The sequence below is a fragment of the Pelecanus crispus genome, chromosome 1, assembly GCF_030463565.1.
Source record: "Pelecanus crispus isolate bPelCri1 chromosome 1, bPelCri1.pri, whole genome shotgun sequence".
NCBI classification, from domain to species: Eukaryota; Metazoa; Chordata; class Aves; order Pelecaniformes; family Pelecanidae; genus Pelecanus; species Pelecanus crispus.
This window is the reverse complement of record NC_134643.1, coordinates 57,536,088-57,664,198: the sequence shown is the minus strand read 5'-3', so window position 1 is coordinate 57,664,198 and position 128,111 is coordinate 57,536,088. Positions and strand designations below refer to the sequence as shown.

Genomic DNA, 128,111 nt, shown 5'->3' with positions numbered 1-128,111 from the left:
TTTCTGCAGTTTCCTGTTATCGAACATGTGTCATATTTTAAATAATGTGAAGGGGGAAAAGTACATTTCAAGGCAAAATCTTCATCATGATGGAGGGAGCAAGGCTGAGGTTACATGCTCTTATGCTGCCCAAGTTGCTGCTACGGAAATTTAGTAATTACTCCCAGGAGAATTACCATAAAGCAAAAAGAGTTGGGGTTAAACTTAGGAAAAAAAAAAAAATCTGTATGAGATAAATGACAAACATGCTTTAATTATGATGAGATGCTTAATGCTTTGTGTAATTGGATAATGAAACTCTGCACTGCAATAAATTGACATTTTTTGATTTCTTTTAAACTGAGTTGTCTAGAAGCCTATATAGGCATCTCTTCATTAGTATGCAGACCTAAACTGCATTTAAGTTTATAATTTTCTGAGATCATTACAGCATCTCTGTTACATGTGCTCCCTACATGCATGGTCAGCCTCTACTTGATTAAAAATCATCATTTGGACACTTTCAAAACAGTGGCTCTAGGAGTGGGTCTGACTTATAAAATTCATTATATTTCAGAGGTGTAACAATAAGTTACATTTTAAAGCAGAATTTATAGTCAAATTGGATGGTGAGACACGGTGGGCTCAATGGTGCTCAGTTTCTCCCCTCAGCTCCTTTCACCTTCTTGGAGTTTGTCGTGCTGTCTTAACTGGCTGCCAGCTCTGAGCCTTCCTCGCTAGCAGCAAGCGGAGCAATGAACTCCTGTCTGCTGGGACAAGTTATGCCTCAGCCCACCTGGTTGTTTCTCTGAAGCACCACCTGATATTTGGCTAACCAAAACCAGACTCTTCAGAAGATGGGCAGAAAGGAACAAGGAAGAACTTCCAGGTCCTCCATGTGTGTTACCTTCTCTTGCTGACTCATACCACATACGCCTTTTTAACTACCATGACAGAGTTATCCATTAACAATGGCAAAGAAAAAAGAATTCCTGTCTGGGTAAACCTTACGACCAGATCTTTGAACGAAGAAAAAGTAAACGAGAAAGCTGGTTGTAGACCTAGGAGTGAGAATGGCTACTGTAGGGTTCAAAATGTTCCTTTCCCCTTGGATGTTAGGGGAGCAAGTAGCACTGCAGGAGCGATGTGCAATCTTGGTTTGGGACCTTCTTGCAAATGCTGTTCTCAGTCATGCTGTGATGGGCCAGAACTGACAGTGGTTGAAGATCTCTGTGGGTTTTCTCCTCTCAAGACCATGAAGAGCCTGTGGCTTTTCAAAGGAATCTCTTTTTTTCATCATTTGGGCAGGAATATCATGGCAGCAGAGGCTGGGAACACTCAGCCTGTGGTTCAGTCATCAACTGGAAGTTGGCAGTCCAGCAAAAACTGGTTGAAAAGCAGTTCTTCCCAGGGAAATAGGCTCACTGAGTTTTTTTGTCAGTAAACATGAACAATATGAACAATATTGTGTACAGAGGAGAGAGGCTTATCTTCTTTTTATTCCTAGGAGGAGCAAAGCTTCTGCCTCTATGTCCACTTTTGAGAGATTAATGCAAAATGGGATTGGCCAATGATCCAAGTTAAGATTAAGCAGTCTGACTCTTGTACCAGGAAATAGTTAGCAGATGTCAGGTAATTTCTTATCGTGTGTATCTTTTACTCAGAGAGGTAGTGCTTCAAGTTTGGGGATAATATACTTTGTTTTTCCAGTCTAATGTGCACACAGAGTGCAACATATGACATCCGTTTTGCCTATGGGAGCTACAAGCAATGCCTCTGTAATTAATAGTATTGCATCTCGGTTATGGACACGTTAGCCGGCATTGTAGTCATTCAGAGAAAGTGCAGCTGTTAATGGTACAGAAGGGGTGTACAGAAGCTTTCTCAGTGTAGGTCTCTTACCAGGCTACAAAACCAGGCAACTGATACTGCCTGCGAACACCGTTTCTTGCCTTCTTTTGGCAGACCAGTCATTTCTGTTTAGTGGCCTGGGTGAGGTTTGTCATTTGCATCGGCATTTCTGTGCTGTTGTCCGAGCGTGCCATCAGGATCCTGTTTTGATCTAGTAACTGCTTAACATTTTTAACGTTGCCCCCTGGAGAGACAAGGTTTGGTACGGTGTCAGGGACTGGGAGAATTCCCATCATGGGATCGAAAGTGCCTTGGAGCTGGTCTGGCTGGCTCCTTGCATGCCGTGCGTGTGCTCCCTCAGCCCAGTTGCACGTGTCTCCTCATTTTCAGGGGCAGCGAGACGCGGCTCTACTGACGGCTCAGGAATCTCCAGCCCTCGCGTCCCCGTGCAGCTGTCCCTGTCACGGAGGCCTTAAATCTCCGACCGTCCTTCTAACTGTTCCCCCCCCCAGACTTGTAGAGGTACCAGTCTGCAGCCAAAAGAGCCGCAGCCTCCGGTGAGCTTGTCGCACTGACCTGTTGCTTGTTGGCAGGTTCCATAAGGTACCGCTGAGGTTCCTGTGATGCATTGCAGATATCTGGTATGTATATTGCTTTCTAACTTATGCTTTACCCTGTTCTTCTTTCCAGGAGATGAGCTTTTGAACAGCTACATGGGTGTTACTGTGGTGACTGTAACCAGGCAAAAACACACAGTTCGTACCGAGATAGTTCTACATTTGTGGACTTGGATATGATTAAGAGATTTTTAAAGGCGCGCTGTATTTTTTGGCCTTCCCGGCAGAACAGAGAGAGGTTTCTAATGAACTTTCAGTTATGCAGTATAAAGTGGAAATATGTGATTCATCTTCAGAAGCTTGTGTGTATTAGTATATATATAGAAACACACACATATTATGCAAACAAATATTGTGACTTCTAGCTAGTTAGAGATTCAGAAGAGATTTTCTCCAAGCATAATTAAGATTGTTTAGATATTTGACTCTTCGTTTCTTTATGCTTTATGTGGATTTCTTGTTAAATTTAATTTTACCTTAGAATTTCCAGGGTTTATAATTCTTGGGGTTTGAATAATTGCAATAGCTCTGTAATATATTTTACTATAAATCACTGCCATCTAGCCTTAACACTGCCTCCATCTTCAGGGTTTTTTTCAATTTTATAATGTAATTTCCCTGCAGTATGAGGCTTTTGAGGAGGCAGCATTCTGTGATTCTCACCTGAGGAGTGCCTTTCCAAAAAAGGTGAGAATGTGCTATCTGAAAGATGTGATTATTACTCTTGAAATTCAAAACTGTAAGCTATGTGAGTTTTGAACCCAAATGTATCATTCTAACTTAGTTTCTTAGAGAAATAAAATAGAACAAGTGTAGCAATTAATGAAAAGGATTGTAGTGTAAACCTAAATTCCTAATATACTGATAACTGCAAATTAATCTCAGCAATTAGATATGAGAGCTATTTTCCTCCAGTGTGCAATTCTCTCTGAAATGTTAGTGAATATTAATAATAAATTAGAAGGCCCATAAGCTGTTTCTCTAAGCTCATTTAAAGCAAGAAATGCATCAAATGCTACATTTCTTAAGAACTCCATTTTTAATGAGTCACAAGCTAATAGAGGACCGAGTTGAAAATCTTCTAGAATATTGCCTATCTTTGGTTAATAGAGTCGCTGAATGAAAGGGTAGGAGACACCCTTTGATCAAGTAGTTTGAGCGCCTTCCTATTACAGCCATTGCATTTTACCTCCTCAATTTAGTGCTGAGCCTGGTAGCTCGTGTGTGACAGCAGCAGATCCCTCAGTAAGGCATCAAGCCTTGATCTGAAGGCTGGGGGAGGAAGACGGATGAGATGGAGAATTGTTTCTTTCAGTCATTTGCTCCAGCTGTTAACCACCCCATCATTAAAAATCTATGCACCTTTTCCTTTTTTTGCCCGCTCCTCACCCCTCCCAACAGGCATTATAGGGAGGATAAGGAGCAACATTATATGTTTAATTAAGAGCTTGGATACCTGCTCTGGGTTCAGTTTAGCCTTGCCAGTGGAACTGTGACTGTACTTCTATAAAATGCCTACAACTCTGAACTTCACGTCCTCCTTCAGTTGCATTTCTCAGAGTCCCCAGAGCTGCACAACGGGGCCATTCACAGTTTAGCAAGGAAAGCAAAGCCAGAAGGACAAAGAACCAGAGAGGAAAGGAAGAAAATAAGCAATGAAGAGACATACGTGTTGCATGGCTGTCTTCCGGTAGAAAAGATCTTGGGCACGTACACACACACACAAAAGAAAATCAAGTCTTCCAGTAAACAGTGCCATCTCCTTTTTATTATTTTTTCCCTAGTACTTAACATAATCTTTGTGTGTTTAAAAAATTAAATGTAAAGTTGCAAAAAGGGCTGCAAAGTGGCCTCTCTGGACCTGGATCCATACTACATTGGGGCTTGTCCCTCTTTTTGCCATCATGTTTGTTCCCATATAAAAAGCAATTGTGCAGGACATGAGCATAGTCCAGATGTTATCTAAGTCTCCCATTTATTCCCTGAATCACCTGGCTTTGCAGATCTCAGACGACTCATGCCAATGCAAAGTGAAAGAAAAAAATCCAAATCCTGAGGAGTGAGTGCAAAAGAGAGAACTGAGTAAGCCTGCGAATTGATGTTGCCTGTTAGGTTACATTCTGGACTCAGGATCTGGTGTTGCAGAAAAGGCCTATCCTTGAAACGGTGTTCTGTTACATTTGATCACTTTAACCTCCTCAACAGCAAAAGCCTTCCCTTGAAATCCGCAATGTCTGTCTGTTGTTCTTGCTTCACATTTGCAATCTAACGCACGATACAAATTTCATGGACCTCCAACCTTTTTCCATCCCACTTGGTAAACTTGTATGGATCCAGCTATGAAATATCTAACAGGTAACATACTGTGGCAGGAGATGTTTCCATCCTGTCACCTGATGTCTTCAGAACAACGTTTCCATTGGAAAGCTTGCTCCAGGTTGCACGCTGGAAGATTTGAATGCTGCTGAATGTAGTTAAAAGGAGGGGTGAACTTTTACAGGGTCCATAATCTGGATTTGCCCTGAAAATAATTTGGAGAAGTCCTGGAGGAGACTGACCCGGGCAGCCATTCTCAAACCCAAGCACTGACCAGGAGGATGTCTCTGTGACAGCTTTACTCCACACCTGGAGGAAAAGGGGTGTGAGCCTGTGCACGCCCAGCTGTACACAGCACTGAGTGCTTTTCTGCATGCTTCCTTTTCAATTCAAATAGGGGGAAGTAGATACACACCTACTTTCCTCTTTTCAGTAATTAATCCAAGAAAAGTGACCATACGGCACAGCAATTGCGAACTGAGCGTACAGTGTTGGGCAAGTCTCTATTGCTCATTTTGAATTAATTATTTCCTCTATCTTTTCAAGTCAGTCATATCGTTATTTTGCTCTCGGTGTGCCTTGCTCCGTTTTGTATTTTGCTCTCCTTAGGCTCTTCCATTCAGTCTCTTGTAGCCTGCTTGTGCCACAAAGCATTATTTCATTTTATCTGGAGGTGGCTGGACTGATGATAATATTTAATCTGTTTCAGGAAGTTTTTAGAGGTCACCAGTGTCAAGGAACTGTTGGTTTTGTTTGCATTATCTCCTTCATTAGGTGTATCGCTTCTTCAAAAGAACATTATTTAACTGCCACATGGCAAATAGAAGCGCTCTTGAAATTTATGCTTGTTGCAGATGTCGTATCCTCTTTCCCCAGCTCTGAAATTTGTGGTGGGTTGACCCTGACTGGACACCAGGTGCCCACCAAAACTGTTCTAATCACTTCCCTCCTCAGCTGGACATGGGGAGAGAAAATATAACAAAAGGTTTGTGGGTCGAGATAAGGACAGGGAGATGTCTCAGCAATTACCATCACGGGCAAAACAGACTCAGCTTGGGGAAAATCAGTTTAATTTATTGCCAATCAAACCAGAGTAGGGTAATGAGAAAGAAAACCAAATCTTAAAACACCTTCCCCCTGCCCTCCCTTGTTCCCAGGCTCAACTTCACTCCTGATTTTCTCTACCTCCTCCCCTCCAGCAGCACAGGGGGACGGGGCATGGGGGTTGCAGTCAGTTCATCACACGTCGTCTCTGCTGCTCCTTCCTCCTCAGGGGGAGGACTCCTCACACTCTCCCCCTGCTCCAGTGTGGGGTCCCTCCCATGGGAGACAGTCCTCCACAAACTTCTCCAATGTGAGTCCTTCCTACAGGCTGCAGTTCTTCATGAATTGCTCCAGCGTGGGTCCCTTCCACGGGGCGCAGTCCTTCAGGAACAGACTGCTCCCGTGTGGATCCCCCATGGGGTCACAAGTCCTGCCAGCAAACCTGCTCCAGCGTGGGCTCCTCCACGGGCTGCAGGTGGGTATCTGCTCCACCGTGGACCTCCATGGGCTGCAGGGGCACAGCCTGCCTCACCATGGGCTTCACCACGGGCTGCAGGGGAATCTCTGCTCCGGTGCCTGGAGCACCTCCTGCCCTCCTTCTTCACCGACCTTGGTGTCTGCAGAGTTGTTGCTCCCACATATCCTCACTCCTCTCTTCTGACTGCTGCTGGTGTTGTGCAGGGCTTTTTTTCCTCCTTCTTAAATATCTTATCACAGAGGCACTACCACTGTTGCTGATGGGCTTGGCCTTGGCTGGCGGCGGGTCCGTCTTGGAGCCGGCTGGCATCGGCTCTATCGGACATATGGGAAGCTTCTAGCAGCTTCTCACAGAAGCCACCCCTGTAGCCCCCTGCTACCAAAACCTTGCCACGCACACCCAATACAAAACTGTTACATAAATTAGAAGAGTAAAAACATTTTTGGATTATAAAGATCTGGGCAAAATGGAAGTTGGTTCCTTATTTCTAGCTTTTTTATTCAAGAAACACACACAAAGAATAAGATTTTAAGTAGGAGATGAACTGATTTAGAATACTGATGAACTGATTTACAATATGAATTGTAATTAATTTTACAACCGCTTATTGTATAAAAGTTTTAAAGTATCCTTTTCACTGCTCCCAGGTATAAAAACTCCTAAGTCAGTTGTTGAGATTAAAGTGGTCTTGAAGTTAAGTGGCATGTTCCAGTCTCTGACTGGAAGTATGATTTCTGTACAGTCTGCATTGCATATCATACACTCAGCTGACCTTCATAAAAAAGGCCAGCTGAAGCATTGCTGAGCCTGTGGAAACAGGAACAAGTGTTACCAGTGTTATCCCAGCAATGTTTTAGTTGTTGGGATAGGACTTTTGCTCCTATGAATTCCAGTCTTGATGGAAGTGACTGATGTTCTCTGTCATACTCTAATGAGTATTTGAAATGTTAAGTATTAACGATGCATTCAAATTATGGAAAAAATTTCTCCCAACTGATCTGGCCGCTCCTTTACTCAAAGGACCATTCTCCATGTGACTGCTGCTGTATTAGTTGGATATAGCAGGACTACAAGCTCTATATGAGCTTTTGCATATAGGGCCGGAAAGAAACTTCTGTTCTGTGAGAAAGTAAGTTATTTTTTGCAAATCAGTATGAATGTGCTCTCACTAATGGCACAAGCCACAAGTCCCCTTTTAATTAAAATACTCAATGGTATAATAAAAAGATGCTTTCTTCACTTATTCTGCAATTTTAGAGTCAAAATAAAGTAGGGCAATAGTTTTAGCCTAATGTATGCAGTGTTCATGGAGAAACGCTTCATCCACTCGTTACTTGGGCAGTTTGTATCTTCTTGGGAAAAAAGACTTGAAAGATTTGACCCTTGACTGCTTCCCAGCAGTTTTCTGTGCATCATAGTAAATAAATACAAAATAGTTGCCTCCTTTTCACACTCTTTCCCTGAGCATTCAGCGAATGCAATGTCCTTGCTTTAGAGTCAAAGCCAACACACACATACGCATGCGGCCTTGTGCGCCTAGTCTGTTCCATGTAATTTGAATAAAGCATGAATATTCAAAATACTGTTACAAGCATCTGTGCAAAAATAATATAAATGCTGTTGTTCACGGCCAGTCTAAAGGAGTTCTTCAGACTACCGTAAGCAGTCTATTGCATAGCTTTAATGTTTAGAGAATGGAAAACCAATTGTACTACTCATGTTCATGTTCCCTGAACTTAAACTAGGGGCAGTTTATACCAGGTGGGATGGAGGACTCGCTTTCATCTCAGAGAAACATATCCTTGAAAATTATATGCATACTTTGGTGACATACGCCTGTGAATCAGGAACAGAGAACAAATTTTAACCTTGCAAATTTGTATACATCTGTTATTCCTGGTCCTGGAAATAGTTAGATTTTTTATATATATATATATATATGCGTATATATAGTTCTGAATTTGCAGAGGGATGGTTTCTACAGAGTTCCCTGGTGGTAGTTACATTAGCATTTTATAGGCTGCTCCTGTAAACTCTTGAGCTTTCATGGTGTTCAGTATTAGCTTTTTAATATAACACTGTTCGTATTGGCTTTTTATTGCTGTTTAATTTAGGTTGGGTTTTTTATGTGGCTCCTCAGCTGCAAGGAACATGGCCTTCACTTGTTTGAAACTTTTCTTCTGCATAAACCTGCTATTGACGTCCTTTTTTCTTGCATATTGTAACACTCTCTAAACTTGCCTGTATTTGTCATGCAGATCAATTACTCTATATAGCAAACCCAGATCTCATATTACAGGTGGGAACCCAGAACTTTTAGATGGTAACTGGAAGTCTCTCCTACCTTTGTACCATGTTTTGGTTGTTCCACGGAGATAGAAATCCATAGGTGAATTGTCTAAATAAATCATTCTTAGCAAATAATGCCTCTTATTCAAAGGACACATGCAAATAATTCCCAGCCAAATGTTAGTTATTGGCTTCTAAGTTCATGTGCTTTTTGAAGTGATCCCAATATCACTCTTCTCTTTTGGGCATCTGAAATTGTTTAAAGCAACATGTGGTTTCTCACCCTTAAGAAAAAGGCAATTTCTAAACAGGGTGAAGAAAAATGTAATTTAAATAAAAGTGTATTTTATTTTGGATATTCATGTTTATAACAGTAGCTTTCCTCAACAGAGAGAGAATTTTCTACCTAAAAAGATCTTTCTTAATTGTTATTCTAGATAAATTTGTATGGACAATTCAGATAGTTTTAAAAAACTCTGTATAAGATACTGAGAGGAGCAAAGCTTATGTTTTCACAAGTCTCATGAAGAAAGGATGTTCCTTCTTGTGCATTAATGTGTTTCATCAGAATTCCTGGGAAGCTGTCCAGCTATATATAGTAAATATTTCACATACCAATAAAGTGATTCCTCAGCAATTCAACCACTCAGCACAAATGAGATTTAATTTATGGTGAATATCTGCACCTGTTAAACAGTGAAAAAGGCTCCTGACATAAGTGATCCTTTCATGCTGTTATTCATCTAAATTTTTAAAAAGGTCCTATCTTCCCAGATTATAATCTTTTAAAGATCATAATTTCAAAAATGTTCCCAGGCCTGAATTTTGAACTTTCATATGAAGAGGGAATATATGTGATTTTGAGCTAAAATATATATATGTAGGGCTAAGATCAACACCTTCAAGGGAAGGCATAAAATGCGCCTGTTACTGAATTAGGCATTTGTTTTGTATATCTAATGATAAAATTAATACATGGCTCCATCAGAGGAGAGATCCGTCAGCCTCTATCTTGCTAGCATTCAGTCAAGAGATTGAATTTGCAAGCTTCGAGGGGGAGAAATGTTTCTCCATCTTTTGACAATCCATATTACACTAATTCAGACAGCTTTTACACAGAGCTGCACCAGTTTACTCAAGTGTTGCTTTCAATATCATTTCATTAAATCAATGAAAAATGTTGTGTTGACCTTTTAAATATATATTTAAATCTGATCAGTGGAGCTTAAATCGATTAGGAACTGATTTTAAGCCAACTCTTAAGGCAAATAAGTGCGTCCACACGGGGTTCCTCAGCTGTTCAACGAATTGATGTGAAAACCAATTTAAATTAAGCTGCTGCAAACAAACCACTGTTGTGTTGTAAGCGAGTCCCAAATGTGCCCTCCAAGTTCTTTGAGACCTTTCTTTTTAACTTGAACAGAGAACTCGCAGGAGATGCAGTTAATGGAGTGAAATCCGCTCAGCCCCGTCAGGAAAGGAGGGGTGACTACAAGCCGCGGCAAGAAGCTTCCAAACAAGCGTCCAAGGTTCATCTGAAAGCTGCATTTGTAAACCTGTTCACTGTCAAAGGACGGGCGTCTTTTTCCTCTTCTCTCTTGGCAGCTGTAACTGCAGTGAAGGAGGCGGGTGGCATCAGGAGGAGCTCCACTCACCAGACTCTGGCAGGAGGAGGCCTCCTCCATATCCCCCAGGCTAAAAAGATCCAAAGTGAGTTTAAAGGAAATCCCCTCCAGTCTGTGCTTGCTAGGGGTCGGGACACCTAAGGTTTCCAACCTTTAGCTTGCCTTCACAGCAGCTCTGGTGTTTCCACAGAGCAGCTTATTCCTCTCTCCTGAAACCTCACCAAAGACCTTTGCAGGACTGCAGAGAAGCCCCTTTATCTTCACAACCCATAAGTCTACAGGGGCACTTCAGAGGTTTTGATCTCGGAGCAATGAAATGGGAAATGCAAAACGAGACGTGCTCCGTATTGATCCGTAATGCAAATAAGATGGGATGAAACGGGTGTTTGTAGATGGAAAAGATTACCTGATAATTTCTACACCCCAACAAACGTGCAACCTGGGTTTTAATGATTGAGTTTAAAAATAGAGAGAAATATGAACATACAATCGTAGAATCATACAATAAAATACACTGTGAGAGAAAGCAGGGGTGAAAGGAGTGAATGGGAGGAAATAGTAAGGTAAATTGAGGGAAAACTGGTTTATCATAAACAACTACTTTAATTATTAATCAGATAACGTGGGAATGCGAGTTGCACTTGTGAGCTTCTGGCGGCTATTGGTACCTCAACCTCCCCCACGCCTCTCTTACCCATATAAATTGTCATCTGCTCCATTTTCCCCTGTCCTGGAACTGAAGAAAGAGAAAATGAAGAGTTTTCCTTATACGCTCCAAAATGTTTTAATTAATTGACAGTTGTGCTCTATGAAGGAAGAGTTATAAGGGCTCTTCTTCAGCTTCAGGCCCCTTTCTAACCAAAGGCTGTTGTTTGATGGGCATTGGCAGAGGCTGTCTTTGCCAGTCCAACCCCCAGCAGAAGAAATGTATCTAAATGCAAAGGTAGGTACTTTGTCACTCCTGGTATGAACAAAGGAAGGTAAGAGAATGGGGCATTGTTTTTTCTCCCCCAGGGAATGAAAAGCATCTGGTAACTGCTGATGGTTTGTATGTATGTGGTATTGCCAGATCTCTGGCCTCTTTCTTTTTCCAGCTTTCCTAGTTCCTCAAATTTACTTATAATATTCCCATTCAGATCTGTGCAACCAGTTGTCTTGAATGATTGCAGACTCGCAAAAGAGTGTTATGGGATGTGACTGAATGTGAACATAAGGATCTTCCATGATAAAGTTATGAGTATTTCTATATATTGAGGTAAAGGAGCTAACACCTTGGTGGTTGTAGTAAACTCACACCCAGTATAGAACTTTCTATGTGTCTTGCTAAACCCTCCCTGAAGCTGTTGCATCTTGTCCTGTACTTTTTTTTTTTTTTTAGTCTTGTTGATACTGCAGCTGGGAGAGTATTCCTAGTGATGGATATGGCTCCTATCATAGACAGGTGTCAGTGAATCCTTAAACTGGGTTGAGAAATTTGATTTATGAATGTGGTAAGCAGAGGGAGAAAAAAAAAGCAAAAAAACCCATAGTGACTGGAGGGGGGAGAAGAAGGGACTACATCACTTTGCAGTGGTAAATTACTAGAAGCAAAAATTACTAAAGCACTAGGCCCTGCACCTTACACTTGCTTCTCTGCTCACTCCTATCTTCTGCATTTTCTGAAGCTGTCAGGATTGGGGAGCTTGTGCATTCTGATCAGTGAAAGTTCACTGCTTCAAATGGCCCTTCTTTCCATTGGGGTTCTGGAGATCCAGTTGTGCTGAGCTTTGAAATTAAAGAAAAGGATGTTTGACACAGCAAGATACACTCAAGGTATATGAACCTGCAAAGAATTATGACAGTTTATTCATTTATTTTATTGTTCAGTATAGAACTGGCAGGCAGACCACCTCTTGTGGGATTTGCTGGCCTGGATGCCGTAAAGAACTTTATAGTGGAGTCCAAAGCAAGGCTAAACCCAGTATATTGTCTTTATCTAGGCATTAATGACAGTTAAATGCCAGAAATACCTGAAATCCTGCTTTCTGAGAACTATCTGAGTTAAGTACTACAATTTTCTGTTCCTGCTTATGCTGGTATCGGAGGCAGGCAACTGCTGGCTCCCTCACTCTTGGCTTCTTTTGTAATATCCATATAGTTTTTGCCCCAGTATTTGCTATGTCTGTAGGCCACCTAATTTGTTTGTCCCATTCCTTTGTGTCTTTCCAAGAAGTGGTATAAAATTAGTTATTTTTTTCCCTGAAATCAAATCTGAACTCCACTTTCATATTCCCTTCCCCCTGCCCCCCCCCCCCCCCCCAAAAAGCTTAGATTTGGATTTTTACAGTTTTCAATTGCCATACAGTGCCTTTGCTCTGACTACCAGGGGCTTCAACAAAATGCTTTTACTGATAGCAGCATCTCTCCTATTGTGACAAAGAAGGATGGCCAAGGCTAATGAATTGTGTCTTGTTGAGCAGGGCCTGCAGTTAGGAACTTGATTCAGTTAGAAGAGATCTTTGGAGGAATTTTGGAATACCATATTTTTGGGGAAAAGGACAAAGAATTAATGGGGGAAGACAAATGCAAAGCTGTAGCTCAACAGTTCTCACCTCCTTTCAAACAGCATTAAAACCTTTGACTCAGTGGAGGTAGCTTCCAGCCCTCCCTTTGTTGATAATGTTTTTTTCTGATTTTAGTGCTCATTCCATCTCTGTGACTCTCTCCCCACATTCAAGACTGTCAGGGAGAAGTTGTAGATAAGAATATCTGTAAACAGTGTTTTTAGTGTCTCCCACACAGCAGTCTGGAACTGCCTCTCCTCATGTTACTGAAAGTTCATGGATTTCCCGAATCAGTAGGAGTTTATTGATTTATATGCAGGCAAGCTTGTGCTACTACTTTGGTTACTCTCGTGTTTTTTCCTGGCTACTGTTAATTAGCCTGGCAGCATCTTCCAATGTTGCTTACATGCAGTAGTAGATGAATATAACTACTTGTACTGAGCTATCACAACATTCTCCTTTTTTTTTTTTTTTTGCATCCTCCTCAAAAGGATAAAAGGCACTTTGAAAACTCTTGTCTAAGCAACGAAGGAGATCCAGACTGTGACCTGGTACTCAAATGATGTCTCTAGCGTGGTCAGTGGTTCTGTCTCCTGCACTTGGACTATCCCATAGCCTCTTGTCACCTCATGCATTTCTTCTGGGATGTTCAGGTTAAAAACAATCACTCCCCTGCTACTGCTTTCCTGTTACCCTTTGAAAGACTTTCCCTCTCTCTGAATTACAATCTCAGCCTCTGGCATCTCCTCAGGATCCCAGCTCAGGCTAAAGCAGGACTCTTTCTCTCTCAGGCCCTCATTCTTTCCAGCGCGTGCATTTTTTGTCTCGGTTCCTGTAGGCAGTCTCACCCTCCCACCTCTTCTCCAGCCCTGTGGATGGGAGAGGAGGCCAGGCTGCCGCTGGTCTAGAGGTGTGGTGACTCTTGGGCCCACCTCTTGTCTCCCCAGGCTGGGGGTGGCACGGAGAGCCCTGGCTCCCCTGGGGACCTCTGCGCAGGCTGTGAGCCTGGCTGCAGAACATGTCCTCTCCTCGGAGCAGAAGCTGGGATGCTGGTTTCTCTCGGGAGGTGGCAGCATCTGCAGCTTGGCCACAAAAGAGTGGCAAAGGGAGCGGCAGGGAGGAGGTGGCGTTGGCGTTGGATTCCTTCTGAGGTGGAGTTTCTCGGTGGGGGTGAGGATTAGGATGGGGAGCGCGGGGGTGTTGATGCATAGGAGGAGACCCCGTTCTTGAAGCAGGGTGGAATCAGCCCAACATCCTCACCGTAATGCACTGGGGTCTGTTGATCCTGATCACGTTTCTCTGTATCAGCTGCCGACGATTGTCGGGCGTGATGTGGGGCTGGGATGGCCACTGTGGGGACAGTGTCACCTGTTGAGCCTAGAGCCACACCCCCAGCAGCTCTTTCTCACGTGTGGGGAAAGGCTGTCTGCAGGAGATTGGGCACAGTCATTAAGTATCATGGTTTTTGCAAGCACCTACTTACCTGCAGGCTGTCATGATGGTTGTATGTTATTTTATCTGCAAGTTATCAAGCAGCTTTAGGTAAGGTACCATGAGAAAGGAAGAGCAACAGTTAGTCACCATCCTGTGAAATGGTACAACCTGCTCCTCTTCTCAGAATCTCATCTGTTCTTCTTAGCTGGATTACTTGGGGGCTGGAGGCTCCATTTCTCTCCTGAGGTTTTAGTAATGGATTGCAAAGCCAAGGGGTACTATATGGGGTATAATGTGACCATCATCTGGAAAACATGCATAGAGGCAGGGGGTTTGGGTTTCTGCAGAAACCAAGCACAGTCTGGTCCAAAAATCTATGGGATATATTGCTTAATCTACCCCTCTGGCTCTGTTCTTTGAATTCAGCTTTCCTATGCCAAGCACACTGAATCAGCTGGGGATGCTACAGAGCCTCGGTGGGAGGTTGTTTGCTTACTTCATGAACTTCGAGAAGTTTTGTGGCAACATGGAAAGACGACAGATTCAGTTTTGCCCTGATAGCCATTTCTGAATGCTGTCTGTGGGTTTGGGCATCCAAAAGCAAAGGGTGCTAGAAATCCCAACTTAGTCAATTCAAATGGTTTTAGTAGCGTCAGCAACTGGAGGGCAGCCAGCCAGCCCTACAGTTCTTTAAAAAGTAATAAAATGCACTTGATTTTTACTCCTTGGTTTGCAACCACTGAACGGGAACTAGTCTCATATACCAGGTAATTCCTGCTTGACGCTGCTCAGGGCACCATTGAAATCACACCTCAAGCAGGCAGCACTGAGAGGGTGAAGCACAGAAAGGCAGCAGAAAACCTTGAGGTTTCTAAGCGCTCAGAAAGGGGCCACCTCCATTTTTGCCCCGCTCTTTGCTCCTGGCAGTCTTGGAAGGCCCAATCCCCACTCTCATGACTGTGCAGTAAAGGAAAGGTGTTGCCCTGAAGAGTCTTTGCAAGTGTTGCAATTCTCTCTTTCAGAACCGTTTCATTCCTGAGTGCGCCCCGAGTGCCCCAGAGAGATCCTGTGGCACAGGTGTGCGCGCTGAGGACGAGACATGATAACAGAGGATGCACCGCTCATCTCGTCTGCGGGGCTGGGAAGTGGAATGCAAAAGGCTCAGGCAGTGAGGGCTGAAAAGCAAAGCAACCTTGCATGTGTGCATTTTCCTTCTGACTGTGTTAGTTCTGGGGGATCCTCCTCCTGCCGTGTGGATCCCCTCTGTTCTGGTGCCTCGGAGGAACAAATTTTGTCAGTACCACCACCAGGCCTTCTGCCTGGTCCCCGCGTGGGTGCAGTTGTGGAGAGCAAGGGCTGCCAGCAGCTGCCCCCCCCACCAGCAGTCCCACAGCAGTCCAGACAGGCACACACTTTCAAAGGGTGCATGTATGGGGGGGGGGGGGGGTTCATTTGGGGGATAAATCCCACGTAGGACAATGCTGGTGGCTGCAGAAAAAAACCACACCAACAGGACGACTGTAAAAGAGAAAGACAATAACCAATGTGAAAGACACTGGTTTTGGAAGGTAATTGCGCTAGAGTCACCAGGTTGTTGATACCTTGCCTTTTGGAACAGTTTTTGACAAGTGGGAGAGGGAGTTTGTCTCATTTTAATTGGGACTAACCACATTCAGAGCAGTTGTCATGTGTCACCTAGTCTGTCTGTCCCCCTGCCTTTTCAGCTTGGCAGTCTCCTCTTTTTCCCCTGCATATCCCAGTGATTTGAAAAATGATCCATTCTTCAAAGCATCCCTGGTAATTTGGACCACAGTGTTGTATTTCTTTTGAGGCTGATGCTTTTCAAAGCTGCAGCCTTTCTTTCTGCAGCAGCTACTGACACCTCTCTATAACATATAGCCCTAGGAGCGGGAAAACAGGTCTGATGGGCTGCACTTTTCCTAGGAGGAAAGAAATTAGAGGTGGCACTAAAATCAACAGAAAAAGGATTATTTCATGTACAGTAAAGATGGTAGCTCAGACTTTTTTATGAAGTGCAGGACTATTAGGAAATACCATCACTAATTTCACTTTGTGAAGCATGCTGGAGATCTCTTAATGTACTTCCCATTGTTGGTATTATGTATCTGCATACACGAATCAGTAAATACTAAATAAATAAGCATGCAGATATGTGTTCTATTCTGCACCATGTTTGTTATCTTTTTTCCAAAAACACCACCACCGTTTTAGCACGACTTAACTCAAGATCTGCATTGCTATAATTTTTTGGCTGCCAGATACAGAAAGATAAATCCAGACCATATGATTGCTGGCTGCATGGCTTTTACCCATTGGCAACCATCTCCCCATGGTGACATCAGCTGAGGTGGCAAGACTATAATTTTATTGCACTAGTCATTTAAAGTGAAAATGAATGTTAACATTTCTCTCATATGCATATGCCCTACTGTACATGTTTGTTGAATGTCCTGGGTTCCTGAGTAATGTCCTATGGGGGGCATCACCATACAGGTTTAGGGTGAAAATTAATGTTTATTAAAAAGAAAATCTTGCAAATTCTGCTGTGAAAAGAGCTATTTTCTTGAAGGTGAAAAATCAATTTTCTCAAGCACCCACCTCCCATTTTCAAAATACTCCTTTGCAAAGGCCTTCACACTACAGTCCTGAATAAGGAGCAACAGGATGAAAACCTGAATCTGTGCAGCTTCACTGTGTTGTTAGCAATAAGAGACGCACCGTAACTGAGCACCATCTGGGGAAAGGGGCAGTTAACTGAAATGGAAACCTCCTGTGTAGATAACTAGAGGTGTTAAAGGGTGTATAAATGAGAGAGGGCATTTTTCTTCGTCACATTTACCTTTACTCTGTGTGTGTGTCTAACTATCAGGCTCAGCCCGACCCTGCAAACATTTAGGTATGTGCTTAACTCAAGGCACAAGGGTTACATGTCTTTCAAATATGAATCCCATTGAAAATTATTCCAAAACATCCAATGGCAGCAGCATCTTGTTCCCACTGCAGGTGCCTACTTTAGTTTAAAGTTTATTTGGAGACTTCTAGACATCCCATCCCAGCAGGCACTGGATCTCAGGTAAAAGCTGTAGGCATACAGCAAGATGGATATGATGGAGCCAGACCAGAATAGTGCCGTTTGGCCCAAATGCTTATGACTGGTATAGTATAGATATTGCTTGCCTGTATGCACATAAAAGAATGCTCTTTCCACGCTTCTGCTACCTCCTCCTTCCTGCATCCACGCAGCAACACGGTGTAAAAATTGCCTTACAAGGGTTGACTCTGCAGAGAGACAGCACATCTACAAGGACCTGCGAAGCTGGGTGACATTTCAAGCCCTGCTGTTGTTCTGCTGGGGAGTATCTTCCCCTCAGTTTCCACATCTTGGGGAATACTACTACTGACCTTCTGAGAAAAGTACTTTGAGCTGTACTGATGGAGAGGGAAGTTCCCAGTACCAGCTCCCACGCCTGTTGTCTCCATCTCTGCGACAGGGTAGGCAGGGCTTGGGCAGCTCTAGCACCACAAGTAAAACCCATGCTGACCATAACTATTGTTAGCCTTATTTGCGAGCTAAAAAAGTAGTCCGGGCAATGCGAATTCTTTCTCTAGCAATTCTGATATCCCGTTTAAAAACAACTGGACTGCTAGCGAACGGCAGGGCCACGGCAGTAACGCCGACGACCCTACCTCGTTCCGCACTTGCTGGAGATCAATTAGGATGCAAAAAAAGTTTATTAAGGGCTCAAGCCCTTCAGAGCAGGGCAGAGAGAGAAATCCCCAGTGATTTTCGTGAAGCGCTAAACGAGTCGGAGCCCGAGTACGCCAAGCAGCTTGCGGGGCCTGGGGCCGTACTCCAAAGCGAGCCCCCCGCGGGGGAGCCGACCCCCCCGCCAGGCAGAGGCCGCCTCGCCGGGCTGCCCCCCGCGCAGCCGGCCGGGCCGCGACCCCCTCGGCCTCGGCAGGGCAGCCCCCCCCCGCAGGAACACCGGCGACGGGGCCCTTCCCCACACAGGCGCCCCAAGTCCCCTCCTCCCCCGGAGCCGCGCCCCGCTCCAGCGCCGGCTCCCGGGCACCGCTCGCCCTTCTGCCGCCGCAAACCCCCCCCCCCCCCCCCCCCCGCCCCTGCCGCCTCGCTCGGCCCTGGCGCTGCTTGAGGTGAGGCCGGGCAGCGCTGGCCCGGCTCCTCCGGCGGCCGGTGAGCCCTCCCCGGGCGGGAGGCACCTGCTCCCTGGCCGCGGGCAAGCGAGAGCGGCGCCCACAGGCGGGGGGGGCCGATCTCAGTGTACGCCGCCCCCCCCCCCGCCCCGCCTCAGCCTCGCTTGACTTTCGGGGTGCGTACCCCTTTAAATGCGCCTCCCCCACCGGCTCTCCGCGCGCGCCGCGCCCCTCCCCTCGAGTTGCGCAACCCCGCGGGGGGGGGTGGGGGGAGAGGATGAGGTAACGGCGGGGGGGGGGGGGCGGCGAGAGGGCCGCGCGACCCCGCCCTGCGCGGCGTCTTTAAGAGCCCGCCTCACGTGACCGCACCCCCCCCCCCCCCCGGCCACGGGCCCGCTGCCCTCCCCGCACCTGTTGGCGACGGGGGCGGGGCGAGCGAGGGGGCGGGACCGGGGGGAGCCCCGCCCACCTCCGCCGCGCGCTTACTGCGTGCCCCTCCGCGCCGCGCATGCGCGCGGAGCCGGACGGGCGATTCACGCAACTAAAATGGCGGCCGCGATGGATGTGGACACCCCTAGCGGCACCAACAGCGGCGCCGGCAAGAAGCGCTTCGAAGTCAAGAAAGTGAGGCCCGCCGGCGCGCTCCCCTCGCTGGCCCCAGAGGGAGGGGGGGCCGGGGCCGGCCTCGGCCTGCTGGCGGCGGGCGGGGCGGGCGGGCGTCTTCCCGCTCCCCTCACGGAGCCGGGTGCCCGGTTCCGCAACGGCGCGGTGGGAGGGGCGGGACGAGGCGGTGACTGCAGGGAGTTTTGGCGTGCGTCTAGGCCAATGGCTGAGGCGGGCCGCCGCACGTGGAGTGGAGGCTGGCCAATCGGCGTGCGCGGCTTGGCCTGGGCCGCGGGAGGCGGGAGGCCGGAGGGGGCTGCCCGTCAGCGGGCTCCGCCGCCCGCTCCCCCCGGGCGCTGCCGCCCAGCCGGGCCTCGGCTGCTCTGTGCCCTCCCCGGCCGGGCCGCGTTGTGCGGAGCCTCTGGGCAGCTCAGGGAGGGGAGTAGGCATGGAGTGTTGCCTCCTCCTCAGCCCCGGCCGCTCTGGCCCAGTCACCGGAGCTGCCCCATGTGCTCCGTAAGACGCTTTGCACACATTCGTGTGGCCGCTTTTTTATTCTTTTTTAAATCAAGCCATAACAACGTGTGCGTAGTCAGCAAGTAATCTCCTGCCGCCCTGGATTTGTTTGCATCCCCAAAACAGCCACAGTACCGCTCTAATGTCCAGTGTCACCAGTTTGTCAGCTGGATCCTGGTAATAGTCCAAGCCTGTTGCACAAGGGCGCAGAGGAAGCAGACAGGCTGTGTGGGCTTGCACGAAGGTAGAATTTGAGGAAAAATGTCCCCTGGACTGGATGTCGGCAACCATTACCAAACAGTGATTCCTGCTCGAAGGATGGTCTCCAGGTGTAGTTTGTGTGAAATGCAGCTGTCATCATTGGTGATGGAAACCCATATCTCTGTATAGGGCTGCAGGTCTACGCAGAAGGAGGTGTTTGGATGACATGATTGCTTGTTCTTTGGAAACAGGGACAGATATAATAGCACATGAGAGGAGCAGGAAGTGGCATCTTTTATGTGTCAGTGGCATTCCTCCTCCCCAGCAAGGTACCAAGGTGCATTTGTTGCCTGTGTGGCTCAGTACAGGTCTGTGAGTCGCAAGAGTAGTTTGTGTGGGGACAAGAGATTAAGTACCTGAGAGTGTGGGAGAGATAAGGGTGCTAGGAACTTTTATCCTAGCTGCCTTGAAGTGTGGATGAACTCCTTGAGAGATGAGTACCTCAGCCGGAAGGCTGGCTAGACTTGAAGTTAGAAGATGGGGAGAAAAAATGAAATCACTACCGGCCCATTTCCTGAAAGATCTAGTAGTATTGTGATGAGTTTTTATATTGGTACTAATGAAAAATTGAAGTGCTTATCAAAATTGATACTGCTTTTTGATACTTGGCAATCTGCAATGAAAACACTGAGATGTAAATGGAATAAAGTAGAGAAGATTTACTGTAGTACAATCAATACAATCATATACTGAAAAAATGGAAGGAAACAAAGTGTCTGGACTACTTAAGTAGTAAATGAAGATTATCCTGGCTACCAATATGCTGTTGGATTGCTATGAATATTGAAGGCAAGCCCACCTATTTCATGAATTTACAGAAGACCTGATTATGTTTTTTGTGGGGAGGAATAAAAAGGTACTATGCTTTTCTGCATAGCTTGTCTTAAAGTCCTCATTATAAATCAGTTTTCTAAAATTGTCATGGAAATTTGTAGCCAACCCTTCCCCTGAAGTAGCATGGGACAGAGATATTGCAGATTTTTGTTGTTTTTCTTTTATAAACAAAGTCTTTGAAAGGTTAATTTGGTAGTACTTTCAAATTTTTATATTCAGCCTTGCTGTAGGTTATTGCCTAGTAACCATTTGGCAGAGGAGATTGTTCAGGAGTCAGCAAAGGGTAGCATTAGAGATTATTTTAGTTCTTGGCCCCAACTGCTCTAGGGGGTGATTACTAGAAGAACTGCTGCAAATAATGGAAATTCCTCTTAACGAGATGGCGTCTGGATTGGCCTTTCTGCAAGGCACTTTCCTTTCCATCAGAATTGAGGCTGTGGCATGAGCTGCATCCTTGCCTCTGGATCTTGAATAGAAATGCAGATGTTTGCATTTGTTTCACAAAAAAGGGTACTGTGGGAGTTATCTTGTTGCTTCTGAAGCTGGAAGGAGACATTGGGTCTGGGAGGTATGTGAGAGGAATGTACCACTGCTTTCTAGTAAGCTTTTGAACTCGTGATAAAGAATTACTCTGGACTTCTAAGGTGGCAGTTTGGGGGTTTTTGTTTTGTTTTTTTTTTTAAATATCCCAGCTTTTCCATTTAAAAAATACATGGGATCTTGAAGAATAACAAGGATTTCTGTGTACTGTAAATTGAGTCAAAACTATGTTTTTCTTTTTTCCCCTCTCTCTAGTGGAATGCAGTAGCTCTGTGGGCATGGGACATTGTGGTTGATAACTGTGCCATTTGCAGAAACCATATTATGGATCTATGTAAGTAAATGGTGGGGAAGACAGTTGATGGTTTTGACTTGTACGTGATGCACAGCTGAAATTTCCCTTGCTGAGGGTATAATTCAGCAAATGCAGCTTTCAGTTAAGAACTAAGTCTTCACAGTGCAAATACTAAGCTCTGGTTTATGTAATGCTGAAGTTCTGTAATTATTTTCGTGACCTCTGTCACCATACTACTTTTCCCTCACCCTTTTCTTGTAAACAGTAGATTCACTTGGTGCCACATCTGCAGAGGAGATGATGTTGCTGAGTGTATTTGGAATGCAACAAAGAGGAAAAGGAGTAATAATAAAGAGGCAGGAGGAACGGAAATTATTCAGGGTCGACAGGTATTGCTCACAAATAGAGGTATTAGATTTTAGAGTTGGGGATGTTGCTATAGGTATCAACTTTTTTATGACACTCAGTAGGATGAAATCTTATAACGCTTTCTGTGTCTGGCCAGGAAAGGCTTGGACCAGTGACCACTTGACTCTTCATTCTACAAAAACTACCTTGCATAAGTTATAGTGTAGTGTGTATATATATATATAGTATATATATAGACACATATATATATATAGTTACTGTTATAGTATGAGGAATTTTATAGCCACCTGGAGAATTAATTGTTTGTTTACAAGGGAGAATAATCAAATGCTGAAATAAAAAAGTATTGCTAGTATTGGTTTGAGTTTTTGCTGTAAAATCTAGATGGTTCAATTAACACATATGCTTGCTATGTAGGAAAATAAAGTGGAATTAATGATCAAGTGTACAAATTTCTGTCACGAAACAGGTGTGCATACACAAAGTCACTGGTTTACCAATCCTTTATGGGACTGAATGAGTACAAAACCATTTCTTGCCCCCGTCCCCCCCAAACTGACAAAATATTGTTGGCACCATAACTGTCTATCTTGTCTGAGTCAGGAGGGACAGAAGACCTTTTAATATACCCCAGACAGAAATTTGCCAGTACTACTAAAATGTGGAACACCCATCAGAACAAGGGCAGGTACAGCTACAGTGTCTGGAAATGCGCTGTCATGATCCCATTGTGATAGTTTTGTTGCACTTTGGTTTTATGCAGTAGCCCTTGGAACTACTGGTAATGGTAACTTACTATCAATAAGCCTATATAAAAATAACACGTTTCAGAAAAACGAGACCTCAAGTTCATAGTAGCAACTAGCAAGAGATGCACCAGATTTTACATCATATTTAAATAATAATTACAAAACTACTTTCAGAATTTTTTTTTTTAATGAAGAGAAAACATACTGTAACACACAGGGCTGAAAATGGGTTAAGCAAGTTCATGTCTTTGCTTTGAGACAGATATGTTTGTATTTTGAGCCAGCTACTGCCTATCCATGCCTTGGTTTATTCTTGGTTATTAGAAATGGAATTATAGCACTAAGGAGAAGCAAGTGACGCTGGGAGTTATGAAATATGCCGAGGTCCTTTGATGTAAAGATTTCCTTTTTAAGTACCGCTAACCTGTACCATCTTGAAAAGTAGTTGAGGTGGACGCTGGACTACTACTTAGTCTCTCAGATTTATGATATAGTAGAGCGGAAAGCATGTCACTGACAGGGAAAGGGAATTTTAAAGATTCATCAGAACATAAGTTACATTTGTAGCATTTACAAATGTATTAAATAAATAGATAAAATCCTGTAATTCGAGATAATTATTCATGATAAGTGGGATATGTTGTAAGATAATGGCTGCTGGTGTGTTTCATTCTATTAATCAGCTGCAAAATTAATAGTGCCTTCTATGCGAGATCAAATACAGTTTCATATATTTGCTATTTTTTATAAATAGCAAATAGGACATATGAGGATGAAGGAGAGATGTGGAGGCACTGGAAAAAAAAATCCAGTAGTGAATTTTGTGTGTCAGTTCTTTTAAAAAAAAAAAAAAAAAATCCTACCGAAAAGGGGGTGGGGGTTGAATGTGTACAAGTAGATGAGGAAAAACAGTGAAGGAAGAGGGCATAGGCAACTTTTTTTTTCTTTTTTGAGTTTCTCAAGCATAACATGCTATTAATTTGGCTATGAGCAATGTGATAAAAAGCCTGGACTGGAAATGACAGACCAAAATTGACACTATACAGAGTAGAAGGGGTGTCTAAATTGGTGTTCTGAGGTTAATGTTGGCTCTGGATTTACTTACTTCCTTGTTACAGATCATTAATGTTGTTAAACAACACTTTTAATTATTTAATTTTCAAACATAAGATGTGAAGTGATGGGAAATTGAGGAAAATTAATAGAATGTGCAGGGAAGAACAACACAAGATTCCATTTGATAAAATGCAGGATACAAATGTTTCCCTCTCCTAGTGATGAAGAGAAACCTTGAAAGGGAAAACATTAGAAAAGTGATAAGTAATGCCAGCCAGGCTAGTGGAAGATTGTTAACATTATGAAGTCAGGCATCCAAAACCTAGGATATAACAATATTAAGGTGTCATGCATTTCTTCTCATGTGTGTACATTATGACTTGGTAATAATATGGTCAAAGGATTCCCCCCACCCTCAAGATGGTTTGTATTCAGGGTACAGAAGGAATGAGTAGATTTTCAGTGTTTTGTTTTCATTCTTCTCTGGAAACACCCAGGTCCTATTTAGATTTTACTTGAGCAGTGTTCTTGTTTTCTTCAAAGGCTTGCTCTCTGGCACTGTCATTGCAACATGGTAAGTTGGGGAGTGTTAACTAAACACTGTGTTTATTACAGTGGATTACCTTCTGGTCTAAAACATGGAATGTAAGATCGTAATAAGGTAACGGGTACAGTTTTGAACTGTGTAAAATGTGCCATCAAAATACTATCCCCTTTCTTTGATATGAGATGCAAAATACCGCATTTGATATTCCAGCTTCACAAAGGTAGATAGATCAGATAGAATCCAAAGAAGAATATCAGGATGCTTAACAGGTTGGATGATTTTGGATTTATGAGAAGAATAAAAAACGAGAACTAAGTATACATAGTTTGCTAAGTCATAAGTTAGAGTGGAAGATGATAGCTGTATACATACATTTTGAGAATGTGATATTAACAGGAAATACTGAGTGTCATACAAGGGGGTTATAAGTAGAAGGAATCATATGATGATATGATGGAGGGAACTTAGGGTAAGTATTTAGTAAAATCTGCAGATAATTCCTAAGAAACTGGAGAGAATTGCAAGGGGAAAATTCTGAAATTCCTCTGAAGTTTGGAAAACTAAATTGGAGAGCTCATTCTACCTTTTTGGGGTATAGAATAGAGTATTTCAGTTGGAAGTGACCTACAACAATCATCTAGTCCAACTGCCTGACCAATTCAGGGCTGACCAAAAGCTAAGGTGTGTTATTAAGAGCAAATGCCTCTTAAACACTGACAGGCTTGGGGCATCAACCACCTCGCTAGGAAACCTGTTCCAGTGTTGGACCACCCTCTCAGTAAAGAAATGCTTCCTAGTGTCCAGTCTAAACCTCCCCTGGCACAGCTTTGAACCATTCCCCTGTGTCCTATCACTGGATACCAGGGAGGAGAGATCAGCACCTCCATCTCCACTTCCCCGCCTCAGGAAGCTGTAGAGAGCAATGAGGTCGCCCCTCAGCCTCCTTTTCTCCAAACTAGACAAACCCAAAGTCCTTAGCCGCTCCTCATAGGACAAGTAACAAGTGTACTTCAAGTTTATTAGCCTGGTTATATGTTTTTTCTGTCTCTTTTTTCTGAGTGAGTACATGATGTGTTGTGTTAGCCAAGCTATGTGTATTTATTTCTCCTCTTCCCAGTAAGTCGATCCCTTCATGACATAATTTTAGAAGGCAACATGTAAAGAGAAAGGGGAACCCATACAGCAGTTACCCTTGCTCAAGCGGAAGCCGCTTTGAAGAGCTCTTATCATCAAATTTACCAGTGCATTGGGCTGTTAACTGTAGCTGCGAACAAAAGACATGTACTTTAATTCTGTTACCTGCCATTATGGCTACTTAAATCTTGGGCTACTTTTCATGTTACATAAATATACACAAGATTTCTGCAATAGAAAATATATAGGAAGAGGGATGGTTCTTAACAGATGCCAAGATTCAGAAGTTACCATTATATAATATGCATTTCTGTAACTCCCTGCGTTGAAACTCTTCCATTGCATCTTTCACAATTACTTACAGGTATTTCAGGTTTTAGCTGTATCTTTCTGCCCTCACCTCCAGACACTCTGTCAAAAGCAAGGCACAAGAAGAGCCGTTCAGTATTCCTCCAGTACCTGTTACTGTCTGACTCTGTATCGCTTCTTTTGGGTCAGCAGCCAGTAAATAGCTTCTTTTTCTTTGAAGAGCCAGAATCATCAGCTTTCCTTCTCTGACAGAGAATGTTCATTTGTTTTATTTCTTTGTTGATATATTGTCCTTTTTTGAAATGAGGCAACTAGGAGACCAAAAAGTGCTTCAGCTTTTGGGAGGCCCTTTTTTTGGTAGTCAAAGGCAGTAGTGCCAGCAGTAGTCTCCAGTCTGTTTGATGAGGGAGTTAAATCTGCGTGTCTTGTTAGAAGGGCCTTACATCACTACCAGAGAACTCCTCCTCAGCTATTTTTGCAAAAGTTCATCTGTCCTCTTAAGCTTTTGGGACTGTCATGTTTTAGACTGTACTTGCTGGTCAGCGAAAGTTTGAGTAAAACTAAAATGAATTTCAGTGCTGCTTTTCTTCCTTACCTAAACCACCTTTCTTCCCTCTCTCTCCCAGTCAAAATACAGAGTCCTTTGAAGCCTGAAAAAAAAAAAAAAAATTTGTATCGTGTTCCAAAGCTCACAGGTTAAGGCCACTTAGAGGTGGGGGGGAAGAAAAAAAGATGAAATGACATAAAAATGGGCTAGTGAACTCCAGATCTAATATGCCTAATATCCTGTTTCCAGCAGGGAAAGAGGAGAAGAAACAAGATTAGTATATTGTGTGCAGGAACATTTTCCTTGCTTTCAGCAGACACAGACTTCCTGAGTTAAAGTTTGCTTACCAGTGGACTTTTATTCCTTCAGATTAATTTCTTCTCCTTTTCCTACTACTCATCTTCTTACCATTTTCTGTAACTGCACAGACTCATGCCAGATATTTAAAACTTGATATAATATGCCCCATGGTACTCAACAAGACCATGAGTCTATACTGCAGTAACAGTAAAATTGTTGCAGCAATCCTGGATGTCAAATTTTAAACAAATGTCCAAAGTAATTGAAGTTCTTCAAGGTTCTTGAGCATCTTCAATTTTCTTAATCAGATTTAGTTTTATTGCTGTATGTATTCAGGGCTTAAGGAAAAATGGGCCTTTCTTTTATTTTGTTCATCTCCACTCCTGAGAGTGAAAAACAGAGAACGGGATGAATAGGACAAAGCAAATAAAGATGACATTTTCCAGCCAAACCTGTGGGGTTTGAAAGTTTTTGAATCTTTAATTGGTGAATCAAATTCCTTTTCCTCTGAGCATATTTGGGCACACAAAAAGTGAACAGCAAATTGGACATCTTTCAGACATTTTCTTTGCCAGGAAAAAATCTGCAAAACAAGCAAGCAGCAGTCCCGTGTATCAAGTTCTAAGCTGATCCTCTATCAGCATGTCTTTTTAAACCATTTGGGCTTGACTTTTAAAGAAAGCATTCTTTTGCAGGAAGTAAAATGTTGGTCTCATAGGTTTGTGCTGGTGTCTGTGGGGGAGTTGAAAATATCTTTTTTTTCTCCTGAAGTTTCTTCTTGAGCTGGAACAGAAGTAAATTTTTCTAGAATGGAGAACCAGGTTGCTGAATTTATTTTCTCAGTGGTGGTCTTCCTTCTTTTCTCTCTCTCATCTCCTTCATCCATGTTGTCTGACACAAAAAGTAAAACATAACCCACACCCATAAATAGTATTTAGCTGATTTGGGATCATCCTAGATACTCAGCTCTAAGGTGTAAAAAGTTCAAAAAATACATTTCAAACTGTATTTTCTGTTGTGTATTTTTGGGCTGTGCTTACCTGTCACAAGACTGTAGAACAGAGACCGTCAAACTCCAGTATTACATGAGCAGATTAATTTGTAAATATAACTGATAGTACAAAATGTCTGAAAAGACAGTGAATTTATATTTAGAGAAACCTGGCTAAGAAATTTAAGTAAACTTTCTTTCAGAGCTCTGCTACCACAATTGATCATCAAAAGACATCTATTAAAACACAAGAGAACAAATTAAGAATATTTATCCTTAAAATTTGGAAAACAGACACATGTTACTGGTGGATGAGCTATGTGCTCTTGCCCTCTGGAAATTTGGAATACTAAAAGTGTAGAGGAAGGAAGAAAGCAGGATGGAAATATATTTTGTTCTGATACTTTTGGGAAAACAGTACACATTGAACCAACAGCTCTTGACACTTCCTGATGTAATGAACGCAACAAAACAAAGAGCACTTCTCCCCCCACCCCGCCCTTGCTATTATGAAGAAATCTACCAGTTGGTGTTGCATGTACACCTTCTACTCCTGCATACATGTGTTTAATCTTTGTTTTCACAGGCATAGAATGTCAAGCAAACCAAGCATCAGCTACCTCTGAAGAGTGCACAGTTGCATGGGGCGTCTGCAATGTAAGAAAAACTGTTTTATTGTGGAGCTCATGTGTGGTGATGCTATCTCCTTTTTTCATGACTTGGGACAAAGCAAGTTCTATAAAATATTTCGGATAATCCACCAGAAAAAAGAACTTTGAAGAAAAGATAAGAAAGAGTGAAAGTTGGAGAGGTGTAACAGGGAAGACACAGAAGAGAAGGGGGGAAGCTAAGCCTTTACCCATATTTTTTGGAAGCTTAATAGATCTTTAATTTTGAGCATGATTTTCCTGATCAAGGTTCTGCCTAGGAGCTATGCCTTTTTTTCCTGATAATAGGATTACTTGGATGTCAGCATGCTTGATTTGTCTTTGTGCAGGCTGATTCAAGGAGTCAGTATGGGGTAACTAGGTGATTCTAGTTTATAATCTTGTCATGGTTTAACCCTAGCCAGCAACTAAGCACCACACAGCCGCTTGCTTACTCCCCCTGCCCTGGTGGGGTGGAGGAGAGAATTGGAAGAGTAAAAGTGAGAAAACTTGTGGGTTGAGATAAGAACAGTTTAATAATTGAAATAAAGTAAAATAGTAGTAGTAGTAATAATAATATACAGAGCAAGTGATGCACAATGCAATTGCTCACCACCCACTGACTGATGCCCAGCCAGTTCCCAAGCAGCAATCGCTGCCCCCTGGCCAAGTCCCCCCAGCTTCTATACTGAGCATGACATCGTATGGTATGGAACAGCCCTTTGGTCAGTTTGGGTCAACTGTCCTGGCTGTGCCCCCTCCCAGATTCTTGCTGGCAGAGCAGGAGAAGCTGAAAAGTCCTTGACTAGTGTAAGCCCTACTTAGCAACAACTATAACGTCAGTGTGTTATCAACATTATTCTCATACTAAATCCAAAACACTGCACTATGCCATCTACAAGGAAGAAAATTAACTCTATCCCAGCTGAAACCAGGAAAAATCTCCAGCTTTTCAGTTTGTTGCCATATGCACTCCTTCGTACATGGTCCCAATAGCATGTGAACTCAAACTTGCGTACCTCTTAGCTAGCCTGGGCCTGAGTTGGAAGATAAAATTTTCCGTAATGGAATAACTACCTGTTCCTCAGTCCCATCCTCACTATGCTGTGCAATGAAGTTACAGCGTGATAATGCTGGATCAGGATTATAAATGTTGTAGTTCTGTTTGTAGAGGCCAGGAGCAACTTTTTTAACCATGTCACAATATTCTAGTGTCAAAATTATGTTTTTCTGTGCAAGAGTTACCACAGGTGGAACCTTATTTTTAAGTAGCTATATGGGGTATGGAAAAGGGTGTCCTTATGAAATACATAATAGAGATTTTTTTTCTTTCTAATTTTGCAAGTTCCTTTTTATTCAGGCTTTGGTTTGTCCAGAAGGCTGGCATAAAGCTTCAGCATGTATACATACATATCATCCCTGCTACTCACTGTGAAATCCTCTTTCTTGTCTTTCTGATTATGCTGCTTATCAGCATCTGCTCTGCCAATTTTAGCAGCTGCTAAACTCCGCGTTCTCTCCTTCATCAGAAGGCAGTTGCTTGCCACTGCATGCACTGTGGAACAAGCTCTCTGCTGCCATTTCACTAATGTTCCCTTCCTCTCTGAAAATGTGGATCAGTTCCTTGGTGTTTACCAGTGAACTGGCTGATTAGTCCTCCCCACTTCTGTCTGCACACACTTGCTAGTCTCTTCTCGCCGTGATGCTTTCAATGGTAGTTTTCTCATTGAGATACATCCATGTGTTCTGAAATGATGTGATCTGAACTTTCTCTTCCAGCATGCTTTCCACTTCCACTGCATCTCTCGCTGGCTCAAAACTCGCCAAGTATGTCCGCTGGACAACAGGGAATGGGAGTTCCAAAAGTAGGTATCCTGCACAGATTTCAAGATGAAAGATCCAATTGTCCTTCTGTTAATAGAAATTATCAGTGTCAGATATGTGGGTCCTCTCATTTGTGGGCCTGAGGGCATAGTTGCTGTTGGGAAAGGCTTTTTCTCCACCTTGCTGTATAGGGACCTTTCCTTACTCACCTGGTGCTAAAAGAGCTCTGAAGGAAGCCCAAATATCTGTGGGGTAAGTGGGAGTTGTTAAAAAGTAGTGATTTTCATTGACATTCTCTCCAAAGAATGGAGAGCAGAAGAGAAATGGAATTCACTCAAAGTGGAGTCTCGGGTGAATACTATACTGCCGCATAAGCAATTTGGGTTTAGAAAATGACCTGAATTTAGCTGCTTGTGTTCCAAAGCATTTCTGCTGAGGTGCCAGATGTCTTATTGGGTCCCTCTGTATCCTGGCGATTTATTTCATAACTCTAATAGGCTCAGAGATTAATACAGCTGATTTCCTAGCATCTGGAAATCAAATATCCATGTAGACATTGCTACAGCCTTGGCCCACTTACTCATAATTTCTGTATTCTTTGTTTTGTTTTGTGTTTTTCAGAGGTCTGTTGTTAGAATAATAATAGATGTATGGATGGGTTTTTGAGGGGTAATTGTGTTTTGAGAGGTAATTGTACATTGAGAATAGTTAGGAAGTTTTCCTGTCACTTGCTTCATTCTGCACCATTTATCCATTAATCTTTTCTTAACTGTGGATTTTCCCTCTCCCCATCCCCTTTAAAGAACATACATACATACATACATACATATTAATTCTAACTGGAGTCCAGATTAAAACAAAGCAAAACAGATATTATAACTGTTCAGGATTGTCTCTGGCATCTGGTTCACAATCAGTTGTGCAAATCATCATTGACATGACAACTTGAGTACCATAGTTTTGATATTAAGATGTTTTAATGAACACTTAATGAAAACTGAGCCCATGTTGCCTGGCTAGTGACTTAATATTGCATGGGCAGCATGATGAGAAACGGAGTCGTGGATGAGTATCTTCTTGTGGGTTCTCAGTAATACGTCTGGGGCTATGACAGGCTTTGGCCTTGTTTTCATGCAGGGTATATTTGAAGTGGGATTCGGGGCAAAAGATGATGATACTGAGGGTTTCTTGTATATGGTACTGTGGATTGGCTTGGTCTCTCTTCTAACTAGTATCTGGATAGACTTTTGGGGGAAGTGAAATGTGGAGAACTTCCTAAGGTTTCCATACCATAGCATTTCATCTTCATCTGGTTTACATGTCCTAGAATGAGAATAAATCTTCCCAAATCAGCACTAGTATGAAACACGATTTTTTTAAAAAGCATTAACATGTTATATATATTTGCAGGTATGGACACTAGAGAGATGGTGACCACGCTTCTTGTTATGTCGTCAGCCTCAGTTGTTCGTGTCACTATGGATTTGTTTTAGCAACTTGAAAAATCAGTAATGTATACGATTCTTCTTTAATCTTAATTTCTCCCTATTGTATACCATTGAATAAAGTCTTGCTGGAGCTTCCCATCAAAGTTTTTTGTCTTGTGTTCAGGAGTCAGTGAATGAGGGAGGAGAACTATCTAAAGACTGGGGACTTAAGCTAGGCAACTCTTAAGCTGGGCAGCTCTTCTTGTTGTTATGCCCAGTTTTTGACTGTGGGTTTGGTCTTACTCCCACACAACTGAGAACTGCACCTCTGGGTCACTGAGGTCAGCGTTATGCTCAGTCATGTAGTGCAATGGGTGCAGGACTTGGCCTGGCTAAGTGTAATTTATGCAAATAGCATTTCATGTGGACATGCTTTCTTGCAGCCGAGTTGAAATGATGATCTATGCAATTAGGGGTTGTGTCATTATTAGAAACTACTCTCTCTTGCTTCTGCTCTTGAGTTTGGCTAGACCAGCTCCCCTACAGAGGAAAACTTCACTGACTGTTCCCAGTTCCATCTGCTTAGCTTGGGGGACATTAACTGAATGTTAGTTTTTATCAGTGCTTATAAGGCACTTTCACGTGTCAGGTGAAAGTAAACTCAGGAAATTCATGTGCTAGATTGGCTGGAAAGCTAAAAATAAGCAGTGTATGAACAAACTAATTCTTGATTGGCTTTTTGCTGGTATTTTCCCAGTGCAAGCCAAGCTGTAGTTCTTAGTGGCCAAAAACTGTTACTCTGAAAACTGAATAATGGGGGTTTTTTTTGTATTTCCTGTGCCAAATAGCCTGGTATCCTCCTCACTGCATCACATTTTGGCCCCTGTATGTTGACAGCCTCAGCAGATGCTGGGAACTCAAACAAGGTCAAAGAAATCCTACTGCAAGAGGCCATGTCCCTTCATGTCAGCAGCGGTAGATGCAATTAATTTCTTTCACTGGTTGTTCATGATGCCACCTTTCGATCAACATTTTTTTGCTAGTTATTGAAGGTGTGAAACTTGATAGCTGATGTTAAACATTAGTGTACTATAGTGATAGGGAATAAAGACGGTCATTGACAGAACCAAAACTTGCAGGTTTTTCAGTAATTGCTGGGGCTTTCTTTAATCTGCAGCAAGCAAATGTCAGGATTATTTTATCAGCTGGTGTCAGTGTTCTGAAATGATACGGTTCACTGTTTTCCACCCTGAAGAAGAAAAAAGGAACAACTAGAATCCGTAGAGTTTATAACTGGACAGTTTATTTGCCAGGTTTAGGTGGTAGAAAGCTCATCCTGAATTTGCAAGGTGGTTTTGAAGATGGGGGCAGGAAAGGAACAGAAGAGTCAGGGAGGGAAAGGTGATCTTCTCAACAGTGGTCAAAGCATTCATCCAGGCAGTGGGATAGCCAGGTTAAATGCCATTCCCTGGGATCTGAACTCCCATTTGAATGCCCTGTCCAGCTGAGTAAAATGTCAGATGTCCCTGTTTATGATAGTCCATTTTGTGTACAGTGTTTGATTTTTCAGGACCTGGAAACCAGATGCTCACTGATCAGGGAATTTATTTCTTTGAGAGCTTTGTTTTGGGTCCAGCTACGTCATTCTGGTTTGTGTGCCTTCAGTCTGTGCGTATTGCCCTGAGCGTATGTTTTTGGCTGGGGACAGACACATCAGTGCAGGCATTTCCCTCTCCTTCATGGCTTCATGTGCCTTTGCTTGAGGCTGTGCCTGCAAGAAGACAGTTTCTTTTTGTATTTTTTATTGCTTGTTTTTTAATGGATGCCTCCAAATGGCAGCTACAGGCAGTCTCCCCCCACACCCTTTGAACCTCTGTTCTGGTGCAGCGCATAAAGTTGTAACTGTTAAATTTGATTTCAGATTTTATTTCAAATGGGAAAATAAGGACTGTGAAGCAGCAAATGCTTACAAACCTGGGAAAGAAAATCCTTTTTCAGCTGCTGCCCATTGAAGTGGCCCTGCTGCTCTTCCCCTACTGCGAAGGCCCCGAGCTCTGTGATGACCCCCGGCAGCTCCAGCACGGGGCTGCTGGCAGCCCCTGTTTTTGTAGTGCACATTAAGGGTTGTGTTTGGGGGGAGAAAGAAAAGCTTCAGCAGCACAGGCAGCATCAAGGGAAGGTAAGAGGCATCTATTTCACCCAAAGGCACAGAGCCCCGTTTCCCCAGGACATGGTTGCTCATTCAGGCTGGCATCGCTCTGTCCTGACTTTCACAGTTTGGCCTCCATCTCCACTGGACGTGGTGGGAGGAGGAAAGCCCATTCCTTCCCACTGCCTTTTTTCTTTTTTCCTGAAGCAACAATAATTTTTGACTACAGCTTCCCCTTCTTGCAAAATACAGACAGTTTTGGGGTAGAAGGAGGAGTTGGACTCATTTCTAAGCATCCCGGGGGAAGGTAGGTGTGTAGGGGAAACGATGACCCTGTGAGTGCCTTTGCCTGTCCTATAAATGGAGGATGCGTCTGAGCTGTGGACCCAAAAATACAATCAGGATATGATGGTTAAAACTGCAGAGAGTAGCGTATCCTGCAGCTGCCCAGCTTGAAGAAAAACAAATCACTGGTAGACCTGCTGCGGAGCAGAAGGCAATTTTGACATTTCTGATGCTTTCCACAAGTTTGTCAGCTGAGGCGAGCTGCATTGCTGAGCAGGCCCTGGAGGACAGCGCTCCGGGCAGGCCAAAATGACCAGACAGCAGCTTCCTTCTCTTCCTTTTGGAAAGGAGGCAATGAGCTCCAGGTGCTGCGCAGCATCGGCTGTGCCTCATGCGCCAAATCCCTTGCTGCACTTGCATTAAAATGCCAGAATCGGGGCAATGTGACGCCAAGACTGCATGCTGAGGGGGACGGACAGCAACCAAACTGAGTGGCGGTTTGAGGGGGAAACTCAGGGTGTCAAGTTTCCCCCTCAAAATCATCTTACAGGTCATACATTAAAATAATGGCAGGCCATCAGGAGTCTGCTGGTTGAAAGGTGTCTGTTGTCTGAGAGGAGCGGTTGAAGCTTCAACCAATTTGCCAGGCTTGTGGCAACACACCATGGAGTGAACTTCGTGGTTGTGTCCTCCTGCCTCAGTCAGATGGGGAAGGAGTATCTGCAGAGATACAGATGTTTGGGTTGGGATGAGGAAGATTTGCAGCTGCTTTGGGTGGCCCCGTGCCCATACCCCTCATGGGGGAGCCCTGGGAGCTGCTCCTACCACTGTGCAGTCAGGCACGATGGTGAAACCCAACTCACACATGCGAAAATACACCTTCAGGAGGGGAGGCAGGAGTAGCCATCTGCATCTGTGCGTACAGGCAAGCAAAGATGCCAGCATCCATCAGTCCTCTCCCACTAGTTCCTTGTGAAGAAGCTAATGGCATCCTGAAGTATTCTGGGACCCCAAAAGACTCGGCAAAGCTGATGTGAAGATGACCCAAGCAGCACTGGTGTCGTGTGAGCCAGTGCAGGCAGAGCTGAGCTTCTAGAAGGGGAGCACCCACAGCAGGGAAATCTGCACTGTTTCTGGAAAACTCCCTCCTCCAAAGGCATCAAGGCAGGGGATGGCAACACCACCACTTCCCTGACTGACATCACCATGGGTTTCATTCCCTCAGCTAGAAAGGAGCAGGGGAGAAGGATGGTTGGGAAGCTAACGTGAAGAAGAGATGGGCAGAGGCAGAGACCAAGACTAAGTCGCTGCCTGTGCTTGCCCAAGACACCGCTCCCACCACGAGGCAGGCGAGGAGACATCCCAGCGAGTGGGGGCTCCCAGTGCAGGTGTTGGTGGAGAGCACAAGCTCTTCCCCTTGGCAGTGTGGGAATGCTCCCACGCTGATCTTGGGCAGCAGGAACGTGGTGCCATTGTGGGACAGCAGAGAGGCACTTGCAAGGTGCTCAGCCAGCCCACTGCTGGCCCTTTCCCTGGCCCGCCATGAACTCCCGTGCTTCTGCCCCACAGCAGCTGCTTTGCCACCCAGTGAAGGGACGAGCCTCTTGGTGGTGAATGAGGAGGCTTTGGGTGGGCTCAATGGGCACTGGCACCCCAGGTTGCTCACCCCAGCCCAGGTGAAAGCTACCACTGCTCAGAGACCCCCAGGCCATCGCTGGAGAGAAGAGGGAGGAGGTGACACTGCTGAAGCTATTTTCCTACCACAGGTTCCCCAGGCGGCTGGAGGGGAGGGGGAATCATAGAATCATAGAATCGTTTAGGTTGGAAAAGACTTTTAAGATCATCCAGTCCAACCATTAACCTACACTACCAAGTCCACTCTAAACCAATCAAGGGTAGACTAGACTAAAGAGGATTGGGTGGAGAAGCAACCCTTCTCTCCCTACTTTGCTTGCCCTGTTATTCTCCTCCCCACAAAACCTGTGGGAAGAGCAAGCTCTTCTTGCCTGCTTTTGCTTTTCCCCACAAGCTTGCTCTGCTGATCTTGTTGCTGGCTTTAATCTGCTGTGTGGAAACATGCCGTCCCCCCGCCACGCGTGCTATACATTGCTGCTTTTTCTTCCCCAATGCAGCAGGTTTTGCAGCAAGCCTGCTATTGCTCACCACGGGGCGTCTCAGGCGCATGGACGGCTTCCACACGCCACTTGTCCCCACTGCCACCGCCTCCCTGTTCCCCACTGCTCGCTCCGGTCCATGCTCTCCTCTCCTCTTCCTCTTTCCCCCTCTCCAATCCAGTTCCCATGTAGACCCCAAGGCATCAACAGTGCCGTTTCTCCCTATGCAGCCCAGGGCGGGGGGTGGGCTGGTGGGATGATTTTTGGCTCACCTGGGCTGAAGTTGCATCCAATCCCAGAACTCAAGTGACAAGTTGCTGGAAGGTCTGTTTTGTCTCTCTGTCACTTAACTCCTTCACAACAGTAGATCATTGGGCTGTTGTCTCACTTTTTTTCAGCTGCTTTCCAGCTTTCCCCATCGGACGCGGAAGGGCATGCTGCCCAAAGCTCAGTCCTGTGATGGCACAGCTCGCCAGGCCTTCTCATCGTGCCACTGCCGGCAATGATCCTGGCTGCAAAAAAAAAAAAAAAAAAAAAAGCATTTGAGGTTGCAATTTAAAAATCTGTTGAAAATTAGCACCAGCTGATTCTGGAAAGGCCAGATCCAGGCATGGGGATGCACCACTGCCTGCCACCTTTGCTGAATTTACCCGCTCCACTGCAGCAGCCTGGAGTTTGCCTGTTTGCTGCCTTTTCTTTCCATATGACGGTGAACATGACTCAGTCATCTGATTTCTTGCTCCTTGCATGAAAGGTGAGTCCTGACCTCAGTGCTCCAGCACGTAAGCCAGAAGGAGGGCACAGCAGTTGCCTCTGGAAAGGTATCAGAGGTACCAGCATGGGAGGTATCAAAACTCAAGATGGGACTGCAAAGCAGTATGACCCTCATGCATCAGGATTTTCCATCCATGGGGCATCAGGTGGGTATCTTCAGTTGATCTGCTGTCATGGGCAGATGATCCTAGATGTCACAGTGGTGCCTTTGAGAACATGTCCTTTTCTGGCTGTGCTCTTCCTTGGTCACTCTCGTCTCCTCTTTGTCTTCCTGTGCTGGGTCTCAAGTGGGTGCTTATGTTCTGGGGAAGGGGATTAAAGGAGGTTTTCTTCTCTGGAGATGCAGCCTGCTTAGTATCCTTTTCACCCCCCTTCCTCTTCCATGTTCTAGAAGACATCAGCTACAATGCAAATCAAAAGGGGCATTCATCTCCCATCTGTTCACTGAGAGAGGTGGCATGTTGTTGGAGGAGTCTCTTCATCCCATTTGTATTGGGTGCATTGAAATGATTCATTTTGACATTTTGGACATGAAACATTATGATTTTTTAATGAAAAACATGGGCTTAGATGTTTTGTGCACATCCCCCCTTCCCTCCCCCGAATGTCAGTATTGTGGATTTTTTGAAGGGTGTGTGTTTGCCAGAATTCATCCCAGAGCTGAAGCCTTTTCAGTAAAACATGAGTTTGGTTTTGCATGGTTTTTCAGTGTGTAAGTCATTATGCTTGTCACAAACCCCTTTCACTCATGTTTGGTTTTGAGGGTGATAGCCGGCTGCAGGTGCTGAGGCTCTTGCATCCTGCTGCTCCATGTGGAGCGAGTGGCCATCCATCTCCCTGCTCAGCTAAGTGGAGACCGAACATTTAAAATACTCACAAATCACTGATCTCCAAACCGTTCAGAGATGAAAGTCTACGAAGAAAGACAACAGCTCTGTGAGGATTGTCCCTGAGCGTCTGGTTTCTCCAGAAACTTCCAACAAGATAAACCACTCCCTAAAGGGATTGGTGTGAGGATCAACCCAGACTTGTCCTCCCAGGCAGATATTTTGGGTGTCTCTTGGTGCCACTGTGTACCTTTCCCACGGGGTGGTGAGATGGCAAAGAGTTGCTGCTCCCAGGTAGGGAAGAATGAGATACCCCATCTTTTTCAGGCATTTTTTGACAGATTTCATTTTATCCATGTGGGATCTTCTTGAGAGGGTTGAGGTAAATGTGAATCCCAATGGGTCTACTGGACACCACTTCCAAGAGGGTAAAATTCAGAAAGGACTGTGGTGGATTTGCTTCAGGAGGTTTTTACTTATTTTGAAGACCTTGTCCCCTTCCCCCCCGGTGTCACCCATGAGCATCAGCCTCTTTTCAGACAGTCATCAGCTTTTGGTAAAACCAAACAACAGTCCCCTTTTTTTGGTCCGGATGCTACCCACCTTTAAAACCTGAGACTGGCACGCAGAGGTGCTCCTTCTGCTGATGGAGAAATGGAGCCCATCCTTATTCCGTTCCCATATTACATATGACATCTGTCTCAAAAATTTCTTTTACTGTTTCTACAACCACTGTGCTTATGCGACATTTCTGTTGCAACTGCCTCCACCACGTCACTGACATGGCTTGTCCTGCTTACAGCTGGAGACCTCTGAGGGGGGTGGCATCCATGAGAGAGGGGCACAGCAAATCCTCAAAAACCCAAGCAACTGCAGCATTTGTGCTGAAAATCGATGTTAGAGCCCTGGCCATTCCTCATTTTGCTGCTGTTTCCATAGCCCAATGCTGTAGGTTGCATTGGCAGAACAGAGGTATGAGTGATGACCATGGCCTCTTTTATACCTGGGGCTGTGGCTGCTGCTGCTGATCCATCTACTGAAGCACCAAAAGCAGCTCCTGGAAGATGAGACAGCCTAATTTCCTTTCACCTTTCCCACTTGTCTCTTCTGGGGTCAGTACACCATTTTTGGCTTATTCCCTTAGGCTCTTTGTCAAGCTCTTTGAGTTGTCTGTAAATGTAGTATCTTCATTAGCATTTAATCAGCACTATGTAGGGTCATCTCTGAGCAGCAGCCCACAAAGATGGTGTTCTTCAGATGGGAGGCACTTGTGGTTGGTCATATCTGCTGGTGTGGCACACGCTTATCAGAGCTTTGCAGAGAGCAGATGTTCCTGGGGTGAAGATGATGACCTCAACTCAGCTCCTTTCTGCTGCCCATAAATCACATTAGAGTATATCAAAGCCCTGAACTGTCAGCGCTACCTAGATGTAAATACTGTAATTAACCTAAGTAAAATTAACAGTTTATCAGACTACCTGTGTTGAATCTTTTTATTACAGGCTTTTTTTTTCATCACGGATTTGATTGTCATAGACTTTATGTGACCCTGGATTATAAATCTCTGGCTTTCAAACACTACCTGACATCATGAGCTGTTGCAGCAGCTAATTGGCAGCCGCTCGGAGGCTTATTTTGCTGAGGAGAAGGCTTTTTTCCTGGCTGCCCTGAAATTTGCTGGTCCTTTTCAAAAAAGGTTTGCCCAGGCAACGAGTGATGCCAGATCTGTACCAAGGTCCTATGGGATCCAGGTGTGGATGCAACCCTACACAGCTAAAGAAACAAACCTGACTCAAGGAGTACGTGGTGGTGTGGAAGTGGGGAGAGGAAAGGGCTTGAGCGTTCCTCATCCCCAGCAAAGCAGAAGGCAGCAGCGTCATGCAGTGAGCGCAAAGATGATCTCTTCAGCCCACCATCCCCACCAGCGACTGCCATCATGGATGCCTCCACATTCAGCGAGGCTGATGACGGCGGCTGCTAAGGTAGGCGCTTCAGAGAGGAGCCTGCACAAAGCTGTGCTAGCATCAAAAGTTATTTATAACACAGTCAAAGCTTTCTAATGATCATATCAGGCTGCAGAGTTCAAGTCATGTGAAATAATCTTTTTTTTTTTTTTCCCCTCTATCAGAACAGACACCGCTGAGCAAAATTACTCTAGTAACGGGAAAGCACTCGGCAAAGCCCAGTGCTGTGTTTTCCACTGTCCACCTCCCTGCAGCAAAAGCCAGCAGACAGTCTGCACAGGCATTTCACCATGAGTTACAAGTGGCAGATTAAAAAAAAAAAGGGGGCTGTACTTTGAACACACACAAAAAATGAGCCTTTTCCTCACATGCGTCTTTGCACGGAATTAGGAGACAAGCAATGTTATTGCTTTTGTCCCAGCAGAGCCTGGCGTGACGGGTTTGTCTCGGATGTTTTTCCTGCCTTTGATTCTCAGCCTGTTCAGTGCCTTTCCACCAGCTCCACACCTCCTGAAGGTGATTCAGAAAATGAAACGTGACAAAACAAAACTCATTTTAATAGCTTGTCTTGGCCAAGGCCAACTAGGAATATAGCTGTGTTATTATCATGAGCTGGAATGCAAAGCTATTTACTTCATTAGCAGGAACCACAACAAAATAGCAGCCCATGGTGTTGGCAAGGGTAGAGCCAGAACTAAAATATTGCATACAAAATAGAAAAAGACCTGGAATAAACTCCTTATTATGGATCTAAAATAATTTTTCTTGGACAAAATAGGCTCAGATAGCTCCAACAGCTTGTGAGAGGCTCCTTGAAAAGCGGGGTTTTATCCAACGTCTGGCTGTGCAAACCTCTGACATCCTGAGGAGATGCCACCAGATGAGAGCCGGGGGCCGAACACTGGCACTTCACTGACAAGTGAATGCTTTAAAGGCTGGAAACTGAGGAAAGACAGAGCTAAAACTATTAACTGAAGAGGTTTTACATTTTGGACTGACTATAGTTCTGGAACCAGGACTGGCATCAAATTTGTGTTTCCATTCCCAGCCATTGAAAAAGCAGAGCTGAAGAGCTGCAGGTGAAGTCAAGTAAGAGTAGGCTGAATTCCTTATCATGGGACTAACATAACCAGGTTGTTTTTCAGTTTGCTGGGTTGGTTTTTTGTTGGTTTCTTTTTTTTTTTTTTTAATTAAAAGGCTCTCCATACACTTTTGAGAAGTCTTTTCACTGATTATGGATAACTTCTTTCAAGGAGGAGATTTCATTCCCCACCCGGACCTGGAGCAGCTCCCCCAAGCAACATGGACATAGAGGGGTTGCCTTCTCTTGAGACAATAGTTCATCAGAAGTACAAAACATGAGGATAAAAAGTAGGAAGCTCTGCAGTAAAATCTGCTTATCTTTGAAAGAGGAGTAGAGTGTTTATCTGGTTGTAACAACATAATGTCCTTTAGTTTTGTTCCAAATTTTCAGTCTATCTTGGACTATCTTTTGCATCTTAAGTAGATCAAGCTGTCCCTAAATCCCCATGAACACACCCGAAAGCAACATGTGCTGTACCTTGAGCATCTAAAATGTTGTATTCTTCCTCCTCGGTCCACTGGAGAAATCTTTTAAAACAGCCCTTCAAACAGCCTTCCAAGCGAGGAACCCATCCCTTTGTGGAATTTCGATTTTCCCTCCATGCGCTGGACACTCGGTTCATCCGCCCTGCTCCGCACCTCCCCATTTCCCCGGCTGTGCCTCTGCTCGCTTGCAGGCACTGCTGGAGGACCCCCTGCGCCCACCCGCCCTGGTGAGCCGGGACGTGGCTATGGGAGGTGGGCACCAAAGATCTCCCAACAACTTCAGGGACCGGCGTGGAGAGCGTCCCGATGGGCACCACAGCGTGCTGGCCGGCGCCACCAGCCCTCCGACACAGCGTGCCCAGGAAAATTGCTCACTCTCGGGGTGACAGGTCCTCCTACCCCCATTCTACACCGCTGTGAGCGAGGAACGTGGCTGCGTGTGCTTCCTCCAAGCCGTGTTATGTTCATGCCAACTTTAGGAGGAGATATGAAAGCTGGCAGAGCTGCTCTGACTTCCTTCTTTCCTCGAATTATTTCCATCACCATTTTTCCCCACACTGCTGCTTTGGGTTCAGCCCCAGTGTAAGCCATACAGAGGCTTGAAGAAGACAAGGTAACGCACAGCTACTGGAAAGGATGAGTTTTGAGATATTTAGTCCATGGGCAATGTTTGTGTGGAGAATGGTGTTCAAAGGGACGGCAGGAAGAGAAACAGGCAACGAGTCCTGGCTCTGCCTTTTTGAAAAGGCTGTGTGCAGCAGGGAGAGCTGAAAATCTCAGTGACACCCGCGCTCTTTCGGTCTGACTCTGCGGCCTTTCCAGGACGTCGGGTTCACCCTCCGCCTCGGCTTTCTCATCGGCAGGCCTGAGAAAGCAACGTGAACATCAGTAGCATAGGGTTAGAAACGATTACTCAGAGTCTACGATGCTCCAAATTGGAAAAGTGCAGCGCAAGTGCTTTTATTATGTAGGTGCTAAACATGTACAGTAATTATTCAGTGCTGTTGTGTTTGGGTTGCTTTCTAAGCTTGGTTTGAAAAAAAAAAAAAAACCAAAACACCACAAATCAGTTGCCAGTGAAGCTGTCTTGAAAAGACGAGCTAAGGTAGGGAAGTTTCTGTAGTGAGTCACAGTGAGATCAGAAGTAATTTATCGGTGGCTTCCCGTCCTCGGTTGTCTGTCCTGAACAGCCGCTTCCCATCCCGCTGGGTGGCCTCCAGGCAGCCGCCCGCTGCCGGTGCCAGCATCCAGCATCCCCGCGCGTGGCCCCGGTCCTCACCTGCCTTCTGCCAGTCGCAGTACATGGGTCCCTCTGCGTGCCTCTGCGCGCGCGTCTTTTTTCCTCCCCAAAATGTACTCTTTGGGTTTGTTTGGTTTTTTTCATGGATTACCCAGAATGTAAGAGAGATTTATGCTGGGACTAAAATGTAAGCTCTTCTTCTAACAAGTCGTACTGTTTGGATACAAGGAAAACCAAAAATCAATTTGCTTCACACTCCATTCCTGTCCCCTCCTTCTGCTCACACACTGTTAGAAACACAGACTAAATTAATTGCAGGAACATCAGGCACCAGAGGGGTAAAGGAAAAAAAAAATCCAAAGCCTTGTAGTACAACTATAACAGCATTTCATGTTCTCTGGGGTTTTCACTCACAGTGACTCTGCATCAAGGTTTTAGTCACACAGAATTTAATGCCAATTTTTATTCTGCTCATTCCGTGCTGGGGACGTGTGCTTGACCTTTGCAAAAAAACCACTCTAAGGCCTCAATGCATCAATGCTCTTTGAGTCTCGGGTAGGAACAGGGCCCCAAAATTATTTCTCTCTTTGGTTTGCTACAAAATGATGAGCTTTTTCTTCCTTTCTTCTCTCTGGTGCTGGATTAACAGATAGGCACTATCCATCTGTGCCAAGGTCCCAGCTCCTGGAGCGAGGTGATGAAATTGAAATCTCAGCTCCAGGAACTGAGATTATTTCTTTTAATAAATTGAACTTCCAGTCTTTCATCATACTGAGAGGAAATTTGAAAACATCACCTAGAAGATGTCGGCTGGAATCTGCAGAGATGCTGGAGCTGCAGTTCAAACAAGAGATGCACTGCACCGTGCTTATCAGCCAGGACTTGATGACAAGGCTTATTTCTACAATGGCTGCCTGGTTTATGGCTGGAGAAGAGCATGGTGGGTCCAGCCTTTTGCCAGCCTGTAAATCTGGCTGCTGGGGTGGGAGTTTTGGCAGAGGAGGTCTCTCTTACTGCCAGAGGTGTGGGAGCCTCGCAGCCTGATGTGGGGTTTGACATTGTATGGAGGATGGTGGACTCCCCACCGCTGAATTGCCAACGGGAGTATTCAGGATCACCTTTGGAGATGATTTGGAGGCTACAGCAAATTGCAGAGTGAAGCTGGCTGCCAGCACAGGGGAGCGAGCCCCACAAATGCGCCGTACTGTGTTCGGGGGGCTCATGCTGCAGCCTCTTTTGGGGAGCTGGTTACAATATAGGAAGTCCTGTATAGGAAGACCTGCCAATCTTCAAGAGTGCCTGCTTGGTGCCTCCCATCAGGAGCGCTATGATCACTGCAACCTCTACCTGTTCATTTCTGGGGGTTAATTTTTCAGGGTTGGTGATTGAGGTGGTGGTGCAGGGAGCAAAATGCTCTAATAAAGCTCTCCAGGTGCCTGTGGGCAAAACGTCTGGCTTGGAAAACAAATCCACCAACATTTTAGGCAACCAAACATCTTAAAACACATGATGCTAAACGTTCTCAGTAGATGATCTTCTCTATAGGATTATCTTCTTCTTTGAGCATGTCAGAGCCTGGACTTGTCAGTCGTCTGGGCCCATGGAGGTTCGCTGGGGAAAGGCAGCCCCAGGGCTGTCATTTTCTCAGCTCTGAGCAAGGAGCCCTGTCAAATAAAACCACAGCAAGCAGTTAGCAAAGTCTAGTTTACTTGTTTTGCCATCAGTATGCGCCCCTTCTTGCATGGAAAGATTTCCCTGCCATCACTCAGGCACTTGTAACCCCCATACCATGCCTGTAGATGATTCAGGCTTTTCTATAATAAAGGAACTTGCTTTGGATCCTGCTGCTTTAAATTATTCACTTCCTCTTACTATCTTCTTTTTTTTTCTTTTTTTTTTCCTTGAGCAAGTGAAAGTAATTTGCGTGTTCTTGCAAGATCTGTTTTGCCTACTGACACACCACTGCCAGGACCAGGAGGTGACTAAGGGCTTTGCTACAGCGTGAACACCAACACCAAGCACAGCACTTCGCAAAGCTGCATGTCATATAGCGGGAAAAGCTAAGTACGATGAAACAAGTTTCAGGGCTCGGCGCTTCAGCAAGCCAGCACCAATTACTCCCGCTCTGGGATGAATCACCCTGGAGCTGCTGCAACCTCAGGCAGCTTCAGCAGAGCAGGGAGCGGGCTGCTCTGCTGCCGCCAGAGCCCTCCCACCACCTTCGCTGTGGCCTTTCCCATCTTCTAGTGATATTTTATCCAGCAGCAGCAGCATGGGTACTGCAGAGCCACAAGTGCTCGGCTGTCTCTGTGGCTCCAGTGTGATGTCTGGAGCCTGTCTGGCACCATGGGACATCTTCACGGACTTACTGGATGGCACCAGCTCAATAGCAGAGATAATTTCTAGCTGGGAGGTCTTATGAGGGGGTCTCTAGGCTAGCTTCGGGTCGCCCTGAGCCTGTGCAATTTTGTGACAGCAGTATCTGCCACTGTTGGATACTGCCATTCTCTAGAGAGGCAGAGGGATTCAATGACCCTAAAAGCAATAAACTCCCAATTGGAGTAAAAAGGGCTGTAGGGTCAGCCTTGCTCTGAAAAGGACTGAAACAGGGATCACAGGGTAGGGCTGAGCTTGAGAGGCGGCTCAAAATCCTGACAAGTTCTGCAACCTGTTCACATGCTGTCCATATCACTGGCTGCCAGCTGGTGCTTGGGTTTAAAATGTCCATGGGGTGTTTTGGTGGAGCTGAGCCTAGATATCTGCTCAGGGACCAGACTGCAGCATCCCAACTCATCTCTGCTTTGTCCTGATCCCAAAAGCGACCCCAAAACTGAGCTGTGTCCGGGCAGTAAGGGGCCAAACACGCTCATCGTTGAGATCTCTCGCTGGCAGTGTTCTGCAAATGATTTCCCTGCTTGGCACATGCGCTGCTAAACAGCGTGGCTGGGAGATGTGTTCTACTCTGCTCTGCAGGCCTTGCCCCCAGGACTGTTTCATGCCCCGCCATGCCATGAAAGCTGGGATTAGTAACAGCCGCAGAGCCTGCCCCATCCAGAGCCATCGCCGTCCACTCCTGGACATCATGCTGACACCACTCTGGGACCTACTTGCAGCTCCAGAAAACAAACATCTGAGGGGCTGCTGCAGGGCAAGCTTGTGTTTCAGCCCAATTAAATATTGGTTTGGGGTTGGGCCGGTAATAGTGTGAAACTGGGTCCTCCAGCAAAGATGAATGACCAGAAGATGGTTGCTTTTCTGGTTGGAGACAGGCTATTTATAAGAAGAAAGAAAAAAAACCTCAATGATGTGATAATTCATTGTTTTTTCCTGAATTTAATTGCTGCTTTTTCAACTCCCTCAGATGAAAATGCAGTAAAATAGGGATTTTTTCAAACTGCCTCCTCTTCTTTATAGTAGAGGATAAGGGCGATGCTGAGCCAATGTACTGAGCCCTGCCACGAGATCATGGCAGGGGTGTGTGATTCCAGTATGGGACCCTGGACTGCAAACAGTTTGACACTTCTCATATTTATAGTCCATCAGATATCCCAAATGTCTGGGAGCTCACAAAATGCCATGTCCACTTATAACTTTTGTTATAGGTATATATATGGAAATGATGCTCTGAGCTCAACTGATGGGGAGCGGGGGCTGGTTTGGGGGTGAGGTGATATCTAAACTTGTACGCAGGCATTTTTTATGTGAAATGCTGCATTTAAGCTTATGCTTTTTCCCTGTTGCTTGTCCCTAAAGAGCCTTCAGACCCTCTGCTTCAGAGCAGGATAGTGCTGGGCAGAAGCCAGCCATACAGCAATGGCCGGAGAGGGGTTTTTTTCCTCTTTTTTTTTTTTTTTCCTGGATGCTGAACGAAGCAGCTCTTTTGTGAACAGCAATTGTTTACATTCTTCCTAACAAAAGTTGGGATTTCCTCTGATGCTAATAGTCTTGTCACTAATGCAGACAGCCAGCCAGAGGGCTTGGAATAGCTTTTTAATAATGTCTGGGCCAACTTGAGCGTGCTCGTCACTGGTAGGAACAGTCTCCTGAAAATCAACATGGTGCCATGAGAACAGGGAAGCAACTTTTCATTGCTGCCTTCTTCAGCAAGGGCAAATACCATGCATTGCTCCCTGCAAACCTCAGGCCAAGGGCTGGACCTCATTTGCAGGTTTTCAAAGCACCCACCATTACCCTTCTGATGCACGTCGGGGGCCCCGATGTGCACTGGGTGATCAGCTGAAGCACCTCGGACCAGTCCTAGTTATCCTGGATGTCCAGCCAGGTTTTCCATATTTGTGTTTGTGCCGTCTAGTAAGTTATGGCAATGTTTTCTCTTCATTTGAGCATTTCTATGCCATCTCAGTATTTTGTTTCTTTTCTCTCTGAGGGGCAGCACTTGGCCTTGGTCTCAAACATGTGGCAAGGTGACAAGACTGACATTCTTCCACATTCCCATTTGCAGGTGGGGGCTATCCTGAGGAGGGGCACAGCCATCAGGGCCGGCTTCTGCCGGGTATTTGCTGGGATAAACAGGGAAGAGACTTCCTTCAAGGACCCAGTCTTGGCAGCCACCATTCTGCAGTTGAGCATTGCTCTGCAGGATGGCAATTGGCGCTTGGAGGATAAGGTGGGCTTGGGGCAGGCTACGATTGCCAGCAAGCTCAGCAGCATGGAGCAAAGCTGCCTGCAAAGGGTTGGCTGTGACCGAACACAGACCCCTTTTTTTTGTCCCCAATGTATGCTTCCAAAAAAGCTACTCGGTAGCCTGAGTTGCTGTGACCCTCCGCTCCTGTCATGGCTCTGCCCCTCGGCCAGGGAGGAGAGGAGCATCCCGGTGAGCTCGCTGGCTCCTGGGGCACTGGGTGCAAACCTGCCCCTTCATCCCTCGTCCCAGACTTTGTCCCAGCACCACACCGAGGGCCAGATGAAAAAGAAAGGTCCTATCCACAGGGACTCCTGCAAAAAGCTTCCCAATGTTTTGGTTCTGTCCTTAAAACTGAAAGGTTTTTCAAAACCTGCTATTGAAGTACCTAGGAAGCCCTTGGCCTTAAATGCAGCTTTATTTAAGGATGTTGCTGTTTTAGAAGACCAAATCCAAGAGCATCGTGCCATGCTCTGTAAGTAAAAATGTTAGGAAATCTAAAAAGAAAGTAATTTATTTTGACTGTCCAGAACAAATGAACGCTAGTAACCAAAGTACATGAAAACACAACTAAAAACATAGTCCATATTTTCTTTATTTGAAAGCATTCTGAGCAGAGTTCAGTTTTCCCCCCAATAATCTCTTGATTTCACATCTGTGCATTTTTGTTATTAGCCACCTGGTAGCTCTTATTAAACTACATGTTAAGAAATAAGATTTCCTTATTGATAACCTCAAATCTACAGAGCAAACCACAAGTTTCCAACCGAACAGCTCTTCCCATGTCAGCACCTGGATGTGAAAGTTTGAAATGCAACACGGGTAGAGAGAGATATTTCAATGCCTTTGAAAGCAAACACCTCCCTAAAATATTACTATTAAATGCAGAAGTACTACTATTTGCCAAAGTTGAACAGCTCTTCACCTCCTAAGACGTGATGAAAAGGAGATACTGGGGGCGGGGCGGGGGTGTCAGAGCAGCTGGAGGAACACGCAGAAGGCACAGAATAAAAACTCCCTTTGCCAAACAGAGGCAGAAAACCTGGTGGGGGACAGGCCAAGAAGGATGCAGATGCAAGTTGTGATCCTTCATTAAAATAGTCATCAGATCGGAAGCACTACAATCTGGCAGGTAAAAGCATTAACTCCTTATCTGGGAGGAGTGACCGCCGGGGTCTGAAATGTCCCTCCACGATGAACAAGCATCTGCAGGCGAGCAAAGGTGGGTGAAGTTACCACGTGTGCACTCTGCGGTTTCACCTTCATTGCTTCTCCTTTCCGTCTGTCCCCTCGTTGAGCTGGGAGCACCAAGAGGGCGATCCTCCCCAGGCCACCCACAGCTCTGCTCCAGGCCAAAATTGCCTTTAGGCTGCAGACCCTGAAGCGCTCCTGGCCCATCCTGCCTGGCTCCTGCCAGCCCCTCGGGAATTGGGGCAGGGGAGCACCTGGGCAGCCCTGCCGCTCCTCTCTCTGCCGCAGGCCACGCTGGCTGGGTCACAATGAGCGATTTGGTGGATTTTGCACCCAAACCAGGGGGTGAAGTAAAAATTTTTCTCTTTTTCTCCAGTGTTCTCAGAGCACTGTGACAATTACACAAAACGGATATAAAATTGACAAAAAGTCTCTTTTAATCATTAAAAAATAAATGAATGCAACAGTGGACCACAAAGGCTTCTGAAAGTTTTTCCTCACAGTGTATTTCCCTCTTGAAACCAAAACCACCCACTAGCGATTTGAATTAAAATAACTGAAAATATAAAAGCTCCAGAAGCGTTTCCAATTGAAATAGGTGGACAACAAACAGATCGTAAAGCTGCACACAGTCGCCATAGCGACAGGGCTTCCAAAAGGATGCAGGGGAGCCTCAGCCTCCAAGAGCATCACCAGCCTCCACAGCACCAGGAGAAGCAGGAGCATCCCGGCAGGGTGGTCGGGGCTGTTCTTCGCAGGGAGCCATTCGGAGGGCATGCGGGATGTTGCGCAGACAGGGTCCTCCCTGCCGGCCCCCGTGCCAAAGGAGTCATTGGGCTGATGTGGGGATTTTGGATCTTGGCCGGGGGGACCTTCAGAAATGTGGCCTTAGGTCAGCCACTGAGTCGTCCAGGCTTAAGGCAAGTGCTAGGGAGGGGAGGTGACCTCAGTGTCTTTGCCAGTCTGAATTTCTATTTGAGACCGAGCCCTGAAGAACTTAAAAAAATATATATTAAAAACCCGACAGAGGCCAGAACAAACCAGCTTGGCTCCACACAATCTTCTCTGTTGTGAACTGATAAAAAAAAGAGCATTGGATGCCCCTAACTCCAGCACGGGGCACAGTTCACAGAGGACTTCATCTCATGCTGTAATAAGAAGATGAGTAAGGAAAAGTGTTGCTCTGCTACTCAATAAATAGCAATACTATTGATAAATAATGTCAATAAAGTCAAAGTGCCTAATACTTCTTTTATTAGCAGTCTTCAGTGAATATATTGCTGCCGAGCAGGCAGCCAAGAAAGGGAATGAGATGCAAGCCTGGAAGAAAGAGCACCTGGATGAGGTAAAAGTTTTCAATCTCATTGTGCAGGAGGAACTTCACGCCACACTGACTGACATTACCTCAGAATGGTAGGTGGCTAATTTGGGGAATTTGTGACGGACACGTCAGGGCACCCCAAGATTAAAAAGGGCAAAGGAGTTCCTATCAACCGAAAAGGGAAGACGAGAGGAGCCAAGGGAATCACAGACCGGTCAGCTTAACTTTAACTCTCTGGAACAAATAATCAATTTATTTGTAAACATCCAGGAGATGGCAATGAGATGAGAAGCAGCCAGCTTGGATTTGTCCAGAGCAAGCCATACCAAACCAACCCGCTTTCCTCCTAAAGCAGACTAGCAGCGGGCTCTGGGGCAAAAGAAGCTCCAGATGTGCGACATCTCGGCTCCAGCCAGGCTTTAGCACAGTCTCATGTGATGCTCTCCTAAACCGGGCAGAGAAACTCGCTGGCTCAAACTAGTAGAGGACGGGTGGCAAAAACCTGTGCTATTCTGGTCTTTAGCACTGAATCATTTTCAAAATGAAAAGCTGTACGGAGTGAGGGTGAGCCAGGATCCGTCACGGGTACAGGCCCATACACAGCTTTCATATAAATTGTCTGCCTGAAAGAAGGAAGATTAGGTTTGCTAAACCTGCAGATGACCCCAAGCTCTGTCAGGCTGAAACTAATACAGATAACTCTCCCTAAAAATAATATAAAAGGGGCTTTATAAAATAAAATAAGACATTCAAATTTCGGGTGTGCTTACTAATAGCATCTTAGAAAGACTGAATATACATATAGATGAGATCAGTCAAAATCCTTAGCTACATATCACCCTAAATCAGGAAATTGCTTTCTACCAGAGCACTCTGCAGAGCTCACCTCCCGATTTGTGCTGTCTCTGCGAAAGGGGAACGAGAGCATCTTTTATTTTACATTTTCATTTTTTATTTTTAACTCCCCCATTTCACCTCAGGCACTCTATAATTCACATCGGTGACAAAGAAATGTGAAAAGCCTTCACCGTGTTACCAGCAAGCCTGGAGCCTCCATGAATTGGGAATTCAAATACATTTTGACCCTTGCTTGGACTGGAGGTTGTGGGATGAAAATAGGCCCAAATTAGAGTCAATCCTGAGAAAACTTTAACAGTCAAATACTGATTAATATAACAGTGTTTTGTAGTTTTAGGTCAGAAACCACGAAAGTAAGTAAAAAATTCACCCAAAGTTAGTTGCCCAATTCTTTTGCATTAAAAAGTTCACCGTATTTTAACAACTGCTGACAACACTGGAGGAGGAACTGGCATGAGGAAAATGTACTCGGGAGAAAGTGTGTTGAGCAGGATATTTTTCTGAAAGCTGATTTCTGCTGACAGCATGTTATACTTCCTTTACCTCTGCTGTGAGACTGGCATCTCCCTTACTGACAAGGCTTCTTCCCATACACGTCTATATTTTATTTTATTTATATATATATATATATATATATGGTATGATCAGGTAAAATGAAGGGTCACTTGCTGATAGGACAACTTGTGAGGGACCTGGATGACAGATACCATCCAAAACACTGGTGTTCACAACTGGCCCACCAGCCACACAGCCCGAACCCAATCTAAACAGAAGTTACACCTATACAAATGATAACAACACAGGAAACGTGGTTCTTTTTGTATTATCCATTCCCCAAAATAAAGACACCAACATCACCTCTCTGCCTTGCACTGGATAACCCATGCAGAGGAAGATGAACCGGACTCAGGCAAAGGCTGGGCAGGCTGCAGCCTGCTCCAGGACCATGTCAGGCTCCAAGCTGTGCACCCAGATGAAACCTTCAGCACTGTACTCAGCATAACAAAAACTCAGACAAGAATTAAAAACCACAAGGAATGATGCAGATGAAATGACATTGTTTATTTTTACCTTTGTTTTAATGAACGGATTCCCTCACTACTTGTTTTTCCAATTTTCTGTTGGTATGAATGGGTGAACAGACATGTTGGTGGGAAAAATACGCTTGGAGGACTACCAAAATTAAGTTGTAAATGAATTAGGGTGGCAATCTTTGGAGTTGAAAACAAGATTATTCAGAAGTAGCTGGGTTTGCCCTGACCACTCCCTCTGCTTTAGCAGTGGAGGAAAACAGGGCCATTTGTGAAATGGGGAATATACAGACAATAAATGTTAATATGTTTAAAAATAAACTTAAGGTTTAAGGAAGATGTGTTAAAGGAAAGTTACTGTGGAGATACCTATCACGTTACTTCCCCAAACAGAGCTAAGACAAGATTACCGCATGACCTGGGTCATGCAGTTTGGCAAAAACCCAAACAAGAATGGAGAGCTACATCCCCTTCCCAAAGCAGGGGAGATATATCTTTTGAAAGGAGGATATATATCCCTATATCCTTCGAAGACCTACGTTCTTTACCAGGGGGCTCAGTGCATCTGCTGGGAAGCTTGCTGGGGTTTTATCCTGAAAAGACTCTGCCTCCTCCTCGTAATCTCCCTAGACAAGATTAAACCTAAGCAATTCCTTCAGTGGAATTACTTGGATTTCCTTCACAAATCATTTTGATAAACGGATATATAATCTGATGACCGATCATTTGAATCTATTGATTTATTGATTTGATCTTAGTCATGATCTCAGTGTGATCACTTCATTGGTCTGCCTTTAATTAGCTTAGTAAAAATAATGAATTATTTTAGCGATATCCTTGCTCAGGTGTGCCTTCATCCGCTCATCCTTTTTAATCACCTCTGCAGGGAATATCCAAGGTAAGTTTACCCTATTGAACAGCAGCGGTAAATTTGGGTAAGGCATATGCAGGCAGCTCAGCTCTGCAGCTCTCCAGCCAATACCTCGCACACCCTGGGAATAAAGTCATGTCCAAGCACATTTGGTCTCCAGCACCTCCCAAAGACGACACCCTGCGGCACTGCTGAACAAGGGGCGCAGAGGGCTTCATCTCAGAAGCGGTCAAACTTTTTGAGGACATCTTTCTCCACGCTGCACCACCAAGGAGGAGAGGACAGGGCATCCTGGGCCCCACACTGGATGATTTATCCTCCAACAGCCTTCACTTGCAGAGCTCTGACTCTTTTAAAGCCCTTGGGAAAAGAGCTGTGACTGAAGTAAACGGAAAGAGAAGGTGAGACTTTGAATTGTGAAATTTTGAATAACACATCATCCCATCCTGTTCTTTAGTTTTTGCATTATCATAGTTCTTGCATACCAGGAGAGATCACAACCCCCGTGGAGTAGATACCACATGAAGAGCAAGTCTTGATGGACTTTTATGTGATATGGATGGGTGGTGGAAGGAAAGCAGCAGCTGAAATCCTGCAGAAAGGCTCTCCATTGGGTATTTGCACCAAGACAGTTAAAAATTTTGAGCAGAATGGCTGAGACTTCACATGGCGCAGGATGGGAGTGAATGGAGAGAGAAGGAAGTGGGCTGGTGCCCACGGAGTCACCCATCATCAGAGCATGTGCTCCCACTTCTCCCAACATCCAGGTGACTCTTCTTTCAGGGTTGATGATTTCAAATTCAGGTCAACTGCATAACCACAACTGAATCAACAGCAAAGAAACACCTATAACAGAGGCCATCGCACTGCAAGTGAGTACGTGATGCGGCTTTCCTGACCAACCATTTAGTTAATCTTGTTCTTTATGGATATTGCTATCTGTTAGCTTTGTGAGGAGGTCAGAAGACATCGCCCGAACTGGCTTAAAAAATTATAAACAAGCATTTTTATTTTTTTTTACTGGAGAAGCTGTTACAGGCCTGGTTTGAAGCCAATTTAAGTCAATGGCATGATTTAATTGGGCTTTGTTTCCAGGCTTGGCGGCAGCCTCTTTTAAAATCATTCCTCTGCCTAAAATCAAGACTTGTCCCTGTCAGATATTAATCACTTCTTCCTAGGTTAGGCACCAGGATGGGTGGATGACAGTCACTGCTGCAGTCGCATACCGCTCGTGCGTTCCTGGCGTTCGAAGCCAGGCCGCTTCACTGTTTCCACTGCCGACTGTTTGCAAATGCAGGAGAGGAGCTGGGAATGAACAGAGCGATGCAGAGTCGGGGAGGGAGGGGTTTGGTGGCTGGGCTGGAGTTAGTCACCGCCGACTTCCATTTCCAGATCGTGAGGAAGGACTCAAGCCATTTTAGGCATTCTCTTGGACTTTCGCCCCAGCTTTTAATTGAAATACCCAGGAGGGATGGAGGAATCCACGGGCCCGTTTTGCACCGATGCGGGATATTCGTGCACAAGCATAGACACGTTTGCCCTTCGTATCGTAGTGTCAGGCCACTGCTGTTAGCCCTTGGCTCGGCTCCTTCGCATGGGAACAGGGAATCTTGCACACGTGTCTCACCTCCTGGCAGCTGGTGCACTCCTCTGCGAATAGAGAGATGTTCACCTCGGTGCAAATAATTTTTAAAGGTTTTTCTTGCAGAGGCTAAATATGCCAGGATGGCTTGAACATTCTAAACAAAACACATTTAATTTCTACACCCCCAAGGCATATAAATATACATATATATTTATATATCTGTGGCAGTGCCATGGATAGGAAGACACATGAACCAGCAAACTGCAGAATCGCAAGAGGCCTCGGGCACCTCTGTTTCTTTTCAGTAGGAATTCAGATGCCTACATCCAGCAGAGCAACGAGAAAAAAAACCTGCATAGCTGCCAAGACAACCGGCACATCCAGCCACCAGACTTTTTGCTACGCTACTCACTCCAGTGTTTTAAGTTTTGCATCTCCACACACCCAGCAGCACTCTCCTTTTTGCTGGAGCAGCTGTTTGAGACATCACCACCAAAATGTCCCCGGGGAGGCAGGCGGCAGGCACACCGGGAGCACATCCAGCGTGGCCAGGCACAGTCCCCTCTGTCCATTGCCAAATGGGAGGCCGATGCCCACCATGCAGGGGGCAGCAGTGGAAGCAGGAGGTTGTTGGTGTTGCAAGGATTTGTTGTGGGGTCAATGCTACAACCCTTTTTTCTCGTGCTGAGACAACTAATTTTTCTCTGCCCGGGGGAGCTCAGTGCCCTGGTTGCCCAGGGAAGCTTCTGCTGGGGCTTGGTGCTCAGCCCTGCAGCACCATGCAGAATGGCCATGGCCAAGCCCCTTTGTACGGGGGCTTGTGCAAGCCCAAACGCTTGCACAAAACATTTACTCATCACATACGCGGTGATAAAAGAACCAAACTTTCTGTCATTTTGTCATGCCAATTGTGCGTCTCACACTTTGCGTTTGGCTTTCTTGAAGCTGGTTCTTAAATAGGAACAAATTTGCAGTCATATAAATATTGACGAAAGAGGAGTTACATCGACCTTGAAATTGTTACTTTTCTGATCACTAGAAAAGCTCTCTACATTCCCCCAAAAGTTACCTAAATGTTTCTTCAGCTCTAACAAAAGATAAGTAAATTCTTGCTGCCAAAATATCATGTCAACCATGACTTTCACTTCTCATCAGAGCCTGCAGTGTATGACAGTTTTTTAATGGCCAGTCCAGCTATCTCAGAAGTTTTCAGCTTTACTCCCAGGTGGTTGCATCCTTATTGCAGTGCCTGCACAGGACCAGGCAGCCAGCCCTCTCCTGACGTCCCACCAACAGGCTGTTTGTGCCCACCACTGTGCATTTAATCCAGAGTGTGCTGTGGCATGCCTCTCCCACTCCTGTTCTGAGATCAAAGGGAAGGCACCTGAGATGGCAAAAGAGGTTGAAGTAAATATCACAAATCAGCTCATAAACCAGCCTTGCTCTGCAGAAATGATCTTTCCAGGGCTCCAGACAACATGAGAGCACCAGGAGGAAAAGCGGGCTGCCAGGGGCTGCTACAGCTTCTGCCTTCTTGTGGCTCTCTTGGTAGCTCTTAATAGCGTAGCACCATCAGGGGCTGATGTTGTCTTCTCCAAGGCTCACAGGTCTTGTGTACGGGGCGGCCAGAGGATGCGAACAGAAAGTCCAGGGCTGCCTAATGTCGGCGTCCCTTGCTAGAAGAGACCAAGAAAAAAAAAACCTCATGGGCTTTGAAACATGAGGGTTTGCGAGGGAGCTTCTGGGAAGAGAAGTGATAAGCCCATATAAAATAGGAAGGTAAGGAACTGAGGATTAATCCTATTGTTTTACACAGAGTCACCTCATTAGCATCAATTGGCTTTTGGTGTTTGTGGTTAATTATTGACTTTTATATGCATGTAGAAGGAAAGCACTTGTGAAGGCATTGCCTTTTCTAGCATGCCAAAAAGCCAAGTACAAGATCTTTTCAGAGAAAAGCAGAAAAAGAAAAAAAAAAAAACAACCAGACATATATTTCCTGTGGAAAATTTTTCTTCCATGGCAACCGTAAAAACAGCTCAGATTGTGTTGATTAACTAAGTGTATTATCCCGTGAACAAGAGGGTCCCATTAGCTCCATCAGAAGGCAAATACCCTCTGTACTGAAAACCTCTTGATTCAGTACATTTCTCTACCGCAGAGTAAATTCCTGCCTGGCCCCATTGAAGGAATTGCTTTATATCTTGAAGCATGAAAACTAATAAATCAGAAAAAAATGTTACTTTTTCCCTCTTTCCATTTTGATTGCAGACATCAAACAACACATCACAGTTCAGCAGATAAAAGAATGTTGTAGCACAATAAAAAAAAATAATCTGAATTAAGGAACACTACATGAAAAAACAGCAAAGAAAGGGGAGGTATAACAGAAATAATTGTATTTTGTTCTTTATAAGCATGTGTGGACAGTGGATTTGTATCTGTGGGACAATTCAGGAAACAAATGAAAAGATAAGTTTGGGGTTTAAGCTCAGCAGATTTCAAAGCACATTGTTTATACCTTCTGCAGTGCAATAAAGCTTATCAAGAACTTTCCCATTGGATAGCAGAGTCAAAAGAAGTAAGAGGAATGTGGACAGCGTGCTTCCTCCAGGTCATTACAATAACTGTAATTCTTTCAGCACAGATTTCCCATGTTAGCTTGAGCTCCATCGCACAATGATAATTTTTAGCAGATCATTGTAAATATAGTGCTGAGCTGACCGAGTTTTTCAGAAATTTGCCATCCTTTCACCTTCCACAAGCTCAGAGCATGTGGCAAGCTCAAGGGCTCTTAATTAAAATATTATACTTTCACTCTAGAACCTCTTGCTTGTGTCCCTGTAATACTCTGGGATAAATCAACTGCTGATGTAAACGCATTAATTTCAGTGTAATTTTATTTAGAAGATATGAGAGTATTACATCTTCGTTTAGTGATTCGGATGTGCTTTCTGTAAGGGGGGAGTAGCATCAACTCCCTGTTACAGAGGGGAGAGCTGAGCCTGGGAAGTGAAAGGCAGCGATTTGGCCAGCCCTTGGTAAAGCTGGGGGAGCACGCAAGCCTCTCGCTCCTATTCCACATTTGTGCTTTCAACATGAACCGGAATATGAGAAGAATGTATGAAGATATACACATTTCTGAGCACAAGATTCGGCTCTAGATCACCAGGCCTCAAAGCTATGGTATTTCCTAGGCAGAGTGTACCTCTGCCCCTCTCTTAAACTGAGAGGTCAATTTTTGTCTACTTTTTCTATTTCATTCTTGCAAGGGGAGACTGCACGGCATGTTTGTTAGGACTATAATGTTGCATTCGCTAATGAAATAAAGTGGGTTTTTTGGAGAACTTCTTTTAAGCAAAACCATGTGTTCCAGGGAGGAAACATTCTTCTGGTAAACAGCTGAGCCCTTAACATTTAGCAACATAACTCTGTGTTTGCAGCTATTGAAAACTGTGTGACCAAGGAAGCCTGCATTTCTGGGGCCGAGGACTGAAAGCATTTTGCTTGCTGTCAGAAAGCCAGCCCTTTCTTTTATGTATACGCTGGATGCAAGAACCAGCTATTGGATGGTTACTTCTTATGGTTTTAATAAAATTTGTCTCATATCAAAATGCTGCTGGGTTTTAATGTTGACGCCGCACTGAGCGATGTTCTCTGCTCCGGCACAGCTGGCTCTTGCTTTCCAGAAATATAGCTGCGCCCTGGCATTACTCGCAAAAATTGCAGCCTTAAATCATTTCCTCGCCCCTCTGACCTGTGCCACGAAGGACCCTCCACACGCAGATCTCCCTGCTGGTATGGAGAAGGGGGTCATTCCTCCGTCGCTCCCCGGGAGCGGTGCTGTGTGCTGCTGCAGCGGCAAGAGGTAGCTGGGGAACAGGAGAAATTACCTGCCAGACATGGGCAGCGGCCCTGGAAAGCTCAGGAAAAAAAAGAAAATACAGCTGGAAACCTGCAGGCAGAAACAGGGCTGAGAAGATGGGAGTGCCTGCCCCCCGTCCCACAAGCCCCCCTCTTTTGGAGACGCTTGCGCAGCCTCAGGGCTGCAGGGCAAATCCTGCCGAAGGGGAGCGGGGAAGTTCTATTTGGTATGAGTGATTTCCCGAACGGCTTTAGGGAGGGGAGGATGTTGGTTGGGTGACTTTGAGATCACACGCTGCTCCTCCGTCCAGCAGCTGGAAGAGGAAGACCACAGCCCCGGCTCCCTCCGCGCTGAGGGAGACGATCATTCCTCTGCCTGCTCCTCTCGCTGACACTGGGATGCTGAGCTCTGGGCATCACGTTGACCCTTGCAGTATGAGGGGATCTTATCTTGTTCCTTGTAGCCCTCAAAACAGCTGGGTGTGCTTATAAATTTCAGTAACTAACAGCTAAGGCCAAATGAGATCCCATGATAAAAGTTCAAGGCCCTGCATTCCTCTTCTTATTGCTTTCCTGAGCAGATTCTCATTTTAATTGGACTTACAGTACTTTCATCCAGTTATCTCAAAGTACATAACGACTGCTGTAATTACTGGCAATAATGAGCTAATTAATTCTTCTGGGTATTATTTTGAAGGGCCAAATGCTACTATCTTTGCTGTAAGAATGGGGAAACTGAGGCAAGGAGGAGCAGTTGTTGGGTAAACAGGTTTGTTTTAATCCTTTCCTGGTTTTATTTGTACAGGTTTATGTCTTTGCTTCTTAGTATGCTTTGTGTTCTACTATTGCTTTCCAGTAAATTTTTATGTTATTGTTTTGGCATTTAGCAACAGTTGGTTGTGTGTATGTACCAGGGTTCATTTAAGAAAACTGCAGTGTTTTTGGAAAAATTAACAGATGCTGCAGGGATTTTTTTGTTTGTTTATATATATTGGATTTATCTTAACCCTATTTTCCTGGGGTTTCCTCTTTCTTCTTCCTCTTGTTTTAGATGATCTTTTTCAGAAGAAACACCAGCATTCTCTTCTGTTTAATTTTCATATACTTCAGCTTGCATTTAAGTCTCTAATATGGAAAGCTAACTGAATATGACTTTGTAATATGTAAAGAACTAAGATATTTCACTGGTTGTGAAGCTTGTAAGGCAGAGGGGTTTTTTTACTAATATATCGGTTAATTACTTGTATCTGTAATTCATATTCAGAAGATACATGCTCGTTTGGTAGCATTCGTCAAAGGGTCTATGTTTCCTACAGTTCAGGTACGCTTCCCAGAACTCATTCGAAGGGTAGATAAACAGGTAGCCAGAGCAGAAGAGGGGAAACTGCACCAAAAAAAAAAAAGGACTTTATTTTTTTTGTCTGATTTTTCTGGTACTTAACGAAATTAACTGATCCATATGATACTCTCTGGCGTAGCAAATAACTACCCAGTTCCTTAACTTTTACCTCTTAGGCTGTGCTCCAGCAAGCACACATGCGCTTAGTTTTACTATGGCAAGTATTACAGAGCGATTTCAGTGGAACTATGTGCTATATAAAACCAAGCACACATGCAACTACTGGTAGGATCAAGTCTCTAGATAGGAACTAGTGTCACAAAACTCTTATTTGAAACATCTGCTTTGCTCCAAACTTGTTGTTTAGTAAGAGCCTGGCTTTTAAAAGCGTTTAGGTGTTTATGTGCACCTTGGTGTCTTTATAAAGCTGGCACTAATTCCTTATTGAACTATGGGTTAAGGGCCTCTAGAGAGCCTGAAAAGCTTATATAGACTTATTTCAGTCAACTTTTAATTCTAAGGAGACTTAAAAAAAAGTTAAAATTAGACTTAGTTGTGTTAAAAAGGTGCTTCACAAGCAAGGGAAACAGTCAATCTGACAAAAGAAATAAATAGAGGTAATACAAGACTTCTATAACTGGAATATTTGGGGAAATTTAGTAGCAGTAAGAGGCAAAAAAACCTGTGAGAACCATAACATTGTTTCTAAGGTGATGCTGTTAGGTTTGACGCTGTTAACCCCAACAGCTTCAGTTCTGAGACATTCTGGTCTCCAGACTATTTTCCTATCGCTTATTTGTCCTTGCAAGGCTCCCTCCACCTCTCTTTTGAAACATATAGATTTGCACACTGCCAATGGCTCCAAGACTCTTCTGGAAGGCTAATACACGTACAATCTTTAAGCACTTCTGGAGCAGTTTGAGTGTAACCCTACTTGTGTTTTCTCTTTTGTGCCGAGGGAGACAACAACAGTCTTGCTGGAAATAAAGCCCAAACAAATGGGAGCTGAAGTGTGGGAGTATGTGAGGGAGTGGGTGGATAAGTGTTACAGGGCTGTGAATCTCTGCTCATGCTTTCTCTCATAGCCTGTGTTATTTGTTCTGGTGTTTAGGCTAGGCTCTTCCCAAATACCTGCTTCAGTTCCCACATGCAGGATTGCGGAGAGCTCAGTCCGGAGGGTAGGCAGTGAGAGAAATCCTCGCCAACACCCCGCTTGGATCGAATGAAACTGCTTTTACCATTAAAGACATACATGGGCCTGCGTTTCCCTTCCACTCCTATCCCATGATGGTGTACGGCCCAAAAGAGCCCAAACACCACCAAAGGGAAATGCCGGGATGGGGTTATTTACTTGCTAATGATGGCTGAGGAGCCCTTCAAGATTTGAGGAAAATTCTTGGGGGGGTCAGCGATCCCCTGCTCCGAAATGGCTCTGGGGCCACAAAGGCTTACGAAGGGCGGCATCAGTGTTACCTCTCCCTACCTACAGCCCTGCAGCCAGCCCATGCCCGGCCTCAGGAGAGCGGGTGCGTTTTCGGGACGCTGCTCTACCATGTTAACACCTCCTGCCTCCTTCCCCAGCACACGCGGGGGTTTTTGGCATAAAGTGTGGGTTTTGTGTGTTTATTTACTCTTTGGCATTAAGGAGGGGGAACACCGTGTGTGGGGTTTTTATTATTTTTTCTGTAACGTCGATGGCAACCCGCGGCAGCTCCCGCATCCCTGAGCTAAGCAGTATGTGAAGCGTCTCTGGATCTCGTACGTTCGCCGCCCGCCGGGCCTCGGGGGTCTGCGCGGCCGCTGCCCGGCTGCCAGCGGACCCGGGTGCTGCTCCCCTTCCCCGCTTCTCCCAGGCCGGGGCGGGCCGTACCCCCGCCCGGGCGCCGCGCCGCCCCAGGGCCTGCCCGCCGGCCCGGGCTGCCATGTCTGTGGCGCAGCAAGGCCCGGGACGGGCGGGAGGAGCGCCCCGCCCGTCGGCACCGCGGGGAAGCGACCGGGCGCCGACACCCGTGAGGGAGGCCCCGCGGCGGGTGAAAACGGCTCCGACCGGCGGCCCCTCAGCCCACCGGGCCGGGCCGCGGGTAGCGGGGAGTGCGGCGCGGAGCAGGCCGCCTCCCTGCCTGCCCTGGGCCGCAGGTTACGGCCCGCGTCCCCCGGGCCGCTGCCGCGCACTTTTCGGCCGACAGAAAAGAGCGTGAGGGGAGGAGGAAGGAGGAGGAAGAAGGAGCCCTTTTTTTTTTTTTTTTAAGAAAAAAACCCTTCGCCTTTAAGGGGCGGAGCCAGGGGAGTTTGCGGAAGAGCGCGGCGAGAGGCGGGCGCTGATTGGGCGGGCGCGGTCTCGTGACAGCGGCTGGGCGGTTCCACTCCCCTGCCCCCCCCCGCGGCACGCCAGCCCCCCGCGTTCCATTGTGTGCGCCAGCGCCGCCGGGCCCCGCCCCCAGGCCTGGCCCCGCCCCCTTTTTCTCTTGGCTCATTTCCGGCCGCCGCCGCCGCCGTTCGCTTCCCTCCGAGGACTCGGGAGAGTGAAGAAACAACAGCCGCCATTTTGTTTGTGTGTGAGCGACTGAGGGAGGGAGCGAGAGCGAGAGGCCGAGCCGGACGGGGCGAGCCAGGGGGAGGGCAGCGCAGAGAGACCCAGGGGCCCGGCCAGGGGACGGGGAGAGAAGCGAGGAGCCGAGACGCCCCCCCCCCCCCCCCCCGCGCCAGCCTGCCCGTCCCTTCTCTCCTCTCTCTCTCCTTTTCTCTCTTCGCCTTTCCCCCGACTTCTTTCTTTCCCCCGCTCCCTTCCGCGCCCGCTTCTGCCCGCTCCGCCACACACAGCACAGGAGCGGCCGCAGCCGGGCCGCCGCCGAGCGCCAGGCAGGGGCAGTAGGGAGCCTGCGCTCGGCCCCCGCGCTGCCTGCGCCGTCCCGCCCCACCCCCCCCGCCGGGCAGCGCCGGGGACCCCCTCCCCCTCCCGGCCATTTAACCCACCCCGGGGCGAGTCCTCCGCCTTCCCCCGGCGTAATTTTTCTTCTGTTTTATTATTTTAATTTTACCCCCCCCTCCTCTTCTCGGAGGGGTCGCTGACCGGCCTTCCTCCCCCCGACTACCAACCTCTTCGCTTCCTTCCCCACCCTCGCAGAGGCGAAGAGGGAGTCCCCGCCGCGCCCGAGCCGCGGCCGAGGTTTTTCTCCCTCGCTTTCCGCCCCCCGCGTAGCCCGTGGGTCCGCGGGAGCGGGGACGGGCAGCCCCCTCCCTGCCCGGCGCCAGCGCTCGCAACCATCCTCGGCCGCCCGGGAGGGGGGAAGGTAGGCAGAGAGGGGGGGAGGGGCCGGCTTCTTCCTCCTCCTCCTCCTCCTCCTGCCGCTGCTGTGGGATCGGCCCCTCTGCCTGCGCCGGAGGGGGGGGCAGCCTGCTACTGAGAACGAGAGAAAGAGGAAGGGGAAAGAAGAGAAGAAGGGGGGGGGGGGCAGAGAGGGTGTTGAAACCCGCCCCCCACCTTCCCATCCCGCGATCGGTGCTGCCTCCCATCAGGACAACAACCCCTCCTCCTTCCCTGCACAACAAGATGTGAAGCGGAGACTCCTGGGACTTATCCTCACCCTCCTCATCCTTACAGCTCCCCTTTCTGCAGCCATTAGCGACGGGCGAGGAAGAAGCGAGTGGAGCTGGGGACCCCGCGCACGCCTTGCCTCTCTCCCCGCCGCCTCCTCCCCAGCCCTGTCGCTGGCGGTGGGTATTTTTTTGCAGGGTGGTGTTGGAGGGGGAAGGAGCTGCTGCTAGAGGACGGTGATCTTTTTTTCTTTTTTCCTCCTCCTCTCCCCTCCTTCGCCCGCCTCCTTGTGGCGATGAGGAGGAGGAGGACGGCGCCGAGGAGGAAGAGGCTGATGGCGGCGGTGAGGAGGCAGGAGGAGGAGACCCCACGAAGGATGAAGATGATGATGGTGGCGGCGGCGAGGAAGCACCAGCAGCACAACAGCCGGGATTAATTTTACTAAAAAAAAAAAAAAAAAACAAAACCAACCCAGCAGCCTTTTTTTTAATTTTTTTTTTTTTTTTTTTTTTTTTTTTTTTTTTTTTTTTGGCGGGGGCTTTACCTGCTCTTCCCATCTTCGCTCAGCCCTTTCGCCTGGGGGAAGAGGCCTCTTGCCCCCCGCCCCAGCTCCCACCTTCTCCCTGCTTCTCCGCTGCCGCCCTCCCGGAGCCCGAGGGGCAGAAAAAGGGGAACTTGGCCCCCCTCCGCCGCCAGATCCTCCTCGCTCGCTCTCGGCGTTATTGTTGTTCTTCAGCCGACTCGGGGCCCGAGAAGAAGGTGAAGGTTTTGGGGTTCACCCCCCACCGTCTCTCTGCTCTGAGTGATTGTCTAAAAAAGAATTAAAAATGGCCGAGAATGCGGTGGAGCCGGGCCCGCCTTCAGCCAAGCGGCCTAAACTCTCCTCACCGGCGCTCTCCGTGTCCGCCAGCGACGGCACAGGTCAGTCTCCGGGGCCCGGGCCTTCCCCACCTCTCGGTGCCGCAATTACTGCCCTTTTCTCCCCTCTTCTGCCTAAATCTCCTCCTGCCTTTTGCTGCTGTTAACTCGTGCCTGCCTTCGTCTTTTCTGTCTGTCTGTCTCTCCCGTTTTCGCTCCGTTTGAACCTATTGGCGTTAATGGCATAGGGAGGCGGATGTTTCTGCCCTTCTGTTTTTTTGGAAGTGGTTGAAAGCAAAGCTGTGCAGTTTATTGTGCTTTTTTGATCAACTGCAGATAAGACTGAACAGTGTCGTTTTCGTGTCTTTCACAATAGTAGTTATTACTGAGCTCCTTGCTAAGCATATTGCCTCTAATGCTAGTTGCAGAAATACGAAATGGTGCTAAAGATGATGCTTTTGTATACTTTATTGTTGAATTATGCGTGTACGTCTGTACACAGAAATGTGTGTCTTTGTATTTTATTTTGCATATAAAAGTGGGTTTTTTACAACTCGTTTAGAAACGAGATTTATTTCTCTGCTGTTTCTCTTTTTTTCCTCTTACGTGCACTCTGCTTATCTGATTTACTTTTTACAGTCCTTCTTACTCTTCCTTGCAGAAGGATATCTAAAAACTGCTTTTCTGATTCAAATAGGCCATGGACTTTAGGAAAAAAACAGCTAGAACCAAAATTCAGATCCCAAGCTTGGGGCATAAGGTTTATCAAGACTCTTGCTGCCTTAGAAATGAAATGTTATTTCACCTTATTTGCATTAAAAATCAATATGGAGTACAGTTCATCTTGCATCTCCCATCTCTCTGCTGCGAGACCAAAATGTCTGAAATTCCCCTGTAGAGTTAAGGGCTGTGAAGATAAAGGGGCTTCTCTGCAGTCCTGCAAAGGTCCTCGGTGATGCTGTGGAGGCAAGCTAAAGGCTGGAAATCTTAGGTGTCCCAGTCCCTAGCAAATATGAACTGGTTGTACTGGGAGGGCGGAGGGAGTAACAAAGGGCTGTTCAGCTTTTTAATGCTGCTTGTGAAGCAGATGAGTATTTGGTGTCATTTTGCTGTGAGAGTACTTGGTTACCTGTCCCGCAGGAGTTTCTTTGAACTCACTTTAGATCTTCTTAGCCTATGGGATGTGGAGGAGGTCTCCTTCTGCCAGAGTCTAGTGAGTGGTGGCATTTCTGGTGCCACTGGTGGTCTTGTTCAATGCAGTTACAGCTGACAAGAAGAGTTGTGGGTTTAAAAAAAAAAAAACCCTCCACATTTGACAGTAAAAAGAAGGTTTTAGTAGCCTATTTTTGGTTGAGCAGTGGATGTGATTCTACTTGAAACATCTTCAAAATTTTGATTTTTGCCTTCTCTAGTCTTGGTGAATGATGCGTTAGCTTTGGAAAGTTTGTGTGTAACTTTTAGAGCATATTAGATACAGGCAATATTATGTTGTAACTGGAGGACATGACTAGTCCTAATATCAACAGGTCTCGAGTAAGAGAGTAGAAGAGGGCTGGAGAAGCTGCTCTTCAGCTAGAGCTAGTTGTTGGGGTTTTTTGTGCTAGACTTGAAAACCAGTACTTAATTCAGTAGTAACCATTTTTAATTTGTCTTGATGGTGGTCATCTTGCTCTGTTTAGAGAGGTAAAATAAAAATGTATTTTGTGAGAGAAGTCCTGATACTTGAAAAATATGAGAGTTAAAGGTGTATTTTGATTTAGATGAACACACATATCTAAGTTAAGACATTTATGATCAAATAAGGTTTGGATATTTTGTGAATGTATTTCAGTTTAACAGGTGCAGATTTTCACAGAATACTTAGTCTATTTTAATTGTTAGCTTACTGGGCAGCTTAATAAATGAACTTTTTACAGTGATGGTGAAACACTAGGGATTGTTGGACAGTTTCAGTAGTGCACAAATGGGAGGATTTTTCTCAGAGTGAGTGAGGTTGTCATCACCTGATAGCTATGCAGAGGTTTATAGTGGTGCAAAGACTTTATATATGCTACATAAAAGCTGTTAAAGGATTCTTACTCTTCTAGATTTCTTTTTTGTTGACAACTTATTACCTGGATTTGGGACAGTTCCACTTTGTTTTTAAACATGCTATCATATCTGTTTCTCTAGTTAAATAAAATCAAACCTCTTAATCAGTAAGCGTGTTTTGAGGGTTATTTTTTCATTTGCTGCTTGAGAGACTGCAAATTTTTTGTCCTACTTTTGCTCTTGTGGGAAACTGCTTTGAAGTTTACGTTTTCTTAACCTATCGTCTCCTTAAATTTGCTTTGAAATAGTGCAAGCAGCTTTCATTAAGTAAATTCCACTTATAGAATCTGTTGTATTGTCCCAACTCCTTAGTTAATTATAGAAAATAAATAACATGGTGCTTATGCACTTACTCAAGCACTCTTTTTAAAACTGTTAGATTCACAGCATCATTAGAGAGGGGAAAGGAGAAAGGTAAGAAACTTGCACTGTTGATGAAACTTTTTCCAGGACGTGTGCATAGTGGATCTTTCAGTGTGTTTCTTTTGCCGTTAACTTTTTGACTCATTTCTTAATCTGAAATACTGTTGTAGCTAGTTAGATACTTAAAAACAATGACCAACTCTAGTTAGCTTGTTCCCAAACTTGCAGATGTTAAGTGTATTTATATTGAAGACTAAGTTGAGTCTCTAATTCACTCATGTTTTCACTGTAGACCTGGATGATACTGATATTCTGGGCTTGGAATGTACTAAACTCAAATGTTGGTGGTTTTATTCTAAAAAGAAGTCAGCAAGATTGCCCTAATGCGCTTGATTTACTGGCAGCAGCCAAATATAGTTGCATTTCCCACTGTTTTTGCAGTGCTGCATCTCCTTCTGTCTTAAATGGTCCGTGTGTTCTCTGCTCAGAATTTGCTTTGCCATAGAACATCCTGTATTAGTGTAGTTTTGAGTTGCTTTATTAATGTCAATTCCTTCTTTAGGAGATAAGAATAACATAGACTTACAGGGAAACGGGAATGTTTGTAGCACATTTTGTAATAAATGTTCTGAAGTAATTTAGAAAGTCTTGGTATTTTCAGTGTCGTGTAGTATATTAGAATTTTTGAATAGTCTCATTTTTTTCTTAAATGTTGGGTAGTTCTAGAATAGCTTCAGGAGCAGGACTGTGTGGATTCCCTTAAACTGCCAGAGGTTTTTCTACAACATTTTTTCTATTTAAATGCTAAATTTGTTGCAAAGAAAATTGTAATTACACATATATCTTGTCCAGGTGTTAAGTTTTCTGAAGACCGACCATTACAGCTCTACAGTGAAGTCACCTTTTGTTGGTACAGTATCCTTAGTATGGGATGTGAGTTTGTCACACTCAATGCTGGCACAGCTCTTCTGTACTAGCATGGTTACATTGACATAAGTACTTTGCCAGCGGAGCTCATTTTGCTTAGCTTTCCTTACTGGTAGAAACATTGTTTTGATGTGTTGCACCTAGTCTAATGACTTTCTTTAAACATTGTATTACCAAACTGGTGTACACCAGTCTGTTCCCCACCCCCCCCAATAACAGAATAATTTGAGTGCATCCTGAACAGTTATCTCCTCGAGTAAATGAGTGGAAGTCTTTCATAAAGATACTTTTTTAACTGGATGCCTTAAACCAGTGATTTTGGGGGGGGGGGGGGGGGTGGCTTTTTATTTGTGAACCCCTCAATTTTTCCTGCAGTAATGCAGGTGTGCTGAAATTGCCACGTACAGACTTCTGTGTGGTATATTCAGGAAGGGAGAGTTGAATCATGTTTTATAGCCTCCCCTTAGAAAGAACTTGTTTTCTGTGAAGTAGAAAAGCTTTTTGGGCTTTGGGTTCAGAACTGCTGTGTTTCGTCAAGGAATGAAAATGGAGTATACTCTCTGCTGCAGCGTGGTTGTATGGTGGTATGTCTTTGGGTTGCTAGATCCGAAAATAGGATTTTAAGTGCGTAGTGTTTCTGGCTTGCTGTAACATTGGAAGTCAGTTTTCTACAATTAAGTTGGCATGTGTGTTGTATCAGAGATCAGTGTATGATCTGTAGTATGTGTGTTAACATCTTTCAGTTTACTATATCCAAAAGTTGTGTTTTTCTGAGTAATAGCACATCTTTAATCTCTCATCTTTTGAAAAAAAGTTTGTATGTTCCTTTTTTTTCAGGAACTGCTTCTGACCTTTAAAACTTTATTCTCCCTTACATCAAAGGTCTAAGACTTGAAACGAAACTTCTCGCCTGGACTACTGCAATTTTGACTGATACTCATCTTTCATTTGTTCCAAATGTATCAGGATGTTTCTTTGCTCAGAATGAATCATATTAATCTTTTCTCACTGCCTTTTCCAGAGGCATATGCAGGGTTTTCAATTCTGTTTTCAGACAGCTATGGTTTTTTCTTAGTGTTTATATATACTACTTTTAAAATTAAATACTTCTCACAAGTATGTTTTCTGGCTAATCTTTAAGACCAAGTCATTAACTACATTTAACTTACAGCCATCGGTTAAATATTTTTATCTGTTCTTGTTGAGAGCTACTTTTTTTTTTCCTGTTTTTTTTTTTCCCCCAAGTATTAGTTGTTATGAGATGAGAGATGCCTTAAAATACAGTTTGATGGATGGCATATACTGTAAATTGAGTATTGCAGTGGTGGATGCTTGTGTGGCAAAAATGGGCATCTTTGCCTTGTGGCTAAGTAGGTTCTTGAAATAACTACATTAGGAATAAATTTAAATTAAGAGAATTTAAATCTGCAAGATTTTCTGTAAAATGTAAACCACTCATTCATATGGTGTTTAGTAACTTTTTAAAGAAAATCTTGCAGACTTTTGAACCTTGTACGTTTCAAAATTGCTACATCTCTGCTTCTTTGGCCCTTTCACCAAGTGGCTTGTGTGTGTGTCTGACATAGGTGTGTACTTTTTCTGAGCAGTGTTAGAAAGGTACCTAATTTAAAAAAAAAAAAAATCCACTACAACACAAGGACCGTACATATGATGAGGTAAAACTGAATCTTGAGCACTTACAAATAAAAAAAAAAATCTTTGAGACTAGAAAACCACTTTACAGTTGTGATTTAACAATACAGATTCACAAGTTTGATATTGCAGGGAAAACTTTTGTTGCTGAACTTGAGAATTTAAAACCTAGATTTAAAAAAAAAAACTACTAACTTTTGCATCTTGTACCTCACAGTCCTAGAGCAGGGTTTGGATTTAGTCTACAGGGTCCCTAGTTCAGGTTATTGGTCAGTTCTGTATTTGCAGAAAACCAAAGTTTATCTGGGAAGGGTCTAGCGGACTCCAGGGTTTAGTGTACGTTTTTAGGGGATGTGGGTTTCGTAAGGTACTGGGGATAAACACTGAACTTCTACGTTAGGAATTCTGGTTTCTTGTACCTTTACAACGTGGAGAAAATGACTTTATTAGATTTTAATTTTGTATGATGTAGTATGTATTTCTTGCATCTTCTCTGTAGGCTGCTTGATTATCTGCAGTGTGTCACCTCAGTGTCTTGCTTAGCTGCTTTAGCAGGAGCAGGCTTTCAGTACTTGTTCCAGCAATGTAATGATACTACTTTAACCTTTCTCATCACCCTAACTAGTGCCCCCTCTGAGAGGGCTTGGCCAAAAGTCATGTAGATTTATTATTTGACAAATGGAGTAATTTTGCTGTGTAGATTTCACCGACAGATAAACAGTGCACACCTGTCTCCCAGGATTTGGCTTTTCTGTCTTTACTTAAACTGTAGCAGCAGGCTGAAGTAAAATACATCTGTCTCTGCATATGGATGTATGCACTGACAAAACATCCGTGGTTACATTGAATTTGTAGATCTTCAAGTAGAACTTGAACTAGGGCAATTCACAGAAATCCTCTCCCTGAGCCGTAAGTGATGTATCTGACAACATGACTTTGTTCTCTTCCTAAATAGCAACAAGTTTCCTTAAAATGGATTGGCATATGAATGTATTTAAAGTTCTCTTAAAAACTTGACGTGCTGTATTCTTCTTCAAGCACGCATTTCTTCCAAAACTTTTTGAAGAAAATCAGAAAAAGGAGTGTTGAATTCTGATGAATTCGAATCATAGTAACTTGTGGTTTAGTTGGCAATGCCAGGTGCGCTTATAGGAACAGGAAGGAGATGAAATTGTGGCCCAAACTAGGATTTTCACAAAAAAGTGCAAGTTGGGTACAGGACCTTTAAAACCAGCACAGGTTATTTTCTACTATTGGTGGTTGCCAGATGGGGCAGAGGAAGATTTTGCTTTTTTCCATTTGAGGGTGCGAAACATCTCCATACTGCCCCTTTTGTTGCATCTCCATAAGAGATGTAAGTAGAGTTTTGAACCGTGTCTGTTTGCTTGCAGAATCATGATTTACTGTTTCTTGCTTTGTAGAATTCCCAAATACAAGTGAATAGATAATCACTCTTACAACATACTCTTACTGTGTTAATGAACTAGAATAATCTAATTCTCAGGTTTTTTTCTTTTTTTAGAATTCTAGTTAAAAAAAAAAAATTCTGGCAAAATACTGGTGTATGGCTTGCTCAGTACAAATTCTGCTGAGGCTAAACTGCCTTTTGCGTATTCCTGAACATAATTCCAGGAGCTCTGGGGAATTACTTCTTCAAGATAAGGAAGTCTGATCTGCTGACTTTGTTTACTTTTTTATTTTTTTGTACATAAATTCAGCATTACTTTTTGGTTTTACTTGGGAGTAATGTTGAATGAACTCAAGTCAGTAATACTCAGAAAACTGACTTGACTTCTTGGTCATTGTATGTGCAGATTGCATCATTTCAAAGTTGTTAACTTGACAATGAAGTGAACTTTACTCTTTTCTTGAAACTGATTTGTAATCACTTCTGAAATGAAACTGATTTAGTGTGTTTGTGCACATATGAGTGTTCCCTTCCTATCTGCCTGTACCCATTTTTTGCCCACCAGTATAGCAGACCAGCAAGGCACCTCTAACTTACGAGACTTGCATGCATGGTGGTTCACAATTTATCAGACTCCCAACTGAAATGCCATTCTTATTATTTAATGATACCGCAGACCAACAGTAGGTAACTTAAGGTGGTCTTACGGGAATTTCAGTGGCATACACAGGATGGTCTTGGGAATAAGAATACTAATTTTAGAGGCTTTTCACTAAAGTTAAAGGTAGCCCAATGAAATTTATGCAAATAGCAACATGTTCACAAGGAGATTAACTGTGCGACTTCAGCATTTTGGAATTAAAATGTCAAAACTTCATCTTATTTGGGTCATCAGTGATGGTACAGTGATTGTACCTTTGCATTGTGGTAGGCAAAAGCATGAATAGCCAGGTACACAAACAACAGTGTCTGTGAAATTTCCCCTTAAGTGTCATTAAAATATTAAACGTACCCTATCTTGATTCTTGCACCCAGTCTTTTCCATATGATTATACCACTTCTGTTTCCCTAGAACAGCTACGATTCCATATTACAGAACCATAACCATCGAATTTTCACTATGGTTTTCTGTGGTAAACACCTGTTATCTGTGCCTCTAGATACTGTTTTTTGAAGAACTTTGAATATGGTTGTGAAAATGAAAAGTTTGTTATAACTACAATTTTCTTCTGAAGTTGCAAAAAACATGCATCAACCAGAATCTACTAAAAATGGCATTTCTGTTGATACTAGTTTGGGACAAGTAAGACTTAAACTTGCAGATTATTGAGACTTTGTAAAATTCAGACTTTTTTCCTTAAGCAAGGGTTGATGTTTTTGACACTAGTGTTTGAATAGGGATTAGCTTAAAAAAAATGAAAGAGTGAGGTCCTAAAATAGTCTTTGCTGGATGTTGAGCAATAAGTTGTTGCTTCTTCAGAATGTTTTTTTTACACTTGTAAAATGTTCATATGTTGTTGTTACAACTAATAATGAAATCATGTGCATTCTAGATGGTGAACTGGACTTTTTCACTAACAAACATTTGGTGGTTTTTAAAAAATCTATGCCTGAAGTTGTGCGCTACCATGACATGCTAACATGCTTTGTGCCTTTGTGTTTGTTGTCTTCCAGGGGTTTTGAGTGTGTTCTTTTTAGGTGTGTTTTCTGCTTGTATTGTTTGCAGTCTTACTTCAAATTATCAAGTTTCTTGATGTGGTGAGCAAATTCAGGTCTTCTCCGGATTAGCAGGGAAGGAAGGAGGCAGTGCTTCCCCAGTTTCTTGCAGGGAAGTCTAATGCTGAAGACTTTGTTACCCAAATAGCGTAATACAGAATAAGAATTCTCAGTTGCTGTTGCATAAGCGATAGTGAAGACCTCTGTGACACACTTCCACTTTGGGGATGAGTGATGATTAGGGTTATATAGGGACTGATGCTCTCGGATTTTGGAAGCAGTAGTTGCAATGATGAATCTAGACCTTAGTTTTTTAGGCTGACGTTGAATTTTTGCCCCTTTGTCTTGCATCAAATTAGTGGATTGATTTAAATTAACTCTACATTTTAAGGTAGGAAAAACAGTTTGGCAGAGTTTGTGTTACCATTGGGTAATTGTGGCTTCATAGAGGATCTACATGAAAAGCCTTCTCCTTAATGGGCTTTAATAGTAAGAATGAATCTGATGTCCAAAATGAAGTACAGCAAAATTCTCTCACACCCACCTGGTAGGAATCTTAGAGTTTTTGCCTCTTTCTTAGACATGTTTTTTGCCTGATAAAACTGTCTGAACATGTCTAGCTCAATTTTCTGCCATTGCAGCAGCCTTGGGAATTGATGACTGACTTTATTAGCACTTTGTTTCATGTCTGTGCTTCACCTTTGCATTTGCGTTTTCACAGATATCTGAGAATCGGCTTGTGAGAATGTGTCTCCTTATCTTCTGCCTTTTTTATTTTTAGGTTTTGAGTTCTGGCTTTTTTTTTAAGGGCATTTCAGACAATATGTTTTAGGGCCTGTAGTGGTGGTGCTTGACTGCAAGCTTGAATGGCTGGTTTCTCTGGGATATTGGTTGTATCCTCTGGGCACTTCCTCTGTTACATGTAGGCCCTGTTCGATTCCTGGATAGCTTTCACGTTGCCATGCAGGGAAGATACTGACCTCAGCAGCTTATTGTTATTCTTTGTCTGAAAGCGCAGCAAAGGTATCATGTTTTCTGTGTAGTCCAACATCATCTGTGTCTCCTGTCAACCCTGTCACATGCATGCTTTGTATTCAGTGCCCTGTATTAAGCCTTGTCCACTTGTTTCATTGTGAACCTAACGACTGTGATATAATTTGATCCACTGATATGTTTCTGGAGCCCAGAAACATTTGTGCAAAAAGGTGACTGTTCAGCAGCTTTCTAATTTGATATGTCTGTGTTCAGAATGTAATAAATGGGATGCAGGGGCAGGAACTGTAAAGCCTCTTACCTCTGTAAAATCAGCAACGAGGTAAGCACTGGAGTAAGTTGTTGTCTTACATGTCTGGCATGCAGGGTTCTTCAGGCGTCATTGTTCACACATGATGCTGTTTCTTCAGATATACCAACTCTTCTTTGAGACAATGCTTGAATCTGTTGAGTCTGAGGGTACAGTACATGAGAGTAAAGCTACTACTATTCTTGGTATTTTTGTGGCATGTGGGCAAGTTCTTAGAAAGCTAGTATTATTCACTGTAGCCTATTTGCTAGAACCAGATAATCTCTGTATCGATAGAAATACCTGTTTTATTCTGAAAGGTGAATAGAGGTCTGTCTTAACCCAGAAATGAGAAAATGACTGAATCATGACTAGGCTAGAAAGCATGCAAAAGAAACTAGAATGTGCCAGTTGAACCCCCATGTGGATTTCTTTGCTAAGTAGTTAGTATGGGTGTATTTTTCTTGCGTTGTAAGCGTTGTTGGAAATCTCTACCTTTCCTTGCCTGCTTTGAGAGGTGTAACATCACTGGTTTGAAAATTGGATCACTTGATAAGGCACTGATGTCTTATTGACTTAAGGATTTTGATTGCACACTCTGAATCTGTACTAGTTTAAAGTCCATTTTGGTGTCAGGTGGGTTACCAACCCAGGCCAGCAGCTTCCTTGCATCTTGCAGATCAGATGCTGTCAAAAGCAGACTTCTTAGAATTAGGGTCCAAAACTAAGAAGAAAATGCATAGTATGCAACACAAGTTAGTACACTGATTTTTGAAGTTGCTTTCTCACAGTTTAGGGTGCAGTTCATGTTACTTAATCCAGTCTAACTGGACTACCATTGAAAGAAATGGACCTGCTCCATCTACTGTCTTTTCTGACCTACTTTCTCACTACAGATCTAATGTAGCCAGGGCAAGTCAGGCCAGTTTCTTGACTCTACAAAAAAAAGACTTGCTTAAGTGTTCAGTAGTGGTATAGTTCCTAAAAGGCATTATGCCTTTGCATGTTGAGACTACCTCAGGTTAAGACTTTCTGATTCCTTACTTAGATGTTGTTTTGTGGAGGTACTTTCCTTCTCTTTCCTTTGAATCTTAGGTGGCAGTAGCAATCTGTTCTAGAGCTTCTTGTTACCTATGGAAGGAAATACACTAATAATACCATAAATAAAATAATGTGGAATCACTGTGTGCCGCTCTATTGAAATCAAGATTTAGCTTTACGACTTACTGCCTGCATGTGACTAGATGTTTTTGAGCATTTAGGCCAGCTACTGTCTGTTGTTACATCCCCGTTTTTCTGTGTCTGACTATACCCTAAAACCTCTAGGGATTACAAATCAGGTAGGTAAACCTTTGCAGGACCCATCTGCCTCCTTCGCCTTCCCACAAGCTTAATTTTGTTAGTAAGAAATCTTCATACGTATCCTTAATGAATCAGATTGCAAGGCTAGCAGTGGACTTGGTGTACTGGAAGGTCAGTCAGCTCTCTGAATTTGTCACCATTGTCTTAAGCTATGCCTTCAGCCCTTGTGTGAGTGCATGTGCCATTATTTTCATGTAGTCTGAGCTGTCCCAGCGGTTGACTAAAACCATAATTTTCATAGTTGACCAGACAACTGAAAGTTTTTCTAGTTTTGTTGTTTATCTATTGGCTGAAGAAGACTTTGAACTTTGTTTTTGGAAAAGACTTGTAGAAAGAGCAAACCCACACCAGAGTATTGCATTGTTGGTATTTACTACTTATGATTTTGGCTTGTAGCTGATAGTATTCTTTTGTGATGAATCTTCTGTTGTGTGTTCTCTCGGATTAAAAATCCTAATAAGTTAGTTTTATATGGAAAAAACAGTTTACATTTTTTTGATGTAAAGAACTAATCCGATTGCACTTATCTCTCAACCATTTAGTTTTGGTGGGGGGTTTTGTTGGGTTTTTTTAATGTAGCTGTTGATTTGTTGTGTTTTGAGACATTAATAAAAACAATTGAAAATGCTTTGAATTTTTATGACATTTTTCTCCCTGTTCATGGGTGGCATAGAATGACCAGGCCACGGAGCTCAGGTAGCTTATACCTGGATACTCCAGTTGGATATGAGCAAGTAAGCCTTAAAGCTGGAATTACCTTCTCATTTATGAGGAGGGGGAATTTCGAAAAGAATGAGATCTTCAGGGAAGCAGATTAATATTTTGTTGTGAAGAAAGGTGAGCAGATCTTTGTCTTTCAAAACAAGAATTGCACTGCCTCTTTGCAGTGTTATATCTGAAATCATCTAAATGGGTCTTATTCTGTGGTTGTTTGAAAAACAAATTAGTTCTTCGTATTTAGACATTTACTGATCACTTTCCAGGTGATTTTGTGAAAGGCTTACTATACAGTGGTCTAATCTCAAGAAAGGTGAAGGTGGGGATTTTTGGTTTGGGACTCACCTTGTCCTGGAAGCTGTCTGTTCAAGTGCAGAAGTTTTTTCCCAGCTACAATCAGTCACAGAACTTGCCTTTGAGCTGTGTGGGCATCCTTGTCTCAAAGGCTGTTTCCTCCTTTGCAGATGGGAGGTTGCTGTATGCTGCCATTATGGTTACGTTGTAGGTACAGGGTTTGTGCTGGCTCATGTTCTTCCCAGACACTTAACTTTCATTTTCAGTTTTGTTTGTTCATCATTAAGGAGAATTTTTTTTCTGGGCAACAAACTAACTTGTGAATTAGTGTTCGTATTTTTTACTCCTTCCTCATTCATGGGCTGTTTGTCAGGTTATTAGCCAGAGTGTTTTCTGCATGTAGTGCTTCGACATTTGTCTGTTAAATGCATCCTAACAGGCATCTGAAGATGCCTGTCAAAGCTATTTTAGACTGTCATGTATTGTTTTGATTGCTTTCTCCATTTCCTTGATCTCCCCTCTGATTTGAGGGTCTCTTCCGCTGTAACTCTTCCCATATTCATCAATGTTTAGTTCTTAAGCTAACCACTGAGAATTGTAAGTTTTTTGGTGGAGGGGTGTGTGTTTTGAGATAAGTCTACTGACACAAAACTCTAAAATTCATGATTTTAAATGGAGGAGAACTTGGACAAAGCTTTATTCTTCTGATTCTTCCTTCACTTTTGAATCTTCAAAAATAGCAGTCATGCTGAAGAATACCAGTGATGTGAATGAAAGATCAGTCGTTAGTATGTGTTGCAAAGCATAACTTTTAGCATGAGATTTATGTTATTGAAGAATGTGCTAACCAATTTGAATAGTGTAAAACGTAGTTCTTTAGTGGAAATTTTCGTTCTGTCTCTGGTGCTTTGCGGTAACGAAGAATATATAAATGGAGTTATAGAATCTCCTCTGTTGTGGTATACCTGCATTCTTGCCAACCTCATACCATATTTTCAGAATTCTTAAGTCATGATCTTATCTGTGATAACAGTTGTGAAGTTGTAAAAACTCTAGTGGTACTGGAGTTTAGTAGTTTGGGTATGATATTGTGTGAAACATTTTGAGCAGATTTCTAATGCTGATGAGCTTTTCTGACTTATGTGCTGTTTAACTGTAGTCTTTTTCCATTAATATTTTGACCAAGTCATCTTGCCAGCCTCTCTAGAATTCAGTGTAATTAACATTTCCTTTTAAATGCAGTTGCTGAGATAATGAGTAGTATTTTAGGTCATTGTCTAGATCTGAAGTTTTTGACAATGCAGTGCAGTATCTTCTACAGAACATCCATGAAATGACCTTTCTGGCAGAAGTGGTACTGCAATGTTCCAGGAGTTAACATTAAAAAAACCCTACTTTACTAAGCATCCTCGGATTCTAAATATTAAGCTTCACAGCCTAGTTGTGCGTAGCTATGTCACACAGTGGCTCAAGTTTTAGCCAGAAACTTTCTAGGTTATTTTTGCTTTAACTGCCATAGATTAAATATACAGATCAAGGTGCATGCTGCTTCTGCAGACCTGAGAACTTCTTTTCTTGAGGAAATTGATTCTGGGTGCTGTGTAATATTCTTCTATCTATATATGCCAAATAGTAATCTTTCTCTACTTGGTTACCTTGGGGTTTGCTTTGCATGGGCTTTTGAGATGTGAATGTGATTTTTTCATCCTAGTGTTTTTTCACAGCTTTGTGGCAAGGAGGGTTACTCTGATTTGTTTTCTGACAGCGTTCGTTGTGGGAGGATACTGGCTGTCCAGTGAAGCTCAATGAAATTTTGCAATTCTGTGCTGGGAATGAGTGGATGTGGAAGATTTAAAAAAAAAACAACAACAAACCCAACAACAAAAAAACTCAAAAAACAAACACCCCTCCATCAAACCTCTATTTATTATTTTATAAATAGTGAACATTTTTTTGCAAACTGTATTACTGTATTAGTTATGTCTGTTCCAAAAGTGACAGAGTTCAGTGAAAGTTAGAAATTAAAGACGGTGCTTTCCCATCAATCTTTTAATTCTTTGTAATAATTGTTGTCTTAATTCCATTGGCTAGCTCTGTGGAATTTTTTAATACACTTTTTTTCTCTCTTTCCTTGTCAAATTTCTCAAGTTGAGAGGTCATAGTCTGAGATACCCAGTGATCTTTAAACACAAAGTGTTGTAGGAGAGTGAAGTAGAATGGTCTTCTCTAGTTTAGAGTCTGTAAAGTTTAGAAATTACTTTTGTCACAACAAATTGAGTAGTTTTCAGTGATGACTGATACGGGAATTTTGCTGGAACACAAAGCAAAGTTTTGCTAGTTGCTCAAAAAAAATGAAAACTAATGAACAAGATTTTTCTTCAAGACACTACTGATTGCTCTGACCTTGTATAAAATATGTTTTGTTTTTCAGATTTTGGATCACTCTTTGATCTGGAACATGACTTGCCAGATGAACTGATCAGCTCCACAGAACTGGGACTCGCCAATGGTGGTGACATTAATCAGCTGCAGACCAGCCTTGGCCTGGCACAAGATGCTGCCTCTAAACACAAGCAGTTGTCTGAACTTTTACGGGCTGGTAGCTCCCCAAATCTCAATATGGGGGTTGGTGGCCCTGGCCAGGGCATGGCCAGTCAAACCCAACAAAATAGTCCTGGAATGGGAATGTTAAACAGCATGGTGAAAAGCCCTATGGCACAGGCTGGGTTGACTTCTCCCAATATGGCGATGGGTGCAAGCGGACCAAACCAGGGTCCTTCAGCCCAATCCACAGCAGGAATGATGCCAACAGTAAACAGTCCAGTTAATCAGCCTGGCATGGGAATGAACACAGGGATGAATGCTGGCATGAATCCTGGGATGTTGGCAGCAGGCAATGGACAAGGGATGATGCAGGGGCAAGTCATGAACGGTTCAATTGGAGCAGGCAGAGGGCGACCTAACATGCCGTACCCAAACCCAGGAATGGGTAGTGCTGGTAACTTGTTGGCTGAGACACTGCAACAAGGCTCTCCACAGATGGGAGGACAGGCTGGTCTGAGAGGGCCACAGCCTGGAGCTATGAGCAAGGTAAGACAAGCTAAGCTTGACTTGATTACCTTCCTTCTTGTTGACTTTTCGTAAGATGTATTCCTCTGCAGTATGGGTTCTATAGAATAGGATTTTTTCCTCTTAAGAGTCCTGGATCATGTGGTAAATAGTTTATATGCTGCTAAAGTGGAATTTGTGGCAGTCATGGGAGGTGAAAATTGAGTCTTGCACAACAAGCAAGACTATTGCTAGATTAAAAAGCCTATTTTAGAAATCTTGTGGCAGTATAGATTATGAACAACATTGAAAAGTAACTTGATTGTATTTTATTCTGTTTTATTCTTTGTCCACAAATGTATTTTCCCATCGAATGTGATGCTGGTATTGTAAGCGTGATGGAAATCCACTGGGGCTGTTTAGATGTGATGCTTTTTTTTTCCTGCATGACACTTAGCGAGGGTATTTGTTGTCCGAGATCAGCATTTGTTTATGCTGTAGCAGGTGAGAGGAGGCACATACAGGTTTAAATGGAATGATGCATTGTATATGCTAAGACATATTAACCTTGTTAAGAAACATATTTTTGTTGCTGGTGGAGAATGTTTGCGTAAACACCTCAAGACAAATGTTGGGTTCTTAAAGACTGTTAATCCAACCCAATTCTAGTTTTTAAATTTGGAAAGCTTTTGTATATAGGAGAGTAAACCAGAAAGCTGAAAAAAGACCCTTTTTATACTGGAGGGGGAAATAGATGTGCCTTTGTAATTTAGGAGTTTGGAAGAAAGTTGTCGTGGGTCACTCTGAAAAGGTGAGAGAAGACCTAGCGGTTTAAGTTGCAAGGAGATGTCTAAAATTTGTCATGCACAATTAGCTTTTTTTAGAGTAGGGAGCCAGTTGTGTATTCTCAAGTTTTTAGTGTTTTGATCAAAAGCCTGAAAATACTTAAGTATTTCTGTTCACTTTAGGTGCATATTTTGTGTTTCTTGGCTAGTGAGGAGAAAGATTGTCTAAGGTGCTTTGCAATACCTGCTTAGATCCATCTTGGAATGCCTAAAGTCAATCCACTTGGAGGGCTTGGAATGATAAGTAACATAGTCTATAAATGTATTTGAAACATAAATGAAAATTGTGCTCTGTATGAATGGTTTTGCTATGCTTTAACGTATTAAGTAAAATTATTTTAGTGTCTTGTGAATGGTACTAATTATGAAGTTCTTTGATCTTAGCTGTTTGCTTAAGCTCAGTGTGCTGCTAACAATGGTTCTGATATATTTATGTATACTCATGAGTTGATTTTGTGGTCTGATCATTTCAGATATTGGTGATAGGAAAGTTGTTGCAAGGCTTGATTGCTACAGTAGAAAATTTGTATGCAGTTTACAGTGGAAAGAAATATGTAACTACTTAGAAGTATTCTTGTATTAGAATTATATAATGTCTCATTTATTATTCCTTGGCTGAAAAAAAAAAAAACCCATCCCCCCCATCGTCTGTTCCATGTCCTGTGCTCCCACACACACACACACACTTTGATCTGCAGAAAGCTGTATTCAGAGGTAAAAAATTGATGTATTGGGTATTTGGGTGAAATGCAACTTCTTAATCCTTACTTACCAGAGCTAAAGTAGGGTTATGAACTAGAATAAACTAATTTGTCTAGAAGTAAAGAAAGGACACAAAATCAAGCTTTTGGCTGATGTAGTCCAAAATTAAATTGTCTTCCTCGCTTGCTTGAATTCCAAAATGTGCTGTGCATTTAAAGTCAGAACATTGTGTGCTTTTGGGAATACTCAGACCAAATACGTGATAACTTCTGTTTTTTAGTTCGTAGTCTCAGTCTGGTTAAAAATACTTAGAGTTCTTTAATTGCTGATAAAAAAACCTTGAGACTTTTAGTATAAGTATAGTGGGTATAGCCCTCATAAAGGAGTTGAAACTGCCGGATGAGAAAGAACAGTCTGAAATGGAGGCTGAAATTCCAGAATGTCTTCAATTGGTTTGGTTGTTGGCAGGGAGCCTGCGTTTCACTTCATGCAGTGGAGTTAGCAAAATCTGACAACAGTAATGTCTGACTGTTTCATCTCTCCACCCATCTGCTTTTGTTTTTCCCACCTACAAATCATCAAAAAGTAGATGAAAACAGAAGACCCTAAGCAGTTGTTTTTTAAAAGCCTTTTTTTTTTTTAATTGGTAAATTTAGTACTGTGTTGCTGTTAATGTGGGAGTTTGTGTAATAACTTCTGTAGGTTTCCTTCATCGCTGCAAAAAATGTGCATTATCCAGGAGCTGTCCTTCAGTAGGAGGAAAAAATTAGACCGGATACTCTGGTTGTATTCAACTTCATCATGTTAGCTTGCCAAAGTCAGCCCCATTAGGTGACGAGAGGGTTGCCTCTGTGAGTTTTCTCTCAGTAAAACAGAGGTGTGTTGTCTGCAATGGTTCATACAGACAAATAGCTTACGTTTCCTGTGATGATAACTAATTGGGAAGGAGGGTGTTCTGCTCTTCTAAGAATAAAGATGAGCTCCAAGCAGTTAGTTAATTTAGAAAGCAATATTGGTTATGTTTCTGCTTTGTTCTGTTGTCCTGTGGAGTTACTGAAGTTTTTTCTTCCTCTCCTGCCAAAACATCGGCTAGCAATAGAGTGGAACACTATAGCCATGTACTTCCCAATTTTTCCAGTTGTGCGTGTTACTTTTTAGGATTCAAAATCCCAAATGTCAATGTAAATGATTGATTTGGGGTCACCTGGTGTACATAAACTTGTACTGGCATAATCTGCCACTTACATCCTGTGATCTAACTCTGTAGTTTTGTGTGATGTAAGCAGTCACTGACATACAAAGAAGCAATTCTGTCTGCATGCCATCTCTGTGCCAGTTGCATGACAGCCTGTGTTGAGTAACTAACCCAGGCTTGAAACTCACATGGTCATTTAAAAAAAAAGGTTTTAATTTGAATTGTTTTTCTGTTCCCTTTTATACTCATCAGTTGGAAAGCTAGTGCTGATACTAGGGAGCGGACATACTAAAGGAGTTGATACTGCCAGTCAGAGGAGGGTGTGGATCCTGCTTTGACAGTATCAGCTTAAAAATGCCTGTGAAAGTCTAGCCTGAAAGGAACTGTTAGAATTTTGGAGGAGAAAGGAATTGTAAGAAGTTTTGCTTTTTTAAATAGCTTTTTGTTTTCTATGTGCTTGGCTGTGTGCAAGTTAGGAGGATGACAGACGTGCCCATTACTCTTAAAGTAGAGTTTTGGAAATTGTTTGTAATGCTTTGATTCTTTCAGTTTTTAAGCTTTTTTCGGGCTTTTTTTTTTCAATAGATAGTTTTACAGCTTCGATTAATTTAAAAGTAAGCAGGTAGTGAATTCAAGCTCTCTAAGAACAAATTAATGTTTCCTGTTTTGAACCATTCTTCATTTGAAATTATATCTAGTTAAAACCTTCGGTTTGTTGTTCCACTGGGTACTGTCAAGAGTGCCCAGTTACGGTCTTATTGTCCAGCTTCTTATTGGGGGAGGAGGGTGTTTTGTGTATAAGCTGGTGCATGTATTTCTGTGATAGCAGTGCTCTATCACAAAGTGACTTAAGTTCACCTGGTCTTCAGGTCATTTAGATTTCATCTCCCACTGATTCAAGAAATGTTCTGTTACTCAAGTAATGAAATGGACACGAAGGCTGTTCAGATTAGTAAGGGCATTCCTACTACCTCTGCTATGTGAGTATTTCACTTGCATGTGAAATTACTTGAAATGTTTAGAGTTCCAGTAGTAATTTGTCATTTGGCTGTTTGAGTATATACAGGGTTCTCTCCTATTATAATGGCTACACTTGGTTTTACCAGTTTAACCTCTGTTGAGAAGAATTGATGGCAATATTTTACAAAGACAAATGTAGTTCTTCAGAATTTCCATAACTTCCTTTAAGTAAGACAAGAAATGTCAGAATAATAAAGTCCTGTTCAAAGTTTGAGAGATTGAAGATGATGTCACCCTCAAATTGTAAAATTAGATAAAGAAAATAAAAGCACCTTATGTTCCTTAGTGTTAGCATGTTCAGTGTCACATTTTAAGTAGAAGGTCAGTGTTCTTGATGGTCTTAGTATTTTCAATAGCTGTTTGATTCAACAGGTAAATGTATGCATACTGTTTAGAATCTGGTACCAGGTGTACCATATGATCAAGTACTACTCCATTAAAAGTGTAGTTGCATGTTCTGGTTGTTTTCTTGTTCTTTGGTGAACCAAGGTGAAAAAATAGATAATTTCTTACTTTATTCCAGTGTAAGGGAGGAATGTGTGTGTTTGAGGGAGAAAAGGAGCGGTAAAGATTTGTCTTGAGTCTAAGTTTCTGGGGTGGATAGGGGAGTGTCTTGCACAGATGGCAGTGAAATAATGCTAGTGTCTTGCAATAGGTATCTTAAAACATAATGCAGTCAAGTGCAAAGAATAATGATTGATAATAGTCCTTGGAAATAATGCAGCAGATACCACTGGCAAAATTTTATTGTTAAATTGGTTATGTCTGGGTCCAGTGACGTCAGTAGAATGGCACTAGAAAATGATGTACAATTTATCAATTAAAAATTCCAGTTTTTAAAGAGCCAGCTGGAATTTAATAAAACTAACTTTCCAGGTTCAGGAAAGTTAATTAACTTCCACTTGTGAACATATGGATATGGAAAGATACTTGATACCATCAGTATGGTCTTAAACTAGTGCATACACTGCAGTTGCCCTCATAGAGATACATAGTTGATACTGCAAATGTTGGATTATTTGGAAGAATGTTATTAAAACTTAGTTCTATTTCTTTACTTCTCCATGCTTACATTTATCTTTGCAAATCTTAAAACTGGTCATTGTTCAATACTATTGCTGATATCTAGTTGTCTTTCAAATATTAGACTGTCAGTGAAGTAGCTGTTTTTCTAGAGAAACGGTAGGATATTGTAATGTCTATGTGCATAGCTGTAACAGGTATTCCTCAATTTGTACTCTGTGGTATCAACAATAAAACCAGAAGCAGCATTAGTTACTTGACTTTCTTCCAAACTGAAGATGCATGTGTTTCATAGTGTTAGAACAAAACTTTGGGGAATTTCTTCCACTTTTGTAGTTGTTCTCAGATGGGGGAGTGTCTGAACAGCCCTATCTGATGCTGCTCATGCTTGTGCTTGTGAACTAGGTTGTTTCCTGAACTCATGTCATCCATGCCTTTTACATGGTGAGAGGTGCACATCTTCTGCCATTCTGTTAATGATAGCATGTGCTTCCATTGGAGGCAGGAAAGTCAAGTTGTTTTCCACTGTGTATGTAGAAGGTATAACCATTTGAGATTACCTTTGCTCTCTATTAGCCATGCATCATCATCTTTTGCTGTTTTCCTTGTTTCCTCTTCCCCTTTACTGTGATGTGGATTTCTCTCTGCTCTTCCTTGTGTGCAAGTCCTTGCATATGTGATGAAAGTAAGTTGAGGCTGTGAGGTGAGTAGAGGAAGAAAAACAGCAGATGGGATGGATAAGAAGAGAAATGGGAAGAGCAGTGGAAGGAGGTGGTGGCCAGGAAGGAGTGAGTAAAGGTTGCACTTGCTGACTTGTAGCTATGATTCAGCCATGTATGTTTTTGCATGATATTGCAGATGAAGCCTTGTACTTGTCTCATGCAGTGGTACTAACACCATCTTTCTTTGGCTGGTTCTTCTGCACTCAATTGTTTACCTACCCCTCACTCCCAATAGATCATTAATATGATGATGAACTATATGTCAGTCTTTCTGGTTGTTTCCTACTGATAAAATTCTACAGGATTATTTTTATCTTCCTTCTGTAGTCATGAGGTCATCCATTTCTTCTTGTTTGATGTTTTCTTTTATTTGTATTTCTCAACATGTCACAGCAAGACATGAGCATGCTCCTGCTTCTTGTGCTAGGGTCATAAGGCCACCTTGTACCAGGTGAAGAATCTCCCAAATGACCCTTCTCTTGACTCAGTCTAGAGTTGCATGCAGGTTGTTGGTGTCAGGTTAGTGGGTCTGTGACAGCAGGACCGGAGGGGGGCGGGGGCAGGCATTGCTGTGAGGTTCAGCTGAGGATCTGACAGGTGTCAGTCTCACTTGGACCAAGTGATGGCTGCTGATTTGTTCCAGGAGATCTTGTGGAATTTATTTTTTAGTATCCTTCTTAAGTGTTGCTTGAGTGTGTAGCTTTTGAAGTCAGTTTGACATGCTTGCCCTCCAACCTGGCCTGGGCTTCTCTGGTCTTTGCCTCTCCTATAGGCTGAGATGGGGAACTGAGGATTACCCCCCTGTTGTGGGCAGCTGGGCTGAGCTGGACATGTAGTCTTATGCTGCCAAGGTCCCTGGGTACAGTGAGGTGGGAGAAGTCCCCCCAGTGAGGTAGATGATCGTTCTCAGCCGAGGGAGAGTGGAGCCCTACACTTCTGTCATGGAGACAGCCTTGTTTGAGGGGGCTGGTTTTGCACCCCAAACAGTGCCAATGGCTCATGCTTGAGAAAATGTCAGAGATCTTTGTGCTGGGCCAACTTGATTAGTACATTTGAAACAGCCAGATGCTTCACATAAACTTTATGTCCAGCAGCGTTGCAGATAGGAAGGTTGACTGGCATGGTCAAACCTCATCCCTGAGTTTCATCAAAAAGCTTCCATTTTGGATGACATAGCAAAGGTGCTTTTTTAAAAAAGTCTAGGTTTGGGTTTCTCCCCCTGCAGTCAGGACAGATCTGGCTCATTAGGCCACAGTTATTCTGAATACTTTAGTATCAATGTGTAAAGTCCCCAGTTGTCTGAGTTGGGTATCTTGGTTTCTCCCTGAGGCACCAGGGTGTGAAAATGTGCCTTCAGCCTTCAATTCTGAGTTGTTTGGTTAGGTCCTTTTTTAAGGCCTGATAGCAGCATAAGTTGCAGAAGTCATATGGGCGCAGTGTTAGTGATGGCCAGCATAGTCTGTGCTTTAGTGTACTCTCAGGTGTCAGATAACTTTGGGAGCTATGACTGAACTTGAAAAATTTGCTTAGAAATATCTGGTTTTGGGGATGTACCTGCTTTCAAAACCCTTTCTGGAGCCAAAGGGATCAGGCTATCTTACAGGAAGAGATACCTTGTTTTCTTAACAGTGGGAAATAATTCCCGCTGTCCGTCCTTCACTAAGTCTTGAACCTGTTGGTCAATTTGAGGCAGCGATGATGGTGGGGAAGAGTCCTGAAAGTGTGTTTGACTCCTTACGTTTTTCTTCTCCCTTTCCCTTCTGCTCAGCTTGCACATAAGATCTCATTAGTCTTCTGAGGGGAGAGGCAGGAAGGGTTTTGAGTCTTACCTGGTTTTGGCAGCAGCTACCTCATTGGTCACCATATGTGTATTCATCACAGTCAAGACACGGCAGGGGTGGTGCCAAAGGAGGCAGAGGAAAGGAAGCTTTTTTAGTTCTGCCTGATCATTGCATAGTTTGTTTATGTGCCATGTGTAGAGGTTCTTTTCATTGCTTTCTAATGAATTACTGCTGTGTGATTATGGTTATTGCTGGGGGAGGGGAGATGTCCTCAAGGAAATTCACTTGTACATATCAGGTGTCTAAAGTGGCAGGTTCTTCAGTGAGTTTTGTGCTCCTTTTCCTGTAGCTTGGGTTTGATGCTGCTTCATTTTGTAAATGCAACTGAAGGCCATTATAATGGATTGGCAGATGTTACAACCTGAAAAAGGAAAGTGTTTGACTAATCATGGGTAATCTCTGGCCATGTAGGTTACTTCTCTGTGCAGGTTGGAAAGCTTGGTAAAGAGCAGAAACAAGGTGTTTCTACTAGGGGAGGATGCTTTGAGGGTAAATGTGGGAGTGATTGGAAACAAACCTACTACAGGAGCTTGTTTGGATGCAGGAAAATGCCCAGGCTTGAACCAAAAAGCATCAAGGAGACTGAACATTGTCTAGTCAAATGCTGATGTGAGTTGAAACAATACAGCTCTTTAAAGTATTTTTGTGCCTTTATTATTATGCATTATGGCTCCTCTAGGATCCTGCCTTGAGTAATGGTGAGAGCTTGGTAATCAGGTCTCCAGTTTTCCTGGTCCTCTATGGCTAGTTGTTTTGGTCTTAGAAGGCCAAATTTCCCCTGAAAAGATAGATGGAAATGCGGGGGGAGTCAGAGGACAAATAATTTTACTAGCAAGATTGGTCCTGACTGTTCTTTAGATTCTGGGGCATTCTGAGGCAACAAATGGTATATTCTGGTATGCTAAAACTGTTGAATATGCAAATAGGCAATGCATATTGCAGAAAGGAGCATATAGCTTGTGTGAAATACAAATCTACTTCCTCTGTGGATGAATGGTTCACTAGCTTTGTTTTGTTTGCAGAGTTCCTTCCTGCCATCTCCTTTGACCTCTAGTACTGCTCACTGCAAATGAGTTACTGTGCTTGTGTATGGTTTTACCTATGTCTATCGTGTATTCTTAAACTGAAAACAGTCGTGTACTGAAAATGCAGACATGCATTGTTATGGCTGTCTGGAGAGGAGTTGTGGGAGTGCTGACAGTTGGGTAGGAGGTTTTTGGGATAAACCCTGCTGATATGAATGAAGGTGGTATTTGTCTCCATTTGGAGTCTGCACAGATGCAGGGAGCAGAAAAATTCTTCCAGACTTGCAAGTTATATAGTCCATGGTAGAAATTTGTGATTGGGAAAGCTGAAATGAGAAATCTGCTGAATAAAATCTTCTATAAAGAAATAATCAGGCCAACTCTGACCAGACTGACCTCAAAGGTTGGTAAGTTGGCCTCACTCTTTTTATAGGAACTGTCTGGTTGAGGAGTTAATGTTGTGTGATGGGTAAATACATGCACATAAGGGAGGAGGGGAAGCATGTGGATCAGTATTGTGTTGGAGCTGGTTCATGGCTGTGGTCACTCTTGCTTCTCTGAAGCATTCATGTCCCTTTTACATTGTGAACTTAAGCTGTCTTACTTGAACATCTTAACCATTTTAATTCCTAGATGGGAATGATGAGCAATCCCAGCCCTTATGGCCAGCCATATAGTCAGAATACTGGACAGCAGATTGGAGCCAGTGCACTTGGGCCTCAGATGCAGAATAAAGCTGGACTGCAGAATAGCTTGCCACAGTTTCCAATGGACAAGAAGCCAGTTCCTGGGGCAGGAATGCCTACCATGGTAAGTAGAATGAAAGATGTCTCCAGAAGATGTTTGGTAGACCAAAGTGGAGCAATATGCTCTGGTGCTGTCATGTTACAGGGTTTTTCAGCTGTCATACCCAGTGTGAATTGTAACTGAGTAATTGGTGAAGCCTCCTTGTAAACTGAAAGGCTAATGCTAGTATTAGAGCTGTGGGAGAACAGGGATTTAGAAATGCAGGTAGCTCAGCTCTAAAAATCTGGAGACCTCCAGAAACATCCTCTAAAACCCTCTGTGAAGAGTCCGTTAGAAACTGAAGGCTGTTGAACTGAAGTGATACAAGCAACATAGAGTCCCTGAGCTTCTCTTCTTTGCTGAGTGCTCCTCAAATGTCACCTAGAGGAAATACAAAGAAGTCTGAAGAAATAAACAGAACTACAGAAGAAATACTAGATGGTGCCATACTTGACATTAGTTCTGTGGCATGTATTATCCTGAAGTTATGCTTCATCTCCAGCAGAGACTAGGAGATGCTTGTTTTGAATGCCTCTGTGCAAGTTTCCCAATGGAAAAAGGTTCCCAGAACTTCCCCTTCCTTCTTTTCTAGGAACAGTCAAATTGAGGCACCTTATACTGAAATAGAGGGGAAAATCTATTCACTCTAAAAGGTGCTTTCTTCCATTAATGCAAGAATTGTGGATGCAACTTTCTAACCTCCAAAATGAGGAGGAGATTTGTGGTCTAAGTGCTTTTAACATTTTCTGGTTGGTCTAGCACCACAAATTAACCTGTGAGCATGTGCAAAGCTCTGCTGGTCTTTGATAAGGCAAGAGCTAGGACTAGGAGAGTGATATGGGGAAGAAATTGTGGATTGCAAGAGAATTATTGCCAGGACTGTTGCTAAGGGATATATTTAATGAGTCATCCAGAACTACAGATAGGTGGGCTATTCCCTTAATCACAGAATGTATTAGTTGTTTCTCCTCTTCGATTTTTTTTGTTGTTGTTGTTTACTTGCCAAATGGATTATTCTTAAAAACAGATTTATTTCTGGGAATTTCCTTTCCACCTTCTCCAGGGCCAGCAGCAGGCTCCCCAAGTTCAGCAAGCTGGGATGGGGCCAACAGCTTCTCAAGGAATGGGGTCTGGAGCACCGACAGCAGATCCAGAAAAACGCAAACTCATTCAGCAGCAACTAGTTCTCCTCTTACATGCTCACAAGTGTCAGCGGCGAGAACAGGCCAACGGGGAGGTGCGACAGTGCAACCTCCCTCATTGCCGAACCATGAAGAATGTCCTGAACCACATGACACATTGTCAGGCTGGCAGATCTTGCCAGGGTAAGTGGAGGAGTGGTTATATAGATGCGGTCAACGTGTGCAGGATGAGACGGGCTCCTAGAAAGAGAACTAGTGGGTTGCTTGGGAAGTAAATGTGTTTTTTTAACCTACCTGTCCCCTTTAGAATGGAAATCATAAACTACTGAGCCTTTAAAGTTTAGCAATAGCTAGCCAGGAATTAAGCTACTACTGGCACTGGTGAACTCTTAGTCTATCCTAGTAGCCAAGGAAAACATATGCTTCCTTTTTGGTAGCCTAGGCTCATCTGGGTTGCGCCATTTGCTGGCATCTCAATTGCCTGGTACAGTATGCCTGATGTATATGGTGTTATCCTTTGAGCCAGGGATACATAGGCTTGGGTGTATAATGTAGAGCTTTCAAGTAAGCTTTAGTTGGGTCAATAGTACTTGAAGAAATTACCTACATTTTCAGGGCTAGTTAGTGCTGAACTATTTCAGGTAATACTTTACTGACCTGTGTTGATACAGATGTGCGCCCTGAGAGAAATAGTTGCTCCCTACCCAGTTTGTGTTGACCATGTGGAGATTCTGGCAGTAGTTTGTAAAAGTTTTTCATTCCCCTCCCTTTCTCAGTGGCACATTGTGCGTCTTCCCGACAAATCATCTCGCACTGGAAGAATTGTACGAGACATGACTGTCCTGTATGTTTGCCTCTCAAAAATGCTGGGGACAAAAGAAATCAACAATGTAAGTCTACTGGGGAGTTCTGTCTATTGAATAAAACATGAAATGCATGTTGGGAGTTAAACTTGCTTGCACCCAGGTGATAGTGGTGATGCCCTTCAACCTGGGAACATGTAAGATGATTTTCCTCTTGCTTTAGAGTTGCAGAGTATTTTTATGTCTCTGATAAGCTAGTGTTTATGGAAGCTTTCTAATTTGATTGGATTTTCCTAGCAGGAGAGTGGTATGGGTGAACAGGTCATAGCTCTCTCAACCAAAAGATTGGCTTTTCGCTATCACCTCTTCCAGCTGGCCATGTTTTGGAGACAGATGTGCACAGACACAGAGGGTTGTGTCATTTCAGCCCTGATGATACTTGGTTCTGTCTTCATCCTTTGTTTACATCAGATGTCTCTTCCCCCTTCTCTTTGTGTCCCCTTCGTCTTCCTGCCAAAATCTTTGGCAAGATTTTTGTCATTGTGTTACCTGTATGGTTTTTTCTCTTGTTTCTTAATGTTACTTTGGGCTCTTCTCATGACTAACGTGAGCTATTTCTTGTTTTAAGAAAATTTAAAAAAAAAAAAAAAAAGCATTACAGTGGCTGCTGAAGAGCTGTATGTACCCTTCTGCCTTTAGCCTCTGTGACATGGTGTGCCTCTGTTTTCAGTTTGAAGCAAACAGATGTGTCCTAGAGACTTAGGGTGGGATTTCCTCTCAGCAGCTCCAGGGGAAGACAGCATGTTGTTGGAATGGCTGGTGGGGTCAAAACTTGTTTCCCTGTTTCAAGTTTTCCAGACTTGGCCTCTTCTCTGCATGCTCCTAGAAGGAGATGTTTTAGTTCTGAACAGTCAGTGCACTCTTCATGTTCTTTCCCTGTTTTCGTGGTCCTCTTTGGCTACCTCCTGCTGTCTTTATTAACTTGGCATGTCTCTTCCAGCACTGCTGGGCGGAGCTGCAGTAGGACTTGCAAATACTGGCTCTGTGGGCGTGGGGCAGCAGACAACACCCAGCATAAACACTACCAGTCAGATAGACCCCAGCTCCATTGAGAGAGCCTACGCAGCCCTTGGACTGACCTATCAAGGGAACCAGATGCAGACACAGCCCCAGGCTCAAGTGAAGAATCAGCAACAAGGACAGTCACCCCAGGGTCTGCGTCCTATGAATCCTATGAGTAAGTTTATCTGTTAGTATTAAAATACAAAGTATGGGCAACTTCCCTGTGCTATATCTAATGCAAATTTTCTTAACCTATTAGCTTAATACTGCTAGTTAATTTGCAAAAGGTATGGCTTTGAAATATTTTAGACTTGAGATAGCAGCCTGCTCAGTGGAACAGGAACATTAGAGAGCCTGGATGCCTTCTCTTGGAAAACAAGTTCTCCGGGAAAAGTATTTTCTTCGGAAAAATTATTTTTTTCTTTTTTTTTTTTTTTCTTTGAGAACCGATTTTCCAAAGTACTTTATTTAATGTTATTTTGTAGCTTTATAATTGTACTGTAGTGCCAGTTTCTGGCTTTAGGAGTTTAATTGGAAATGCATGCATTGGAATGACTGTTTCAAGTGTATTTCCTTGTCACTCAGACTGCAGCATTTTACAGTTGTATCTCAGATATGTAATGTTTGTTTTAAAAATGAAAAGTAGTAAATAACAGACTCTCTCTGAGTCCTGTCATGTGGACTCACGTAACTGTAAATTGGCTGCCTTATTGCAAAATCACAAACGACTACATAAGAATTTTAATTTGAAGTGCCGTTAATTCTAACCTGGCTATCACTGGTGTCAAATGAAGTAACCTTTAACCACCAAATCTAATTTTGATAGTTGGAGATCATATCACAGGAATCTTTCTCACCCCCAGGTCTTTGCTTGAGTTGCTTAAGTAGAGGTGTGGTTTTTAATGGAAAAGAGGAAAGATGAGCTGGTAGAGATTTGTCACAAACTTGTATTGAGTTTGCAGTGATCCTGCCTATACACCCCATGAGAAGCTCGTGTACGGAAGGAGTGTACAGGAGTGCCCAGGGGAAGCACCTGAGAGATTGCAGAGGAAAGTAGCAGTTGGTTGCAGTTTGATGTGCTGTTTCTGCACCAAGGGACGTGCTATTCCTGAGTTACTCAAGAAGAAGTTATTGGGTAGACTTGTTAATGAGATGACTGGTCCTTGTAGGTTGCATGTGACTTGTATACTGCTAAAACTTTGCCTTCCAGTATGCAAAACCTTTTTTAAGAAAGGAGGGGTGGAAGGTCCTGAGGGCTTAGTCTTAAAACGTAAAAATAACACAGTTTTCTTCTGTGCATTAGAGTGTTTTACAAATAGATTAATTTCTAGAAGCCGCAGAATGTTACAGCAAGGGCCTTGAAAGTTTGAAAGGAATGCATCATCACTTTTTCTGCAGCAAAATGGTTCTGGTTTTGTATTTATTTATAGACGCAGTTTGGCCTGTGCATTCTTATTGGGCATTCCTTGTAGCACTGGTAAGAAAATCCAGTGAGATGGGGTTGAAAAGCTCTTGGAGAATGAAGAACTGAAGCTTAATGTAGAAAGGACAAGCATGGAGAGTGTAGACTTTTGACTATTGTTTCATTATTAGGGGCAAGTGGCTGATTACAAGTGAGACAGGAATCATCAGGTCATGGCCTACATGACAACAGGGCTAGTTTAGGAGAAAGAGCAGGATTTGGTGAGGAGCGCGGTGTGAAAAGATGCAGTCCTAAGCAGATCAAACAAATGGTTGGTTTTGGCACTTGAAAAGGGAGAGTTAAGGCAAAGGTTGACAGTTGTCTTTACATCAGCTTGCTCTTAGATGGCAAAGTGAATCTGGGAAGGAGAAAAAAGTGACTAAGGGAAGGGAGGCTGGAGGCAGCTTTAGGAAAAGTCTGTTAAACATTTGGTTGCGATAGTAAAGGTGTGTATTAGACTTAATTATACATAATTTCAGTGGATTTCTCTTGTATGCAGTATCTTAATTTTGCTTGAAAGACAGATTCTCTAGGATTCAGATATCCTAAATACATGCAAAGCTTGGTAATGGCTTTCGTGCTGCTCTCATAACTTCACAAAGTGAGCTATTGGGAAGTTCCAGACAGAAGTATGCTGCATTTTTCCTCACTATTTGAGTCTTAACTGTAGTGTGTGGTGAAAGTAGGCACCTTTTTAAGGTGATTGAGATCTGCTGTGATTCAGAAAAGCAGATTTTGGTACGTAACAAATTGGTAGAGGTTTTTCCTGCAAAAGGATTGTCAGATTTTCTTTCTTGGTACAAAGACTGGAGTTAGTTGTAGGATCCTTAAATATGGAGTGGGTGAGAGGGGACCTTGTCAGATGTAGGCAGTAGCTGATGTTTTTGAAGCCTTTGTGAATATATATCCTAAGCCTTTGAATGACAAAAAAATACCCCAAACCGCTTTTAGACAACAAAACGAGAAGTGGTTGGTAATACTGAATCTTTAGGGAGTCTCAGAAAAGGGCTCTGGTACCTAATATTTGCAGCAAATCTAAATTATTTGTTTGTTGAGAAGTTCAGGAAGATGTGCAGAAGAGTAGCGTGGTGTGATGCTTCTCTTGGAGGTCGCCAGTGTTGTGCCTTGGACTTTTTCTAAGTGTGTAAAATGAGGAGGGTAAAGAGAGCAACGGTTAATTAAGCTCCCTTCACAAAAGTCAAAGTACTTGAAAGTCTAGACCCTTGTTATTGCTGGGTAATTATTGATTTTGCACAGTAAAGGGGCTGTTCATTTGAGAATACTTACTTTGTTTTCTAGGTGCAAATCCAATGGGAGTGAATGGAGGAGTAGGGGTTCAAACCCCTAATCTGCTGCCTGACTCAATGTTACATTCAACCATGAATTCTCAAAAGTAAGTTGAATTATTCTCTGCACCCCAAAGATTTTGTTCAGCTGCAAATGCTGCTGATTGGTACAAATGAGATGGAAGGGGGTGCACGTAAGGATATTGCATGCTTATACTGGGAGGGACTAACTGATCCTTGCTGCTAAAGGGCAGTTGGAAGAGAAGCCTTGTAGTTGTGATGTCTTTGTTCTTACCCTTTCTGAAGGTCTTGGTGACCATTTTAACTTTGTTACTACTTGCAGACTGACTTTTTTAGGCCACAGAGGTTACAAGCATTGGTCTGCTTTAGTATCTGGGCAGATCTGAAGCTCCAGTGCATTTATGGATGAGGATGGCATACCACAAACTTGCCATTGAGGTGCAGCGGGAGTAAGGGGCAAGTTATTCACTGAGGTGTAAAACCAATCCTTGTGCTTAGTAATCTCATGGCACTTCTTGCATAAACAGTGAGGTAAATTCCATTGATGGCTCTCTCTCCCTTTGGATTTTGTAGCTTTTGTTACAGTTTTCCAAATCCTTGGGTAGGACAGCATGTACTCTTTCACAGCATTGTTTTGGTGTCTGTGCAGCTATTTCTGCAGAGTTTGTCCATTGATTAGGGAATGGCTGAACTAGCACTTTGTCCTAACATTATTCTAAAAGAGGCTATGACTGTAACATGACTAAGCTTGGGCTAGACTTTTGCCCTCAATTCTTGCTCTGTTTTTGAAGCCCCATGATGAGCGAAAGCGCCAACGTTGCCAGTTTGGGAGCCATGCCAACAGCTCAACCATCCAATACCGGAATTCGAAAGCAGTGGCATGAAGACATTACTCAGGATCTCCGAAACCACCTTGTTCATAAACTGTGAGTAGCTAATACCAAAACAATCTCCTGTGGGGTGAGTTGCTGCCTCTGAAGTATGTGTGTGGGGCAGGAGGAAGCCCGGCTTCCAAAACCAGGGGACCAGGGAGTGACTTTTGTCAGGGTCCATGAGAAGAGAAAGCAAAAGCATGAAAGGTGCATTGTTGCTTTCCTGGTTGTTAATGGAGCTGCACCTGCTGTCTTGGGGCTGTTGTATCAGAAGTGTTCCGCTCCATACTCAAGCCATCTACGTGGGGGCCGTGTCCGCTGGGAGCAGTGGCAGTGCCACAGTCTGTCGGAAGATTTGCTTGCTGCTTTGTGTTTGGATCACTGGGGTTAGTGCTGATGTCCTGGTCTGGGGACATCCTAATCACTTGCATGTGGGTGTTTTTTTCTTCCCCCCTCCCAGAGTCCAAGCCATATTTCCTACTCCTGACCCTGCAGCACTGAAGGACCGGCGTATGGAGAATCTGGTGGCGTATGCTCGGAAAGTGGAAGGGGATATGTATGAATCGGCCAACAGCAGGGTGAGATGCCATGCTCTGTCGTCCAGTCGAGTGTGCGTCTGCCTTGATCCCATAGTGATAGGGGAGGAAGAGGAGTGAAAGCACAGCTGAGAGTCCCAGGCTGAGGAAGCATGTGTTCAGGGGCTGCTGGATGGGGTCTAGGAGCCAGCCAGCTGCAGGCTTGTGCCTGGCTGTGCGGGGAGTCAGGGTGGTGTCTGTCAGGGTGTGCTGCGCCTGAGACTTGTCAGGGTTCCCTGAGGGCAGCGTAAAGCTCTTCACTGTGGTTCTCCCAAAGAAGCGTTGGGCACGAGGAGAAGTGTCCGGCGTTGTCCTAATGGTTGCCAGCAATGCGCTGAGCAGTGCCCCTTTTTGCCCTCCTGTCTGCCCGGCAGCCCCTGCAAAGGGAGAGCCACCCCCACGCAAGCAGAAATGTGTGTGTGGAAGGCTGTTTTCCAAGCTTGCATTGGTGGGACCTGTTGGCTTTACTTAATGTGTGTGTCATCTCCTTTCCGGACTTGTATTCCTCCCCAACAGGCAGAGTACTATCACTTGCTAGCGGAGAAGATCTACAAGATTCAGAAGGAGCTGGAGGAGAAACGAAGAACCAGGCTGCAGAAGCAAAACATGATCCCAAATGCTCCGGGCATGCCACAGGCTCCCATGAACCAAGGGCCCAACATGGGACAGCCCCAGCCAGGGATGTCTGCAAGTAAGGACAGTTGGGTTACTGACTACCTGGTGTGGGGGAATCGTGTACTGTCATTTTGCTAGGCCTGTAACCATTTTGCCCTTCTTGTTTTGCTGGTACCTGGCTTGCTCAAAGTTAAACAGTTCTCCTCTTTGTTCAAAAGTACTTGCAAAATTTTTGCCTTGCTTATGTGTTCATTAATGATGATAGATTGTCTAAAAGCATTTAGTCTTCTGAACAAATTGCAATATTGTAAACCTTTACACTTTGAAGCTGGATGGAATGGAGATGAAGTTGCATTCTTAATGTAATAGAACTTCAGTATCATTAGATTCACTTCTAGAATTGATTGATACAAAGATAACTTTGGTTACTATAAGAGAAATATATTTTCATAATATTTAGTGGTGTGGCTGTTAACTATTGTTGCTAAATAGAGTATGATGATTGGAGTACTTAGGTATTTATGCCTTTGAAAGTTTAGATAGTGCTTGTTCTATGCCACATCGGGTTTTTTGGACAAATGGCCTTTCCAGCATGCAATGAAAACCATATTTCACTTTTGTCCCCATGCAGCTGTCTTCCTTTTCACAGTAGTTCTGATACTTGAATTGACCTTCCTAGTGCTAAACTGATTACTATTCCTATTAGATTCCCTGCTACCCATGCATTTGTATTTTAGAATAAAATTGACTTTGGAGAGGAGTTAATGATCAAAACTATCATGTTACTAAAAAGTGTAATGCTTCTTTACAACATATAGGAAGGGACGAGGTGCTGTAGGCTGTCAGGTATCTAGTATATTTTTATTTGGGTAACAGATAAAACCAGGTAACACTAGTTATCGTGGATGATCTTTTTAGTTAGAAAGTGGAAAAAGGCATCTGCTGGCTTTATAATCTTGTATTTCTGGTTAAGTCCTATAAATAATTGCAGTGCAGGATTTTAAACTGTATGTTTCTATAATAGAATTGCATCCCTTACTCTGATTTAACTGTAACTAAGAGAACTAATATCTTTTTAACTATTTGAGCCAAAATCTGCTTTAAGGTTTTGGGTTTTTTGGTTTGGTTTTTTTTTTTTTCTGTGATTCTGGACTGACAGCTCTGGAGACTGAAATCGTCTGTCTTAAAACTAAGTGCAACAATTCTGCAAACATAGTTTCTAGAGCATACCCCACTCCACCCTGCCCCTGTCTCTCTCCTGAGAGCTTTCTTCTCAGAAGGATTTTCTCCTTCATTCATTCAGTCCTATGTGTTCTTAGATACTTTATGGTTAAGAATTGAGTTCTTAAGACACCTCATGGGAACAGATGTATAGCTGTCAAAGACACGATAATAAGTTGTCTAAGAAGATAGGGTCAAAATTTGAATTACTTGACTGAGAAGATAAACAAACAACCCAGAAAGTTTTTTTTGGTTCCCTCCCCCCCCCAAACACTGCAGAAAGATCCAGTAGCTCCAGGTATATGCTACAAGAATCTGAATCTGAGTGCTTCTCCTGCTTGTATTTGAATGTATCTTAGTAAATCCAGTTCTGGGTCTTTTTATGCTTGAAGCCAGAACAGGATTTACTGAGATGCATTACCAAGATCCAAGAAAGATGCTTAAGGTCAATGCTGTGACTTTATTTGCCATAACTTCTGTAGAAAGTTGATCTTCAGCAGTAGATGTGACACTTTTGGTTATTTATTGTGTACTCCAGTAGTTCTCAAACTTCAGAGCTTTGATAAATACTCTGTTGAACCATATAGTTTTCATAGTGTTTTAAATCTAGAGGTGCAGTAACAGTGTAGAGTGGTCTATAGAAGTTCTTGTGGTCTGGAATGTTCGTGAAAGGCTGAGTTTGTTGTTGTACCTTGATAACATACTTCAAATTTGTCCTCAGTTTCTGAAAGCTGACTCTTAAGTCAGAGGATATTTCTGTCAATGGGACATGCTCATATTTTTCAAGGAAGTTTCTGGTTTTGCTTCACACTTTGAGGACTCTTCGACAGTGTTTAAAGTTACTGGACTGTGTCTGCATGTTTGTGGTGTTTACACATGGGTTTTAGCATGTAATTCTCACTAAAATGTTTGGTGGATAAAACCTGTGGTCTTCTAAATGCCATCATCTTATTCCAATATCTTTTTTTCCAGATGGTCCTCTTCCCGACCCAACCCTGATACGTGCAAATGTGCCAAACCAGATGATGAATCGCATGCAGGCACAGCCAGGTAAATACTTGAAGAAAATTCACTACTGTGATTTTGAAGGAATCTTAGAATTGGGCTGCTCTTGCTGGAGTGTCATAGCCCTTGTTTCACCTGCAGTTTTTCCATTTGATTAAGAAAATAGCTAGCTATATTGTATAATACTTACATACTTTTATATATATTATATATAAAATATATATAAAAATAAATAATAGTATTTCATGATCTTGTGAATTTGAGCTGCACGTTAGCTGCTTGCTTTGTTAAATAAAGAACTCGATGCTTTTGAAACTTCTCATCGTGTGAACATAGGATGGTGGGGTCAGTCAAACATGGTGGGCCTAGCCAGCTTAGATGAGGACATGTTGGTGACAGAGGGGAGATAGTGAGAATTATTGCTCAGAAGGAAGGGGCAGAACTTTTAAGTATTCAAGAAATATTGTAGCCAACATACAAAGTACTTAAGGAAGTGATGATACAGTTTGGGATTCAGTAAGTCAATTTCTAATATGTAATTAAGATAATGCAACTTTCAGTAGAAAGTTGATCTTCAGCAGATATGACACTTTTGGTTATGTGTCACGTACTCCAGTAGTTCTCAAACTTCAGACCTTTAATAACAGTTAGTGGAAACAAGTCGGGGGGCGGGGGGGGGGGGGTAGTCTGTATTCTTAAGGAGTATGGTAGCTTGGACACTATATTTAAAATTATTCCATGTAACTGGTTGATAGAAGGAAATACTTCCTTTATAGTACTGCATGCTTGAAAACTGGTTGCTAGAAAATGAAATAAGGAAGAAACTGACAGCATTTCTTCTCCAAATGTTGAATGGTGCCCAAAGGAGAAGTCAGGCCTTTGTTTATAAGTGTTTTTTTGGCACAAACACACAGGAATGAATCAGTTTGGCCAGATGAATGTGCAGCTGTCACCAATGGGACCCCGGCAAACCCCTCCTCTTCAGCACCCTGGACAGCTAAGCCAGGCCGGGGCCATGAACCAGGTCAGTGTGTGTTTCTTCCAGGGTGTTGAGTTCCCAGGTTTGCTTCTGTTGGCTGTGGTTTCCTTAAAATAAATAAATTAATTTAAAGAATCAAGCATTATTTCTTCATTCTCTTGACCCTTTGGTTCCTCCTTTTGCATCTACGTGGAAAACTTTGGCTGGTCTGTGGTAAGCTTTTAGATCCTGGTGGTAAAAATTGCCTAAACATTAAGTTTTAACTGGCTTTTTGTGCTGTTGCATCCATAAAACAAGAAACAAAGATAAATCTTAAGTCACAGTCCCAATCTGAAATCAATATCCTTTTCCTTGGCTTACAAAGGAAATCATCATAACTCCTCTCTTTTGAGAGGAGCTTTAAGCAGGCTTTCCATATTGTATCCTACAGATAAGCGGCAAGCATCAATTTCTGCAACAAGATAAATGCTGTTTGTAAAATGTTATGGGGGTGCACGCATATTGTGTGAAATGAGTTCCTATCTTTTCCAACAGATGGGATTTCCTTCACGTATGCAGCAGCCAGGAGTTGGCCAGCCTTCTGGTCAGAATCAGTTTCTACAACAGACCCAGTTCCCTGCTTCGTCCCCAGGAATGAACACAGCGAGCATGCCTATGACTCAGCCTGGCAATCAGACACCGGTTTCTCAAGTAAGTTTCTGATTTCTGGAAGTGGTGTCGCAGGCTCTGTCATATACTGGTTTCATTGTTCAGTTAGTAGTAATGGAGGAGAACTTGTTTTCTCAAGATGCTTTCGGAATTATAGTCAACTGAATTAATTTACTGAGATTCTGCACTTGCTTGATGTAGCACTGCGAATGGCAAGGGTGAAATATTGTTGGCTTGTTCTCAGGCTTAAGTTTAAGTGTGACAGAGGAAGGGATTTTTTAAGTTTGGTTTTACGGAGCAAAGAAGAAATTATTACTGAGCATGCAGTAGTTAAGAATTTCTTGCTTAACAGTGAGGCAGCAGAGCCTGAGAGAGAGGTGGATTGTGGAAGAATAAGTCATAAAGGCTTGTCTGTCCAGGACCAGTGTGTGTTACTGGCTTTGGGGGATAGGAGGGTTATCACTAAAGATCTGAACTTATGGTCTAGCAGTTTCCTTTCTGTCCTTTCCCTCTCCCTTTTCAGCAAGAACCTTTCAGGCCAGGAAGAAGTAGGGAACGTCAGTTTGCTTCTCGTTGATGCTTCTTCCTAGTTTGCAGGCAAGATTATTGTGGAGTGACAGCTTTTTTTCCTTGACCAATACAATTTTTTTTGTAATCTCTTAATGGTACAGTTACAGCTGTACTTATTTCTGATGATAAATTCAGTTCCTGGTCTTGGGGGATGGGGGCATGGGCACACTAAGGATATTTGAATGTAGTTTTTCTCTGTGGTGCGTTGTCCCATATTCAGGATGTACAAATCTGCAGTTTTAGAAAGAAATGTTTTGCAAACTGGCAGTGTAGGTGTGCCGTTCTTTAAACATATCAACAAGTTATTCTATTGAAATGTGTCTCTTAGAGCTGAATAAATTTTAGAATAGCTTTATGTTCGTGTGGAGCAAAATAAATTGAATAGACCATTTCTCCTTTTGAAGTAGAGTTTTTTAAAAAAAAAAAAACAACGCATAATTTGTCACACTTTCAAAAGTATGCCAGTAACTGTGGGAAAGCAGCCATTTTACACTAATTCCTCTCCTTTTCTATTTCGAGTCATTGCAAATGTGTACTTGTTTTCGCACAGGCACAAATGACCAGCGCTTCCTGTCCTGTGAATTCTCCTGCAATGGCTCCAGGTTCTCAAGGGAGCCATATTCACTGCCCACCTCTTCCACAGCCTCCCATGCACCGAAATTCTCCTTCTCCAGTACCTAGTCGAACCCCAACACCTCACCACACCCCCCCAGGCTTGGGATCACAGCAACAGCAGGCAGCAGCAGCTGCCACTACTGCCCCCACACCTACTCCTCAGGCAATGCCACCTGGACCACAGTCGCAAACTATGCACCCCCCTCAAAGGCAGACTCCAACGCCTCCACAGGCACAGCTGCCTCCACAAGTCCAGCCTCCAGTTCCAGTTACCCCTTCCGCAGAGCAACAGCAGCAACCCTTGTCACAGCAGAGCACGACTGCATCTGTTCCCACACCAACAGCACCGCTGCAGCCTCAGCACCCCACAACACCTGTAAGGAAATACTTCATTTGTGCTTTCCCTGCAAATGTTTGAAGTGTAAGGTTTAATTTTCAGTTGGTCTTCATTTTTGTGCAAGCGTCTGATAATGGAGGTAGCTCCTGGCATGTTTAATATCAAAATAGGTTTTATTGCATTTGGGAAGTAGCCTTTTTGCATCAAGACAAGTCTGTAGATCCTCTGGTGTTTCCAGAGAGTGGGAGTATTTTTCGGTGTTCTAGTGCACATTTTGAAATTTGCTGTGAAACATGGATGAGGTCTGTAGTTACGTCTGCACTTGTATAGCGGTGGTGTACAATAGGGGAAACAGTAGGTAATTATATATATACTCTAGACCTTGCAGTGCATGTTTCTTTTGCGTGTTTTTCTGTAATTGTAGTTGTGTAGCAGTATGTTCATCAGGTGAAGCAAGTAGAAGGACTAGAGTGCATTTAAACTTGATGGAAACGTGGTATAGGTATGTCATGGTTTAACCCCAGCCAGCAACTAAGCACCATGCAGCCGCTCGTTCACTCCCCCTGCCCCGCTGGGTTGGGGGAGAGAATTGGAGAAGTAAGAGTGAAAAACACTCCTGGGTTGAGATAAGAACAGTTTAAGAATTGAAATAAAGTAAAATAGTAATGATGATAACAACAATATAATAATAGTAGTAATAATAATATACAAAGCAAGTGATGCACAATGCAATTGCTTGCCACCCGCCGACTGATACCCAGCCAGTTCCTGAGCAGCGATTGCTGCCCCCCAGCCAACTCCCCCCAGCTTATATACTGAGCATGACATCGTATGGTATGGAATAGCCCTTTGGTCAGTTTGGATCAACTATTCTGGCTGTTCCCCCCCAGTTTCTTGCGCACCTGGCAGAGCATGGGAAGCTGAAAAAGTCCTTGACTAGCATAAGCAGTACTTAGCAACAACTAAACCATCAGTGTGTTATCAACATTCTTCTCCTACTAAATCCAAAACATATCACTATGCCAGCTACTAGGAAGAAAATTAACTCTATCCCAGCTGAAACCAGGACAAGGTAAAAGGTAGATTAGAGAAAGAAAAATAAGTTCATTAGAAGCCTGATTGTAATGTGTGTTTTGTTCCCTCAGCTTTCACAGCCAGCTGTAAGCATTGATGGGCAGGTATCCAACCCCCCATCGACCAGCAGCACAGAGGTGAACTCTCAGCAGACTGTTCCAGAGCAGCAGCAGCCACCCTTGCAGGAAGTGAAAATGGATATTAAAACAGATGAAGGGGAACCAGAACAAACAGAGCTGCAAATGGAGGAGAAATCTGAGGTGAGGTTGTCGGCCACTTGTTGGTTAGAATACCTTTATCTAGTGCTGCTGGATGCTTTCTGTCTCCATGCAAGCCATTCCTTCCAGAGTTCAAGGAGAGCTGTAGGTGCTACCTGCTGCTGCTGTTCTGATTGTTGTCTTCCTCCGCTTCTTAAAGAAGGGTCTCTGTTTTGTGGTGAAATGGTGGTAGAAGCCAATGGTCACAGGAAGGACCATGATAATGTGATTGCAGCTGTGAGGCTTTTTGGTAAATGCCAATGTAAGAGGGCACTCAGGTCAGTTATTCAGATGTGATTGGCAGCTGTTAAATGCTAGAATAGCGGATATGTACATGATGGGCTGCTTTACTGGGCTCTGACAGCTTGTCACTGAGGACAGCTAGGAGTGTGGCCAACAGCAGTGTCATGCTGGCAGCCCCAGTGTAGGAGATAGTGTCAGAGTCAGACCTGCCTGAAGATCTGGATGAGTACCTGTGTGTCTGCTTGCAGCTCAGAACTGTTAGCAGCTCATTTTTTCTACTGCTGCAATGTTTAAAGATGCGTTCTAGCACGTCTGCTCAAGTTTTAGGCAAGTTTTGACTACAAAGTAGATACCCTTAATCCTAGGGAAGAGTGGTGGGTAGGATGGCAGGTAAGTTTAAAGGACAGAAATGTGGATGGGTGATTTCACAGGAGACTAAGTGACAGGCTCCAAACTATTTTCCAGGTTAAAGTAGAACCAGTCGTGGAGGAATGTAAACCAGACCCAATGGAACAAGAAGAGAAGAAATCAGAAGTGAAGACTGAAATACCAGAGGGGGAAGAAAGACCTACTACTCCAGCCACTCAGTCTTCTCCGGCAGCTGGGCAGTCTAAGAAAAAAAGTGAGCATGAACACTGTTTTGACTGAAATTCACTGCATCTCCCCAGAGAAATCTTGGGGACAAAAAACCTGAGCTTTCATCATTGGTACTCAGTAGGCTTATATGGATTGTTCTTTGTGGCTTTTGGGCAAAAATGTCTAATAACACATGTGCTTGTAATTGGCTTTGGGCAAGTTCTTTAAGGCTTCAGTATTAGACATTAAGCCTTAGTAAAATTGTCAACGCAATAGAGATTTGAAATATTCCTCAGTTACAGATTTTCTAGACAAGTTTTTTCTTGGGATGTCAGAGAGGGGCTGTATTTGGAATGTAGACCAGCTCTGTTAAATTAGTGGTGTCTTCCTATGATAAAACCAAGATTCTCTTTAATATTTTGGCCATCTCCTTGCGTCCAGGTGATCATTTTAATATCCTCCTCAGAACTCAGTGTTGCAGAGGATAAACAAGCCATGCTAAGTAACTTAAACCCATTATCTGTAGTCTTTTTCCACAGACCTCACATTTTCCAGCAGGTTTCTTCCTTATAGCTGTTTCTGCTGTCTTTCTAACGTTGATTGTTTTTTAAAAGTTTTCAAGCCAGAAGAGTTGCGACAGGCACTTATGCCAACACTGGAGGCACTTTACCGTCAGGATCCAGAGTCTCTTCCATTTCGACAGCCTGTGGATCCTCAACTACTAGGAATTCCTGTGAGTGTCTTAGCAAGATACTTTCCTGGCTTTGATTCAAAACTACTGTATTATGACATACCCGTTTGAGAACAGCTTAAGTCCTTCTTGTTAACATTTTTATATTGATGCATTTGAAGAGGTTTAGCTTAGACAGTGGAACATACAAAGTCTGACTTTGTTTTTGTTTTTTCAAAAGTTTGTTCAGTTCTCTGTTCCTTCGGATGAATAAACAGGTATCCTGTACATAGAAGTGATTACCAACAGATCCCCAGTGCTGTGTGGGTTTTTTATGGATGTTGCTTTATTATGTGATGCTTCTATTGCTGAATTCCATAGGTGTTTCTCATAATATGTGAAACTTGGCTGAATATGTGGGAAGTTAAGCAGATCAAGACCACTTTAAAAAAACCTAAATCCATCAATGATTATTAATCTCTTAAAAATGAAAAAGGCGACTATTCAACTTGTTTAGGTCAAATTTTCTGCTTGTTTTAGAATTGTCTTCAGAAGACATTACTATCCTTCAAGGATCTGTGTGTTAAACTTTCTGGATTGAAGTTTAAACTTTCTGAAGTTTACTATTTACACACAAATATGTATACATAGAAGCCCTACTTAGGTGCTTTGGGCAACGTTGTTTGCCTGGAAGGTTTTTCATTTGGTTTTGGTGTGGGGTTTTTTTAGGATAGATACTGCAAAAATTCGAGGCCTGCTGTATTATAAGCAGGCATAAATGTTGCTAATATTCTTTAGGAAGCTCTCAATTGGCTGTCATATTCTGAGGACTTTTGTAGGAGAAGGGATTATATAACTGCTGGGGTGGGGATTGGAAAAAGGCATTCTTTAGAGGAAACATGGTATCTTTTATCTAATAAAGTTATTTGGTTTTGTTTAATAGGTTGTCTGGTCTACTAAAAACAGTTACTTTCTATTAATGCTCTTGCGTATATCCTCAGATTGCAGTGGCAGCAAAAACATTGCCATTTCCTACTTTTTGTACTACTTGTTTTGCTGACTAAAATTAGAGTGGCTTTATTTCATCAGGAGTGGAAGAGCAATAGAGCCTGAGAAATAAATGAATAATGAAAAGGAAGCACTGGGGGGGTGATACGGTATTGCTTAGAGATTTCATTGTATGCCACAAGCAGTTTGACAATGAAGTCAGGGAGGAACCTGTTTTTCTTGATGTGCTGCAGAAGAATTTATATGCTGAGAATGCACATAGTTCTGTAGTAGTGTTTTGATACGCTGCCTATTCTTGCAGGATTATTTTGACATAGTAAAGAACCCCATGGACCTTTCTACTATCAAGAGGAAGCTAGACACAGGGCAGTATCAGGAACCATGGCAATATGTAGATGACATCTGGCTCATGTTCAATAATGCCTGGCTGTATAACCGCAAAACATCCCGGGTATATAAGTACTGTTCCAAACTGGCAGAAGTGTTTGAGCAAGAAATTGACCCAGTTATGCAGAGCCTTGGTTATTGCTGTGGAAGAAAGGTAAGAAAATAAATACTTCTAGTCTGCTGCTTCCTGGTATTGAAGGGGGGAAAAATACAGCAGTTGCAGCTGTTAGCAGTTACGGTGTGTGAAAATTTTTGAAAGTTTACCGGGATTTAGCAATCCCGAGTAATCTGATTTTGAGGTTTTTATGGATCTTCTAATTCTATCTAGTGCTTAAATCACCTATTTGTATATAAGCCCTTGGGGGAAAAAAGTCAGTAACTAAAGGCTTATTTTGATTAGGGCGAACCCATTTGCTGTTGCAAATTAAACAGATGTGGTTTTGTTACTGCAGAAGAAGTGCTCTGTATTTCACTGTATATTGAGACTGTGTATTTCCATTGTCTTGTTCTGATATGCTTTCCATCTTTGGGGAAGAGCGAACTTGAGAATAACAGACCACTGAACACTTTTTATGACTCTAGCACTTCATACACTTGCTCTACTTTACTGCAGTGCACTTCATACACTGCTGTACTGAGATCTGTGCACAGAATAAGGTGGAAATGATTGTTGTCTGGGTCACACTCGTTTCCCATGGAGAGCAAGTGAAAACACGTATGAGTACTAAGACGACCCATTCCTCTTTCCAGTTGGAGTTCTCGCCACAGACTTTGTGTTGCTATGGCAAACAGCTATGCACAATCCCTCGAGATGCCACTTACTACAGTTACCAGAACAGGTAAGAAAAACTCACTTGGTACGGTTTTGTGCATGCTGCAATCAATCTGTTAAAAGGCGTGCATGCATTTACATATATACCCTCTTTATATGTGTACACCTTTGTGTTTTAAGACAAAAATTTGCTGGAAGTGCCCTTGAGTAGTTTACCTTGTGTGTTAATGATTTTCTTTCTGTAGAAGTTCACTGCAGTCTTTGCTCTTCCTCTTTTGTTTGCAGAAATGTGATGTTTTACTAAATTTTTATCCTGCAGTTATTTAAATCTTCAGTTATCTACAAATCATATATACAAGTCTATTGTCTTTTGCTTCCTACCATGCAGCAGTGTTTTTCATGGAGAACACTGAGCAACCTATGTAGCAATTATATTAATGCTCATAATAAGTATTTTACTTGGCAAGTCTTTCTTTTTCCTCACAATGTTAACACTGAAGAGCAGACTTATTTTTGTGATGCAAATCTTCATTGGAAGATGCATGTATTCAGATCTTCAGTAGATTGATGCTTGCTTTTTCTCCCTGAGTTTCTTTAAGGGAGTTTTCTTGCAGTAGCTGTGTAAAGTGCTGTAAGTTCTGCAGCTCTTTTGAAGTTTGTGGTTTTTGTTTGTTTTTTTTTTTTTTTTTTTTTTACTTGGGGTTTATTAAAGGATTTAAACCTATTTGACTTCTGAAAGAAGGTTTCTTGCTAGGTGTCTCTTTGCGAATTGAGGAAGCGAGGCAGGAAGAAGCAGGGGAAATACATGCTATAACACTCCCATATCCCCTGGCCTGTCACCAGAATGCACCTGTTAGAGCAGAGGGCTGGTTACCTCCAAACTATGTCACCTCCATCAATTTAGTTCCTGCTCTTCATTCTTTCCAACACCTTAAACAAACAAACAAACAAAACCCAAACAACAAAAACACTGACTTTTACCTGAAAGCCAAGAATATTTTGCAAGAGCTGTAGTTTTCTTAAGCACCTGGTCAGGTGAAAGTAACCTAAGAGCTACAGGAGTTATATCTTAACCTTCTTAGGTTTCATAAAGGTTTCTAGCAGTGAATGGAAGCTTTTAGGAGTGAAGAAGTAGAAAATAAGCTTATAGTATCCCATAATAACTATTGTAGTTTTAGACTTGTATAGCGTAGAGCTTTTCATATCATAAGTTGGTATCTTCTGCTTACATTTATCTGTGGGCGAGCACCAGATGGACCAAAAGACTATTATTCAAAAATCTGACATGCTTTACATGTTTTCAGACATTAGAAGGGAATGTTTGTACTATAGCACATGAATACATGTGACTTGTAAATTATGTTATATACACACAAGCATATATATCTATAGACTGAGACAGACAATTCCACAAGTATTATTCTCTGCTTTAGCTCAGATGAAAATTGGGAGAGAGGGTTAGGAGACCTGTTTGTTTAGCTTAACAGCTGCTGTAGTGTTGGTTTGTGTGGCTTTATTACAAACTTGTTTGAATTTTCTTTTATTTCTTTTTATTTTTAGATGTCTTGTGCACTCAATTAACATGCCTTAGTAATGGGGAGGCCACAGTTTTAGAACATTTTTGAGGGCTGGGGTAGAATCTTGAATTAATCACCATTTTATTCAAGTGTAAATGAAAAATTTCTGTGTAATGCTTGCTGTATTGATATCTGGACTGGTCTGCACTCAGACTGGGCTATGGCAAAATCATAGCAATGTAGAGCATTATGTGTGTAGTTAATGTCAAGTATTTAGTTGACATACAGTTTTGACGGTTCTATAATTAATGTCTAAGATTTTTGAGGACAGATTTTATTGTTCTTTAAGCTTCTGCTGTTTAGCTTTCCCTTTCAACTGGGAGAGAATCCTGTGGCCTTTCAGCATTTATACATTTAAGATGGAAGACTGTCCCTCTTCCATTGATCTCCTGCAGATCCTCCTGCCAGCAGAACTGCTGTGTTGATGTACAAGTCAGAGTAGCAGTTCTTCCTTCCTTCTGCTCTTTCCCCTTTCTCATTTTAATTCTTTGCTGTACGTGGCATGGATTATTAAAATGAAGAGGGTATGGGTATGCTAAAATGGAATACTCTTGTTTAATTTGCTTTAATCATTTGCTGCTTGTGAACCCATTTGAGAGATTTAATGCTAATCTGTGCTTTGCCTTGGCTTTCTGCTTTGTGTTGTCTTGTCCTGCTTCTATGTTTTTGTTTTTGTCCTGCAAACCCCCATTTCTTTGTTCGTGTGTGTATTATTTTTTTATTTCTCCTTCATGCTTGTCATTGTCTGCACTTGGCTTTGATTGCGCAAAAAAAAAAAAACCAACCCCAAAAAAACAAACCAAAAAACCAAACCAACCAAACACAATGTGGGGCCCATAAATCTGCATCATTGAATATCCTTGTCGCCGTTGATGACCTGCTCTCTGCTCCTGTCCCTTCCTTGGCCTGCTGTGATTGGTGGCTCCGTTGCTTGGCTTGGGCTGTGTTGTGTGGACGGAGCAGTTCACCCAAATATGGCCTTCTTGCTGACAGGTATCATTTCTGTGAGAAGTGCTTCAACGAAATCCAAGGGGAGAGCGTTTCTCTGGGAGATGACCCATCACAACCTCAAACGTGAGTTACTCATGTTTGCTTGCGCTGTGCGTTCGTAAGCTATATCATGGTCTATAGTGCTTTCTCAAAGGGAAGAAGTTCAGTTTTAGGTAACCCTTGCTACTTGTAGGCTAGTAGAGAGTGGACCAGATATTCTTTGTAAAAGCTTGGAGTTGCGCTGTAGATTTTTTTTTTTTCCCTTCAAAATCTGGACTGCCTGAACTGTAGTGAGACATAAGCACTTAGTGTTTAAAATTGCAACTATACCAATAGAGGGGAAAGAAGAGAATCGCTTTTTTTTTTTCTGAAAAAATGTGGAAGTATTCTATTGCAGAAAGATAACCGTGCTCGCAGGCAGGTAGGTGACAGACATAGTTTGAAATAGTCAAACGTACCATTCTGGTTATAGGCTGGCTATGCTATTAAACTTGTATTCAACTTCAGATTGTTTTTCATCCACATCAGAAGCCTGCAACCTCCTTTTGCCATACAAATATTTCACTGTTGGAGTGCTATCTGCTTATGAGAAATACTGTGCAGTTGTTGAGGAGATCATGGTAAAAGGCCACGTATTAATTTAGTTGTCTTTTCTATGCTGGTGGCAAACCGTTGGGACAGTCTTTCATTCTGCTGTAACCTCCTCACACCTCCCAAAAAAAATCTTGAAACAGAATTTTGGTACACCAAGGAAACCCTTGAGGGACAGATGAGTGCCAAGAAGTTACTCTTTGAGCTGTTGAAGAAAGCTCTTTTTGGGAAGGGCATTGCAGGAACACTGCAGATAGAAGCAAGTGAGGAACTTAGGGAAAGTCTGAAGCCAGGGGGAGAGTTGTTGAAGTTGGTAATTGGTCAAACTGAGTTAACTTTCACTGGAAGTGGAAGTTGTCTTTAGCAGCATGTTACCAAATCCTAGTCACACTGATGGATGTGTCTAGAACAGTAGTGAAAGAGTCCATTGGGGCTTGGGAAGATGTAAGAGTACATCTGCCTTTCTGGAAGTAAAAAGGAAGAAACAGTGTTCGTATGCTGGTCAGTACAATGGGCCATGTCCCCATGAGTAGTATGGATTGCTACTCTACCAGAAGCAAAGGCCCAAAGGCTAATCAATATTGTCCAGTTTTGTTAAGATGAGATGTGGGATATGAAGTACTTAACATATGAGAGAAGCAAGTATCTATATACATGTAAATCTGTGTATAAATAAACATCAGACATGTTTATATATAAATTTTTGTTTAGCTGCTGAGAGAGTACGATCTTTCTCATACACATAAGTTGGAATGGATTACCACAAACCTTTGAGTCAGGGTAGAAGGCAGCATACGAGTGCTTTTGATTTTTACACTAGATTTGAAAACACAGATGCTGGATACAATTTTTTTTTTTTTTTTAAAATAATGAAAACGGTCAAAAGCTTTTTAACACAAGTGGTGGTAGGAATACTTCCAGCTCCTGGCATTCTTTTTCATAGCTGATTTAAATGCTTGGTTGTTGTGTAGTGAAAATGGAAGCTATAGGCTGCACGTGAGGAGCACGTACACTTTAGAATGTTCTCTCACACACTTACAGGTTTTCTCTTAGGATCTCATTTTACTGGGGCATAGAGATCCTGCTCCCTTCCTAGTTAAAATGAACAAAAGCAAAAACTATTAGTAATGTATATGTTAGGTCCTGTTTACAGTTCTACTCACCATATTATAATAATAGTTTGAGGTAACTGGGAGATTGAACCTTCCTCATTAATCTGATAAGGAGCTTGAAGTATCTGCAGGTGGCACTATTCAGAATAAACACCAAAATAAAAGGATAGGAAGGTTAATGCCCCTCATGCAAGTGGGATTGGGTTTCTGATATTGCTCTCAGAGAAGCGCATACTGATCATCTCACATTTTACAGCACCCTCTTTGGGTAAATTCTCAGAGATTTGGGTATTCTTGTATGATTGTTCTTGACTATTTTGAGCCAGATTGGTGTAAAAGATACGTGGGACCTCACTGTCAAAAAGATGGAATTTCTAGCCTTGCAAATGCTGTAGGGAAGGTAAAGATAGTGTAGAGTAATGGCTGGGCTGGGACTGCGGGGTTTGGAAGCTGAAATGTATCCTTTGAAGTTAATCTAGGAGGAGGGCTAGGGGAATCTGAAATAAGATAACCTACCTTGCTCAGTAGTCAAAGACAATTGGAATTCTCTGCCTTCAGAATATCAGAGAGGCGTATCAAATAGTACTTTCACTATGAAATAGTGATCAGACTGGTCCAAAAATTGAATGTCAGCAAGTTTTACCATTTATGCTGTAGTAAAACTGAATAAGGGAGCAAATGTGGTTCACTGCAAGCTATTGTCCCATAAAAAAGAATGTTTTCCAAGGGGAGAGTCAAGGGTGGCATATACTTTAGTTGTCTGTCACTTTGTAAAACACAACTCCTTTCCTTTTAGTGCCAGTGTTTAAAAAAAAAACATGCTTGCAAGTTTTGTCTTGGTATGTGGATGTGTGTGGTATGGCATGAATGTATGTTGTCTTGTGTTAAAACTGAGTTTTATTGCCTGTTTCTCCATAGCACGATAAACAAAGAACAGTTTTCAAAAAGGAAAAATGATACACTGGACCCTGAACTGTAAGTAATGCTGTCACACTGTGAATGATCCTCATTTCTTTATAACTATTTTGTAAAATACATGTTATTTGTTCACCATCAGCTTTGTTTTTCAATGTTTTCCAAATTTTATGTAGCTCTGTTAGCCAGCAGGGGCTGCTAACATCCAGCATTCTGTCCTGAGAACCCAAACCAGCACAACAGTACTTGAGAAATATGTAACACTATGTATGGGCCGAAATGAGTGCCTTTCGTTGTCTTGAATGTGGATTCAACAGAAGGATGAATGCAGATAACTCTGCTTTGAAACCCTGTCGTGGCAAATGCTCAAGTCTCAGAAGTGATTTTGGGTCACTTGGCAGTAGCTCTTTTGGTGCTGTTGGCTTTTCTAGTTGTCATATTTTACAGGCAGCTGTAGTAGAAGGAAAAGTTGAAATTTTAATCAGCTGGTTCTTCTGCACTGCTCTGGAAGCAGAACTGTAGACATTCAGTAAAGTGAAGATGATGGTGACTTAGCTGCTTTTCTTTATATTCCTGATGGGTTTTTTTGAAGCCACTTTACATGGCCCTGCATTATACACCTGTGCTGCTACTCCGCAATCATTACCTTCATTCTCCAATGAATGAGCAAAAAGCATATGTATTCTTCCCACACCATCCTTCTAAGGGCATAAGGGTCAGCCAGTTGTTCTGTTTTACAAGGGCTGTGGGTAGGAGAGAATAGTAAGTTGATTCATAACTTTTCTTTCCCTTTGTTATAGTGAAGATGCAGCCTAACGCTAGAATACAGGCCTAACTTACAGTATGATACTGTATGCCCTACATAAATGATAGCTGTTCATTCAAAGTCTGACTCTTACAAACAGACATGTTCAAAAGGAGTCAGATTGTCCTGATACATGAAGCAACCCTGGGTATTTTGGAGAATTATATTCACCAACATCTCTGAAGTAGACCGTATCACTTAACTCAGTTGTCCTTAAATCTCTGCTAGTCTTCTGAAAGTGACTTTGATATTGCTTCTGTTTTCTTCCTTCCCACCTTTCTGCAGTATATTTGCAAAGTAGCCCAGGCTTCAAGCATAGTGGGGCAACTAACAGCCAACTATTCCTCCTGGCTCTTCGCTTCTGAGACCTGTGAATCCATTTTCCTCTCTTCATTATAGCAACAAGCAGTTTACAGATTTTGTCCTTAGAAGGGCTTCACTTTAAAAAATGAGTGAAGTGGATGGCAGTAAGGCAAGCAAATGGTAATAATAATGTGTCCCTGCATAGTCTACATGACTTGAACTGACAGAACCTTAATTCATTCTGGAGGCTGTTCCTAGCATAGATGTGCTCTCTATGTTAAATAGGCTCAAGAGCCTACATGCTAGAACTCCTCTAATAAAATTTTTTTTTAAATATACAAGCAAGTAATGATACTACTAACCTTGCTTCCCTTCCCCCCTTTTTCCTTCTACAGATTTGTTGAATGTATAGAGTGTGGAAGAAAAATGCACCAGATCTGTGTTCTTCATAATGAGATAATCTGGCCTTCTGGGTGAGGAATTTCTCCTTCTTAAGTAGAAGGGGTATATGATAGCTTTACTAGAGTTAGTGCATAAATTTCTTTATATTTGTTATATTTAAAAGAGTGTCTAATGGAAGAAGTTGCATTCCCACCTGAAAATTTTACAGAATATATAGGGTAACATCAAATTTTGGCATCACATCTTACTGTGTTGTGTGTGAAGTTGTTTCTAATCTTAAATGTTTCTAACGTTCCTTTGTTGGGAAGAGGGCCTTTCAGCCTTATGTTTCAGCCTTTTATGTTTAAAGATACTAGTCCTTCATGAAAAGATGTTTTCAGTTCTAGTAACAATTTCATACTGGTCTATTTTTTGTACAAATCATATTGCTTTGTCATCTTCAAAAAAAAAAAAATATTTGTAACCACCAAAGAATTTAACAGATTAATTCACTTTTTTTGACCTCAGTGATCAAAATAAATCTGAAAAACAATCTAGTCGTCTTTAGATACTCCATAGTTCTTGATCAAAATACTGGGGTTTTTCTGATTGCTTTAAAAGCTTTTTAAAAAAGCTGATAAATGATATGTAGATAAAGCTCTGTAAGAGTTTGACTTCCCTTTCTTGACAAGAAAGCTATGACTTTTACCATTCCGTTGTCTCATCCACATTGCTGCAGAAGAGGGTAGACATCCTGTAACTGAGGAAGAATCTGCCCATCATTTCATGCTACAGTGTACATTGGGCATTTAGAAAAAAATCAGGATTTTGCTTTATGTATTGCGGTATCTCATCTTCATCAGAGGCAGCAGTTTGAGACTATTTGTTCCAAGAATACTTTAAGCCAATATTGTTAGACCTGCCAGCAGAGGCCCTGTTTCCTGGGCTTGCAGGTGGTGACATGGGTGACTGACAGGAGATGCACCCCCTGGAGCTTAGATCCTCCTCTGCAGCTCTGAAACGGGCCATTTCTGCTGGCACTGTTCTTCGTGCTGTCTTTTATTTCAAATTTCAGTTAAGGTATTTTCCAGACCAGATAAGATCTGGTGAAAGATTTTGCTTCTAATGGTAAGATGCTAAGGAACTTTACGGTCTGACTTGAGGTGGTTTTTCACTTTCTTCTATTTTTCCTTCAGCTTTGTCTGTGATGGTTGCCTAAAGAAAACAGGACGAACCAGGAAAGAGAACAAATTCTCTGCTAAAAGTAAGATTCTGATGCTTGTACCAACAAATCTTACATAATTTGTTAAGAATGGGGAAGAGGTGGCTTTTATGCTCATTTTGCATTTATTTCAATTTTTTGCGTTAGAGGAGGATACTTTTGGTCAGTTCTGAGCATCAATATTCTGCAATGTTCAGAATATTTGCATTCACAGGTGTTGTCGTTGCTTAATAGTCTGTTGTAGAGGGTTAATGTACTGTTTTAGAGCACTGCTAATGCAAGACATATCCTTTTATCTCAATTGCAGTATTAATAGCATTGGAAAATAGTTGCTGTGTGACTGCAGTCTAACTTAAATTTATGATAACATGTTCAAGTCACCGTGACTACTGCTGCTCTTAAAAGCTTTGATGGAGATAAAGGTTGCATCAGCTGGTGACAAAACTCTGTAGATATTTCCTTTTGATAAAGGCAGCTGATCTGAGGGCAGTGTAGAAGGACACTTGTGCAGTCATCGCCCATCTGTTTTACAGACAAAATAAGTGTTTCAGAAGCTTCTTAGGTTGGTGTGCTACTTACAAATAGTGAGTATTTACATTTCTGCTAAAAAAAAAAAAAAATCCCTAGCCAACCAATAGCATCAGGAGTCTAACAAGTATTAACTGTAGTGTTAAGCAGTTACATTTTAAGGTCCTTCTTTGGAAAAAGAGGAAGGAGGATATCAAAGACTATAAATTACCTTGAAACTTGGGGGATGGCTTACAGGTCAGTCACAAAAAGTGTTCTCTTCAACTGTTCTTATGAAATGGAAGGCACACCATTCAGTGAATGGTTTCAGCGTTTGAGTCTTTTTTTCCAAAATCAAAAATTCCTAGATTCACCAAGAATACAAGGGTTCTTTTACAGTTTTTACCAGCTTTTGTTTCTAACAACCTGTATGTATTGCATACTTAATGTAATATAGTGATGCTTTACTGAAAGGTGTCTGTTGTGGTTTAACCCCAGCCAGCTACTAGGAAGAAAATTAACTCTATCCCAGCCGAAACCAGGACAGTGTCAAATTGGAAAAATGAAAAGCTGATTGGCATATATGTAACTCTACCAGAAGTAACGGAGAACAGTGAGACAGGCCCTGTTACACCAGAAGTAAACTCCCTTTCAGCTTTAGGTTTTGTGTCAGCTAACGTTATGCTTGTACTTCTTTTGTATGAAGATTGTTTGAAAATGAGAAACTTCTAAACTGACTACATTACTTGCAAATACAGTTGTATTTAGTTGTTCTTTCCATTATTGAAATAGTCTCTCCACTTACCCAAAGAATATAATTTGGCTAGTGTGGCTTTATAGACAGAATATACTTCCAAATGCAACATCTGCTCTTGAAGCTATGTCTGAGAGCAGTATTTTGTAATCCAGTTTAAGTAATTAATAGCTTCTATTCAGGAGGAGCTTTAATTGTGATTGACTTTTAAGACAAAAATTGGGTTGAAATACAGATTCTTTCTTCATTTAAATAATGTATAAACCATAAACGTGTGTGCAGGTGAAAAGCAGCTCACCCCATCTAGAAGTGTTAGTGTTTAAAGATAAAGCTTTAATTTATGGTAACATACTGCATGCATTAAGAGTCACTTTTCATAGAATCATAGAATTGTTTAGGTTGGAAAAGACCTTTAAGATCATCCAGTCCAACCATTTTCATTTAACATCTGAATAGAGAAATCACATTTGAACAGTTTGGTTTTGCATATATTTAGAGCTGTGGGTTTTTTTCTCCTGCAGGGCTACCAGCTACAAGACTTGGTACCTTCTTGGAGAACAGAGTCAATGATTTCCTAAGACGACAGAATCACCCTGAGGCAGGAGAGGTTACAGTTAGGGTGGTACACGCATCTGACAAAACTGTTGAAGTAAAACCAGGAATGAAAGCAAGGTATGTTCTTTCCATTTCTAATTTTGCTTTCTTTTGGTGGAGGTGGAAGCTATTTGGATTTACTTACATGCTACTGTTTTGAAAAAGACTTCTGAAAAATTTTGAAAAACCTCACCACTGAGCAGTTCCTGACAAACAGATGTTACAGCAACATATTAATTAGTTGTGATGGGTGTAATTTTTTTCATAGTAAAAAGTAGATGCCTTGTATTTTGAGTAGTCTGTAAGCATTTAACTTCAAAATTGCACTAAAATTACACTTAGAGTAGCCATCATTGTTGCCTTTACCTAGTGACATGTATTCTCTAATATGTCAATATGTTTGGTATTCCTCTTCACCCTCTGTAATCTGCAGGTTTGTAGACAGTGGAGAGATGGCTGAGTCTTTCCCTTATCGAACAAAAGCGCTTTTTGCCTTTGAGGAGATTGATGGTGTAGACTTGTGCTTCTTTGGGATGCATGTACAGGAGTATGGCTCAGACTGTCCTCCACCCAATCAAAGGTGAGGAGCTGCATGAAAGTTTGTTTTATTTTGGTACTGTCTCAGTTGGACAAACCTTCTGAAGCTCTGTATAGAGCTTTGGTGTTGCATATGTGAAGACTTAGTGCTGTTAGCTTCTGGAAACAAAGTAGCTTCTGTAGGGAATATGTCAGAGTTGCTTCTTACTGGGGGTGCTGGCTGGCAGGCAGTGTTGCCTTAAGGACCAGTTGTCAGTATTCTCAAGGAAGGGATGGGATAGTTTCGGAGAGATGAGGCTAGGATATCAAAAGAAAGCTGAGTTTTTAGAGGTAAACGAGGATCACAGACTTTGAAAATTTGCTGTTGTATTGGATGCTTCAAATATATAAAATAATGTGAATAAACTTGCTGAACTACTTTGAAATCTCTGCTTCTCATCATGACTTTTCTTCTTTTTAGGCGAGTGTATATATCTTACCTTGACAGTGTTCATTTCTTCCGCCCTAAATGCTTGAGGACTGCTGTCTATCATGAAATACTAATTGGATATCTAGAATACGTCAAGAAACTAGGGTAAGTCTTTTTTTAATGTTTTCTTCTGTGCAGCGTTTGTGCTAGGCAGTTCTTATTGCAAATGAAATTACTACATCCTATTGTGCAGAATATAGTGCCTAAATATCAACTGGTGATAGAATAACTTGGCAACAATTGTGTGTAGTTGAAAAGGAGAAAAGATAAAAAGGGCTTTTCAGGGGAGGCTTATGCTTCAGATTTTTTTGTTTCCAAACTTAGGTAAAAATTCCTTAAGTCTAAGTAGAAGTGAGCCTTTTTATCTGGACCATAAAATTTTGCTGGGCTTGTTGATAGTGCAGTCTTTATGTAATGCCACTGCTTTAACCAGGTCATTCCTGGTTAAGTTGGGCCGGCAAGTAAGTTCTTAGCTGTGTTTATAAGGAGAAAGGTAAGTGTATTCTGTCTGTACTGATTAACTCTTAACAGTTGTGTAAGGCCACTAAGAAATCTCTTCTAGAATGAGTAGTTCTAGAAATTGCGAGAAACGGACAAGTTAGAAGAGAAAGAGGAGAGTATACTTGGTACAGCACAAAAGAGAACACAGAACAAGTGAAGAAATGAGAAAGGTGGAAATTAAATGACCGTGATTACTGAAGGAGAAAAGGCAGTGAAGTAAACATCAGTCGATTGTCAAAGGTAATCTGGTGTAGCTTGGCAGAGTTATTCATGAAGAAATCATTAGGGACTATGTTTAGAGTAGTTGCATGAGAAAAATTAGGGGAATCAGAATGGAAGTGGGTGGTACTGTCTTCAGTACCTCAGTGAGATGATCTCAGTGAGATTCCTTAGTACTTCAAAGGCATACATTAGACTCTTTCTGCCTTTTTTATTGTGTATTTTGTAACCTGTGAGTGTGTAAAATTGCTGCATAAAGCTCAGGCCTCAGTTTTACTTAATGCTGTTTTCTGTGCTAATGGGCAACATCAGGTTCTCATTTTGGGAAAACAATATTGGTCACGCAGTATCATCTCTCTGTTCTCAGGCAGAAGGAATGACAACTGGCTGCAGTTCCCAGGGTTGGGGTAGGGTTCTGCAGAGCTGTTTCTCAACACTGCAAGGATGGTTCTCTAGCTTGAGATCTGATTATTCCTCCTACTGGAGTTCTTTTCAAAAACTAATAGAGAAGAACTGAGGATGAAGGAGTGATCTTTGTGGTATTATATTCTCTGCAGCTGCTACTATTTGGATGTCATCTGTCTTCATAGTACTTAGATTGTACACCCAATAGCATAGGCTGACAGTGACTGTTTATTCCCAGATATAATTGTGAAACCTTTTAAAAGTGATCCTTAAAGGTAGAAAACGGAGGATTTACAGTAGAAAAGTGAATTGTGTGTTTAAGTAAATCTTTTTTTAAAATGTTGCTAGATAATGAATGACTGCACTGTCTCAAGGAAAAAGAATTTTGGCTTATTATACTGAAATACCCCATCTCCATCTTTCTTTTATTACTTAATTAGGAGGTGACAATTGCAGGTCTATATCAGGCTTCGATTTTTATCTAGACTGGAAAACGTGCACGCTTTATATAAACTGCTCCACATATAGCACTGAATTTTAAAAAATTAGTGAAAGATGGTAATGCTATTGCATGAATGAAGCTGGAATGAGCACTAGAATTAAAATCTTGGAGAGCTGTAATTACTGTCCATCTGGTAGCACCAGCCAACTTTGTGGTGGCTCCATCTTGTGGCAGAGAGGAGAGCAAGCTCTAGTGTTAATCATCAGAGCCCACATGTACTTTTTTTTGGTCTAATGATACTAGGTATACTACCGGACACATCTGGGCATGCCCACCTAGTGAAGGAGATGACTACATCTTCCATTGCCATCCTCCTGACCAAAAGATACCCAAACCCAAACGACTGCAAGAGTGGTACAAAAAGATGCTGGACAAATCTGTGTCGGAGCGCATTGTCCATGATTACAAGGTTTGTTAAGTGTATGCTTGTACTGGGGGGAGGGGGTGGGTGTTGGCCAGTCTGGTCTTGGTTTCCTCCTTGCCTTAAGCATTGCGCTTGATTCTTGGAGATTACTGATTAGTTTTAAGTGAATTGAGCACTACAAGTGTAGAGTTAAAATATGTCCTCTTCAAAGCATGTAGCTTCCGAAATCATTCCAGCAAGAGATTTGAAATGATTCCTTAGAACAAACTAAATTTTGAGGAATACTGTGAAAGAGAGCAAATCTCATTTCAGTAATACAAAGAAAATATATGGACTCTTTAATCTTCCTGTGTTAAATAAAATTGTAGGGTGAGGCTGCTGATGCAGTTATAAGTGTGTAAAGTCTTTGGAATTATCAAGACTTCAGCTAGTGTCAACAATATAGTGATTATATTGTTCCATTTGGTAAGTATGCATATTGAAGTCTAGCATGTGGTAGTGATTTATTTCTTCGGAGTGGGAATATTTGGAATGTATTTGATGAACTGTCTGTAACTGCAGTGTTAAATCTGCACTTAGAATGTGCACTCATAAAATGAATTGAAATATTAAGCTCTCCTTTGTTTGATGTGCTGGTGCCTTTTTTATCACTTCTTGAAAAGGTTGCCTTTACTTATGTGACTCGTAATAGTGGTAACCAGGTGTTTTGCTCTTTTTCAGGACATATTTAAGCAGGCAACAGAAGATCGTCTAACAAGTGCAAAAGAGCTACCTTACTTTGAAGGGGATTTCTGGCCTAACGTTCTAGAGGAGAGCATTAAGGAACTAGAGCAAGAGGAAGAAGAACGGAAGAGAGAAGAAAACACTAGTAATGAAAGCACGGATGTAAGGATGCTTCTACTATTTCATGATCTAATGTAAAAGTTGTGATTACGTATGGCTAATTAAAAAAAGGGGGGGGTCCTGGGCACTTTGGTTAACTGGCTTTTTCACCTTTCTAGTGTCACTCTAATATAAATTGCAAATTTACATTTTTATAAATTAGAACTGTAAAAATACCACTAAGCTACATTTGTATGAGCAGTGGCTGTTCATATGGTTATAAACCTAATTACCGAAGTCAATTGGATTGAAACAAATGCTAGTTGAATATTTTGCTGCTGAAATCCAGTTGTTATCAATGCTCAACCTCAGCCTGACTTGGAAGCTTTTTCCTTAAGCTTTAGCTTTTGGACAGTGGCTAACCCTTTTCTTTCCATCTTAGATGTTATAACACCAATCTTAGCAGAATGTTCTGAGAAAGTAACAGTGTGATTTAGTAGTTTGCTCAATATCAGTGTTTTAGTAGAAAGCTTTAAGGCATTGAGGATCTGAAGCACAAAATACTGCCGAACTGTTGGGCGCCTTAAACTAGAGAAAGTTCTTGCTGGTATCTTGTGTAACTTTTTTGGAGAACACGCAACAACTGTGCTTTTGCATTCCACAAAGAACAAAAAATGTAGGTCTCTTAATTCAAGAATAAATTTGAAAATGAACAGATGTGGAATTTATGCATCTGCCCATCCTTAGATCTTCTGAGCCTTTATGGAAGAGGCAGTGAATCTAGGATAAAGTTAGCAGTTCTGCTCGCACAGTAGTACTTGTTAGTTAAATCTGTTTAAACACTGCTGCTTCGTCACCTTATTAACTATTAGATTTTTGTTGGGGTTTAGAACTAATCTTTTTCCTAAAAGACCTTTGGATCAAAAAAGTTAGGTTTAACATTACAACTAGAATTTGTGGTTTTCCTGTGCTGCTCTTTGCAATACCTCCTTTCAAGGATTTTTAATAAACTAAGTGCAAGAGTAACCTGGGAATTAGGCAACTTGATATCAAATTTGCATTAACTAATACCTTCTGAAGTAAGATGTTATTTAAAGGGTTTTTTTCCACTTGGCATAGCTGCAAGTTCCCATCTCTCTAATATACCAGAATTCAGTTGTCAGGAATCTGACCCAGCTCTGTGTGTGAGGTTGGTCAATGCTTAGTTGATTGTCTACAGCAGTTTGGCCCAAAAATCCTGCAGTGGGGGAAGCTTGCAGCATATTACTATTTAACCTTTATAATTAAAAATAATTCTTTATTGACCCCATGTTTCACTTTTTGAAAATGAGGCAATAATAAACTGTACTCTCAGATGAAGTGATAGTCATTCATGTTCACTGGAAATTTCCATCCTGACAAAGTTATTTTAAGCTTAGGAAAAATGCTTATTTGGATAAGAATTGCTTTGATCCTTGATCATTATATGCTGTAGTGTTTTGAGGGGCCCTCTGAGAAGCACTCCTTATTGCTAATTGATTATAATTGAAATTAAGATGACCTGTTTTGTTTGACTGTTGCAGGATATGACAGAAGGAAGGTGCATACTAGGAATTGCACTACTAATGCCTTTTGGACTCAGAAGTTCTAACAGCTTCATATCAAAATCAGTTTAGTGCAGTCTATTAAAAACCAAAAATAAATCTGTCGGAGCTGTAACAAACTAAATCTAGGTGAATTAAGTCTTTCTTACCTCTGGTTAGTGCAATATCAGTTGTACTTTTCGGTTATTTTTAGTTTTGAATTGCATTGAGAAGCCACCTGCTGAACCCCTTTGGTTATCCAAGAGGTTCTTCAGTGTTCAACTATAGCAGACAAACAGGTTTCAATAAATAACACTTCCCTTGCACCTCCTGAGCATTTATGCTTTTAATATTTTTAGAACTATGTATTGCTGATCTTGATATCTTCTGGAGTCATTCTAATGGGATTAATTCAATGTTTCAGGGGACCCTGGTAAGTGTCTTCGGAGTAAATTATTGTGAAGTGTGTTTTGTCCTGCAGTTATTATAGAAGATGTGAAAGTAATGAAATGCTGATGTGGTGGAACTTAGACATCTGACATAAAATGCCTCTAAAATTAATAGGTGAGCAAGGGAGACAGCAAAAATGCCAAAAAGAAGAACAATAAGAAGACAAGTAAGAACAAGAGCAGCTTGAGTCGTGGCAATAAGAAAAAGCCTGGCATGCCCAATGTGTCCAATGACCTCTCCCAAAAGCTGTATGCGACTATGGAGAAGCACAAGGAGGTAAGAGTTGACAGAATGAGAGATATGTATTTTACTTAAGTAAAGAGGTGTACAAAGCTTTGATACTTCAAACAGAGTCGTGCCCTGTAAATCATACAGGTTTGGCTGGAGAATTGAGTGGCACACCAGACAAGTACCAGTAAGTCTGGGCGCTCTTTGCTGCGAGGGCAGTGGGGATAAACACAACTGTGCTTGTACAGAACTTCCTAACAGTCTAGGTTGTCACAGCAGTTTTACAGTCCGGTGTTCCTTACCTAATGCTTCTGAAGAAGGTGAACCTGTAAGGCACCTAGAGGTTTGAAATTTCCCAGCCCTTACAAGCACGCCACTCCTGGCGGCACGTCATTCAAGTGTTAGTTGGTCCTGGAATTGTACACTCTCTGTAATGAAGTTTGGCAACCAAAGCATCTTGATAAGTTCTGGCATTAAGTCTTTTTACTTTTCAGGTCTTCTTTGTCATCCGTCTCATTGCTGGCCCTGCAGCCAACTCCCTGCCTCCCATTGTTGAGCCTGACCCACTCATTCCATGCGACCTGATGGATGGGCGTGATGCTTTCCTAACCCTTGCTAGAGACAAGCACCTGGAGTTCTCCTCACTACGAAGGGCTCAGTGGTCAACCATGTGCATGCTGGTGGAACTGCATACCCAGAGCCAAGACCGCTTTGTTTACACCTGCAATGAGTGCAAGCATCATGTGGAGACCAGATGGCACTGCACTGTTTGCGAGGTATGCTTGGTGAAGTTTTCCCTACTTGTGTCCCCATATCTCTGTGCCCAGAACGCTCTTTACCTGGACTAAGTTCTCAGTATTAACTGATGGAAAAAGGTCTGTACAGCTCATCCTCTGGCAGTTCAGAGAGAAAGGAGAGGAAATGTTTTCCGTAACAAGCGATTCTACTAATCTGCCACTTGGTCTGATTTTCGTCTTCTGCATTCAAGCTGTGGAGAGCTGAAGTAGAGTTGTATTTTCTGTCATTTGTTTAAGGTGCTGCTGCTTAAGCAGTTGGGAACTGCAGCAATTGCTTGAGCTGTAATGGTAGGGTCAGCTGATTTTTCTGAAGAGCAATGCATCCTTTCTTCTTCCAGAGTCAGAAGTGTTGTGCTGCAGTATTTCTGTAAATAGGGCTCTCCGTTGGTTTACTGGTATAGAGGTTTTGCTATGCTGCAAGTCAGATTCCTGTACTTGGGTGACTCTTCCACTACCCTGTTGTCTCTCTGTAAAATGCTGCAAACAGCATTTTAGTCTTCAGAAATGTTTGCAATACCAGTGTGTTTGAAGATCAAGTCCAGTAGCCTGGGTCAGCGCTGAACCCCTCCAGAAGCTGGACTAACCTTGAATCTGGCTTGTAACTTAATTTTTTAGCCTCATGGAAGTAAATGACTGTCTCAGATTCAGTTCTGAAAAGCTCTGATTAAAACTTGATGTTCCCCTTTCCTTGTATATACCAGAAAATAAATTCTAAATTTCCTATGGATTAATGAATCCTGAGGACTTTGATCAATTATTGAGCCCAAACTCGTGTGCTGTTGCTTTCAGAGAATGTAAATGCTGTTCTGTTCTTCTGCCCAGTACACTGGTGTTTAACTCGCCTGAAAACTGAAAACGCAGCTTTCGTTCTCCTTTGCTTTTTTGAAAATTGGTACCTCTCCTGCCACTCTTGCCCTCTTCTTTTGAAGCAGTGGCAGATGGGCACCTGTTTGTTCCTTGCCTTTTTCTTCTTCTTTCCTATTGGGAAAGAAAGGGATTTTTTGGCCCAGCTGAATAATGTGTGACTTATTAGCTCAGAGCAAACTTGTTTTTCAAGCTATATATATTTGTGTAGATTTCAGACACCCTTGCGCCCACACATTTTCCCTGGCTATAATTTGGATTTATTCCTTCTCTAGTATCTCAACGCGGCATGAAAGATTGACTTTTTCCCTAGAGCAACAATTTGCCTGGAACAGACAGGGAGTAGTTTTTTGAGGTGGCATGACATCATTTATTTGTTGTATGGGGTTGCAGGACTACTTGATAACTTTTCCTTCGTTGTCTTTCCAGGATTATGACCTGTGCATCACCTGCTATAACACTAAAAACCATGACCACAAGATGGAAAAATTAGGCCTTGGTCTGGATGATGAGAGCAACAACCAGCAGACTGCAACGACCCAGAGCCCTGGTGATTCCCGCCGCCTGAGCATTCAGCGCTGTATCCAGTCTCTGGTCCATGCCTGCCAGTGTCGTAATGCCAACTGCTCACTGCCATCCTGTCAGAAGATGAAACGGGTTGTCCAACACACCAAAGGCTGCAAACGCAAAACCAACGGAGGGTGCCCCATCTGCAAGCAACTCATTGCTCTCTGCTGCTACCATGCAAAGCACTGCCAGGAGAACAAGTGCCCAGTGCCCTTCTGCCTCAACATTAAACACAAGCTCCGTCAACAGCAACTTCAGCACCGCCTGCAACAGGCGCAGATGCTCCGAAGGAGGATGGCAAGTATGCAGCGGACCGGTGTGGTAGGCCAGCAGCAAGGATTACCCTCGCCGACGCCAGCCACCCCGACGACTCCAACAGGCCAGCAGCCCCCAACACCACAAACCCCACAGCCCCAGCCTCCGCCCCAGCCTGCCTCGCAGCCTCAACCTGCACCTCCCAACAGCATGCCGCCCTACACCATGCCAAGAACTCAGCCCCCCAGCGCCGTGTCCCAGGGCAAGGCAGGTGGCCAGGTGACTCCTCCAACTCCACCCCAGCCACCTCAACCGCCGGTTCAGGGTCCTCCTCCAGCAGCAGTGGAAATGGCCATGCAGATCCAGCGGGCAGCAGAAACCCAGCGTCAGATGGCGCAGGTTCAGATCTTCCAAAGGCCGATTCAGCACCAGATGCCCCAGATGCCGCCTATGGGAATGAACCCTTCACAGATAGGCAGAGGTCCTGGTGGTCATATAGATCAAGGAATGGGGCCGGCAGGAATCCAGCAGCAGCCACCGTGGGTGCAGGGGGGCTTACCCCAAGCTCAGCTGCAGCCGGGAATGCAGAGGCCATCCATGATGTCAGTAGCCCAGCCAGGTCAGCCGATGAATATGGCACCTCAGCCAGGGATGGGTCAGGTACCTGGCACTGCTCAGCCCAAACAACCACCTCTGCCCCAGGCAGCCTTACAAAACCTACTGCGGACTCTCAGGTCTCCCAGCTCACCCATGCAGCAGCAGCAGGTGCTTAACATCCTTCACTCCAATCCTCAGCTGCTGGCTGCTTTCATCAAGCAGCGGGCTGCCAAGTATGCGGGGTCCCAGAACCCCCAGGGGATGACGGGTCAGCCTGGCATCCCCCAGGGCCAGCCGGGCCTCCAGCCACAGCAGGCCATGCAAGGGCAGCAAGGAGGGGTGCACCCCAACCCAGCCATGCAGAGCATGAACCCCATGCAAGCAGGAGTGCAGAGGCCCAGCATGCCCCAGCAGCAGCCGCAGCAGCAGCCGCAGCAGGCCATGGCCGGGATGACTCCTCAGGCGCAGCAGATGAACATGAATCACTCGGGGATGGCTCCCCAGTTCCGAGACCTCCTGATGAGACGGCACCAGATGATGGAGCAGCAGCGCCACCAGCAGCAACAGCAGCAGCAGGGAGCAGGACCAGCACTGGGGCCGGGGATGGCCAACCACAACCAGTTCCAGCAGCCCCAGGGCGTCGGGTATCCCCAACAGCAGCAGCAGCAGCAACAGCAGCAGCGAATGCAGCATCACATGCAGCAGATGCAGCAAGGAAACATGGGACAAATAAGCCAGCTTCCACAGGCGATGAGTGCAGAGACAGGAGCCAGTTTGCAGCAGGCTTTCCAGCAGAGGCTACTTCAGCAGCAGATGGGGTCCCCAGCTCAGCCCAATCCTATGAGCCCCCAGCAGCACATGCTCCCCAATCAGGCCCAGTCCCCGCACCTACAGGGCCAGCAGCTCCCTTCATCGCTCACCAATCAAGTGCGTTCTCCGCAGCCTGTACCCTCACCGCGGCCCCAGTCCCAGCCCCCCCATTCCAGCCCGTCCCCCCGGATGCAGCCTCAGCCTTCTCCACACCATGTCTCCCCGCAGACCAGCTCCCCACATCCAGGACTGGTAGCTGCCCAGGCTAACCCCATGGATCAAGGGCACTTTGCCAGCCCGGACCAGAGTGCAATGCTTTCCCAGCTTGCTAGCAATCCCGGCATGGCAGGCCTCCATGGTACAAGCGCCACGGAACTGGGGCTCAGCTCTGAGAACTCGGACTTGAATTCAAACCTTTCACAGAGTACACTAGACATACACTAGACACATTGTAGCATTTTGGGAGCAAAAAAAAAAATTAAAAAAAATAAAAGAAAAAAAACTTATTTTCTCAAGACTTTTTGTACTGAAGACAAATTTTTTTGAATCTTTCTTAGCTAAAACAACATTTTTCCCTGGAACACATCTGAACTCTGCAGCAGTAGTTTGTGGTTTTAAAAACAAACCAACAACGAACCTGAGGGATAGTAGAGTACAAAGAATATATTTTTGTTATGGCTGGAATCATAACCAGTCCTTTTTCTTGGGTTTTTTTTTTTTTCCCCCTTGTGTGTGTTGCGGAGGTTGGGGGAAGAGGGTGATCTTTTGGCTGTTCACCAAAGGATGCCCTACTCATGCCTCCAATAGGTTTTATTTTTTTTTCTAAATTAATGAAAATATGTAATATTGATAGTTATTATTTACTGAGGCAGATGGTAAACATTTTCCCTATTCTGGTTTGTCTTCATGTCACTGCAAAAAAAAACACAACAAAAAAAACCCACAGGAGAACCTTTTCCTAAAACCGGAGGACAAAAGGGGTAAATGTTGCTTTAAGAATACATTACATATATAAATATATATATATAAAAATAAATACCAATCTTTTCCTCTTTGGTTGGAAATATGTCAATTCTTTGAAAAATGTAAAAATATTAAATAAGTCGGTCCCCTCCTGAAGTCTACTTTTGTCCTCCAAGAATTTTCTATACAAGAGTCTGAGCTTAAAAAAAAACTTCAAGTATTAAAATAATTTGTACATGTAGAGAGAAGACAACATTTTTGCAAATACACAGGGGCAGCTGCCAAATGGATGTAGTATATATATTGTGGTTTCTGTTTTCTTGAAAGAATTTTTTTTGTTATTTTTACATCTAACAAAGGAAAAAAATAAAAAAGAGGGTAAGAAACAATTCCAAGGGGATGATTTTAACCTGAGAAAAAGTCCCTGGGGTTTCTTCTTTATGCTTGCTTTCTCTTTCCCATGCCCCTCTCCCCACCCTCTTCCACTTTCTGTAAAACTTGAAAATAGAAAGCAAAAAACCCTCAAATGTTGTAAATCATGCAATTAAAGTTGATTACTTATAAATATGAACTTTCGATCACTGTATAGACTGTTAAAAATTGATTTCTTATTACCTATTGTTAAATAAACTGTGTGAGACAGACAGCCTCTTTTTTAATGTTTCCCTTCTCTCCCACATGGTTGCTTGTTCTTAAAATGGTGGGGGTAGCAGAATATATGCTACTTCATTCAAGTGTTTGCTATTTAGAGGTCAGAGCGCTATTTAATGTATATGACTGTTTTAAAATGCAAATCTCTAATAAGGGATGTGGAGTAATAATTAGTCTTCTGAATGGACGCTTTTTGGTACAACTCTGCATTCGTGTTTGTTCCCGGCATGTATCTTACCAAAGAAACGAGGTCTGACCTCAGCAGTTGTGCCAGTCAGCTGTATCCCACCCTGCTCATGCAGCCTGGGAGCAGCTGATCTTCAAAGGACCTATTTTGCATTTTGAAATGAGAGCTATTGTTTGGATATGTGATATTAAAAGATCCTATTTCACTTGGAATATATTGTACACCTTTTGGCACCGAAGTGTGAGCATGAGGTGAGCTTGTATGGATGTCCCATAGATGCTGCACCGAGACGGTGCGTGGGTGCCCCATCACCCTATGTTGCATCTGGTGATCTGCCAGATGTAGGGCATGTGTGGTGGGTTAATGTATATTATATGTATTTGGGGGATTTCCTGAACAGAAATGCTTCAGCTGAGGAGCACATGTGTGGTAAATGCAGTTGTGTGCTGCTTGTAAGCTGTGTGCACATGGAGTTAATCCCATCATGTAAGAAAATGTGTCTTGTGCACTGGCTGGGCACCATGTATGCAGCTGGTCCATTGAGGGCTTCCCAAAATACAGCCTTATTCTGTGCGTGTATCTGCAGTGCTGGCTGCCTAGGGAATAACTTGTACCAGGGCATTACACACCTGGAAGACCCGGATGTGACCAGAGCACAACATCTGCATAACACCAGCTGTGTTGTGAGCATCAGCATATCCACAAATCCCTGGCAAATGACGACGTGAGCAAGCTGCCCTCAGGAGACTGCTGGTGGAAGATGATGGAGGGGGGAACCTGGACAGATGGGAGCCTCAAAGTGCCAAACAAAAGTAATGGTGTATTGTGATGTGGATGGATGTTCAAGGCTGTTAGAATGGGAGTAAAATGCTTGCTATCTGGCTATAAACACAAGCAGGACAATGAATCTTGTATTAAAAAAAATAGGTGTATTTGGTAGGAAGAAGCCTTCAGCAAGATGGTGGAAAGTCCCTGGGAGGCTTAAGGAAAGCAGCCCTGTGCTTTGGTATTCTCCCTTGGGTGACCCTCACACTGTGGTGCAGACCAGCTCTGCACCAAGCCCACAATTGCC

At 43.0% G+C, this 128,111-nt stretch overlaps 2 protein-coding genes across 3 annotated transcripts; both read left to right on the top strand.

Moving 5' to 3' along the window:
• Positions 1-18,889: 18,889 nt before the first annotated feature.
• On the top strand, positions 18,890-31,447 carry LOC104035477 (E3 ubiquitin-protein ligase RBX1). The gene is made up of 5 exons (XM_075724061.1): positions 18,890-18,976; positions 21,362-21,440; positions 27,990-28,060; positions 29,830-29,915; positions 31,285-31,447. The coding sequence occupies exons 1-5, from the start codon at positions 18,899-18,901 to the stop codon at positions 31,295-31,297; spliced, it is 327 nt and encodes a 108-aa protein (XP_075580176.1). The 5' UTR covers positions 18,890-18,898; the 3' UTR covers positions 31,298-31,447.
• Positions 31,448-63,056: 31,609 nt separating this feature from the next.
• Positions 63,057-127,307, top strand: EP300 (EP300 lysine acetyltransferase). Of its 2 annotated transcripts, XM_075727615.1 has the most exons (31): positions 63,057-63,381; positions 77,563-78,221; positions 87,186-87,362; positions 88,402-88,663; positions 89,257-89,370; positions 90,284-90,520; positions 93,107-93,200; positions 93,906-94,040; positions 94,447-94,564; positions 95,078-95,252; positions 97,370-97,447; positions 98,317-98,426; positions 98,916-99,071; positions 100,150-100,590; positions 101,697-101,885; positions 102,591-102,747; positions 103,316-103,434; positions 104,681-104,920; positions 105,517-105,605; positions 108,109-108,189; positions 110,727-110,783; positions 112,227-112,304; positions 113,409-113,476; positions 115,217-115,367; positions 115,723-115,869; positions 116,287-116,400; positions 118,166-118,331; positions 119,007-119,171; positions 121,235-121,396; positions 121,843-122,124; positions 123,439-127,307. In XM_075727615.1, the coding sequence occupies exons 1-31, from the start codon at positions 63,288-63,290 to the stop codon at positions 125,680-125,682; spliced, it is 7,359 nt and encodes a 2,452-aa protein (XP_075583730.1). In that variant the 5' UTR covers positions 63,057-63,287; the 3' UTR covers positions 125,683-127,307. The 2 variants fall into 2 exon arrangements, with proteins under 2 accessions (XP_075583730.1, XP_075583732.1); XM_075727617.1 differs by lacking the exon at positions 97,370-97,447.
• Positions 127,308-128,111: the final 804 nt, after the last annotated feature.

What these genes read in the sequence shown, in the direction of transcription:
- LOC104035477 (XM_075724061.1), top strand. Translation starts at nt 18,899, where the DNA reads ATGGCGGCCGCGATGGATGTGGACACCCCTAGCGGCACCAACAGCGGC. An exon ending in AGCGCTTCGAAGTCAAGAAA is followed by an intron (nt 18,977 to 21,361) that starts GTGAGGCCCGCC and finishes CCCTCTCTCTAG; the next exon opens with TGGAATGCAGTAGCTCTGTG. An exon ending in TTGCATGGGGCGTCTGCAAT is followed by an intron (nt 28,061 to 29,829) that starts GTAAGAAAAACT and finishes TTTCTCTTCCAG; the next exon opens with CATGCTTTCCACTTCCACTG.
- EP300 (XM_075727615.1), top strand. Translation starts at nt 63,288, where the DNA reads ATGGCCGAGAATGCGGTGGAGCCGGGCCCGCCTTCAGCCAAGCGGCCT. An exon ending in GAGATAATCTGGCCTTCTGG is followed by an intron (nt 112,305 to 113,408) that starts GTGAGGAATTTC and finishes TTTTTCCTTCAG; the next exon opens with CTTTGTCTGTGATGGTTGCC. An exon ending in TGTCCTCCACCCAATCAAAG is followed by an intron (nt 115,870 to 116,286) that starts GTGAGGAGCTGC and finishes TCTTCTTTTTAG; the next exon opens with GCGAGTGTATATATCTTACC.